Source organism: Choloepus didactylus, chromosome 2 (genome assembly GCF_015220235.1).
Source record: "Choloepus didactylus isolate mChoDid1 chromosome 2, mChoDid1.pri, whole genome shotgun sequence".
NCBI lineage: Eukaryota > Metazoa > Chordata > Mammalia > Pilosa > Megalonychidae > Choloepus > Choloepus didactylus.
Genome location: NC_051308.1, coordinates 2306763 through 2450941, shown reverse-complemented (window position 1 = coordinate 2450941; position 144179 = coordinate 2306763). Strand labels below are relative to the sequence as shown.

At 44.6% G+C, this 144179-nt stretch overlaps 1 protein-coding gene across 2 annotated transcripts; it reads right to left on the bottom strand.

Annotated features, from left to right (window-relative positions):
• Positions 1-31049: 31049 nt before the first annotated feature.
• On the bottom strand, positions 31050-133619 carry PPP1R14C (protein phosphatase 1 regulatory inhibitor subunit 14C). 2 transcript variants are annotated; one of them, XM_037819387.1, is made up of 4 exons: positions 133168-133619; positions 69106-69189; positions 66892-66924; positions 31050-32644 (listed from the first exon to the last, which is right to left on the bottom strand). In XM_037819387.1, exons 1-4 carry the CDS (start codon positions 133459-133461, stop codon positions 32570-32572), a joined length of 486 nt encoding a protein of 161 aa, XP_037675315.1. In that variant the 5' UTR covers positions 133462-133619; the 3' UTR covers positions 31050-32569. The 2 variants fall into 2 exon arrangements, with proteins under 2 accessions (XP_037675315.1, XP_037675321.1); XM_037819393.1 differs by lacking the exon at positions 31050-32644 and adding an exon at positions 46904-47439.
• Between the last annotated feature and the right edge of the window lie 10560 nt (positions 133620-144179).

The window sequence follows — 144179 nt, the reverse complement described above, 5'->3', positions numbered from 1 at the left end:
TTCTAATTATTTCATGTAAGTGAGATCACACAGTATTTGTTCTTTTGCTTCTGACTTATTTCACTCAACATGTCTTCAAGGTTCTTCCATGTTGTTGCATGGATCAGAACGTATTCCTTTTTATGGCTGAATAATAATCCAGTATGGCTATAGCACAGTTTCACTCAGCATGATGTCTTCAAGGTCTGTCCATGTTGTATCATGCCAGCATTGAGTTTGGAGGGAAAACACTGGACAAACAAACATTCATACACGTGTTTGGGATAGCAGATATGGTAACTTGGTAGCTCCTTCTTCCAAACTTCTTCCAAGTGTCTTCTTATATTGCAAAGTCTTTTTGAAAAGATAAAAAATGAATTTCCCAGACTCTCTTGCAATGGGGTTCACTATGGGTTTGAGATTGGCTAATCAAATGCAAACTTGCAGCCTTGGATTAGGAACAAGGTCCAGTGGGGAGGGAGGCAGGGCTCACAGACCTTGGTGTATCTTTGTAGCCAAGCTGGTTTGGTGGTAGCTTTGGATCCCCAGATCACAGCTGGGACAGCATGTTCCTGGAGCCATTTGCCCTGGTGACTTTCTGGTCCTGAGAGTATGACTAAAGGGTCAGATCCTCAAGCCCTGCAGTTGGCAGAGTGACTTGCTGAGTCCCCAGATTTCTAAAGTTCCCTTGGCAATGATGTCCTATGATGATGTTTTTCTGAGTCGTTTCTGGGTGCTCAGCCTAGAACCCTGCTCCTTTTGGCCTTCCAGCAATTTTGTAAGGATTAAATCCCTTCCTCTTTAAAATAGCCATAGTGGATTCTGTTATCTGCAACAGAATCCTGACTCTCCGCAAAGATGTGCAGAATGCCCTCTGTATGCCAGGCATGCACTTCTTGCTGAGAATATAGGCTTTGATTCATCTGTATTGAGCACCTCCTATGAGCCATATCCCTCTCTGACATTCTTTCCCTTTGGGAAGTTACAGTTAGTTGTCGATAATTACATTTGGATCAATATAAAAATGATCACAAATGGGTACATTACAAGGCAACCTAGAAATGCTATAATAGGAGATCTAAATAAAGTTTTTGAAGAACAGAGAAGACTGAGGCCAAGAGCTGGATGAGCCTTCAAAAGTGGGATCCCAGGTCTGGTATATGTAACACCTGCCGTAAAATGCTCAGGGTTTCTCCTAAAGCCCCACTGCTTTTTCAGGCTGTCCCCTTTTCTCTCCCCACCGCTTTTCACTCCAACTGGGTTTGTCTTCTAATGATTTCTCACTGTCCTTGTTCATATTATTCCTCATACTTTGAGTGACCCAGGCTGGACACTAGTTTTCCATCTTCATTTGGAAGCCTTTCACTTATCCCAGATGATGCCAGTATAACTTGCTGAGTGTTATATGAATCATGGTGGATTTCTTTGATGTTCATATGAGTGTGACAACAGAGCCCACATTCCTTGTCCAATAGTACCCTAAAATTAAAAAGCCGCAGTCTGCCATTTACAATCCCCATCAGCTGAGGTCATGCACACCACCAGCATTGCAAAGCACTTGCTAGATTTCCGTCATCTCAATAGCAAAAACAAAATCCTATTGATTGTTGTCTGCCCGCCATACTGTTGGGAAAACAAATTCTGCCTTTCTTCCTCTTCCGATCTCCAAAAAATAAAGTCCTTCTCCTGAGAGCAAACTGCGTTCTGGAAGGCTTTGCAATATTTATTTAATTGGCTCAGGTTCTGCATTTCTCACATAGAGTGCTACATCTGGCCAGTGAGAAGGACTTGACAGCCGCTGACCTGCCCATGCTATGAACATCGGAAATGCCAGCAAGCTCAGGGAATGTGTGGCTCCTAAATGAATCCAAGATTTTTAAATTTGAAACTCAGTGGGACTTGCTGTTAAAACAGATGTCCCTCCCACGCCTGTGACCCCTCCCCAGGGACTCTTCCTAGACACCATTTATTCACCTAGCTGCTCCCAAGATGAAATTGCTCCTGTAACGCTGGGCACTTGAGGAGGCATCATGAATCTTTGAGGCCATCAGAGACCCACTTAACCATGTTCCACAGCCCATGGCTCTTCAGAGCAGGAGGATGTCGTGGGCTGGATCCATGTGCAAAGGGTGAGCTGGGGCCCATGGCCTTGCCCAGCAGCAACTTTCAGATGTCTAACGCATCTCTCCTTGCACAGGACTCAACACTTCCCATGTGCTTCTCACAATCATCTAAGCAGACACTTCCCCTTGTTTTCCTACAGGCAAAAAGGTTTAGGATCTTGTACATCACTAGAAGGAAAGCTAGAAGATAAAACGTAGGACTCTATAACACAGTGAACCCTGTTGTGGATGATGAATGTGGTTAATAGCACAAGCATAAGAATTATAACAAAAGTATGTCACTATTACAAAAAGTTAATAATAGACAAAAAAATGCACCTAATGCAAACTATGGACTATAGTCAACAATATTTTAATATTCTTTCATCAACTGTAACAAAGTTACCACACCAATGCTAGGGGTCAATAATGGAGTGGGGGTGCTTAAGAGGTATAGGGTTTTTCTTTTCAGAGTAATGAAAATGTTCTAAAATTGATAGTGGTGGTGTATGCACAGCTCTGTGATTATACTGAGAGTCATTGACTATATACTTTGGATGGATTGTATGGTGTGTGAATATATATCAATAAAACTGCTTTATATATATATATATATATATATAAAAGCCCAGAAAGAGGTTAAATACCTCAGCCAAGATCACTCTGCAGGTCAACTCAGAGTCCCTACCCTCACTGGTGACTCCCACCACCCTCACGGTAAAGCCCAGACCGCTCAGCAAGCCTGCAAGGTCTTTCAAGGCTGACTCTCCAACCCCACCCTCCCAGCCTCTCACTGCATGTGCCCACCCAACCTCCTCCATGGGCATCCAAGACGCACCTGCCCCCTCTCCTCAGGGGCTTGACCCATGCTACCACTTCTGCTCAAGCATCCTTCCCCAACCTCCAACTCCACCACTGCCCAGCCCTCTGCCTGGCTGGTTCCCTCTCTCCTCTGGGCCTCAGTTTACATGGCTCCTCGATCACTCAGGTTCAGTATCCTTCTAGAACTTACCTAGTAGGCATGGCACTGAGCAGCGAAGACATGTCAGTGGACAAGCAAACATGGCCTGCCCTCCCAGAGCTTATGGTCAGTGAAGAGGCACAACTGAACAGGCAGCAAGGAGGTGTCGTGAAAAGTAGAGGGACAGAATATGAGCAGGGAGCCCTGGAGACACATGGTTAGGACCTCTGCTCTGGAGATCCTTCCATGGTCTCCCCAAGATCCCATCCAGTGTCTTTCCTCTCTGTTCCCATAGCCCCCTCCATGGTATTTATCACACACACCCTAAATCCCACTCGCATGCCTCTCTCTTCTTCTAGACTATAAGCAATTGGATGCTTTCACAGTGCAGAGAACACATTGCTCCAGAGTCATGCCAACAGGGTTAAGATCCTGGCTCCCCTACTGTCAGCCATATACCTAGGTAAGCTTTTTAACCACTCTGAGCCTGGATTCTCATGTCTGTAAAAGAGGGTAGTAAGAGTACCTGCAGCCTCATGGGAATGTCGTGGGGTTAAGTGAAGCAATGTGTGGGAAGTACTTGGGGCTCTTGCTCTCACCTGCTTCTGAGCTCAGTACCTGGCCCATGTCCAAGCCCTGGCAGCCTCTCCGTAAGTAGCACCTGGATGTCCAAGTTCTGGCACTTGTAACTGGACTGTCCATGCCCCATTGTGCCAAGATCTGCCCTCCCAGAGCCTTGCTGCTCCTATACATTTCCCTGCAGAGGAACCCAGGGAGAGAGAAAGTGTCTAATCGTCTCAGAAGGAAGGTGTCAGGCAGACAAGATGGACAGGTATCCAGCATGCCCAGAACCACCGGACCAGGAACTATCCCAACAGGCCACGGACACTTTGTCTTTAGCGACCTGCTCCATCTGGCTTGATGTTTGGTCAATGGTGAGGCCGACTTCAATGAGGCAATTGATCTTCAGCCAGTTACTTTTTTTTTTTAAACTTTTCCAAGTGCTTATGGGTTAATTGTATTAATTATTTTGTAAATTTGCAATAAATGCTTTTGGAGTGTTTGCATTTTCTTTTGATTAGTAAGAATTCTTTATGTAATAAGGCTAATAACAGTTTGTCCTTCAATTATGTTGCAAAGGACTATGTCATTTATATTTAGGAAACCTAATTAGGAGCAGAGCGCAATGACTTTGACAGATACCCAGGACTTGGAGTCAGGAAGGTGAGCATGGTGGAAAGTCAAGGAAGGTGTCATAAAGTTCTCAAGTGAAGGTCGTGTCCGACCATGGAATTCTGGCTGGAAAAGGAGGCAAATAAACCAAGTTAGGGGTGATGGTGAGAGGATGTCTAAGGACTTAGAGGAGGTCTTCAATGATGACAACTCTCCTGTGTTTTCACGAAGTTTGAATCTTTAAATCATTGTCTTGGGATCTGATTTTTCAATTTTGGATCCACAAACAGCTGTATGTCTGAACCACCCTCTTTCTACCTTAAATACTGAGAGTGACATTTCCACGTCAAACTCTCTTATTGATTCATAAACTCACAGGAATTTAGCATGGTTCTCCATGTTTCATCACTGTTCCTTTTGTCAGTAGTGTTTTCCTTCTGTAATAGCCCCTATCTGCTCACTTACATGACACAACATTCCTTATGACACCTGTAAGCATTTTGTATGTAAAAATAATACGTTCTGTCATCGTGATATTTCGCCGAATGGAGCAAGCTAAAAACAGCAGAGCAATAGTAGGCCGTTAATAAGTATTTGTTGAACTGAGTGAAATGAAATGTCCCCAAATATTACAAAGCTACAAATTCCAGTGTAAAATAGCAAGCTCTACTTATTTTTTTTAAACAGTTTTAGTCACACACCATACAGTCCATCCAAAGCATACAACCAATGGCTCTTGGAATAATCACAGAGTTGTGCATCCACCACCACAATCAATTTCAGAAAATTCTCGTTGCTCTGAAAAAAAATCCCATACCCTTTACAACCCTCTATTATTGACGCTTAGCTTTGATCTAGTGCCTTTGTTACAAGTGATGAAAGAATATTACAATTTTACTGTTAACTATAGTCCTTAGTTTGCATTAATTGTATTTTTTTCCCATATACCACCCTATTATTAACACCTGGTAGTAGTGATGTACATTTAATTGTATTTTTTCCCATATAACACCCTATTATTAACACCTGGTAGTAGTGATGTACATTTGTTCTAGTTCATATAAGAACTTTCTTGTATTTGTGCTATTAACCACAGTCGTCGTGCACAACAGACCCATGTTTTTTCCTCTAGCTTTTCTTCTGGTGACATACACTACCCTAGACGTCCCACTTTCAACCATATTCACACTCCACACAGTTATGCTAATTTTGCCAATTATTTTTAAAAGGAGAGGAACTCCAGAAAACACATTCCGGAGACTCTGATTTTCCCTTGAGGAGAAATGGCATCCAATAAAACCAGCATCGGGCAAGGTCATCTTTCCCATCAAGGATTCCTCAGCTTATGGCTGAAGACGTTGCAACCCACCCAGCACAGGCAGTGCGTGAGTGTACGTGCGTGTGCGTGTGCATGTGTGTGTGTGTGTGTGAGAAAGAGAGAGACAGCTGAAGGAGCTATAACAGAGTGGATTCCAGGGCCTTCGCTGAGGGGCTCTTGCATTTGGGGGAGGGGGCATGCCCAGGCCAGTAGGAGCAGGTAGTTCCCTTGGAGCCTCCCAGATATGGGCTACAAAATCTTTTTTGCTAATTACAGTGATATATGACGTCTGTAGTTTTCACTGCAGCTCGCCTGTAGCCCCCAGGTAGCAGTATTAGCCATGGGGAAATAGGGATCTAGAAACTGTCTTGAGGAAGAGGAAGCAGAAGTCTACACTGCCTACATGTGAAGAATGCAGAGCTCAGAGGGAAAAGAATTTAGAGTTTATTTGCAAAAAAATCGAAATAATAGTTAATATTTACTGGGTATTTCTACGTGCCAGGCACCAAGTTAAGCCCTTCACATGCACTAATTCATTTAATCCATACAACAAACCTATGTGGTAGATACAGATATCACTGTCATTTTGCAAATGAGGAAAATGGGGCACAGAGAGGTTTAATTACTTGCCTAAAGTGGCACAGCTATTAAGAGGGGAGGCTGGGTTTTATTCAGGCAGTTAGTTAGGCTTCAGAGCTCACCTGCTACCAAGGGAAAGGTCTGGAACCTACAAGCCTTACACGTCATAGGCTCACATCTGTTCTTTCAACTTGCATTTACTGCTGGTCTATCCCCGGAAAGCCTCATGCTGGGTTCCGGGGGTGCAAAGCTGAGCATGACTCAGGCCTAGCCTTCGAGAACACACAGACTAGGGGGACACACAGCTGTTGCATAAGTACAGCTTCAGTTTCACCTTCACCCCTGCTCATTCTTAGCTTTGCACACCACAAAATGAAGATTTATACTAGAGAGATTTCCAGAACATAGTCAAGTTGAAATATGACAGGATTATGAGCTGAAGATTTGGGTCTGAGCCTGAGATCTGTCACATCCCAGTTCTGGGAACTTCAGAGATTCTCTTCAGGCTTTAAATTCCTCATCTATAAGGAGGGAATGAAAAAGCAATTCTTTATAAGTAACACTCACCTCACCTACTTCACAGAATTGATGCAGGTGAAGGTACTTTTTAAACAATGCAATGCCATGCTCATATCAGTTATTAAATTCCCTGGGTGTGTTTCTTGAAGATGATAGCCAATCATTTCCTTTTCTTTCAGACTTTTCAAAACTGGCTTCACTGGGGGACAACACAAAGAGGAAGCCCAGATGCCGATGGGTTGGGTAAAGACCAGGCACCACCAAGGTCAGCGTGAGTCGTTCAAGGAGATGATCGATTATGGCCGTCCCTCGCTGTCCTTGCTCCGGGCCTGTGAGGACTGAAGAGGACGGTCCAGGGCTCCCGTTGCTGTGAGCTCACTGTTGGCATGGAGACAGGAGAGCAGGCACTTTCCATCAGCCTTGCAGTCTCCTTCAGGCTCGTGTAACCAGGAGAAGGAGCTAGCAGTGCCGGCCCTCCTCACTTTGCAGAGAACATGGATATGCAGAGCTGCATCTAGGCTCAGGCTGAGCAGGTCACTGCATTCCTGTGTGACCAGAGAGGTGGGAGGGACCCACCTGGCCACCACTGCACCAGCAACTGGCCATTCAGGGACCTGCAGCCAGTTGCTAAGACAGGTGCCATGCCACCTGGGAAGGGGGCTGCTGAAGCTAGTCGCAAAGCTGTCCCACAGTGACTCTTCCAGTATGTCTGGTGCTGGCTCCAGTTATCAACACTGCTGATTTCGCTGAGCTCCTTGAGACTTTCTAGGGAGATCAAGGGTCACCGTCACTCTGAAGGTTTCCCAGCCAGCCCCCTGCACCCCTTTCTCATTGCAAATTCTTAATAAAGCCAAATGACAGCACACTTTCAGAGACACAGGGCTGCAGGGCCATTTAGCATCTCCTTTGCCTTCCAGGATGCTAGGTTTTATCCAAGCCAATGAACAAATTCTGAGAACAAAATGCTTTCTTTCTGAATCCAAATAAAACTGCCTCATTCCTCTAATTGTTTAATTCTAACTTAAAGGTGTCAAGCATGACAGGCACAAGCTTGTTGCAAAGCCCAGCCACCCCTGCCTGGGAGCTCCTCATTTTCTGAAAACCCCTCACTGTACATTTTTTCATTACAAATATTGATTTTCATACCCATCCACTCAAGAATTGTCACTTTTCTATTGTATTCTCAAGGCTGTGTTGGGATCATGTTTTCTTTGTCTTTCAGGATATCTCCATTCTCCATATGTATTTTTCTTCTAGATAAGCATAAAAATCAAAAGCCTTCATTAGCATCCACCATACAGTGCATACGTTCGGGGCTGCATTCAATGAGAGGTGGGGAGGAGGGACAGGAGAGGAGAAAGAGGAGGAGAAGGGGAAGAAGTGACTGAGGCCAGTTGTGACCCACAAAGCCTAAAACATTTATGATCTGGCCCTGTTTAAAAAAACTTTGCCAAGGGGCTCTAGAGTTTCCCAAACTGCCCCCTGGCCACAAGGTCCCCATAGGTGACTGCTAGAATCAGACCCTCTAGTGGCTCTGATCGGAAGTAGGATCAGGGGTCTGTCTTTGTAACTATGCCCCCAAGGGGTCTTAGCATGAGGAAGTTAGGGAAGCACCCCCTGAGGAAAAGTCCCACCCAAGGGGCAGGGAGGTGTCCACAAGGAGAGCCATGCAGGGCTGTGTCCTCGGGAATCGCTGAAGGTTGGTGTGCCAGTTTGAATGTATTATGTCCCCCAAAACACCACTCTCTTTGATGCAATCTTGTGTGGGCAGATGTACCAGTGTTGATTAGATTGTAATGCTTTGAGTGTTTCCATGGGGATGTGCCCCACCCAACTGTGGGTGATGACTCTGATTGGATAGTTTCCATGGAGGTGTGGCCCCGCCCATTCAGCATGGGCCTTGATTAGTTTACTGGAGCACTATATAAGCTCAGACAGAAGGAGCAAGCTTGCTACAGCCACGAGGTACACTTTGAAGAATGCACAGGAGCTGAGAGAGGAGCTGCAACTTACAGAGACATTTTGGAGATGGCCTTTGAAAGCAGACTTTTGCTCTGGAAAAGCTAAGAGAAGACAAATGCCCCAAGAGCAACTAAGAGTGATATTTTTGAGGAGCTGGAGCCTAGGGAGGAATGTCCTGAGAGAAAGCCATTTTGAAACCAGAACTCCAGAGCAGACAGCAGCCACGTGCCTTCCCAGCTAACAGAGGTTTTCCGGATGCCATTGGCCACCCTCCAGTGAAGGTACCTATGCCAACTTGAATGTATTATGTCCCCCAAATGCCATTATCTTTGATGCAATCTTGTGGGGCCGACATTTTAGTGCTGATTAGATTGGAATTCTTTGAGTGTTTCCATGGAATGTGCCCCACCCAACTGTAGGTGATAACTCTGATTAGATATTTCCATGGAGGCATGGCCCCACCCATTCAGGGTGGGCATTGATCATTGGAGCTATATAAATGAGCCGACAGGCAGAGGGAACTCAGTGCAGCTGAGAGTGACATTTTGAAGAGGAGCTAGAGCCAAGAGGGACACTTTGAAGAAAGCACAGGAGCTTCAAATGAGAGACAGTTTGAAGACAGCCGTTGAAAGCAGACTCTTGCTCCAGAGAGGCTAAGAGAGGACAAATACCCCAAGTGCAACTAAGAACTGCAGCCTAGAGAGAAACGTCCTGGGAGAAAGCCATTTTGAAACCAGAACTCTGGAGCAGACACCAGCCACGTGCCTTCCCAGCTAACAGAGGTTTTCCGGACACCATTGGCCATCCTCCAGTGAAGGTACCCAATTGCTGATGTGTTACCTTGGACACTTTATGGCCTTAAGACTGTAACTGTGTAACCAAATAAACCCCCTTTTATAAGAGCCAATCCATCTCTGGTGTTTTGCATTCTGCCAGCATTAGCAAACTAGAACAATACCCAATTGTTGATGTGTTACCTTGGACACTCTATGGCCTTAAGACTGTAACTATGTAACCAAATAAACCTCCTTTACAAAATCCAATCCATCTCTGGTGTTTTGCATTCTGGCAGCAGCATTAGCAAACCAGAACAGTCGGGCAACCTAAATGTCCATCCAAGAGACGAGGCACAGCCCTTGGTAAAAAGAAAGCAGAGGCACAATTATTAACATGGGAAATTGCTGCCTGTAAAGAGCAAGTTGCAGATAGATACATAAAGCATGGTACTATTTATATGAAGTTTTAAAAACAGAATTCATGTCCACCAACTTTTAACATTTTGTTCCATTTGCAGTATCATTCTAGTATCCATCTATTATCTATCGTCTATTTTCTAAACATTGGAGAGTAGTTTGCATACATCACACTCCTTAAACATTTACTATTTCCATGGACATTTCCTAACAAGGATATTCATTTATGTAACCACCTGGAGCGCAGTTATCAAGTTCAAGAACTTAAGCATTGATATAAAGTTTTCAGTCTATATTTTGATTTTTTTCATCTGTCTCAGTCACGTCCTTTTGGGCCTTTTCTCCTCCATTAATAGAGCCAGTCCAGGATCAAAAAAGTATAGTGTACAATAGTATTGTTTAAGAATCTGACATAAGCAGTAAAAGTATAAAGTCACGCATGGGGAAGGTGAATGTGAATGAAATTCAGGTTAGGGTTTATGGGTTTAGGAGGGCTTCAATTTTATCTAAAATATTTCATTTCCTAAGCTGAATGATGAGTAGATACATAGGGCGATACAGAAATAGATATTTCAACATTATTGCCTAGATTTTTCTGTATGCCAGAAATATTTTTGATAAAAAATTTTCAATTATTGCTGAGTAATTTATAGAAATTAATAGAAATTCCAAGAAGTCAGAGTCCTAGGAGTAATATGTGGATCACACAAAAGGAACTCCACATTTTCTGGCTCCCTTTTTAGTGATTATCATATTGAGAGAAGGTTAATGAAATCCTCTATCTGTAGATGAATGGATAAACAAAATGTGGTATATGCATAGAATGGAATATCATTCAGCATTTAAAAGAAATGAATTCTCTACATGCTACAGTGTGGATGAACCCTGAAGACACCATGTTAAATGAAATAAGCCAGACACAAAAGAACAAATATTGTATGATTCCACTTATAGGAAATACCTAGAATAAGCTAATTCATAAAGACAGAAAGTGTATTACAAGTTACCAGGGGGAGGGAGGAGTGGAGAGTTTTTGCTTAATGGGTACAGAGTTTCTGTTTGAGGGGGGATGAAAAACTTCAGTAATGGATGGTGGTAAATGTAATTAATACCATTGAATTGTACGACGAAAATGGTGAAAATGAGAAATTTCATGGGAAACCCACCCCCTCTTTCTGATCATGTTTGAGGAAAGGCCAGCAGGGGAGACAGTCCCTATCCTGGTTTGAAGCTCTTATGGACCCCAGAAGAGCCATGATCTTTTAATCCATTCTTGGGTGTTGGAACCTCTGATTGAATGTTTCCATGGAGATGTGACCCACCAATCTGTGAGTGAGACCTTTTGATTATATTATTTCCATGGGCATGTGGCCCCGCCCATTCAGGCTGGGTCTTGATTAGTTTACTGGAGTCCTTTGAGAGAGCTCATGAAGAGAAGGAGCTCAGACAAGCTGAGAGAGACATTTTGGAGAGAAGCTATGTAGTCCAGAACTTACCCCCAGGAGAAACTTGCGGTCGCAGTTAAATCGTCTGGGGGGATGGCGGCCGGTTGCTGAACCCTCGGCTCTCGGCATTGCTCGGAGGGTACCGGCGGCGGGGGCTCTTTCCCGGAGGCGAAGGCGAGGCGGGGGACTTGGCCAGGTTCCCGGCGGTGGCGTGCAAGGTGTGGAGGGCGGCGAGAAGGGAAAGACAAGACACTCTTCCTCCAGTAGGGGTAGAACAAAAGGGGGCTTTATTCAGGGGGGTAAAGCCAAGAGCGTTTATTAGGGGTGAGCACAGGTTATATAGGCTGGCATAGAGGGCGGGGGTTGTTACAAGCCAATGCTGAGGGGATAAAGGCTAGGATTGGTTCTGAGAGGGTGCGGAGGTTAGGATTGGTTCTAAGAGGGCGCGGAGGTTGTTTGAAAAGGGGCGGGAGTTGCTCTGGCAACGGTGTCTGGCAACAGTGTATGCGCACTGGTGGTGGCGGGAGTTGCTCTGGCAACGGGGGGGTGTGCGGGCAAGATAAGGGGGTGGGGAAAAGGTGGTTCCCTCCGGCAAGCCTCCCCTAACGGTGGTATTTTGGGTGAGGAAATGGGGCCTGCCTCCGGCCTCACTTTCCCAGGCCTGGGGGGCTGTGGAGGGCGCTGTCGCCCGTGCCCACCACCCTCCCCAGGGGCAGATCCGGTCCCCTGGCCCAGGCCTGCCAAGTTGAAGCACGTAATCAGTATCCCGCATTTCCCCCTTCTTTTCTAATTATAGCAAGAAGCTTACCGGAGAGGTCCGCTAAGGGATGAGGGAAGGGGGAGGCCAGGGAGGGGAAAAGGGGTTGACGGAGGCTCAGCGAGGTTGGAGCTTGACGTTGGTGTGGCGCCCGGGCGCTCGACAAGGGCCTCGCTGCTTGCGGGATGGACGAGGGTGGCGACGCTGCGGAGGGTTAGCTTCTTCAGTGGAGGCAAGTTGTTGATACTGGACTTGCACAAATGATGAGAGGACAGCATTGGTATTGGCCTGGCTTTTAGCAAGTTGGCGAAGTCTGCGGATAACTCAGGGTCCTAGGGTGAGAGCTAGAATAATTATTAGTAGGGGGCCTATGAGGGGGAGGAGGTAAGGGAGGAGGGAGGTAAAGATGTGGGACCAATAGTTGGCAGCTCCACGGTCTCTTTTGCGTTGTTCTAGTCCCTCTCGGACCTTCTTTAGGCTGTCTTCGGCGAGACCTGTGGAATTGGCATAAACACAGCATTCTTCTTCTAGGGCGGCGCAAAGGCCTCCTTCTTTGAGGAGAAGAAGGTCGAGACCTCGGCGGTTTTGGAGCACGACCTCAGAGAGGGAGTTAACAGAATTTTTAAGATGGGAAATAGCATTTTGTAGGTGACTAATATCTTCGTCCACGGCTGCCCTGAGGTGAGTTAGGGCAGAGTTTTGTCGGGCTAGCGCGGCAATTCCAGTGCCAGTGCCTACAAGACCTAGGAGGGTGGCGATCGTGAGGACGGTGATGGGCTCTCGCTTTTGCAGAGGGGCAGGAGCTGCAGTTTTTTCCAGGCAGAGGAAGAAGTCTTCCTCGCTGTGGTACAGGACCCTAGGGATAAGGACAATTAGGAGGCAAGTTTCATTAGTTGTATTGAGGGTTTGCACGTTAAGGCAGGGGGTAAGTCCTGTAGAGGAGCAGAGCCATTGGGAGGAGTTGTGGGGAATAAGAAATTTGGCAGAGCTGCTGGGAGATGAGTAGTTGGCACAAGCTGTGAGGTTGGGAGAGTTACTTGAGCGAGGGCGGATGCACTTTCCTGTAAAGGCGACTGAATGAAAGGTTAGGGGGACGGCAGAGGTATTCCAATTGCATTGCGAGGGGCTGTCCTCTGTGTTTTCTGAAAAGGAGAGGTTGGAGGCAACTGGCTCATACAGGGGGAAGGAGGTGGAGAGGCAAAGCCAACAAGAGGAGGTAAGATTGGGGTTGGAGGAATTCACTGAGGTGAAGGCCGTTTGGATAAGGCTGAGGAGGGGAGAGGAGTAGCGAGAGGAGTAGCGAGAGGGGGGTAGAGGAGGTCGGGGTGGTGGGGTTGGCGATGCGTTGTTTGTAGCTGAGGTACGGTTTCCGGATGCGCTGCTTGTAGTTGAGGTGCGGCTGGAGGGCTGTGGAAAAAGGGGGTTAATGACTTTATTGGGACCGATAGCAGAGGGGTTTTTTAGTACAGCCTCCTTTTTTATCAAAATAAGGGAACCTGGGTCGCCTCCTGGAACGTAAATTCGGAAGCCCCAAGTTCGACCGAGTAGCCAAGAGGGATCAGTAGGAAGCTGCACGGTGAGCATAAGCTTTTTGGGGCAGGTGAGAAACTCAAACAGACCGTTGTTGGACATACAGGCATTTTCAACTTCAGTAAGGGTTAGATAACGATCAGAAATGGGAGGTTTCCAACCTGTGGCTATTGTTTCACACTCCCAGTACGGGCAGTAATAGTCCTTTGGGGAGTTGCAATATGATTTTCCAAGATTTACTTGGGGACACATGTAATATTGGGCCTGGTTAAGACTGGTAGGGAAGCGACCTGGGGAGAATAGGTCGGAGGCGTAAATGGAAAAGGAGACTTGCATAGAGATATTGGTTCGTATAATTATGTTATCTTCCCACCGCGCTAGTGTCCATTTCCAGGACTGGTGGGGGTTGGCCTGGGTAGAAGAGGCGAGGGCCAACATAACCATTAGAAGGGAAGCTATGCTTGGGTGAGGGTTGTGGAGGTGTAGGGGGCTGGCTTTTGCCTGTCTATAGAGGCGTATGATTTCTCTGATTTCTTGTTTCTCTGGGGTTTCACTTGGACTGGGGTCCAGGCCCAGGTGTACTGTTGTCATCTGGTGCACCAGGTTGCGGAGACGACGGCATTCTCGTCTCGTTAGACACATGGTTGCTGGTGGCGGGCCGGATTGCCCTTCCTGGGATCCAGATTGGCTGTGCTGCATCATCTGGGAAAACACAAGCAAACCCGCGCCCCTGGGCGAGGAGTGGGGAGGGACCCTTCCAGGCATTATTCTCTGGGTCCTTCCAGTAAACCATTGGGGCCTGGGTGGACCTATACGAGGGCCCCCAATGTTTATGTAGGGGCGAAAGCCCTTCCTTATTGAATGTGAGTAGATTAAGGTGAATAAGGGCTGCTATGATAAGGTCCCCTGGAGTTGCCTGGAGGAGCATTGCCCTTTCTTTTTCAATTTGTGTTTTTAAGCGGCGATGGACTGCTTCCACAATGGCTTGTCCCTGTGGATTATAAGGGATGCCGAAATGATGGGTGATGTTATATAACTGAAGAAAGGCCGCAAAGGAGGCACTGCGATAGGCAGGCCCATTGTCCGTTTTTAGGTCCCAGGGGACTCCCATGAAGAGAATTCCTTGTCTCAGGGCCTTGATACAGTGTTTGGCCGTTTCCCCGGCAAGGGGGACTGCATAACACATGGCCGAGAAGGTGTCAATCATTACATGTACATACTTGAGGCGCCCAAAGGACGGAACGTGAGTTACATCCATTTGCCATCTAGAATTGGGTTTTAGGCCTCGTGGGTTGACTCCCTGAGGTTGCAGGGGGCCAAGCGGCGCAAAGGGCGCACAAGTTGCACAATTGCGGACAAGATGTTTACAGGTATCTAGGGGGAGGCCACATAAATGATGCAATGACGTAGCCAAAAAGTGAAACCTGGAATGCAATAACTTGGCCTGGTTAACAGCATCCCCCGGAGGGGCTGCCGTGTGAGTTAGCATAGCTTGGGTATTCTGAGCTGAGACCGCTTGGTCTACTATACTATTGCCATTAGCCAGGGGCCCCGGAAGGCCTGAGTGACTACGAATGTGGCTAATGAACCAAGGATCCTGTCGATGCTCCAGGATGCTCCTGAGGTCAGAAAGTGCTTTATCAATGGCCGAGTTTCCCGGGAAAAAGGTGGAAAACGCGAGGACTCGGCAGACCTGATACGTGTAGAGGCTGTCTGTGAAAATGTTTACTGGGTGGTTGCAGTGGGTGTTTAGCGCGTATGACACTGCCAGAATTTCCCCCACTTGGACTGAATGAAGGTTGACATAACTGAATAGGCGGGGTTCCGGGTGGTCCTGGGAATAAGAGAGGAAGGCGAAACGGGTTTTGGAGGCGTCAGTGAAGACGGTAGTGGCACCCGGGATGGGTGCAGAGGAGGGGAAAGGATGGAAGGGGCTGCGGAAGGGAAGCTTGGCGAGCCCCTGTAACAGTCGATGGCTAGGATAGTGGCAGCTGAATTCCCCCTGAAATCCTTCTAAGAGGATTTGCATGTCCGGGTTATCACGTATAAGCAGGCGGGTTTGGCCTGCGTCCAGGGGCCAAACAATTTTTTTCGGCGGCTCTCCAAATACATGAACAGCCAGGGTGACTAGATCTGAAGCTAGGCTGATCCAGAGCCGCACTGTGGGGCAAATTTTCCTAAGCCGGCTTTTAGCGGGGTGTGCCCAAAGTAGAGGGCCATCTTGCCACAGGCAGCCCATGGGTGTGCCGGGCGTAGGAAGGATGAGTGCTATAAGATCGCCCTCTCTAGTGCTGAACCTGTTGAGACAGCAGGCGGCGAGCGCCTTGTTAATTGCGGCAATGGCTTCCTTTGCCTCCTGGGTGAGTTTAATGAGCCGGGAGACTGCTAGCGGCGGGGCTTCAGGGACACTCAGCAGCATAAAGAGTGGTTGGAGCTGCGCGGTGGTGATTGGCAACGCAGAGCGGAGCCAATTGATCTGGCCACAGAGCTGTTGGAGCTCAGTGATAGTGACCCGATCCGGTATGTCCAGCTGGGGAGCGGACGGGGCAATGGTTTTATCAATACTAAACCCTAAGAAGGCCAATGGCGGCACAATCTGAACCTTTTCGGGCTGAACCGTAAGGCCGAGGTCAGCTAAATTAGTGGTGAGGTCTATAAGGATTAGAGGAAGCGCCTCGGCGTCCTCAGAGGCCACCAAGATGTCATCCATGTAATGGATGAGCATGGCCCGCTTTCGCAGGGGGGCCACTGCGTGATTAACATACATTTGGCAGATGGCCGGACTGTTACGCATCCCTTGAGGGAGGACTTTCCATTGGTACCTGCTAGCCGCGCCCGCGTGATTGGGGACGGGGACTGTAAAGGCAAAGCGAGGGCGGTCTCGCTCATGTAGCGGGATGGAGAAGAAACAGTCTTTGATGTCAATGGTGGCTACATGATAGTGGGCTGGGATGGCCACCGGATGGGGGAGGCCAGGCTGCGGGGAACCCATGGGAAGAATATGCTTATTGATCTCCCACAGATCATGGAGGAGCCTAAATTTCCCTGTGGCTTTTTTATGAATAACAAACACTGGCGAATTATAGGGACTAGTAGAAGGTTCTATGTGGCCTAAGTCTAATTGTTCTTGAACAAGGGCTTGGAGTGCAACTAATTTGTGCGTGGGAAGGGGCCACTGCTCTACCCATATAGGTTCCTCAGTATCCCACTGCAGAGGAACGGGCGCTGGAGGTGTTAAACGAGCAGTGGCGCACATTATTGGGGGGGGCTGCATGGTAAGCACTGCCCCAGAGGCGGCGAGGATATCACAGCCCCATAAAATTTGGTCTATGGTGTGGAGGAACAACGGGCGGAAGGTGCCCGAGTGGCCTTCTTCATCCTCCCACTTAATGGGCCCTATGGCCTGAAGAGAAGTGGAGGTACCAGTGGCTCCCCCTACTGAGGGACCATCGAGAACCATGCACATGGTGGCATACTGAGCGGGCATGCAAGAGACTTCTGCCCCTGAATCGAGCGTGCCCGTGTACCATTGTCCCCCTATTCTTAATTTACGAGTAGGCTTTTCCGGAGTGATAGGGACTGTCCAGAGAAGCGTTTTATTGCCGGTGAGGTGATGGGTTTTATTAGAACCGGCCGGCACGCTGCCTCTTAGGGGCGGGGCTGAGGCTTGCCCCGCTTGGAGTTTAAAGCTTGCTCAGCGCCTTGGCGCTGATTAACACCGGGGCAGCGGCAGAGGGTTTTGGGGTTATTTTTGCAATCGCGCGCCCAGTGATAGCCACGCTGACAGCGTGGGCAAGGAGTGGAAGGGGGGCGCCCATTGCGCGGCATGAAAGGCGGGCGGTTGACCTCCACATTGGGGCACTCCCGGGCAAAATGGCTGCTTTGCCCGCACTTAAAGCAACCGGTGGTGGCGGCTAAGGCGGCAGTGACAGCGCCAGAGACAGCCAGGGCTAGGGACGCGGCAGCTGGGTCAAAGGCGCTGCAGGTAAGTACCCAATCGTGCAGGCTCTTCTCCCGTAAGGGAAGAATAGCCTGCTTGCAAGGGGGATTGGCTCCCTCAAGAATGAGTTCTCGAGCGAGAGCCAGTTGGGCCTGGGGATCACTAACCTTTCGAGCGCAGGTTTCTTCAACCCTAGAGACAAAGGTGGCGAAAGGCTCACTCGGCTCCTGGAGGAGCTTGGTGAATTTCGTAGGCCGACAGGCGGAGCAGTTGGCAAACGCTCGCAAGGCGATTCCCCGAAGGATAGGCCAAAAGGTGGCAGGTGCATTAATATAGGCGGATGCATGTATAAACGCTCCCGTGCCCAAGTAGGCTTCGGGGTTATGATTGGCCCCAGTGGCTGCATCTTGCTCGCTCTGCCTAGCTGCTTCTGCCTGGAAGTGGGCACGCCAATCAACGAACTGGCTGGGGTTAAGGATGGTACGGGCAAGCGAGGCCCAGTCTTGGGGGAGGCAAAAGTCCATGGCGAGATCCTGCAGTATTTGGGAAGCGTATGGGCTACCTAACCCGTCTTCCTTGACGGCCCTGAGAAGCTTCTTGATAGTATCTGAGTCAATGGGATACCAGTCGTACGGTTTCTGCGGTGTGGGAGTAAGGTTAAGGGGAAAGCAGCGAAAAGCACGAGAGAAAGGAGGACGCGCTTGCAGAGGGCCTGGCGCGGGAGTGGGGGTAGGGGCAGCGTTGTCCCAAGGGTTGCCTTGTGGTGTAGAAGGCAGCCAGGAGTTGTTAGTCGGCAGGGTGGGAGGAGCGGCGGCAGCCGCCGGTAGTGGCTCCGAGGGGGAGCTTGTCGAAGGGGGAGGCGGAAGTGGGAGGCCCCAAGCGTCGCAAGATGGCGGTGCGGTAGGCGTGGCTAAGACACAAGATGGCGGACTAGCTCCACCCTGTGAAAGGGCAGGGCCTAAGGCATAAGATGGAGGACTAACTCCGCCCTGTGAAAGGGCGGGGCCTAAGGCATAAGATGGCGGACTAGCTCCGCCCTGTGAAAGGGCGGGGTAAAGCGCATGCGGTTTCCGGCCCGGCTTAGGGCTGATGTCATCACTAGAGCACTTCCTCCCCTCAGTAGAAGAAGAAGGAGGAAGTTCGCCATTTTGGAGCAGTCTGGGGGGGGCGGTTGCAAAGAGGCACACGGCGCCAAACAAAGAAACAAAGACACAAAGGACTACAGCAAAGTAATGGAGGGGAAGAGGGAGAGCTACTGGAGGAAGAGTGTCAGGAGGAATGGGGGACATAGGAAGAGAAGACGAAAGGTAGTCGGGGGCAATAGCCGGGTTAATACGGGAAAGGAGGAGCGGCCCGGGCGCGGAGCGGCGAGGGAGAGGCGGCCCTTACCTTGCAGGCGAGGAGAAGGGGAGTTGGAGAGGCGTCCGGGCGAGCGGGTGGTTTTACTGGACCGCTGTGTGGAGAGGACCAGCCTCACACGGGGCACCAGTTGCGGTCGCGTCTACTGCTTGGGGGGGGGGGGCTGCCGGTTGCTGAACCCTTGGCTCTCGGCGTTGCTCTGAGGGTACCAGCGGCGGGGGCTCTTTCCCAGAGGCGAAGGCGAGGCGGGGGACTTGGCCAGGTCCCCGGCGGTGGTGTGCAAGGTGTGGAGGGCGGCGAGAAGGGAAAGACAAGACACTCTTCCTCCAGTAGGGGTAGAACAAAAGGGGGCTTTATTCAGGGGGGTAAAGCCAAGAGCGTTTATTAGGGGTGAGCACAGGTTATATAGGCTGGCATAGAGGGCGGGGGTTGTTACAAGCCAATGCTGAGGGGATAAAGGCTAGGATTGGTTCTGAGAGGGTGCGGAGGTTAGGATTGGTTCTAAGAGGGCGCGGAGGTTGTTTGAAAAGGGGCGGGAGTTGCTCTGGCAACGGTGTCTGGCAACAGTGTATGCGCACTGGTGGTGGCGGGAGTTGCTCTGGCAACGGGGGGTGTGCGGGCAAGATAAGGGGGTGGGGAAAAGGCGGTTCCCTCCGGCAAGCCTCCCCTAACGGTGGTATTTTGGGTGAGGAAATGGGGCCTGCCTCCGGCCTCACTTTCCCAGGCCTGGGGGGCTGTGGAGGGCGCTGTCGCCCGTGCCCACCACCCTCCCCAGGGGCGGATCCAGTCCCCTGGCCCAGGCCCGCCAAGTTGAAGCACGTAATCAGTATCCCGCAAAACTAAGATCCCACACAGACCCAGACACTTGGAAATGCAGACAGAAAGATGTTTGAGATGCTAAGTTAAGAGACGAAACCCAGAGTTTGCCCCAGAGAAGCTAAGAGAGGACCCACAGATGATTAGAGAGAAACTCCCTGGGAAAGCTAGCAAGAATGCACAGGAGCTGAGAGAGAGAAGCCAAGAGAGACAGAAGCCCAGAAACATTTGGAGAAAGACATTTTGAAACCAGAACCTGGGATAAAAGACCAGCAGACACCAGCCACGTGCCTTCCCAGCTGACAGAGGAGTTCTGGACGCCTTCAGCCTTTCTTCAGTGAAGGTATCCTCTTGTTGATACCTTAGTTTAGACACTTTTATGGCTTTAGAACTGTAAATTTGTAACCTAATAAACCCCATTTATAAAAGCCAATCCATTTTTGGTATTTTGCATAACAGTGGCTTTCGTAAACCGAAACAGTCCCCCACCTCCCCTCCTAGAAGTCCTTTTATACCTCCATTCTTCTGTCCCAAGGAGTGAACATCACCTCTTTTCACAAAATTCTTTCTAGAAGCAGCAGGAAATGCTGGCTAACGTCTTTATTAAAGTACTATGGACAGGTGGAGACAGCTTTGGAGAAAGCAGGGCATGATAGCCAGTGGGGTGAGGTGGGTGGCTTAGGAGATGTTGCAGGTTCCTGCCTTTCATGGCCTCCCACAGTGAAGATCCAGAGCGAAGCAAACAGACTGGAGCGCCCTGAGAGGGGAGAGTCTGCAAAGGGAGCCTGGGGGCAGAAGGTGGCTCCGGCTAACTGGAGTGTATAATCTGAGAAGAGAAAGCAGCACAAACCCCCAAAGGTACTGCCTGCAGGTTTAATTAAAGGTGATCTCCATAGCCTTGTCCTTGAGTCAAAAAGCAACAGCCCTGAGCAACACTGGAAAAAATGTGCATGTCTCATTAAATGGACTTCTTTGAATCTTACATACAGAAGGTCATTTTCCCACCTATAAATGTGGCCCACCAGGATGACTGTTGGTTAGAAGATCCTTACTTAACTGCCAACCCTCCCACTCTCTGCTAAATATCACCCCAAGGGGAAGAACTGATGCAAACATTTCAATATTAAAAAGTATAGTGCACAAAGACAACAAAGAACAAATGTTATTTTTTTTTTTTCCAGATCAACCAAGCTTCTAATTAAGGAATTCAAGAGCTTGAAAACCCTGGAGCACATGTTCCTGATGGGCAGGGGCTCAGTCCTGTTCCTAGAGCCTTCTCCTCCTAATAGTGGCCTCACAGACCTACTGTGTGCAGTCCACCTCACTCAGCTCCCCTGGTTTCACTCTGCTGGGTTAGCAGAGCCTGTGAATGGCAGGAATAGACCAAGGAGGAAGAGGGAGGAAAAAGGAAGGGCCTAGAAGGCCGTAGTCATTACTTTTAAATTGAAAATGAGTAAGGAAAATAACCAAAGTACACATAGTATTTTCTTAATATATAATAGCATTAAGGTGCTTTATGTGTTTATAGGCTTGCACACCCAAACTAATGCTAGCTAGCAGCTTGTTATTACCCCCATTTTACAGATGAAGAAAACAAGGGGCAGACACCCCGGGCTGCACTGGAAATCAAATGGAGAGGCAGCTGCAGATCTGGGACCCAAGGCAGGGCTCGAACTTTGAGCCCATTGCTCTGTTCATCTATTTATTTACTCCCTGGCACCATGAACATACCACTTTGCTTCTGTACAGGTGTATACTTTGCTACACCTTCTCACATGAATTGCTCAGTTGATCCTTTCTACCCTGTGAGCCAGCAAGGACAGTTGTTCCTAATCTTACAGACCGGGAGACCAAAACCCAGACAGGTTAAATCACCTGCCCAAGTTATGCTTTGGGAGAGACCCAAGTGCCCTTTCCATGATATCAACCTCCCATATCCCACCTGAGGCCCAGGGGAAAATCACAATGAAGACCACCCTATCCCACCTCTTGCAATCTTTGGTCTCACAGCCCCTCAGGATTCTTCAGAACGAGACCCTTCTCTGCAACATTTGCAGTGTGTGAAGTTTTCCATGAAACATTTGGATCATGTACCAGAATCAGGGACTTCTTCCTCCAGTACCTAGCACAGGGCCTGCTTCAACCACATAGTTATTTTTGCTATTTTCTGTCGTTAATACCAAGAGCCACCCATCCCTTGTTTAGGGATGACGACAACACAAGATGGGAGCCAGAATACACACTTCCTGTCTCTCCCTACCTCAGAAAACTTCCTGTGGATCTAAGTTCCACTTACCACCACAAGCTACACATGGTTTAGCAGAACTGGCCTGTAACTAGACTGTCTGTGTTGAAAAAGAAGCTTTATCATCTATTGGTCATGACTTCAGGATACTTGATCTCTCTGAGTCTCGGTTTTCTGATCCATCTAGGGGAGGATCAACTGGCTCCTGAGGCAAGCATGACAGGAAGGTTCCGCAGATGAGGTAACCGAGTGGACACCTGCCATTGTAGACACTTGGCGAAAGGTGCTGGGGTCACCATGCCCTGCCCGGGAGGGCTGGGGGTGATGCCTGTCTCCATAAATGAAGCCACGTGAATGTGGGAAGAAGGGCTTCTGTACAAATGGAGCCCACCAAGGCTGGATGGCAACTGAAGGCTCACAGGAAAGGAACACAGGTTATCCTGTGTCTGCTCTGGTACAACCGCCTTGAACCATTCCAAAGAGAAAAAGAAACCTGGCCCTTTGTTAAAATATTTTTCCACAAGGAACATTCCCTCCCTTATTCTTTGACTTATCTTTAGGGGTAATTTTACCACCCTTCCTTCTGGAGTTTGACTATTTTTGTCTTGCTTTTTATCACGTTCCCTGTGGCCATCCTTTGTGGTTCAGGAGACTGGTGTCGGGGTGACTGTCAGCCTTTTCTCCCAGAACAATCTTCTAGCAGAACCTTTTCTTCCAGGGCCTTTGGAAATCTTTCAGGGCCCCAGCACCCGGCCCCACCTCCTGGGCTGGCTGGACGTGGGGGAGGTCAGCAGACCCACAGCCGCAGAGAGCACAGGGCACGGAGCCATGCTTTAGTGGACACTCCACTTGTGTTTTAAACTTTGTTTCCTGATGACAAGAGTGAATGCTCAAGTGAATATTGTAAGAAAAATTCAAATATAGGAGAAACGTAACAGACAATGAATGCCCCCCCCCAACTCCTGAGCCAATGTCCTCACCCCAGGATAATGGCTGTGACTGTTGGGAGGATATTTGCAGAAGGGGCTGGTCTGAGCAGCTGCCCTTCCCCGTGACCCACAAATGAACCTGATGCTTGGCACCAGATTCATCAGCCTGGAGCCCAAGACGGATGACAAACGTGGGTTGACTCCCTTCTTGGGGTGTCTTCACATAAATCAAATCTCGTTGCTACAAGATAGGATTGGCTGGTATGTTCCTTCCCCTTCTGCCCTGAGCACACACAAAACTTGCCAGGAACTGCTTAGCTAAGTGCGTGTGTTTTATGGGGCATCTGGTCAATCCCACTGCTTTATATGCATTCCTGAGGAGTAGGGAACAGGGTTCTTTGCCTACAACACAAGATGGGTGCGCACAGACCATCTCCCTGCATCCACCGTGGATGGGGACCCACTAACCGCAGGGATGGATGCCCACCATTGATGCTGACTTTGCTCTGTCTCTTCTCTATGCAAGTAACCATTGTTGCATTGGTACCTGTGAGTCATGCTTTTGTTGGCGACCCTGATACCTGCAAACCACAGAGAGAGCTGACATCCTAGGAGGTAGCAACAAAGTGTCGTTTCCTCTAAAGTTTGGCATCACAAAGAGGATGCTTACAATACTCTTTCAGACTTTTTTTGGAATGTATATACTCATATATAAATACTTTCCCAAAAAGGTAATACATTACACCCTTCCCTGTAATTTCCTTTTTCTCTCTTAATAATAATGTTAGCTTCTCACTCTTTTTAAAACTACATAATGTTCTGTTGATCAGCATGGGCTGTTTTCCATTTTTTTTTTCTATATTATAAATAATGTTTTTCACTAGAAGAGCCTCTGACAGATATATTTGCTTACTTGCACAAGTATTAGGTACAGTTAGTTAACACATAATTGCTGTATCAAAGGATATTCACATACTATATTCCAATTGCTGTTTACAAGTTGACCTCCAAAGGAAGGTTCCAATGTATATATCTACTGGGCAAAGTTGAACTTTTTTTATCCACTTCTTGATTGTCGAAGGCACAGTCTGCTGCTCACATCACAGGGTTGCTCTAAGAGATAACTTAGGGAAAACCATGTTTGTAAACAGTCTCATGCCAACCAAATGGCTGCTGTTAGGAGTCCCCTCCCTCAAGCTGAACTACTGGCCCCAACCCCAGACACCCACAGACTCTCTCCCTCGATAAGACATATGACAGCAGCAGACATGATTCAATCCTAAAGCCCTTTCTAGAATTAAATGCAGGTTAACCTGATGTTTGACTGTGGGATTTCAGACACTAGTGAGGTCGGGGAAGGAGGGCAGGTAGGAAGAGAGTTTTCCTCAGGGTTTGCTAATTCCACCACATACGAAGGCTGAAGTTGGTCTCCTATGAGCGTCTTCACTTTTAAAATCAGTGGCACTCCAGTTGGCCCCAGGGCCCCAATTTAAAATGTACAACAGCGTTATTTTAAAAATGTGAAGTGCAGTCATCTGCCTTGCTGAGGAGACCGTTCACTCTGATAACTACACATCATTTAAGAGCTTTGATGAAGCCCAGGGCAGGAAACCGGTGAAACTTCCAAACTCAGGCAATTCAATCCAAGTGTCTGAACAGCTAGTCGTAAAACCTTTCCTAATCCCATAGCAGACATTAACATTTACCTTTCCAATTATCACTGAATAACCTCCAATGACTTTCCCCTAAAACTCTGACACGGAAAAATAGTTACACCTTCATCATGAAGTAGGTATTTGAGGGAGGTGATACGATTTATGACTGGTTTCGATTTTAAAGCCTCTTCAACTCTGCTTGGTTTCCCCTGGACAATCATAATTGAAAGAACATTAAGTTGTATATTTGTTGTTGGCAACAAAATGGGAACTTCAGCCTTAACGAATTTCTGTCTTCGGGCTCTGGAGTTCATTAGAAATATGGCTCTGATTGATCATACTCTTGAATCCTTAATCTCAGGTGGTAGGAGAGTGGGCCCACTACTTAAGCAAGGGCAGTTTCTGTTCTTCACATTAAACGTGCAATCCCAGTTCTCTTTAGTGTTTCCTCCATATGAAAGTCATAAATTAAGTAGCAATACTTTGGATTAGATGAGACTCACGATAAAATATGAGCAAAGGCAGCACTTAAGGGTCTACTTCCTCCTCGAAGTTATAAAATATTTTATAGAATTTAAACTTCTAGCCCAAATAAAATGCAATAGCTTTGCTTCTTTGTACAGCTATGAAACAACCAAAGAATGCACAAAAAGGTGATTTATCAAGGGACAAGGCACTATTCTTACCCTTACCTTCTTCATTTTTGCCCTGGGACAGGTTGACAAAGTGTGGATCTTTGTTCCTTGTTCTGTATTGCACACCAGGATCCCCATGCTGAAACAGACATCCTTTTGCCTGTTCACTATCTTAAGCAAAATGATGGAAGGGGATGGGATGAGGAGAGAGATTTCTCCCAGGACTGTGTCAGCACTGGCTAGTCAAAGTTGAAGTCAACATGAGAAGTCTGCACCAAAGGGCTGATAACCATGAGAACCCACAGGTAATCAAGGAAAGCTTTTCCCTCAGGAGAGAGATCTGAATGCATCTCATGGGCAGCCACACCCCAGGCTCCCCCGCCAGGCAGACTGCTGCTTGCTCCCGGGCAGCATCCTGAGGAGAAGCTATCAGCTGTGGAAGGGGGTCAGCAGAGTGGAGCATCGAGGTATAGAGCTGAAGGAAGGAGACCAGGGAACCCAACCAGGGTGAGGTCTGAAGCTGAGAATGAGGGACGGAGCTTGGAACTGGTGATGCCTGGGCACCGAGCAGCCCTGGCGTGCTGCATGGCTGCGGCCCCTGTGGGCCTGTGCCCTGAGGTTTTGGCCTTGGCTCTGCACCTGTTCTGGTCATGGACACATAGGAACTTGGTGACAGTGCGGACCCTCTCCTCACCCAAAGGCTCCCATCTCTCTGCTCTTTCTCCTGCTACTCGCTGTGTCTCTTTTTTCTGGAGCTCTCTCTGGCATGCAATTTCTCAACATACACACACATACACACTCACAAACACACACTCATACTCACAAATTCATTCATTCTCTCACAGTCTCTCACACACATGCTCTTTCACATACTTGCATAACACTCAGAAAACACACACACTCACACACACAAACACGCTTACACTCATACTCACAAATACATTCTCTCACAGTCTCACACACATGCTCTCTCATGTACTCACATAACACACACTCTCACAAAACACTCACACACACAAATACACACGCACAAATATATACTCTTACACTCACAAATACCCACATTCATTCTGAGTCACACACATGCTCACTCACTCACACTCAAATAACATGAACACATGCTCACATACACACAAACTCTCACAAAGCGCACCCTCGTAACACAACACAGGCACCACACATACAACAAACACACTCTAACACTCACACACACACGCACACACTCATTCTCCCATGCAGTTTCAGAGGTTTTGAGGACTCCTTAAACCCACAGGAACTGTGGTGTTAAGAACTCCTGAATTAAAGATATCATCAGGAAGCATCCAGATCTAAAAGGAGCTCAGATGTTTGAAACAGAACAAAAGATTCAGGGAAAAAAAATTACACTGTAAGCTACAAACTGTTTGAAAGGTTTAGTTTGACTCCTCACCCACCACCAATTTCAGAAAACAGGTGATTCTCTAGGGTCTGAGGATATTCTGTTAGGATGAAACAAGCCTACTATGGATTGTACATATGGGTCCCCCATGCAGAGTTTATAGCCAAAAAGAGCAGGGTGCTGTGCTAAGTGCTAGAAAAAGTTAAAAACGAAGAAACAAGACAATCTTATTTGTCCCCTTATCCATCAGCTATCAGAAAGGAGGTGAGTCAGTAATCTCCCCTTCTTAAACATATAATCAGCACCAGGGGAGTAATTTCCTGCTCCTAGCAGTAGAAAACCCAAAAGGTAAGTCACTCACCCAGAAGGGTGTGCTGGGTCACAACTTTCATATGTATCATTTCTTTGACCTGAGAATGACTGGTCTGGTGACATCAGATCATCCATGAGTTCATTTTCTGTTTTTGGTTTTATAACCATAGGGTGGACTATGATACTGCAAATAACCTAAGGTCACAAAATTCTTTTTGGATTTTAATATGGGGAACCTCAAAATAGCAAGTGTTAACATATGGCATAATATTCAGCCACATATTTCAAAGAGAAAGATGAGAGGCAGGAGCTGCCCTTTGCTTGTCTTCTCTCCCTCACTCGAGGGTGTCATTTTACTGTAAATCCCTAGGACAAGGGGCCTCTCTTCCATCAGCTCTCTCCCTGATTCCTATCACACAGCACTCTCTTTATGTTGGCAGCAAGGAGGAAGAGAGGAAGTGGTTTCTGTGACAGTATATTCTCTCCACAGAACAGTCATTTCCAGGCATGAAATCTCTTCCAAGGGAACTTCTGACCCTATGTATTTGAAAGCAGTTGATCAAGGTAGGATCTAAACATGAACACATATCTATTAATAATAAGAATGATATGAGTCAAATGGAAAGAGACCAAGAAGGCTGACCATGGGTCAAGCATTGTGTGGGCTTCAAGATGTTACCCTGCTTTTAAGCTAACAATCTGTAGCCATTTCATGGATGCCGGCAGAAGACACAAGACTCCAGGGTCAGAGACAAATGACCAGTCATTACTCACTACAACAGCGGTAGCCAGAGTGGGCATATTTTTTTGTGTCAATTCCTTGGGTCCCAATTCCCAAATTCCCGAATCATTTATAATGAGCATAAGCCTGCCTGTCCTTTGCTCTGGAGAGATAAACTACCTCTGTCTTCCAAGGCTGTTAGCTATACAAACATCCTTGAACTGCTTACAAGATGTGCAGAAATGCAAGACCCATGGAGAATGGTCTCCCAACAACCACACCACTGAGTTTAAAATGTGCATATTAATGTGATCAAGTCTTCATAGCAACTATGTTAAAAGTGCACTTTTCTTCACCCCCATATGTTTGCCAGAATTATTTAGAACCCACAAGAAAAAGGTGAGCTCAAACCCAGCTAGTTTCATTTAACACCCTTCTACAAGCCTGAAGCTGAAACAGTACTGGAGACAAATATGGCCTTATTTATCCAATTGACCCAACAAAAGACCTGGAGAACCAGACTTCCAAGACCTAATTTGTGGCTGTTCTAGTATCAGGACCCTATTGAAATGCCAATCTGCTGTGCAGTGGTGGGGACACCCACAGAGCCAAGAGAGATGGAAAACAATTCAATTTATAAAAACAATTCCCGGGCCAGATACACCAGAGTCAAAAGAGAAAGACCATTCAGCCACCACAGCGGCATAAGAATGCTTTTGAAAAACGAAGCATTTCCAGCATTTGTTTCTAAGCAGGGGGCACTCCTGGAGCCTGCATAGTTCTTTTCTTAAGCAGAAAAGACTGTGTGAAACCACCCCATATTTCACAGGCAAATTACAAACACACGGTAAGTTATACCCCAAAGCCCAATGGAAGCGTCACTAATGTTTAGTAATAACTTTCCAGGATCGTTTCGGTTGAAATAATTAAAGTAAATTTAAGTCAGAAGGAGAAACCAGGGAGGGAAAATCCTGGTAGCCCTGCCGACATCCAATTTGAGAACGTCTTTCAAAAATCCATGGAGTTCTCTTGTTTTTTAGACAGCACACAGGCCAGGTTGGCCCCACCCTCTTAATTCATTAGTGCCATTAAAGAATACTGAGTCTGGAGCCCAAAGACAAGAGTCCAACAGGAGGATGACAGGGTGGTGGGAGAGCACTTGCCAAGTGGCTGGATTCCAGGGAGGGCTCCCAAGGAGCAGAGGGAGGCCCTGGGATCTTTGGCTCAGAACCAAACACGGGGTGGGAGTGGGGGTGTGCCACTCAGCCAGGGCTCACCATTCCCCAAGCTGCCAGCCCAAACAAAGGCTGGGCCTGGGCGCCTGGCTGAGCAGTGCTGGAGGGATGGCAAAGGGGACGACGGACCCCACCTGTCCTAGCGGGTGGGAGGACAGAGGCAGGCAGTGCCTCAGGGCAAACTTCTAGCTCCCTCTGGAGGCTCCCTGAAGTATGCGAGGGGAAAGGACCTTCTCCTGATGTTCTCCCGATGTTCTCCTCCTCTTTTCCAGGCTTGTTTTTGGCAGCTGCCCTCTCAGCAGTGCCCCCTGTTAAATCATAGTCCTGGCTCCGAAAGCTCATGTTCCCACCCCGCATCTTCTCTAATCACACACTAGTCTATGGCTGATGAGCTGATTCTGCACCGCACACAATCTTTTACGGGGACTTCAGGTAGTCGAAGAATATCAGGTATCATACATTCCAGGAACCAAAAATCACCTTACTCACGCAGCTCTTTGTCCCAATTTTGCTGTCTCAAATGGACACCCCATGCTTAGATGCTGAGCCCAAGCTGTGATAACATCCCTTTCTGTGATGGTGTCCCCTTGTGGAATGATGCCCCCTTCTGTGAAGGCATCTCCTTCTGTGATGGAGCCCCCTTCTGTGATGGCACCCCCTTTCTGTGATGGAGCCCCCTTCTGTGATAGCACCCCCTTCTGTGATGGCATCTCCTTCTGTGATGGAGCCCCTTTCTGTGATGGAGCCCCCTTTCTGTGATGGAGCCCCCTTCTGTGATGGAGCCCCCTTCTGTGAAGGCATCTCCTTCTGTGATGGAGCCCCCTTCTGTGATGGCACCCCCTTTCTGTGATGGAGCCCCCTTCTGTGATGGAGCCCCCTTCTGGAATGGAGCTCTCTTCTGTGATGGCACAAATGTGGGAGAGGAGGTCACAGTCTGTGCTGCAGCCTGCCCTGGGCCCCTGGTGCTTTGGTAAACACACCCCCCAACCCACTCCCACCCCATATCCTCAACCCTGCTAGAAATGCTGATGACCTGGTCAGGGCTGGGAAGCTTCCCAGGTGATTCAAATGTATGTTCAGGTCTAGGAACTACTATCCTAGACTGTAATGGAAATAGCTTTTCCGAATAATCTTTCATCATATTCACTCAATTGACAAGCACATACAGATTCCTTTGGTCAGCCAAGCACAGGACCAGGGGCTTGATTTACAAGACTCAGTCCCAACCTCTTCTGGTGTCTACCAGAAGAGAAAAGCAAGTGGACAGAAAGCAATGAGATGTGGGCACAAGGGTATGCTGGGGGCTAATTTCTGGGAGCTGGGGACCCCTCTAGCAGGGATCCCATCCAACTCTCCCATAAACTCTGTTGGTGAAGAAAGTGCTCCAGGCAGAGGCAACAGCTTTTGCAAAGCCCCAGAGGAGAAAATACAGAGAACATTCGGGAAACCCCACGGAATTCAGTAGGACTGGACATTAGTGGAAGACCAAAAGATGAGTCAAGAGAAGCAGGGAACCATTGCTCATCAGTGTGCTGAGGGGTTTGGGTTTCAGCAGAGGGTAGAGCTATCTAGAAAGACCATTCTGGCTATGGGGCGGAGAATGGTTCAGAGTGGGAAGCAAGAACAGACATGGACAAGCCAATTCAAAGATAGTTGGAGGAACCCAGGCAAGGTAAACTTCAGATGGAACTACCCTGGGAGGTATTAGCTGAGGATGACCTCGGTGACCGAGGACGGGTTGGAAAAAGATGGGGGTGGGGTCCATGCCTCTGGCTCAAGCACTCGGGGGGGCTCAGGGGATGCCAGGCCCTGAGTGAGGGGAAGAAGGCAGGGATTGTGTTACCTGGTGGGACCAGGGGCTTTGGAGGCAAAGTTACTTCCTGCTTCACCCCCAAACCTAGAACTTGGGCTGGGCAAGCCAAACAGAAATCCTGCAAATTCTGTACTTTTCTATATTTATATGTGCATATAAATGCAATAACTGGAATGTCTGATAACTTTGAAACCTTCGTGAGGATTTAGATCAGATGAGTAAAACGGAGTTTAACCAGATGAAGTGAGTTCTGGAGCAGAAGCCAGGCTTGCCTTCTGCACCTTCCTGAGCACAGGAATGTATCCGGGGTCCTTGGCTTTCACCACTTGATCAGAGAAGACCCCTCAGTAGAGGGCCAGGATTAGATGCCTGCAAATACCTCGAAAATGAAAGCTAGCCACAGGGGCTTGCCACCCTCATCTGCAGAGAGTCTGATCAGATAAAATCACAGCATCAACATGGTTTGCAGTGGAAGGCATACATGCAAGCAGAGTTGTAAGCAGCTCCATTTATTTGAGTAAATAGCTTGTAAATAAATCATTGGTAAACATTACAAAATTAAATACATTTTCCAAAGCTTGCCAGTGTACGTAAAATTCACAAACATAGTTCTTTTTAATAATAAAATATGTTCAGAGCACCCTTGATTAAAAAAAGAAAAATTGCCTGAGCCCTGTTCTCTCAGGGCCAACTTAGAGACATCTTATGGTAGGTGGGGTTTCTGTGTATATGTGTGTGTGGGAGAGATCCTGGAAGGGAGGGAGAGTTTCCGCTCTTACCTTCTACCCTGTCTACACTCCATCTGAATTTTGATCCTTCTAGTAGGAGCTGGTATCTAATGGAGAGGGGCAGGGCAGGTGCCCAGGCTTAGCTCCAATCAAGGGTGTGAATAAGGGCCAGGGGCAACTGGGGCCCCAGCGTTCTCACCACACCCCAATGAGAGAAGCCAGAAATGCAGTCTCTACTCATCCAAAGCAGCCAGGGCTCCAGGACTGACCATCTTGAGAGAAGGTGAGGCTTTCTGGATTGGCAGGTGGGCAACGCGTTCCCGAACCCACCTCCCGCCCCCACCTGCTCCAACTCTGAAGTCAGCCTGTTGGTCTGCTGCTGCCTGGGCCCAGAGCAACCAGAATCTCCATCTAAGGAGAAAGATACTCCATCTGCTAACTTCCTTTTGACCTGCCTTCATGCAGAAAGAATACACAGTATTTGGTTGAAAGCAGAGAATTAATTGCATCATTGCACTTCCTTTTTCCTCTGCAAAATATCACTCAGATGGCATGGGCATTTCTCTAGAAATCTGATCAGTTCTTTGAATAAAAAAAAAAATTTAACTACCACAAATGAGGAAACGAATGCATGACCTGGCAAAGCATCCCAATCAATGAAATATCATGAAGTCCTTAAATTAAGCCCTTGACTGACTCAATAGTTTTGTAGTGTAGCTCATCAAAATAACGGATACACTGAATTTTTTTCACTTTGGTGCAGAAAGTGAATTTTGAAGGTCGGCAGCACTCACATCGAGAATGCTAGTGGCCTCTGCACACTATGACATAGCACATGCTATGACCTTCAAATAAGGGATAAAGGATGACCACAAGTTTATTCCGTCATTGTGAAATAAAACGCACATCCGAGTCAAACGGACAACTTAAGTGAGAGTATTACCAAACGAGTCCTAAGAAAACCATCTTCCCTGTATCATGAGGTGCTAACCATCCAAATCATGGCAGGAAAGCTGCCTGGCACGGCCCATCCTTGGGCGTTTACCTGGTTTGATAATCCTGGGTTTGGGCTGCGGCCAGAGACCTGATATCTTCACTATTAAAAATATTACACTAAAAAAAAAAACCTTAAAAACAGAAAAAAGAACGCCCTTGAATAAACATCTAATAGAACCCCCACCCCCAAAAGAAGTTGTTCAAAGGGCAACGTCTTTAATGAAGGTCTTCCGTGGGCCTGGATCCCAGGGCCTTTCTCGGTCTGGGAGAGAACCTCCGTGTGCTAGGATCATATACTCTTCTTCTGTGGGGGACTCAGTTTCCTCATGCCTCTTATCCGAGAGAGCAGCTCCTTGATAAACTCCTGAAAGAGAGCAGAAGAAGTTAAGACCACATGTGAAAATTTGTGTTTAAAGTCTGTTTAAAGTAACGGGCTTTGGTTGATGGAGAGGGTTGGAGGTGACAAAGTAAACTGGAACACTACAGGGCATTTTTTTAAAACTCAGTTTTATTGCGATATATTCACATACCATACAATCATCCATGGTGTACAATCAACTGTTCACAGTACCATCATATAGTTGTGCATTCATCAACCCAATCTATTTTTGAACATTTTCCTTACACCAGAAAGAATAAGAATAAGAATAAAAATAAAAATAAAAAAGAACACCCAAATCATCCCCCCCATCCCACCCTATTTTTCATTTAGTTTTTGTCCCCATTTTTCTACTCATCCATCCATACACTGGATAAAGGGAGTGTGATCCACAAGGTTTTCACAATCATACTATCACCCCTTGTAAGCTACATTGTTATACAATCGTCTTCAAGAGTCAAGGCTACTGGGTTGGATTTTAGTAGTTTCAGGTATTTACTCCTAGCTATTCCAGTACAATAAAACCTAAAAAGTGTTATTTATATAGTGCATAAGAATGTCCACCAGAGTGACCTCTCGACTCCATTTGAAATCTCTCAGCCACTGAAGCTTTATTTTGTTTCACTTCGCATCTCCCTTTTGGTCAAGAAGGTGTTCTCAATCTCGTGATGCTGGGTCCAGATTCATCCCTGGGAGTCATATCCTGTGTTGCCAGGGAGGTTTATACCCCTGGGAGTCAGGTCCCACATGGGGGGAGGGCAGTGAGATCACCTGCCGAGGTGACTTACTTAGAGAGAGAGGGCCACATCTGAGCAACAAAGAGGCATTCGGGAGGAGACTCTTGGACACAATTATAAGCAGGTTTAGCCTCTCCTTTGCAGTAACAAGCTTCATAGGTGCAAGCCCCAAGACAGAGGGCTCAGCATGTCAAGCTGTCAGTCCCCAGTGTTTGTGAGAACATCAGCAACAATCCGGGTGAAGAAGTCCAATACCTCTGCATACTCCCCAGCTCCTCGGGGGGGGGGGCCCGAATATCTATTTTTATTCTCTGCCCAAATTACTTCGGGATATGTTGCTATTTCACTCTAACTTATACAGACCTACCATAGCTCACTTCCTATTCAAAGTTCTATGTAATTGTGGTGTTTGAACAAACTGACTGTAGAAATTAATATTGTTTAGAAAATATAGACCCTACATCAAATAAACATTTCTTCCCTTGGTCTCACTACAGGGCATTTTTAAACAAGTGAAAAGTGCTTAAACTTCACACACAGTGCCTTTTCACTGCTGTACTCTCTTTAGGGAGAAAACAGGCCCCTTCACTCATTTATCTATTTGGCCCCTGTAGGCATATGTGGTTTGGATCTTTAATAAGAGGATACAAATCACCTGGGGCTCAGGTTGAAGGTAGATGTTGATCGGTTTGTCTGAGTTGGGCTCTGAGATTCTGCATTTCCAACAAGCTTCTGGATGATGCCAGAATTGGTCCCCAGACCACACTTGGTGAAGAAAGACTACACCCGTGATTCTCAAATTTGAGCGTGCATCGAACTGCCTGGAGGACTTGTTAAAACATGGATTGCTGGCCACAACCCCAGAGTTTTGATTCAGTAGGTCTGGGGTGGGGCCTGAGAATCTGCATTTCTGATGAGTCCATGTACCTCTCCTGCTGCTGGTCCAGGGACCCCACTTTGAGAACCACCAGTCTAGATCATAATGAAAGTCTTTTGACTTTTTTTTTTTTTAACTGAAAACCATATTAAAAACAAAAACATTTCATATTACAATACAGTGCATACAAACACACACCTGAAACAAAAATGTAAAGAACAAATACTTACTACATGCAACACACGCTGGTATTTTCTATTCTATTCTCTTTTCATTTTAAAAGTAATGCTGAAGATAGATGGATGGATGGATAGATAAATGATAGAGAGATAAATAGAATGATATGGCAAATGTGGCAAAAGGTGAAAAGTTGGTGGGTCAGGGTACTAGGAGGGGGTATGTTGGAGTTCTCTATATGGGTTTTGTATTATTTTTGCAACCACCCTGTCAGTTTGAAATTATTTCAAAATAGAAAGGTTATATAAATAAATAAATAGTGAGAAAGAAAGAAAGAACAAAAAAGGTAAAGCTCAGGGAGACTAAAATGACTTAATGACTCAAAAAAAAAAACAAAGAACAAAAAACAAAATCCAGAATGGTTCCAACCACTTTAAACCATCAGGAATTCTTTCATTATCGTATTGTGTTTTAAAATGTTTGCCTACCAAACAAGTCCCATTTAGTACTTGTTTGCAATAATTAACTCGTCTTCCTATTTTGTATTTGTAAAAGATAAAGCTAACAGCCAGTCAGAAGTGATAGCCAGTGAGTGGACGCCAGGAAGAGACGAAGGGACTACCCAAGAGCACTCCCCTTTAAGGCCTTGAAACCTGAATGAAAACAGCTCTCAGCCCCTCCACCAACTAAAACGCTCACAGTCTGAGTTCCCAGGCAAAATGATCTCTGCTCTAAAACATAATAAAATTAAACATTTAAAATTGTATTAGCCACCACAATTTCTTTTTTTTAAATATTTTCGCTATATAAAATATATGCTTTTCCTAAAAAAAAAACTTGGAAAACTCATATCATTAACAAAGTACTCCCCAGACTGAACTGCTATTAACACATTTTCTTCAATGGCTATTGTTTCACCTAATTAAGTTCATACTGTGGAAATATATCCTCTTTTTTTTTTTCATTACTTAGCATTATGTCAGAAGCTTTTTCCCACAGGGTTCAACATTCTTCCTGAAAATTAATTTAAAGGTTATACAATCCTTCATTACATGAATTAATTCCCCCGTCACCAGTTATTTGGATGATCCAGAACTTTTCAAAATTATAAACAATGCCACCACTGACTTCTGATTGCATAGATTTTTGCATTGCTTGCATAAATCTTTGTCTATATCTTAGGTTATTCCCTTTGGAGAGTCATTACAGAAGTGGGGCAAAGGACATAAACATTTTAATCACTACCATCTCTGAACATGAACAGAAGGGAAAAATACATGTGAAGTGAAGTGAGGCCCTATTTTAATTTTCTGAACACTGTCTATTTTATCTAATTAAAAAAAAATTTCTAGGGTGAAAAAAATGCCATCTTTCCATTTATTTTCAGTTTTGATTTTGCAAAGTTAAACGTGTTTCCTATCGCCCCTTTTAGAATGTAGTTTAAACAATACATAGCATTCTGCACATACAGTGTCAATGTTGTTTTTGGAATCTTTAACTTAAAGGACTGCTGTAAAGAGTTTCAGCTTGTGAATCTTTTTTTTATATATATAAAGCAAAGGTCAGAATCACAAATTCTACAGTTTATCTTGTTGATAACTTTGGTAATTTTTCTGCATTATTTTAATAAAATATTTTTCACAAAGATCATCTTTAAAGTAAAGGCTAAAATCACATAAGGAACAATGTTTCCCAAACTACAGACCTTTCTTCTTCAAGACAAAAGCAAGTTTGTAGTTTAAGCCAAATTCAAATTTTCTCCGAAAACTGATCATGATGCACATAAATCTCATTGATTTTTAAATAAATGATATAGCTTGTCTTGTGTCTGTGATATATTAAAATGAATGAAAAACTCTAATCTAAAATTTTATGGCTGTCTACTATAATTTTATAATTTGCTATATCATACATATTTTAAATCCTATGAATTTAAAATCAAACTCAGCAATAACAATTTCCTATAAGCAATTTGTTGATTACAGATGATTCATAAAGAAGGTTCAAGGATCTCCAATCAAATACTTTGATTGCTTTTAGTTTGTATTACACAAAAATGTTCTCTATATTTGTAAGCAACAACATATCTCATTTATTTCCAAAGCAGATGACTCAGACTTGGGCTGGGATGTCAGCTAGGAATAGGCAGCTGTCTTAGTTTTCCATGGCAATGACAAATACTACACAGAGAGTTGGATTAAAGAACAGGAATTTTTTGTCTCATGGTTTTAGAGGCTACAAGTCCAAAATCAAGAGCTTGCTTTTTCCCAGGGTCTGCAGCTTTTCAGCAATTCTCCACTACGTGGTCATCTCTCTCTCTCCTTGTGTTTGCTCCTCTGGTTTCCACTGACTTCTGGCTTCTACTGACCAACTGCATCAGAATTTCCTTGGCTTAAAAGGACTCCAGTCATATGGAGTAAGGCTCACCCTGATTCAATTTGGCTTCCTCCAGGCAGGATCTTCAAAGACTATTTACAAATGAGTGCACATCCTTAACTAATACCTTCAAAGGACCTATGTACACAGGGGTTCTCACCCCCAGGACCCAGGTTAGAACTTGAACATATCTTTTGTAGGGGACATGAATCAATCTCCAACAGAGAAGGGCTGCCTCTTTAAGGACATGGTATCTGAGTTGAGATCTGTATTAATGAAGAGAGGCCAGCTCCAAGGAGGCCTTCTGGCTCTAGATCATGGCATGCATGGAAAGGCCCTGCAGAGACCAAACAAAAGAGTGGGCATTCCTGGTGCAGAACTGCCAGGCTGAGTGTGGTGGAAGCGATGCTGGGGACTGCCAGGATCAGGTCTCCGGGCCTTGTGGTCACACTAAGGCCATGGCAATGCATTCTTGGCACAATGGAAACCACTGGAAGCTCTTAAGTAGGGAGCAACATCACCTGATTTATGTTTTTAAAAGATCCCCCTGGCTCCTGTGTGGAGAATGGATTTACTTCATTTTTCTTGTTCTTAGGTTTTGTTCAGCTTCTTGGAACTGTGTGTTTACAGTTTTCATCAAATTTGGAAAAGTTTTGGTGATTATGTTTTCAAATAGTTTTCCCACCACTCTTCTTATCTTTGGGAATTGTAACTGTACACATATGGGGTCACTTGAAGTTGTCTCATAACTCCCTGATTCTCTGTTCAATCTTTTTAGTCTTTTTTATCAGTGTATCTATCTCTTTTTGAATAATTTCTAAGGCTATGTCTTCAAGTTCTCCAATTTTTTCTTTTACAACATCTAATCTGACATTAATCTCATCCAGGACATTCTTTTTTGTTTTTTCATCTCAGACACTGTAGTTTTCACCAATAGAAGTTTGATTTTGGTCTTTGTTACATCTCCCACTTATCACATTCAATCCTTCCTCTTGCTTTGAATATATGGAATATAGTTAGAGTGACTTTTAATGTCCTTGTCTATTAATTCTAATATTTACATCAAATCTGAGTTGGTTTTGATTGATTTCTCTCCTCACTATGGGTTATATTTTCCTGCTTTTTTGCATGATTGGCCATTTCTAATTTGATGCCGGGCACTGAATAATTTACCTCGTTGGGTGGGGTATATTTTTATACTCCAATAAGTATTCTTGCATATTTTTGGGGGGAGGGGCAAAGTTAAGTTACTTGGAAACAGTTTGATCATTCAAACATTTGTTTTTAAGATGTCTTAGGCATTACAAGGACAGCATTTAGTCTAGGGCTAATCATTCCCCAATATTGAAGCAAGACACTTCTGAGTACTCCATCCAATAACCATGAATTCTGAGGTTTCTCCACCTGGTTAGTGAGAACAGGCTATATTCCAGGCCCTCTGCAAGTGTCACTTCTAATCATTTTGGGTGGTTCTTTCCCTGGCATGTCCTGATTAGCTCCCTGCAGAATATTTGACAAGGACCCTCTACAGACATTTTCCCATAGAATTTCAAACACCCAGCTTCATTTGAAATGTTGGACAGTTTGGCAACCCTAGATCCATATTCTCCCAGGGCATCTATCCACTGGAGCTGCACAGTAGCTGTTCTTTTCAGATAAGACACACTGGCCACAGTCCCCACCACTCCCTAATGTTGTACCCTTCCACTTCACTCCCTTAAGTTATCTGCCTGGCCCATCTGGATGTCAATAGGTGCCTCAGTTTGAAACTCCTAATATTCAGGGTCCAGAGGGTACAGAGAGAAGCTTGCTGTGGATTAGAGACAGAGAGAGAGAAGCAAGGACTCAGATGCATGGAGCAACAGGGTATGTGCTGGGAATTGCAAGCTGAACCATTTGGCTGTTGTGAAGGCACAATTTTGGAGACAGGCAGGGGGCTGGTAAGGGTTTATTACAGAAGTAACTTAGGGTCAAGTTCCTCTCTCTTTGGCTCTCCACCTGCAGATTTCTCCCAACCACTGCCACCACTAACCTCAGTGATAAAAATAATAGCTGCATTTACTGATCTCTCACTGTGTGCCAGGCATTTTTCTAAGCACTTATGCACATTCTGTGGTAGGTTCTGTCTCATGGCCTCTTCACAGACAGGTTCTGTGATTTGCCCCAGGGCTTTTCAGGGATGGCCAGCAGGGCAGGGGCTGGACCCAGCTACCCCTACAGCCTCCCTCCCATGTAAATGGCACACAGAGTACAACAAGCCCAAGAAAGAATGAATGCCTGTGAGTCCCCAGCTGAGGGATTTCTAAGTGGAAAAATGAGAAGTTATTGAAGGCAATTCTCTAACCACAAAAGGAACCTCTCAGCACTTTTGTGACCTTTCTAGCTCCAGCTAGAAGTATGGGTGAGGGTTCATGAGGAACTCTTTGGTGGATGTGGGTTCCAAATTGGTATTTGGCCTGGTAATGCTCAACCTCAAGAAAGAGAAGACAACGAACATTTATTCATGGTCTTCTCAGGGTAGCCTTAATGTAGGAGGTTAAGTCATTTGCCCAAAATCATAAAGCAAATATTTGAACTGAGGGGTCTTGATTCCAATTGGATTCAAGAAGTGTATCTGTGCCAGACTCCACCATAAATACTGAGATACAAAGAGGAAAGGCAGAGGCCGGACTTAAAGGCGCTTCCAGGCCAACCAGGAAGGGAGAACAGAGACCAGCCCATCAAAGTATGGACCAGGCTGCAGTGCTGGGGGCGTCATGGGCATCCTGTGGGTAGAGGAGCAGCACACTGTCCACCCAGGGCTGGGGACAGCTCGAAAGGGGACAGGGCATTGCTTACCCAGGCTGGGAATGGCTCTTGCCTCTCTCCACTTTGTCTCAGCCAGTGGATGACAGGCCAAAAGGAACTCATGGCTCCAGGAGCACCTTGATAGATTAAAAGTTGGTCCACCTCCCAATTTGCCTCCTTTCTGCTCCCTGTCCCCCCACTCCCAAGAGCTCCCTCCTATGTTCTCCTTAAAGGTAAACTTTTTATTAGCTGAGCACCTCTCCACCAGTTTCTAAGACGTGGCCCTTCTAGTTTCCTAATGTTTGAATTACCATTTTGGGTTAACTGCCACAATTTTTAAAAGGCAAATAAACATTTGCCCTGACACATCATTTCAAGGCAAACAGAATCTATTTTTTAATATAGCCTCAGAAGAGTTTTCCTAAAGGCTTCACAGAATGCTACCTAAGGCATTCCAGGTCTTCCCTTCTGCCTTTGCCTCCCAGTGCCATCTCACTGTGGGCTGCCACGAGATGGGCTTTGCTTGGCCCTGGCCCTGGGCTGAACAGCCACTGGATAAATTGCTTCCTGTAACTAAGCCCAAAGATAGAGCTGGGCCCAATGTTCTGTGAACTGTATGACCCAGGAGGCAGAGAAACAGAAAACAAAGACTCTGGATTACAAACATAGGTGACCCTTTCAAACAAGTGCCAAGAAATTCATAGGGATCTGTTCCCTGTGGAAGGAGTCACTCTAAGTGCACAGAGGAAGAAGCAGGGTAGCTGCATGGCTAAGAGCAGGGGCTCAAGCCACACAGGCTGGGCCCAAACCCTTGCTCTGTCACTTAAGGGTTAACTATTTTCTCCATGCTTTATTTTTCCTCAACTGTAAAGTGGGACTGACAGTACCGACACCTACCCTCTGATTTCCTGTAAGGATTAAATAATTAAATGAATTAATATATGTAATGTGCATAGGAAATCATCATCATCTTTACCATCGTCATTACCACCAACAGCATCACCATCACCATCATCTCCATCATCACCACCATCATCACCAGCACCATCACCATCATCATCACCATCACCATCATAATCACCATCATCACCATCATCCCTACCATTATCATCACCAACACCATCACCAACACTATCACCATCATCTCCATCTCACCACCATCACCATGACCACCATCATCACCAACATAATCACCATCATCACCATCTTCACCACCATCACCACCACCATCACCACCATCACCATCATCACCACCCCACTGTTACTACCATCATCATCACCATATCATCACACCATCACCATCATCACTGTCATCATCACCATCATCACCATCATCACAACCCCATTGTTACTACCATCATCATCACCATCATCATCACACCATCATCACCACCACCATCCCCATCATCATCACCATCATCACCATGATCACCATCATCATCACCATCATCACCATCATCACAATCCCACCATTACTATCATCATCATCACCATCATCACCACCATCATCACCACCATCATCACCATCATCACCATCATCACCAACAACATCATCATCACCACCACCATCATCATGTGAGCTTCTCCTCAGGAAGCTGCCAGTGATCCTGCTTATGCAGCTGTTTTCTCATTGTGTGGTCATCATCTCCCCTAGCCTCAGACAGCAGAGGTTCTGATTGCTGAGAATATCCACATGAGCCTTTCCCAGTCTTGCCCGGTCAAGAGTCAAATTCTTACAGCATATTCCTTATCAGACTCCCTCACTTTGACCTCTCCTCCCCACAAGCTCAGTAGCAGCAACTTCCAAGACCAGCCACTGAAAAGCCACTTCTGCTGCATAACTTCCCCTCTCCAAGGCTGCAAATGATTATATTTGCCCTTCACAGCATGAAGCACTCGAAATGGACTTCAACACATTCCTTTAGGGACGTTTCCCAACACCCCTCTCCAGTCCAGCAGTAGCAACCACCACCACCTCCCACCTCCTTTAGTTCTCCCTTCTCCTGCCTTGACTCCCACAAGCCTTTGAACATGGCCTCTGTCACCCTGCACGTGAGGACTTTGCCCATCCCCCCACCATAGTATTCTCCCTTAATTGAACAGAAGGAGCCATCTCTTCAATAAACACCCTTCTAAATGATCTGGGCCCCTTTCCCCAAACTCACTCCTGGGAGCTATTTTGTATGTGAGAAAGCTCTGCATTCACCTTTTTGCATCTCTAACTCACCTGGGGACTATTTCTTCCCACAGTGAATCCATCTCTGTTTTGCTTAGGATGGCACCAGGCTCTCACTGAGTGCCTGTCTGAGGTTCACACCCAGCAAATACGTACCAGACACCTTCCGTGCGACCAGCAGTCTGGACATTTTGACATACTGCCTCAATTTCATCATTACAACTATCTTGTAAAACAGGCCCAAAGAGGTTTAAAGGTTCTCCCAATGTCACACAGCTACTGAGAGGTCACACCAGGGTTCAAACCCTATATTTACATAAAGACATAAGTCACCTGGAATCATCACCCTGGGATGGATGGTTCAGTGCCCTCTCTCTGCACCATGTTACTCAAGGTAAGAAATCTTTTTTATTATGTAACCAGCCCAGGTAACCTTAGTCTGTCTAATTTCAAAATAAGACTAAATTGATTTGAAGTGTGTGTGACACACACAGAAATCCTTAAATTTTTCAGAATGAGGAAAGGATGACCACATATGCTAAGGGCTGTGCTCTACGGGTGGACTCTGGAGACCATTTCCCAAGACACAAACCTTTCCCTCCACTTCTGTCCATAGCCTCATCCCCAAGATACAAATAAAAAACTCAAGAGACTTAAGTAACTCCCTCCTACTCTAGCTAACTAACAAATTACAAAAGAAGAAAAAGAAGAGGGGAACAGAGAAAACAGGGAAAGGAGAAGAAGAGGAAGAAGACAGGGAAACCAGAATGTTGACTTCTTTGCTCACTGCACCCTAGACTCCACCCAACCACCCCAACCCCATCCCCTATGACACTTAAGGACTCCTCATGGCCATGCCCACTGCCCCAACCCAGGCCTCGTCACTCAACACTGTTAAGGATTCCTTCCTTCCTTCCTTCCTTCCTTCCTTCCTTCCTTCCTTCCTTCCTTCCCTCTTTCTTTCCTTCTTTCCTTCCCTCCTTCCTTCCTTTCTTTCTAGTTACCAACTTTATTGAGGAATAATTTACTAACAATAAACTGCATCTATGTAAAGAGTATCAATCAATGATGATGGGGTTTGAACCATGTCCCCCCAAAAGACATATTCAAGTCCTAACCCCTAGTCCTGTGGGAATGAACCCACTTGTAAATAGAACCTTTGAAGATGTTGCTATTAGTTAAGGTGTGGCCAGAGTGAATAAGGGTGGATCTTAATCCAATATGGCTGAAGTCCTTATAATTAAAGGAAATTGGACATGGAAGTAGAAATCAGGAGAAGCCAGAGAGAAAGATCTCCATGTAATGGAGAACTAACAACACTAGAATGTTACAGACTTTGGGGAAAGCATAGCTTTGCTGACACCTTGATTTTGGTCTTCTAGCCTCCAAAACTGTGACACAATAAATTCCTTTTGTTTAAGCCAACCAGAGTGTAGCATTTGTCATAGCAGCTCTGGCAAACTAAGACAGATGAGTTTTGACAATTGCTTACACCAATAAAACCCTGCGTAATCAAAAATGTACAATATTCCCTCTTCCCTCAAAAGATTTCTCACCTTCCTTTATAGCTCATTCTCCCTCCATCCCCAGTCCCTGTTTTTTGTCACTATAAATTTGCTTGCATTTTCTATAAATGGAATCATTCATTACCTACTCTTGTTGGCCTGGCTTCTTTCACTCTGTTTCTGAGATTCATCAGAGTTGTTGCGTGTTTCAGTAGTTCAGTCCTATATATGGCTGAGTAGTATTTCATTATGTGGGTATACCGCAAATTATTTTTCCATTCATCTCTTGATGGACATTTGGATTGTTTTGAGTCTTTGACCATTGTGAACAAAATTGCTATGCACATACCCCTATATGTATTTGTGTGGACATATTTTTTGGTTTCCTTGGGGTCAATGCCTAACAGTGAAATAGCTGGGTTATATAATATGTGTATGCTTAATTTTTTATTAAACTGCCAAACGGTTTTCTAAAGTGGTTGCATCAGTTTACATTCTTGCCAGCAGGGTATGAAAATGCCAGCTGTTCCACATCTTTGTCAACACTTGGGGTTGTCAGGCTTTTCCAGTTTAGCCATTCTAGGTCTGGCCTCCCCTTCTCCCTCCTCTTTGTCTCTCTCACCCACCCCCATCCCCCAGCTCAGCATTGGTGTCCTCCAAAGCTCTGTCCCAGACCTCCTTGAGGCACTCTCTCTCACCCAGTTATTACCATCAAACCAATGACTCTCAAATCTTATCTCCAGCTTTAACTTTCCCTCTGAGATCCAGGTCTGCATTTCCTGTGGCTACCAGAGATCTCCTCAGGGACATCCCACAGGCACCTCAGTCTCAAAATGACCAAATGTTTACTCTTTGTTACCTATTGCTTCCTCATACCTGCCCTGCCCCCTCAGGAATTCACAATTCCCGTCTCCATGTCCTGAACAAACCTTTATTTGGAGAAACAGCATTTATCTCCAAATTAATCTAAAAATTTAAAGCAATTCCAGTCAAATAGGGAAATAAAGAGAAAAAAACAAAACAAAAACAAATTAAAATAAGAAATAAGAAAGATAAAAAAGCAAAAGTGAAAAACTTTCAGAACCAAATGTACGAGATTATTTTTAAGGCATTGCGGTAGGGAAAGATTTCTTAACAAGATTTATTTTTAAAAAGAACAAACCATGAAGGATGTCCTTTTTAAATCTAACTTCAACTGAAAGTAAAAACTTCTTTGCAACCTACGTGATGGCCATGGGATTATTATCCAGAATATGTAAAGAATTCTTACAAATCAACAAGAAAATCACCAACAACTGAAAAGAAAAACAGACAAAGAATTCAAACAGATAATTCCCACAGAAGGTTACATGAACAGCCAGTAAGCATATGGACAAAAAGGTGTCAGGAAATATTAGCTAAGTAAGAGAATATATGAATGAATCAATTTATTCATACAATGGGCATAAAAGTGAAGAACCAGAAAGAAGGGGCACTTGAATCTTTGTACATCAATTGGGTGAGGAAAAAAACTACAGAATATCAACTGGCCCCAGTAGCTATAGAGGAAGGAACTCGAGAGGTTCTCCTTTGAGCCCTGGAACGTGAGCCAGACCGGGGAGTTAGGGAAAACAAGATGCTTTTGAGGAAGAGTGGAGCAGACACACACGCACACATGCATGAGAGAGAGAGAGACAGACAGGGGAAGGATCAGAAGGAGAGAGGGGGGAGGGGGGAGGGAGGGGAGGGGGAGGGGAGAGGAGGGGGATGGAGGGGGAGGAGGGGGAGGGAGGGGAGGGAGACAGAGAGAGAGAGAGAGAGAGAGAGAGAGAGAGAGATAGTAAAGTGGCAACAGAGAGAAAAGAACCAGTATTTCCAGACAGGACACTGACTTTTAAAACATGCAGCCACCTGACTTATGAGAGACTTCTAAGAAAGAAAGAAAGCAAAGAGCTATACTTCTTTTTCTTCTCTTCTTTTCCCCCACAGAATGCAAAAGCACATTTCTGAGGGGACCAGGCAGCAGCCATGAGAACAGAAGGCCCTCCTTCCCTCCTTGTCCGTGTGTGCCACTGTCACAGGGACACAGCATCACAGCAGTCTCACTGCTCTGTGCTCCTGTCCCCCTCCCCTTGAACCCCCTGGTCCCTCCTGATCCCCCTTGGACACCCCTGGTCCCCCTGCCCCCTACCCCCAAACCCTCCTGGGCTCCACTGGGCCCATGGCTCTCAGCCTCCAGCCCCACATGCCCGCTCCGGCCTGTGCCAAAGGCGGCAGGTGGACACGCTCTGTAATCCTCACCCCACTGGGCATCTAGTACCTTCCCTAGTCATTCAGCATGATTCATCCATTCTGTTCGCTGATGACAATGTGCCACTTATGACAAGACGGTCTGTTGGAAAGGAGGCAGTGGAGAAACCACAAGAGCACTGCAACCACTGATTTGTGCCATTCTTTCAAGCATTTCAAATCATTTGAAAAGATAAGAGTAAATGGATAGTCTGTGGTCTCCCTTTAATTAGAATTACTTGCTGACAAAAGGGCTTTTAAATCCAAGGCTTAAAATCACTGTTCAGCAAACAGTCTCCCCAATCACCAGAATTCTGTTAAGTGGGGTGAGCTCCACAGGGTGCCTGGCAGACTCCGAGGCTGAACCTGCTTTCCCAAAACACAGCATCTGCCCTGTAAGTGGCCTGTAAGGGAGGGGTAAAGAGGGGAAAGGCAGGTGAATGTTCCCAAGTCTGGGGTTTTCAGGGGCCTCATCCCTCCAGGAACCACAGTGGGGTTCATGAGTCCCCAGGGGCCATCTCCTCTCTGTCCCCTCTCACCCCACACCCATCGATGTGTTAGTCACTTCTTTAAAAATGCACAACCACAGATGCCATCTGCCCCTGCCCCCAGGTCTCACAGCTGCAGGACAGCAAATCTGCCTCTATGTTTAAATAGCTACCTGATGCTTCTTCCAAAAAGCCTGGCAGTTAGCCGATGAGGTGGGACTTCTACAGGTGTGCATCAGGCAAAGGGAGAGGAGAATTTCCAGATCCACCCAAGTTTAGGTAGATGAGCAGAACGGAAGGAAGGACGGGGCAACACCTGCTCCAGGTAGCCAGATGTCCTCACCCAAAGAACCAAGAAGGCATTTTAAGAATCACACCATAAACCTTTATCAGCTTGACTATCCAGGTCACACACAGGAGCCCACAGAGGTGGGTGGCGATTCAACTGTGATGAACGCCCTCAGGGTGCCTCCAGCCTGGTGATGGGGGCACTGGGATTTGCCTCCATCCTCACTTCCCACTGAACTATTTCGTGCTCTCCTCTTTTGGAGGGAGGGGGTTTGTCTGTCAGGCACACCAACCTCCTTCTACTTTTTGTTATCTGAAAAGAAGCTCATGAATCCATTACAGACAAGGATTTAAGGCTGCTGTTGTCATAATGACATCTGCCAACATCAATTCCTGAAGGTCTTAACTGCTTCTGGGTTTTGTTTTGTTTTTTCATCTCCTTTTACTTAAAACCACTGACACTATGTTGTCCATTTATTTTCCAGACTATCTGCCTTTAAAGATTAATTTGTTCTGGTGGTGAGAGCAGTCCCATTAATCTATTTCAGAGATTCAGACCACTGCTCTTAGACAAATTAATTTTTTACTCAAATTCTAATCTTTATTTGTATGCAGCATAAGGATTCATTTGCTCTCATCATATTTGGCCTTACATGCATTTTATTCTTTCCTCACTTGCTATTCGGTTTCTCAGAATCTGTACACTCACCGTTCACACAATGGTAAAATAAAACCCATAGAAAAAATCCAGCCATGGTAAATAAGAAATGGAGCCAATTCAGCAAAATTATCATCTCCCACTTTGTAATTGTCACAGAAGGTACACTACTTTCACCAAGATTCTTATTATCAACAAGGGAGAATATCATTTGCTATAAAGACCCAAGTTTGAGCCAAATAAAGGAAAGCCACTTCCAAACATCTTGAAGTTTGTTGTGAACCCCATCGCCATTGTTAACAACAGAGAAATCCAAAAGTCACGTGTCAAAATGTCTTTAAATCACATCCATTCTTCAGTCCAGGAAGGTTTCAACACAAGATGAGCCTGAGGAGCTGTTTTTAGTATAGAGTTGATCAACTTTTAACACAGGATCATTCATTCTGAAGCTCATGAAAAAGAAAAGGCCATAAAATCACCATCAATCATTTGCAAATGCCAGCCCAGTGCATGCACTTTTACAGCCCATGTCTTTTATAAAATCATCATTAATTCCTGGAGAGAGAAAGCATCCGAAAGCATGACCATGTGACTCTTCCTTTACCAGCCCCTTTTTTCTTCCTCTTCGTCATATTTATCCCACTGCCACCCTTATGCCCTCATCGTCATCTTGATCATTGTGGTTGTCCTGCCTCTAGGAGCAGAGAATGAAGAGCAGGGAATAAGCACTGAGTTTTGCTCCACAGCGGCCTATGTTTGGCAAGCTTACCTAGCATTTCTGGGTTGGTTTTTTTCAGTGAAGGCAATCTTACCCAGCTTTAAAAATATCACAGAGTGGAGTTTGTGCCCCACCTCATGAGATTTCAGAGCCAGGTGCTGAAGACACACAGAGCATGGGATTTTGACTTCAATGAGGGCTGGAATGCAGCTCCGCTGCTCTTTCCTCTCTCACTTTGGGCAGGCAAGGCCTGGTGCATAAAGAGCCATAATGGAAGTGTGTTCGCAGCTGGCACATTGGGGCCTAAAACCTTCTGGCCCTAGGTAATGCCCATGTGTTCCTGGTAAGTAAACCGGCATCCTTTATGACTCAGCTGCCTCGTCCCGCTAGAACGTGGTAAGGCTTGCAGAGTCAGTGGCTACAGCCAATAGAACGTACTTGCATGGTTTCAGTGATTCTTGGGAAGCTCCCAGATCTTCCGCTACTCGGGAACATTGTTGTGAAGGCAACAGTTTTTAAAAGGTGCCTTTCAACCCCTTGATCTAGCCCTCATGCTAGCCCGGTCCAGCTCAGCCTAGGGTTGCACTCTTTTTTTTTTTTGAGGAAAGCCCATGGGAAGCCATATGAAAAGGATCTGACATCAGAAGGAGGTTTCCCTGCCTGGGTAACCGAGAACTTAGGACTTAAAGGATGATTATGTTTATTGAATCACTATATAAATATTCTTTTTTACTTTCCGGTATATTAGATTAGACAGAGGGAAATACCTGAAATCTCTGAACTGTAATCCAGCTGCCTTGATCTCTGATGATGATTGTATAGCCTTTATCTTGTGCCCTTGTGATTCTGAAAACCTGAAAACCTTGTGACTGACCCTCACTAGTACCCATTTTATCTGGTTTTTCAAATTTAGAGTCTTATGATCACTAAAGACACTGCCTAATGTTTATTAACGAAGGGCTTTGGGTTAGCCCAGAACTAACCCACCCCAAGTCCAAAGTTGTTTTGATAACTGAAGCTGGATCTAACCAAAATGGACCTGCCTGACATGTGCAGTAGCTTAGACTTTAACTGATAAGACACCTATACCTCATTATAATACTAAAAATCACACCCCTCATCATACTAAGGCCGCCGTTTTCATACATATGTTCTGTGACTAAGCATGTAATCAATCTGCACATGCTCAAGAATTAGATCATCTCTAATTACATCACCTAGAGCCATTGTGCTCATTTTTCTAAAACCTGCCCATCTTTTGATACTATAAAACTATCAGAATTACTGCAGTTTGGGGAGACAGAGTTTTTGGGCTGATAGGCCATCTGCTCTCCTGCTTCGTGCCTAGCAATAAACTCTTTCTTTCTTTGAAACCCCGGTGTCTCAGGAATGGGTCATTTGGGTGCATTGAGCAAAGAATCCACCACCTTTGTCTGGTAAGACCCGTGGACACTCAGACATGTCAAACTAAAGGGCTGGCCGCTTCCTCCACCTCCTTTAGCCTAAATCACATTTTGTTGGCAAGCTGGTTCATAACTTAGAGAACCACTTACAAAACTGACAGTCTGTGTTTCTGTCTTTTTGTTCATATTTTCATATTCCATGAGCACTTAAATTCTCACCACTGTTAAGTGTGGCCTTATCCTGGACCCGAGAAGAGACTGTTTTACAAATGGACATAGAAGTTCACTGCTTTCTCTCAGTCCCTACATTAGGCACATAGATGCCCAACAAACATCTGCTGAGCAAATGAATAAAGAATATAGTAAAATGCCCAGTTCTGCCTCTTTCGGGCACCCACAGAACCTTTCCATGTCATAAACAGCCAGATTGCCCTCAGGGACTGGAATATCCATGTACTTCTGTGAATACATGAACGAGCAATAATTCAAAATCATGGGTTCAGATGCTAAATGGATGGAAATCTGACGTGAACAGGAAAAGCTGACAATGGCTACACCAAAGCCCTTCAGAAACAGGACACACGGTCACCATGGCGCCTTGCAGAAGGAGATTCTGCTTTCTCAACACAGGAAGGGCAGAGCAGCCCCGCCTTCAGAAGACACAGATCAATATCCATTTACAAACCAGCCTCAGACCTTCCCACCCCACTGTGTGGCTACCAAACTCCATGACCCAGCAGGTTACTGGGCTGGGAAACACCCCTCCTCACCTGCTCACAGACCGAGTCATCCTGGGCAAATCCCGGCACATGTCAACTTGCAGGCTCAGATTTTTAAATTGCTAGGTAAGATCACAAGCTCTATTTCACGAAAATAAAATAAATGCATGGAAAGAGAACTCTGATGTTTATCAGAGCACAATGGCACAGCCACCTTCAACTATGGAGAGAGGTTTCTAAAAGCCTATTGAGGAGGCGGGGCAAGACGGCAGACTGGTGAGCTGTATGTTTTAGTTACTCCTCCAGGAAAGTAGGTAAAAAGCCAGGAACTGCGTGGACTGGACACCACAGAGCAATCTGTCTTTGGGCATACTTCATACAACACTCATGAAAACGTGGAACTGCTGAGATCAGCGAAATCTGTAAGTTTTTGCGGCCAGGGGACCCGCGCCCCTCCCTGCCAGGCTCAGTCCCGGGGGAGGAGGGGCTGTCAGCTCCAGGAAGGAGAAGGGAGAATTGCAGTGGCTGCTCTTATGGGAAACTCATTCTACTGATTCAAACTCCAACCATAGATAGACTGAGACCAGACACCAGAGACTCTGAGAGCAGCCAGCCCAGCAGAGAGGAGACAGGCATAGAAAAAAAACAACACGAAAAACTCCAAAATAAAAGCAGAGGATTTTTGGAGTTCTGGTGAACACAGAAAGGGGAAGGGCGGAGATCAGGCCTTGAGGCGCATATGCAAATCCCGAAGCAAGGCTGATCTCTCTGCCCTGTGCACCTTTCCTTAATGGCCCTGGTTGCTTTGTCTATTAGCATTTCAATAACCCATTAGATCTCTGAGGAGGGCCGTTTTTTTTTTTTTTTTTTTTTAAAATCCTTTTTGCTTTTTCTAAAACAATTACTCTAAGAAGCTCAACACAGAAAGCTTCAAAGAATTGAAATTTGGGCACGTCAAGTCAAGAGCAGAACTAAGAGAGCTCTGAGACAAAAGGCAATAATCCAGTGGCTGAGAAAATTCACTAAACAACACAACTTCCCAAGAAAAGGGGGGTGTCCGCTCACAGCCACCATCCTGGTGGACAGGAAACACTCCTGCCCATCGCCAGCCCCATAGCCCAGAGCTGCCCCAGTCAACCCAGTGTGACGGAAGTGCTTCAAATAACAGGCACACACCACAAAACTGGGCGTGGACATTAGCCTTCCCTGCAACCTCAGCTGAATGTCCCAGAGCTGGGAAGGGGGAGCAGTGTGAATTAACAGAGCCCCATTCAGCCATCATTTGAGCAGACTGGGAGCCTCCCAACACAGCCCAGCAGCCCAGAACTGCCCTGGGGGGACGGCACTCACCTGTGACATAGCACAGTCATCCCTCAACAGAGGACCCGGGGTGCACAGCCTGGAAGAGGGGCCCACTTGCAAGTCTCAGGAGCCATACGCCAATACCAAAGAATTGTGGGTCAGTGGCAGAGACAAACTGTGGCAGGACTGAACTGAAGGATTAGACTATTGCAGTAGCTTTAAAACTCTAGGATCATCAGGGAGATTTGACTGTTAGGGCCACCCCCCCCTCCCCGACTGCCCAGAAACACGCCCCACATACAGGGCAGGCAACACCAACTACACACGCAAGCTTGGTACACCAATTGGGCCCCACAAGACTCACTCCCCCACTCACCAAAAAGGCTAAGCAGGGGAGATCTGGCTTGTGGAGAACAGGTGGCTCGTGGACGCCACCTGCTGGTTAGTTAGAGAAAGTGTACTCCACGAAGCTGTAGATCTGATAAATTAGAGATAAGGACTTCAATAGGTCTACAAACCCTAAAAGAACCCTATCAAGTTCAGCAAATGCCACGAGGCCAAAAACAACAGAAAATTATAAAGCATATGAAAAAACCAGACGATATGGATAACCCAAGCCCAAGCACCCAAATCAAAAGACCAGAAGAGACACACCTAGAGCAGCTACTCAAAGAACTAAAGATGAACAATGAGACCATAGTACGGGATATGAAGGAAATCAAGAAGACCCTAGAAGAGCATAAAGAAGACATTGCAAGACTAAATAAAAAAATGGATGATCTTATGGAAATTAAAGAAACTGTTGACCAAATTAAAAACATTCTGGACACTCATAGTACAAGACTAGAGGAAGTTGAACAACGAATCAGTGACCTGGAAGATGATAGAATGGAAAATGAAAGCATAAAAGAAAGAATGGGGAAAAAAATTGAAAAACTCGAAATGGACCTCAGGGATATGATAGATAATATGAAACGTCCGAATATAAGACTCATTGGTGTCCCAGAAGGGGAAGAAAAGGGTAAAGGTCTAGGAAGAGTATTCAAAGAAATTGTTGGGGAAAACTTCCCAAATCTTCTAAACAACATAAATACACAAATCATAAATGCTCAGCGAACTCCAAATAGAATAAATCCAAAAAAACCCACTCCGAGACATACTGATCACACTGTCAAACATAGAAGAGAAGGAGCAAGTTCTGAAAGCAGCAAGAGAAAAGCAATTCACCACATACAAAGGAAACAGCATAAGACTAAGTAGTGACTACTCAGCAGCCACCATGGAGGCGAGAAGGCAGTGGCACGATATATTTAAAATTCTGAGTGAGAGGAATTTCCAGCCAAGAATACTTTATCCAGCAAAGCTCTCCTTCAAATTTGAGGGAGAGCTTAAATTTTTCACAGACAAAGAAATGCTGAGAGAATTTGCTAACAAGAGACCTGCCCTACTGGAGATACTAAAGGGAGCCCTACAGACAGAGAAACAAAGACAGGACAGAGAGACTTGGAGAAAGGTTCAGTACTAAAGAGATTCGGTATGGGTACAATAAAGGATATTAATAGAGAGAGGGAAAAATATGGCAAACATAATCCAAAGGATAAGATGGCCGATTCAAGAAATGCCTTCACGGTTTTAACGTTGAATGTAAATGGATTAAACTCCCCAATTAAAAGATATAGATTCGCAGAATGGATCAAAAAAAATGAACCATCAATATGTTGCATACAAGAGACTCATCTTAGACACAGGGACACAAAGAAACTGAAAGTGAAAGGATGGAAAAAAATATTTCATGCAAGCTACAGCCAAAAGAAAGCAGGTGTAGCAATATTAATCTCAGATAAAATAGACTTCAAATGCAGGGATGTTTTGAGAGACAAAGAAGGCCACTACATACTAATAAAAGGGGCAATTCAGCAAGAAGAAATAACAATCATAAATGTCTATGCACCCAATCAAGGTGCCACAAAATACATGAGAGAAACATTGGCAAAACTAAAGGAAGCAATTGATGTTTCCACAATAATTGTGGGAGACTTCAACACATCACTCTCTCCTATAGATAGATCAACCAGACAGAAGACCAATAAGGAAATTGAAAACCTAAACAATCTGATAAATGAATTAGATTTAACAGACATCTACAGGACATTACATCCCAAATCACCAGGATACACATACTTTTCTAGTGCTCACGGAACTTTCTCCAGAATAGATCATATGCTGGGACATAAAACAAGCCTCAATAAATTTAAAAAGATTGAAATTATTCAAAGCACATTCTCTGACCACAATGGAATACAATTAGAAGTCAATAACCATCAGAGACTTAGAAAATTCACAAATACCTGGAGGTTAAACAACACACTCCTAAACAATCAGTGGGTTAAAGAAGAAATAGCAAGAGAAATTGCTAAATATATAGAGACGAATGAAAATGAGAACACAACATACCAAAACCTATGGGATGCAGCAAAAGCAGTGCTAAGGGGGAAATTTATAGCACTAAACGCATATATTAAAAAGGAAGAAAGAGCCAAAATCAAAGAACTAATGGATCAACTGAAGAAGCTAGAAAATGAACAGCAAACCAATCCTAAACCAAGTACAAGAAAAGAAATAACAAGGATTAAAGCAGAAATAAATGACATAGAGAACAAAAAAAACAATAGAAAGGATAAATATCACCAAAAGTTGGTTCTTTGAGAAGATCAACAAGATTGACAAGCCCCTAGCTAGACTGACAAAATCAAAAAAAGAGAAGACCCATATAAACAAAATAATGAATGAAAAAGGTGACATAACTGCAGATCCTGAAGAAATTAAAAAAATTATAAGAGGATACTATGAACAACTGTATGGCAACAAACTGGATAATGTAGAAGAAATGGACAATTTCCTGGAAACATATGAACAACCTAGACTGACCAGAGAAGAAATAGAAGAACTCAACCAACCCATCACAAGCAAAGAGATCCAATCAGTCATCAAAAATCTTCCCACAAATAAATGCCCAGGGCCAGATGGCTTCACAGGGGAATTCTACCAAACTTTCCAGAAAGAACTGACACCAATCTTACTCAAACTCTTTCAAAACATTGGAAAAAATGGAACACTACCTAACTCATTTTATGAAGCTAACATCAATCTAATACCAAAACCAGGCAAAGATGCTACAAAAAAGGAAAACTACCGGCCAATCTCCCTAATGAATATAGATGCAAAAATCCTCAACAAAATACTTGCAAATCGAATCCAAAGACACATTAAAAAAATCATACACCATGACCAAGTGGGGTTCATTCCAGGCATGCAAGGATGGTTCAACATAAGAAAAACAATCAATGTATTACAACACATTAAAAACTCGAAAGGGAAAAATCAATTGATCATCTCAATAGATGCTGAAAAAGCATTTGACAAAATCCAACATCCCTTTTTGATAAAAACACTTCAAAAGGTAGGAGTTGAAGGAAACTTCCTCAACATGATAAAGAGCATATATGAAAAACCCACAGCCAGCATAGTACTCAATGGTGAGAGACTGAAAGCCTTCCCTCTAAGATCAGGAACAAGACAAGGATGCCCGCTGTCACCACTGTTATTCAACATTGTGCTGGAAGTGCTAGCCAGGGCAATCCGGCAAGACAAAGAAATAAAAGGCATCCAAATTGGAAAAGAAGAAGTAAAACTGTCATTGTTTGCAGATGATATGATCTTATATCTAGAAAACCCTGAGAAATCAACGATACACCTACTAGAGCTAATAAACAAATTTAGCAAAGTAGCGGGATACAAGATTAATGCACATAAGTCAGTAATGTTTCTATATGCTAGAAATGAACAAACTGAAGAGACACTCAAGAAAAAGATACCATTTTCAATAGCAACTAAAAAAATCAAGTACCTAGGAATAAACTTAACCAAAGATGTAAAAGACCTATACAAAGAAAACTACATAACTCTACTAAAAGAAATAGAAGGGGACCTTAAAAGATGGAAAAATATTCCATGTTCATGGATAGGAAGGCTAAATGTCATTAAGATGTCAATTCTACCCAAACTCATCTACAGATTCAATGCAATCCCAATCAAAATTCCAACAACCTACTTTGCAGACTTGGAAAAGCTAGTTATCAAATTTATTTGGAAAGGGAAGATGCCTCAAATTGCTAAAGACATTCTAAAAAAGAAAAACGAAGTGGGAGGACTTACACTCCCTGAATTTGAAGCTTATTATAAAGCCACAGTTGTCAAAACAGCATGGTACTGGCACAAAGATAGACATATAGATCAATGGAATCGAATTGAGAATTCAGAGATAGACCCTCAGATCTATGGCCGACTGATCTTTGATAAGGCCCCTAAAGTCACCGAACTGAGCCATAATGGTCTTTTCAACAAATGGGGCGGGGAGAGTTGGATATCCATATCCAAAAGAATGAAAGAGGACCCCTACCTCACCCCCTACACAAAAATTAACTCAAAATGGACCAAAGATCTCAATATAAAAGAAAGTACCATAAAACTCCTAGAAGATAATGTAGGAAAACATCTTCAAGACCTTGTATTAGGAGGCCACTTCCTAGACTTTACACCCAAAGCACAAGCAACAAAAGAGAAAATAGATAAATGGGAACTCCTCAAGCTTAGAAGTTTCTGCACCTCAAAGGAATTTCTCAAAAAGGTAAAGAGGCAGCCAACTCAATGGGAAAAAATTTTTGGAAACCATGTATCTGACAAAAGACTGATATCTTGCATATACAAAGAAATCCTACAACTCAATGACAATAGTACAGACAGCCCAATTATAAAATGGGCAAAAGATATGAAAAGACAGTTCTCTGAAGAGGAAATACAAATGGCCAAGAAACACATGAAAAAATGTTCAGCTTCACTAGCTATTAGAGAGATGCAAATTAAGACCACAATGAGATACCATCTAACACCGGTTAGAATGGCTGCCATTAAACAAACAGGTAACTACAAATGCTGGAGGGGATGTGGAGAAATTGGAACTCTTATTCATTGTTGGTGGGACTGTATAATGGTTCAGCCACTCTGGAAGTCAGTCTGGCAGTTCCTTAGAAAACTAGATATAGAGCTACCATTCGATCCAGCGATTGCACTTCTCGGTATATACCCGGAAGATCGGAAAGCAGTGACACGAACAGATATCTGCACGCCAATGTTCACAGCAGCATTATTCACAATTGCCAAGAGATGGAAACAACCCAAATGTCCTTCAACAGATGAGTGGATAAATAAAATGTGGTATATACACACGATGGAATACTACGCGGCAGTAAGAAGGAACGATCTGGTGAAACATATGACAACATGGATGAACCTTGAAGACATAATGCTGAGCGAAATAAGCCAGGCACAAAAAGAGAAATATTATATGCTACCACTAATGTGAACTTTGAAAAATGTAAAACAAATGGTTTATAATGTAGAATGTAGGGGAACTAGCAGTAGAGAGCAATTAAGGAAGGGGGAACAATAATCCAAGAAGAACAGATAAGCTATTTAACGTTCTGGGGATGCCCAGAAATGACTATGGTCTGTTAATTTCTGATGGATGTAGTAGGAACAAGTTCACTGAAATGTTGCTATATTATGTAACTTTCTTGGGGTAAAGTAGGAACATGTTGGAAGTTAAGCAGTTATCTTAGGTTAGTTGTCTTTTTCTTACTCCCTTGCTATGGTCTCTTTGAAATGTTTTTTTATTGTATGTTTGTTTTCTTTTTAACTTTTTTTTTTCATACAGTTGATTTGAAAAAAGAAGGGAAAGTTAAAAAAAAAAAAAAAGAAAAGAAAAAAGACAAACAAGGAAAAAAAAAAAAAAAAGATGTAGTGCCCCCTTGAGGAGCCTGTGGAGAATGCAGGGGTATTCGCCTACCCCACCTCCATGGTTGCTAACATGACCACAGACATAGGGGACTGGTGGTTTGATGGGTTGAGCCCTCTACCATAAGTTTTACCCTTGGGAAGACGGCTGCTGCAAAGGAGAGGCTAGGCCTCCCTGTATTTGTGCCTAAGAGTCTCCTCCTGAATGCCTCTTTGTTGCTCAGATGTGGCCCTCTCTCTCTGGCTAAGCCAACTTGAAAGGTGAAATCACTGCCCTCCCCCCTACGTGGGATCAGACACCCAGGGAAGTGAATCTCCCTGGCAACGTGGAATATGACTCCCGGGGAGGAATGTAGACCCGGCATCGTGGGATGGAGAACATCTTCTTGACCAAAAGGGGGATGTGAAAGGAAATGAAATAAGCTTCAGTGGCAGAGAGATTCCAAAACGAGCCGAGAGATCACTCTGGTGGGCACTCTTACGCACACTTTAGACAACCTTTTTTAGGTTCTAAAGAATTGGGGTAGCTGGTGGTGGATACCTGAAACTATTAAACTACAACCCAGAACCCATTAATCTCGAAGACAGTTGTATAAAAATGTAGCTTATGAGGGGTGACAGTGGGATTGGGAATGCCATAAGGACCAAACTCCACTTTGTCTAGTTTATGGATGGATGTGTAGAAAAGTAGGGGAAGCAAACAAACAGACAAAGGTACCTAGTGTTCTTTTTTACTTCAATTGCTCTTTTTCACTCTAATTATTATTCTTGTTATTTTTGTGTGTGTGCTAATGAAGGTGTCAGGGATTGATTTAGGTGATGAATGTACAACTATGTAATGGTACTGTAAACAATCGAAAGTACAATTTGTTTTGTATGACTGCGTGGTATGTGAATATATCTCAATAAAATGATGATTAAAAAAAAAAAAAAAAGAATGTACATAAAGGTACAACTTTTAGTGATCAAAAATTGGAATAAACTCTAATGCCCATAAATAGTAAAAAAAAAAAAAAAAAAAAAAAAAAGCCTATTGATTTGAACTGGCAATTCCCACAGCAGATGGCAGGGTACATGTCCTCAAGCCCACTTTCTGTCCATCATCCCAGTACAATGCAGGCACTCCTGAGTGATCTAAAGATTTGAGAACCAAGCAAAGCAAGAGTGAGAATTAGGAAAAGAACCCTGTGCTGGTTTGCATATTTATATTCCCCAGAAAAAGCCATATTCTTTAATGCATTCTTATGGGGGCAGACATATTAGTGTGGACCGGGTTGGAACCTATTGGTTCAGTGTCCATGGAGATGTGACCCACCCAACTGTGGGTGATAACTCTGATTGGATAATTTCCATGGAGGCGTGGCCCCACCCATTCAGTGTGGGCCTTGTTTAGTTTACTGGAGCAGTATATAAGCTCAGACAGAAGGAGCTCATAGTTAGCTGGAGCTGAGACAGACATTTTGAAGACAGCCGTTGGAAGCTGATGTGGACATTTTGGAGAAAGCCATTTTGAAATGCAACCTGGGAGCAAGCAGATGCCAGCCATGTGCCTTCCCAGCTAACAGAGGTTTTCTGGATGCCAATGGCCTTTCTCCAGTGAAGGTACCCTTCGTTGATGGACACTTTATGGGCTTAAGACTAACTGTGTAACTAAATAAACCCCCTTTTATAAAAGCCAATCCATTTCTGGTGTTTTGCATTCTGGCAGCATTAGCAAACTAGAACAAATCCACTTAAGGATTTCCAGGGAGATAAAAGGGCTATTGTGGGGTTAACAAACACGAGCCCTTGGTCAAAACCCTTACACTGGCATCTTTTCTACTTAGATTACATTCCCTGTACTGGTGTCCTAGGACCCTCCCTCCCCTCCACTTCACTTCCTAATAATTGGTTCTGTCAACTGTCAATAAAGTAGCCCAGACCGGTCAACATGGTGGAACCACAGCTCTGCCCCACCCTGGCCAGCAGCCCCAACACCAACTTTGATTTCTACCATGTCCACTAGGCTATGACTACTGATAATTCAAATCCAAATGAGGTCCAAACTAAAATTTCTCCTTTTCTTCTTACATTATGTAAAAGGAAACATCCTTTTTCTACCCCGAGGTCAGCTCTATTTTAATATCAGCTACATCAGAAATGGCATTTACTCGGTGAAAAGAAAATTAAGACACAGCTCTTACTAATCAATCACTAATCCCCTGGTGTGTTGACCACAATTATGTCAGCTAAGGCTGCTGTATTTTGAAAGGTCCGAGTCAGGAAAATGTACACTGCAAGAGTCCACAGTTTTGAAATGTGACTCAAAATGGGGAAACACAAGTCCTTTATTAGCCAGTAACCCAGGTAAGATGAAACTGAGGACCCAAAGTACATGACAGCAGGTGACACACCAAAAACAATATCACTTTGGGAAATGAGCAGATTCTTTAAAGTCTACTCTTCAGATTTAATCATTCAAGAATATCATTATTGGTGAATTTGGGCATTTTGCATATTAAATGGAAAACGGAAAAGCATTCTCTCCTGGAGGTTCAGATTCAACAAAGATGTCAACAACCTACTATGTGCCAAACTTTATATTATGGGAATTTGTACGTACCCTGACTTCTCTACTTAGTAACTGGGTGGCCTTCAGCAAATTGCACAGCATTTTTACACTTTAACTGACAACAAGAGCATCAACCTCATAGCTTTGCTGTGAATATTAAATGAGTTAATATGTGTAACATGATTATAGGTGCCTGGCATTTGTTAAGCATATCATAATTATTTAGCTTTAATAGTTGTTGTTATTATCACTAACATTATCATTGTACATGGTCTTTACAAAAGCTTTGGGAGCTGATTATTGTTACCTCCATTTTATAGAGAAGGAAACAGAGGCTCAGTAAAGTTAGGAAAATTTTCTGGAGTCACACGGTTAGCAACAGCACTGGCATGGGGCCCCTGATGATAAGTTCATATCCTTCCTACCACCAAGACTGACTTTGCAATTGATAGTCTATAAATAAATATGTCCAAGTCAGCAGGGATGTCTTCTTTATATTTCTAACTTTAAAGGGGCATGATAATTGCATGAAAAATACTTTTGATCAAAAAATAGCACCTCCACAGGAGACTACTCAAAAAGGAACAGTAATTGTTAGGCATTTCATTCAGACAGGACAAACTCCTTTTAGGTCCTCATCTCTCGCTGAGTCCAATAGCTTAGAAAGACAAGCATGACGGAAAGAAGAACCCAAATCAGGAGTCAGAAAACTGCTCCCTCCTCACTGCAGAGAGGTCTTGGGCAAGTTCCCAAATACTGTTTGCTCCAAGCAATGATTGTGAGGATTTCAAAAAATTATGCATGTTAGTGCAAAGTGATTTATAGAGCTGTGTGTGTTTTTTATCATCACACTCCACGTGCGAGTAAACATGCACTTCATATAACACAAGCTCAAAGTCAATGTTGTCCAGTCTTCCCTGAAATGATCCTTTAACAGATAAGTAAACCTGATCCCCAGCGTTTTACAGCATTTCCATTCCTAGAAACCATACATTTAAAAAGAATACAGAGGTGTTCACTTGTAAACTCCAGAGCGTTTTCCTTCTTTCTTCCTTTGGAATGCTGAAGTTCAATATTCGTATATTACACTCTTTCATCTCAAAAGCCTCCCTACAGAATCCAGATGAGGAATACTTTTGTTCCAGGGAAAAAGACCCACCTTTTCCTTTGAATTCATGGATATTAACAAGCGTGGATAGTTTGCTCCTGGGGTATTGCAAAACCTGGGGGGAGAATAGGGCTCATCTCAAGGGAAAATGGAAGTACCTTCCTACTACTGACTGCTTAGGGAGCAGAATCTCTTAAGGAAAAGATATCTGAGTTTTGAGGTGTTCCCTCCACAATACCCACACCACCATGAAAAAGTTGGCCATTAACCTGATCATTCCACAATGAGTCCCACCAATGGACAAATTATGCTCACAGATTTCAGTCAGCTCCCCACACTCAAAGATGGGTACACTGACAAAAATCAGCAAAGACAGACCAAAACAGATAGAAAAAAAGCTGGGATTCAGGAAAACAGAGAAAATGCAGAGAGCAAAATTACCTTTAAAATACAGACAAAAAAAAGAGAAAGAAAACATCTGACCAATGTCCTCAAAGAGAAAAGAGAATAAATTGCATCCAAAAAAAAGCAAGAAAAGATACTAAAATCAAACAATGAACACAAACAAAGAAAGGGCTCTTGAGTATGAAACAGAAGATAACAATATCCACATGCAATGTTTATGTATTTGGACCCCTACCTCACACCTTAGACTAAAATTAACTGAAAATGGATCGATGACCTAAATTTAAGAGCTAAAACCATAACATTCTTAGAAAGAAAATAGAGGAAACTATAAACCAACTATACCCAACAGTCATATGTAGAACACTACATCCAACCACAGCACAATGCACGTTCGTCTCAAGTGCACATGGATCATTTTCTAGGGTAGACTGTATGTTTTAGATCACAAAACAGGTCTCAATAAATTTAAAAACATTGAAATCACACAGTGTATTCTTTCTGTCAACAATTGAATGAAACTACAAGTAAAAAACACAGAGAGAACTGTAAAATTCACAAACATGCAAATTTAACAATACTCTCAAACAATAAATAAGCCAAAGAAGAAATCACAAGGGAAATTAGGAAATATTATTTTGAGGTGAATGAAGACAGAAACACAAGAAATCAAAACTTATGCAATGCAGCAAAGACAAGTACTCAGAGGGAAATTTATAATTATAAATAGCTTAGATTTAAAAAGAAGATAAATGAAATATACAATGTAAAAACAATAGAGAAAATCAACAAAACCAGAAATTGGTTTTTTGAAAAGATCAATAAAATTGGCAAACCTTTAGTTAGAATGACAAAGAAAAAAAGACCAATGACTCAAATAACTAAAATCAACAATCAAAGTGGGGATATGACTAATGGCCTTACAGGAATAAGAAGGATCAAAAGAGGATATTATGAACACTTGTACACCAACAAATTGGATAAACTAGAGGAAATGGACAAATTCTCAGCAACACACAAACTACTTATACAGACTCAAGAAAAAATAGAAGATCTCAGCAGACCACTAGCAATTAAAGAGAGTGAATCAGTAATCAAAAATATTTCAACAAAGGGAAGTCCAGGACCGGGAGGCTTCATTGGTGAATTTTACAAACATTTAAAGAAGAATTCACCCAATCTTTCTCAAACTCTTCCAAAATATTGAAAAGGAAGGAAGACTTCATAATTAATTCTACGAGTCCAGCATCACCCTAATACTAAGGCCGGGTAAAGATATCACAAGAGAAGAAAATTACAGACCATATCCCTTATGAATATAGATGTAAAAATCCTCAACAAAATACTGGCAAACCAAATCCAACAGCACATTAAAAGGATCATACAACATGACAAAGTGAAATTTATCCCAGAAATGCAAGTGTGGCTCAACACAAAAAAAATCAACTAAGGTAATATACCTCATTAACAGATGAAGGGAAAACCCCACATGATCATCTCAACTGATGCAGAAAAGGCATTTGAGAAAATCTGACACATTTGCTTAATAAAAACTCTCTGTATACTAGGGATAAAAAGAAACTTCCTTAACATGATAAAGGACATATACAAAAAAACTCATAGCTAATATTAGGCTCAATGGTGAAAGAATGAAAGCTTTCCCCCTTAGATCAGGAACAAGACAAGGACACCCATTATCACCACTGCCATTCAACATTGTACTAGAAGTTCTTTCCAGAGAAATTAGTCAAAAAAAAAAAAAAAAGTCATCCAAACTGGACAAGAAGAAGTAAAGCTATCCCTATTTGCAGATGACATGATCCTACATATATAGAAAATCCTGAAGAATTCATAAGAAAGCTACTAGAGATAATAAATGAATTCAGCAAAGTGGCCAGGTGCAAGATAAAAAATCATTGATATTTCTATACACCAACAATAAACACTCCAAAAACGAAATCAGGAAAATAATTCAATTTATAATAGGCAACTAAAAGATAAAATATCTAGGAATAAATTTAACCAAGGATGTAAAGGTCATGTATATGGAAAAGTACAAAACATTTCTGAAAGAAATTAAAGAAGACATATAAATGGACAGATAACCTGCATTCATGGATTGGAACACTTAATATTGTTATGATGTCAATTCTACCACAGAGATTTACAGGTTCAATGCAACTCCAATCAAAATTCCAACTACCTTCTTTGAAGAAATGAAAAAGCCAATCAATAAATTTCATATGGAAGGGGAAGGGGCCCCAAATAGCCCAAAATTTCTTGAAGATGAACAAAGTTGGAGGACTCACACATCCTGATTTTAAAACTGATTTCAAAGCTATTGTAATCAAAATAGTGTGGTACTAGCCCAAGGACAGACATATAACTTGACCAGCTGATTTTCAAAAAGGGAGCCAAGTCTACTCAATGGGGAAAGAACAGTCTCTTCAACAAATGGTGCTAGGAAAATTGAGAATCAACATGCAAAAGACCATATACACCATATACAAAAATTAACTGAAAATGGATTAGCAATGTAAATATCAGAGCTAAAACTATAAAACTCTTAGAAGAAAATATGGTGATATATCTTAAAGACCTTGTATTAGGCAATGGATCCTTAGGCATGACACAAAAGCATGAGTAAAAAAAGAAAAAATAGATTCCATCAAAATTTAAAACTTTTGTGTATTGAAGGACATTATTAGGAAAATGAAAAGATAACCTGCAGAATGAGATAAAATATTTAGAAACCCTATGTCTTAAAAGGGTTTAATATCCAGAATATATATAGAACTCCTTCAACTCAACAACAGCAACAAAAATTGAAAAAACCCAATTTTTAAAATGGGCAAAGGATTTCCAGAGAAGATATACAAGATGATGAAATTCTGTAGTCATTCAGGAAACACAGATCAAAACCACAATGAGATCTACTTCACACCCACTAAGATGGCTATTTTTTAAAAATACAGAAAATAATAAGTGTTGGTGAGGATGTAGAGAAATGGGAACACTTGTCAATTGTTGGTAGGAATGTAAAGTGGTGCAGCTTCTGTGGGAACAGTTTGGTGGTTCCTCAGAAAGTTAAAAAATAGAATTACTATATGGCCCAGCAACTCCACTTATGGATATTTGCAAAAGAATTGGAAGCAGGGATTTGAACAGAGTTACTTGTACACCAATGTTCATAGCAGCAGTGTTTACAATAGTCAAAAGGTGGAAGCAACCCAAGTGCCCATCATCAGATGAATGGATAAATGATATACGCATTCACTGAATATATCCATACAAGATCTGTACAATGAACTATAATTCAGCCATAAAAGGGAATGAAGTTCTGATACATGCAACAACATAGATGCACTTTGACGATATCATGTTGAGTGAAATAAGCCAGACACAGAAGGACAGACATTGTACAACTTCACTTATATAAAATACCCGGAATAAGCAAATTCCTAGGGACAAAACATAGATTCCAGTTCATCAGGTGCTGGGGGGAGCAGGGAATGAGGAGTTACTGCTTAATGAGCAGAGTTTCTGTTTGGGGTGATGAATAAGTGTTGGTACTAGATGGTGGTGACAGTGGCACAATATTGTGAAGTAACTGATATCACTGAATTGCATACATATAAGTGGTAAAAAAAAAAAAAGGGGAAATTTTATGTTTCATACATGCTACCACAATAAAAATTTCTAAAAATTAAAGGATGATACCTGAAATTAAAAAAAAAAAATTAATCAGTAGAATTACTGGAAGATAAAGTCAGGGACAAAAGGGCAAAGATAAGAAATTAGAGGATTAGTCCAGAAGATGCAACATCTAAATAAAAGAAGAGCCAGAAATACAGAATACTAAGAAAGAAATTAAAAGAGCAATAACAGTAGAGACAATTGCTGAAGAACTGAATGGCATGAGTCTCCAACAGACCAAATGGGCTTGCAAAGTGCCAAGCATCTGAATAGAGAAGGACTGCACCAGAGCAGATGACTGTCAAATTTCAAAATAAGGAGATAATCCTAAAAGCTTCCCAAGGAAAAGCAAAGAGATCACTTATAAAGGACTGAGAATAGAAATGGAATCAGACTTTTTAATATTAGAAGTGACACAACAATAGAGCAATGTCTTTAAAATGGAGTTTAAATGATGGCTTTTATCCTAGTTCTACCATCCAAATTGTTGATCAAGACATTTTCATACATACAAGCATTCAAAAAAATTTACCTCCTATACACCTTGTCCCAAAAGTCTACTGGATTATGTACTCCAGTAAAAATGAGGAAGCCTGGGATTTACTAAACAAAAGGATATAACACATGGAAGCAATGAAGAGAAATCTGACAGTAGCTACTCAACAGACTGGAGAATAACTTCTCCAGACTGTTGCATAGAGACTCCAAAAGGAATGTCTTTGTGGGGTTGTGGTTGTGGTAATGAAGTGTTTGGGCATCCAGGAAATATATTATGTATTTGACAATTAAATTGGAGAATTCAACAAAAGTTGGCAGTACATACTAGAAAAGTTAAAGACGAGGCAGTGAGAAACGCCAGGAAAAACAAAGCTATACAACCAAGGAGTCAGGCTCATATTTCACTGTTTGGTTTAGCAGAGAAAAATATTGTCAAAGTTATAATGTTATAAATCTCTATTACTGAGTAAACAAAATACTGTTAAACAACTTTGTTGAGGTGATGGAGGGAAGGGAATTATGTGAAGAGAGAGTGGTTATTGTTTCCCTGAAGTCAACAAATGGAAAAAAAAAAAAAAAGCAGGAAAAGCATGTTTAAAAACACAAGAGTGACTAGCAGAGATACAGCTAAAAGCACTGTTCCGTGTAAAAATGCCTAATTATAGAATATACTCATCTAGGGGTAGGGCAAGGAATTGCTACTTATGTTTTCAATCAACTTTAGAGTATCTTGGTTTTCAAAACTATAAACATGTATTATGTTGATTAAAAATAAATATTTAATATTTATTTAAATTAATAAATTTAAATAGACAAATTTAAATTAGAAATCTCTATGACTACAAACTGTACACAATATGAGGAGAAACTGGAGGGTGTAAGAATAAAGCTAAAATAATAAACTAGCCTCCTAAGACACCTTTATCTTTGAAACCTCCCACACTCTTGTAAAATCAGTCTTCCCTCTTACTTTGTGATCACACATCCTCAAAAATCAGAACCCTACCATCATTGCGTAGAAGTTACAATACATACAGATTCCAAAACGGGTGGATCTTCTAATTTCTCTGAGTTATCACAGGTCCAAATTGAAAACATTTCTTTTGCAGATATTTTCATATCTGATTAAAACCTTAATTTCTACACTGTGTTTTCGTTCACTGGAATCTAATTAAAAACTTTGGTCTAATCAGGCCAATATCCATCCTTTTTCATACTTATGTTTATACACTGACAAATACCCAAACCAAGCATAAAATTTCTTCTCTCAGTAAAGGCAGTTCTTTCAAAAGAGAGACCTGACTTTAAGCTTTTTAAAAATACATAACTTTTCTTCAGTTACGAACTTAAAACATCCAATAAAATAATTCCAAACGTTCTCGCTATTACTTTTGGAATCTGGCATTTATGTTAAGACAAGCAACACAACCAATTCTAGTAGTTTTCAGTCTTCCTGAACCCATCATGTTTAGACTCAGAAATAATCAAGTTTTAACTATTCAAATACATGCACTTATGGATAATAATTGCTGCTTAGTATATATGTAATCAAGCCCACTTGTGATTTGGCTAAAATATATACAGAAAAATTGATCTAATTAAAAAACAATTCAAACATGGCATTTAGGAATGATTTGTTTACCTCAGTTGGTTTGTAGCAATCTACGAGGGCTTCCTAGAATTAAAAACACAGAAGGTCAGTTATAGTATTATAAAATACAATATAATTTTTAAAAGTGAAATTAAAATCATTTTTGTCATGGTAAATCATGATTTCATACAATCTAGAATTACACTTTTTTATTACAGCATCCGAAGATATAAAAACGTATACCCTTAACATGCAGGATGCAAACACACACACATACAGCCTACACAGAAATTTTTTTGAATAGGAAAAAAATTAATTTTTGTATTACTATAGCATTGGAAACAAAATCTGCCCCTTGACCAAGTTATGAATACCTCTCTGAGGAAAAGAGAAGAGGTTACCTTAAGGAAAGCCGGGGATAGAGTTATCTATCAGTTGTTGTTTGCAGAGAGATATGAACAAACTCCAGAAGCTCAAAGCCTGGAGAGCCTTCAACCCCCCACCCTAGTTTTTCCTTCCATTCGATGAATGCAACCCAGAGAAGTGCAAATGGTTTTCAGCCCACCAACTGGCCAGTGGCTCTTACTCCTCTTTATACACACGCACAAACGCACATGAATCCTTTTCCTTTTGGTTGTCAACTTGCTTAATCGTAAACTAGAAAGACTTGGAGTTGAGACAGTCTATGAAAGATGGACAATCTCGCTGGACATGGAGAGAGAGGGCGTCTGGTGGCTGTCCAGACACAAGCCAGCTTGGGACATGACCTCTGCAGGCCTCTGTGTCCTCATCTGGGAACCAAGGGTGTATAACCTGAAGATAACTAAAGCCCCTTTCAAACTGTAAATTTCAAGAAGATATTTTATGTCATTATACTTTCTATAGAACTGGAACCTGCTCTATCTTATTAGCTTTTTTTTTTCAACTTTTATAACCAGGATGCTATTGTCTCCCAATTAAATCTAAAAAATAACCATTAAACTGAAACTGTTTGCCACTCAGAGGACACTAGCAATGACTGACACATTAAACACATTAATACCCTAACATGTCCCCTTAGATTGCCTTTAGTGAGACTCGGTCATTGGTGATAGCTAAGAGCCATTCACAGTAATTATCAGGGAACATTAAAAACAATGCCAGTGGTCACTGCCTATAGACACCCCTGAAGATTGGGAAAGTGATTAAACTAGAGGAAGGGGTAGCAACAGACAAGATGGAATTTAACAAAGGATTATGAATACTGAGTCTATATATAATTTTCTTTTTCTTAGTTGCTAGGGTATTAGAATAGTTAGAAGTAAAGAATTGAAATAGTGGAACTGTGACCCAGAGTATCCTTTGAAATTTATAGCTACTTGTTAAATTATAATCTGAAAGCTATCACCTTTCTGTATATATATTACATTTCACAATAAGGAAATAACTGAAACTATCACACTAGAACTCATAATAACTTCAGAAATTTCCTATATATCTACTTGTTAAATCATACTTTGAAAGATATTACCTTTTTATATATATGTTATATTTCATAATAAGGAAATAACTGATGGAATTGTAACCTATAATATTCTTTGAAATTTGCTCTCTGTTAAATTGTACTTGGAAAGCTATCACTTTTACGTATTTATGTTATATTCTACAATTAAAAAATGTGATAAAAAAAACAATGGCAGGTCAAAGGTAAATTGGCTTTTGAAACTTGCAAATGCAGATTTGAAAGATTTCCTTGGAAAGGGATATAAATATTTCATTGCTCTAGACTAAGGAAACATTAAACATCTCAACATCCATTAACATGCTAAAATGTTCTAAGGGGAGGGCCCTCTAATAGAAGATATTTTGTTAAACAGAATTATGTTTTTAAAAAACTTACATAGAAATTAATTTTGTGTATGACACATTCCAACACTGGGAGCCCAGAGCCCTGGCCTGGGGTGGTCCCTTTCCTTGTCACCCAATGTGTCACTTCCTTCTCTGGCCAAGGGACCGTCCTTTGGGGGCAGAACCAGCTCTCTCTCCCAAGAAGCTGAGGGTGGAGGAAATCACATTCATAAGGTCTTTGAGAACTGCCTCATCATCAGAGACATGGTTCATGAGGGTGAACACTCAGCTCCCACTGCTCTCCTCTCTGCAAACTCCCATTGCCCATGTCCTGGTGCCAACATGCCACGAGGCAGAGGCAATTCCTGCCAAGCTCTGGAGTGCAAGTGCAGGACAGCCTCCTTCATCAAAAGGCCCTGGATGGTGCAAGCGGCTTACCTGTAACTTTAAAGCTCTCTCGTCATCACTGTCTGCATCAAGAAGATCATCAATGTCAATTTCTACATCTGGCATTTCTTCTTCCTGGGGGGTGGGGGGATGAGGGAAATGAAGGCATTTGATTTAGTGAGAAATTAAATTGTGCTGAACTAATTTAGTTGAGTCAAATAAATGACAAGATCATCAATTGAGATGGAAAGACAGGGTACAAAAGTGTTGGAAGAAGAGACTGGGGGAAGAGGAGGGATAGCAGGAGAGAAAGGAGGGGAGAGGAGGAAAAGGGAAAAGGGGAGAAGGGCAAAGGGAGAAGAGGGGAGGGGGAAAGAAGATGAAGGGAAAGAAGAAAGGAGGGGTGGAAGGAAAATGAGAAGGAAGGAGTGCAAAGGAGGTTTACAACAGCAGTAAGAAGCAATGATATTTCAAAAATGACGATGTTCTACTTTCTAGCAGAAAGGCGCACTCCTGAATAGACAATGTGCAACTGGCAGATTATGGAACACATAGTGCATGATGCAGTTTCCTGCCCCCACCCCAACCCCCCACCGGGACCACTCAGCTCTTTACTCAGAACCCATGACCCTCCTCATAGCCCAGGTCCACTTGGCTTCCAAGGCAGGACGCCAGGCCCAAGCCCACACCTCAGCATCGCCCCAGCCCAGTCACTGACCCAGGAAAGGATTCCTGATCCCATTGGGACCAGCAGGACTTTGGGACAAGAAGCTCTGTCCTCAGAAGCACCTGCCTCGCTCCCCTGATTGAGGGCAGGCTGAAGAAGGTGGAGCCCTGGAAATTGCCAGAAGCCATCTAGCAACCATGGAGGGAAGCAGAGTGTAGGATGAGTCTGACTTTGAGGAGGGCAGGGTAGGGAGAAATTGAGAAACTTGGATTCTGGAAAACATCATCAAGTCACAGAGTCAACCCTCTCTGAGGCCCACTCCATCTGTGAGCCAGTAAACCCTTTGTAGCTCCAGCCAGTTTGAGCCAAGTTTAATATTCCTGCAAAGACATCCAATCCAGGAAACAGGGCAAGAAAATCCAAATGGAAATGGGTGAGGGATCTCCCTGACTTGGAATCTGGACTTCCAACACAGAGTAGACCTTAGAGGCCTCTCATCTCTGCTGTCACTGGGTCTTCTCCATGCTTCTTAGAACAGCAACAGGAGCAACAGAACACAGCAGCTTCTAGGCGCATCCTTGGGTTTCCATCCACCTTCTACCAGGAGTCCCTGCACCCAGCTTTCCTGCCACAGAAGGGCTGGAGAGCGTCTGCAGGCCTGCTCACAGCCACACCTGGTTCACTGGACTTTCGCACTCCGTGCAACTGTGGTTCTCATCTTCCTGCACTGAGTTGACTTCCTGAGTATCTCCTTCCTGGTAAAATGCATGTGGTAAGGCAGTAGCTCTCGGCCTTTTGTTTCCTGCCCTAACACAAACCTGAGGAACACAAACCACTGCCCTCAGGAACACCTGCCCCAGGAACAACCTCCTCTGCTTCTCAGTGATTTCTCCCTGCTCCCCTAGAGAATCTGTGTTTAGATCCTTTGCTCAGGGTTAAGTAGGGTAACCCACTTCACAACCAATATAATCTATGCTATTGCTTTAGGTTCTCCCTGATGGCAGAGGGTCTTTGCATTCGTCAACGTAACTGCCATATTTGGACTCAATGATCATTTATCTAGTAACGGGAGTTGATGTTATGGAAATAGGCAGTTTAAGTGTTTTGACCCAAATAAGGCTGAAGGTGACCTTTCTCCTGGCAGGGGCATGGGCTCTGGAGCCAGACAGCCTGGTTCCAAGGCCAGCTCGGCACCGACTCCCACTCACTGTTTGTCTGTAGGCTGGCCTCTTGAGCTCTCAGTTCCCCATCTCTTCACCTGATGATGGGACAGTAAAGAGCAACCACCTCACAAAGTTGGTGTGCAGATGAAGTTAATTCATCAATATTGGGCTCCTAGAACAATGTCTGGCCCTCAGCTAACACCCCTGAGCACTCATGATTATTTCTATGATACCCTAAGGCACGCAATCTATGTGGGAAAGCTCAGGTAAATCAGAAGGCAAACTGAAACTAAACTAGGGCTGTGATCCTAACATCCTAACTTAGTCTTATTAGGGTCAAAATCACTAAAAATATATATAAATAAATAAATCATAATACTAACAAAAGATGAAAAAGTGTTTCTCCTTAGAAAGTTCTAATGGCTCAGAACTGGGAGCTACTGCTTCTTGCTGGTGAGTGGTGAAAGGAGTGAAACTGAAACAGGATCAACTGGCTCCCCCAGGATCCTTGGGAAAGCCAGAGGGCATGGGGTGTGTATCTGCCACAGAGATACATGCAGGTGCCTGCCCTGCCCTAGGATCTCAATCCACATGGGTAACGGATGCAGACGTGCTGCTATCTCAGTAAACTGCCCCCGTGTGCAAACACTTTCCCTCCTTCCTAAACTCCATCCTACGTGTGTTTCCAACCCATCCCTCTCTGGGCTGGCACAGAGCAGCTGTCTAAATAGGACGCCACTCTCCAGCCCTCCTACAGCAGGGCAGGGATGTCAGCGCAGGTGCAGCCTTGCCCAGAAACACGGATGCAGAGGGGATCCCAAGGCTACCCCCCCTACTCTCAGAATGTAGGAAACAGCTCCGAATGTGCCTGCTGCTCCCCTTTGTGGGGACCAGCTCCTTGGTTGCCCCCAGTAAGCCCCAGTGCACCCCTGCCTGAACTCCTAATTTTGCATGTGTTGAAATCACACTGAAAGGAATGCTGGAGGTGGGGGTCACTTACAGAGCCACACAGAGAAGGCTGCCCAGCTTCCAAGGTGAAGCTCCCATAGAGCAAGGAAGGACCCGCGGGGACAAAAATTCCAACAAAGAAGCTCACTAATGAACAGCCCATCAATAGGAATGCAGGGATGGCCCCTGGGAAGTCAGGGTTGCAGGCAAATGACCACAGATGCTCCTCAGGGCAATGGAGAGTGGCCTCTGAGGAGGGTCTGTGTGTATATGCATGTGTGCTCCACAAATGTGACCTGAGAGTGATTTGCTGCATCCACAGCATGGGACTGCTCTACTGACGACCACAGAGGCCAGTTCAGCTGACTCCATTCAAGAAAAGCCAGAGAAATCCCCAAGTTCCCATCTGGGTGGCAGTCAGTACAGCCTCCCCCTAATATTTCCCCACCCTCTCCCCAAAAGGCCCAGTCACCTGCTGTGCAGGTTTGCATGTATTACGTCCCCCAAAACTCCATGTTCGTCGATGCAATCTTGTGGGACCAGATGTATCAGTGTTGATTAGATTGGAATCCTTTGAGTGTTTCCATGGAGATTTGACTCAATCAATGTGAGTGAAACATTTGATTGGATAATTTCCATGTAGATACGGACTCCGTCCATTCAGGGTGGCTCTTAGTTAAATCACTGGAGTCCTATATAAGAAGCTCAGACAGAAGGAGCTCACTGCTCCAGAGAGGAATGTCCTGAGAGAAAGCCCTTTTAAACCAGAACTCTGGAGCAGACGCCAGCCATGTGCCTTCCCCGCTAACAGAGGTTTTCCAGACGCCACTGGCCATCCTCCAGTGGAGGTACCTGATTGTTTATGCCTTACCTTGCACACTTTATGGCCTTAAGACTGTAACTGTGTAACCAAATAAACCCCCTTTATAAAAGCCAATCCGTTTCTGGTATTTTGCATAATGGCAGCATTAGCAAACCAGAACACTTGCATTCAGTATTTACACTTTGTGTGGATGCAGGTATATATTTGTGTCATGGATTGATGGAATAGACCACCAAGCAGAGGAGGCACAATTCAGAACCTGCTTGAAGAATCACACCGCTATGGGGAGTGCAGTGTCTGCTGCTCCCAAGGGGAATGAAAGAATAAGCGATGACCTCGTCAACACAAGGCAGCACTGGGTCTCCTTGCAAATGTCACTCTGTTTCCGTGCCCTGCCAAGCTTGGCCGAGCAGGTGTTCACATGTGTGGCAAGGCAGAAGCTCCCACGAGGGGAGTCCTCAATTCTCCCCTCATTAGGATGGTCAGGCACTGCATCAGACCCATTTCCACCAATGCTCAAGATCTGTGCTGGTCAATATGGGAACTATGTGTGCCATCTAAATTTAAATTCATTAAAATTAAATAAATGTAAACATTCAGTCCTCTGGTCAGACTAGCCAAATTTCAAGTGCTCGGTGGGCACGTGTAGCTAGAGGCCATGGTCCTGGACATAGAACACAGACATAGAACGTGTCCATCATCACCAGAGGTTTTCTTGGACAGTGACCCTCTGGAGTCCACTCACTTCTGGCCCAGAAGTTGGGAAACAAAGCATCCTCTCTTCTGAACAGAACTTGACAGGAGTAAAGACAATGCACATCAGCTTGACCCATTACCACTACCCAAGGACATGTGTGGGAAACTCCAGGCTTGGTTCTCCAAGTAGATCAGTGCAAAGTAAGGATCCACCGACCGAGTAAAAGCAACACTCATTAGACGAGGGCACTTTCTGGCAACCTCTGGTGCTTCTCCTTACCCCATCCATAGTGATCAAGACCATTCTTTCCCTCCCTCCTGCTCACATTGTGAGACCCCTGGGGTCTCCTTATAACAAAATACAGAGGTTAACTCACAAGCACAAGCTGTGGTTAAGCACAAAATGCAGGCCTGGGCCCCTTTATTGTTGGGCGACCTGAGGTCCACAACTGCTCAGAGTGCAGGAAGGGCCCGAGCTTGGTGTGCAGGCCAGGCCCATGGAGCAGGATGTTCCAATACTGGTGTAGCTGGGGCAAAGCTCAGGTGGGAAGGACACAGACATGGTGATGGGGGTATGCATGGGAAGTCCTAGGAAGAAAAATATAGTCTAGAACCCTGTCTACCTGTGGTGTTTTAATAGTTTAATGAGGTGTGTGGAGACATTCTCAATCCAAGTGAAGTTCTACTTGGCTCTCTCTCCTGCAGTGTCACAGAATAACCTTGGTGATGGGTCAAATCACTGACGAGGAAGGAACTATCCCCCTAGACCATGATGGTGGATCAGAGGTTAATTGTGTTTCAGTATTTTTGCACAAGAAAGATACATCACCCCATGGTGGCTCTGTTGACAGGAAAGCTTCAGAGTCCCTGAAGTATGTCAGCAAATGGCACAGTCCACATTTGGTGAGAGGCCCCAGTGAAGGGTTTTCAGGCTCAGCCCAGCTCCAATAAATAGCCACACACAGTGACACCGAATGAGAGACACACACTGGTGGATTGAATTACGCACCCCCAGCATAGACATATTCTTAATTTTAATCTGTTTCCCTGTGGGTGTGAACCCATCGTAAATAGGACTTCTTGAAGATGTTATTTTTAGTTAAGGTGTGGCCCAATTGAATGAGGTTGGGTTTTAATCCATATTGCTGTTGGCCTTATAAAGAGAAGAAACCAGAAGCAGGGATTTGGAGAAGACCACAGGGAGGAGCCAGAAGTCAGCAGAAACCAGAAGAGCAGACATAACAAGAAAGACATTACCATGAGACAGGAGGCAGAGATGTAAGCCAAGGAGCCCCAAGGATTACAGCAAGCCAGTGCCAGAATATTAGTCTTCAGGAAGAAAGCATGGCCTTATCAATGCCTACCATCCTTCTTGTAGCCTCCAAATTGTGAGCCAATAAATGCTTGTTGTTTAAGTCAACCTACTGTGTGGTATTTCTCATAGCAGCCTGGCAAACTAAGACAGACCCCAAGTGCTTTAGTAATCCGGGAAGAGAAAAGACTTCCTCCTGGGCAGGTGGAGAGCATTCATTTCACAGAGGGGTGAGTAAGCTGGCCTTGAAGAATGACAGGTAGGATTTGGACAGGTTTAGAAGGGGAAGGAGAGCATTCACAGGGGTAAAATGGTACACAAGAGACAGAAATACAAGATGTGTTCCAAATATCAGATGTAGAAAGGTCCTGGGTCTGGGAGGCAGCCAGCTCTGGGCTGCAAATACTAATGCTTCATAGGCCAGATGGGGACAGACACAAGAGCTCAGAAGGGAGCGGTGCAATAAGGAGTGATGGAGAGTGTGGCAAACTGGAGGAAAGAGATCCTGAGGAAAGAGATCCCAAGGAAACACAGCAGGCAACCTCCACCTCTGACTTTTAAGAATATGTGCTCAGTCCTGCCAGAGTCTCTGAAAAAGCTGGAAATACAGATTTCAATGCAAAAATAGACCAATTTTTTTAAAGTTGGCAAACAATTCCTTAAAATACCGTGTAGGCCAAATAAAATCTATCAGTTCCCAGGATGCCCATTTTGGATTGTCCTGCAGAGACAATGGCCACCGAGGACTCTGGAGCAAGGGAAGGTCAGCGTGGCCATAGTCCTAGGGCTAATGGGTGGAGGACAGGAGGCTACAGAGGATGGTCACCCTCATCCAGGTGATGGGAATTGCAGATGGAATTTGGAGATGTTGGATGAAAGAGAAGGAAATGGTAAAGAGAAGATCCAGGCTTCAAACACCAGAGGCTTTGGAGAAATACGACGATAACAAAGAGCCTAGCCAGGCCTTGAAGACATTTCACAAACCAGCCAGCATCCGGACTTGAGACAGCACCAACGCCACCCCGGCCACGTAAGCAGCAGCAGGATCTCCCCCGCTTCACCACACAGGTGCGCGACGCAAGGGATAGTGACAGAAGCACGGCCACGGCAGGGAAAAATGCCACCTGCAGCCAAGCCCACAACAGCCCAGAGCTCAGACAGGAGCTTAGACAGGCTTGGGCACCGAGAGTCTTGCGAGCATGCAGGGATGATGGCGAGGCAGAGTCTACCAACACTGCTGGCCCTTCGGGAACACATGCATGCACACACACAACTCTCATAGCCACACATGCTCACATACGCACTCACATTCACACAGTACACACTCACATAAACATACACACTCATAAATACATACAACACATACACACACGTGCACTCACACACACATACATACTCACAAGCACACACACTCATACACATACACACAATCATACACTCTCACACGCTACACATTCACAGCCACCGTACATTCACTCACACACACACACACACTCACACACATACACACACATACTTCTAACAAAGAGACAACTATCTTTATGCACTGTGACCCCTTTCAAGTGTTGTGTCAGCTTTTAAAACCTACAGAGGATCACCCCTCACACACACCCAAGTGGGAAGGGGTGGGCAGGTGTGCTCACACTCAGCACCACTTCAGAATGAATTGTGTAGTCACAGCCATCAGAGAAGTCAGCATAGTTCTAGAGATAGGAGCAGAGAACAATCCAAGTGGAGATCCTCAAAAGAAAGATTCAGACACCAACACTTAGCATCAAGTGACAGAGACAAGTTTAAGAGACAGATCACCGCGTGACAGATCAAAAAGAGCAGAAGCAGTCCTATAGCGCTAATGGCAGATCAGAAGACAGGAGCTCTGGAGAGTGTGAAGCAGAGAGATCTAATTAGCCGGGGGCATATCCTCAATCCGTAAGCTTCCTAAAGAGACACATACTATTGTTTCCTTCATAGCAGTTCAGGGTGACACAGTGAGCAGTTTCAGAGCCCGATCCCGCTGGGCTAGATATATGGTATCTAACTTGATCTGAACTGAATCTGTTTTCCTTGATAAAGCCTAGAACTACATCTATAGTTTCTGGTAAACCTGCAATATGATTCTGAAAGGATTCTGTGTTCCCAAGTACAGCTGAACATAATAAGATGCTGATCTCTGATTTATTCTTTCTGGTAGGTGTGATAGTGAATGAATTGTGTTACTTGCCTTGGGTTTTTCTGAATATTTGTAAAATGCTATCTTCCCTTCTAGTCCAAACAGCAGCAGCTTTGGCAATTTCTTTTTTTAATTATTTTCTCCTTTGACTTTTATATCCCGTAACACTTCTACCCTCCAACTATAAGAGGAAGCAAAACAATGTTCTGAGGTCCTATTCCCATTATTAATTACTAGCTGAGTACAGTTATGAGCATTTATATTGGAATGTGTGCTAGAGAATTTAATTTGTTGAATTTTTTTTCTTTTTTTGTTTAATGATGCCTCTTTAGAATTGAAAGTCAAACACTGTTGCATTACATATTTTGCTTTTTATTGGCATTTTGAAGTCAAATGTCTCGATTTTTCTGTTCTCTAGAACTGCTATGTTCAGGATGTTTTGACAAGGTGGAGCAAGGACTTTCGTAAGAACTTGTTTTATTCTGTGTGTGCGGAACATGAAGACTACACCCTTACTGTAAAAAATAATAAAATGAAAGAAACAATCACCACTACCTTCATTAAACTGTAACTTGTCTAGTAAATTGAGACTAAATTAAAAAAAAAAAAAAGAATGAATTGTGGTTTTTGAGCTCCATGATGCCCTCCTTAACAGCTCCCTGGAAGCAGAAGTGGATGTGACAGTGGTGTCCATGTCAATACAGGAGCGAAGTACCTCAGGATTAAATGTTGTAAAGATTGTGACAGCTGGAGAAATGCAGAAGGGAGAAGGAGGGCTGGAGAAGGGCAAACACCAGCCTGTCATGACCTGCTGGAAAATTCACTGGAAGAACCCTCAAAGTTTGACATCCCACCTTTGCATACGTTCACTTGGGAAAGTTGGCATAGGACGTATATAAAAAGAACAGAGGGAAACTGAGTCCTTGCGGTTACGTGAGCTCTCTCTGAAAATGCCTAAATTCCACGTTTTCATTTTAATGGGATTGCAGGAAAACTTTCTATAAGTAAGCATGTTGTGAGAATGTTTCTGATGACCATCTTATAATAACCACGTTGTGCCATGACCAGCTCTGTGTCTACCAAAAACTGTGCTAATAGCCTTGGGCAAAGGAGAAAAAGGCCAAAGGGCAGCATTAATCTATAAATGACTTGTTCACAACAAGAGAAGCCAAAAGACATCCCTCAAAAGGCACTGAACTGCAGCAGTCCATTCCTCATTCCCACTGCAAAAGGAATGAAACCCACCCTCACTGTAAATTAATGTTGTGAATTTAAGTTATATTGGTTGTGTAGTTAATGTTTAGTTGACAATTTTCATTTGATTTTGTAATTGGAAGAACCACAAGCATAAGGAATTTATTCTCAGTTTTAAGGGGCACATATTTAAATAATATTATGATAATAAAAATTTGAATCAGCCCTGACATCTGTAAGAAAATTTTTCCACATAGAGAGGGGCCCAGCCTACGCCAAGGCACATCACTGTGAAATATCAGCACACGGGATGAAGGGAAGATCCTGGGGGCTTACAGAAGGAAGGCAGCTCAACCCACAGAGGCTGGGGAATTCAGTGTCATCAGACTTCCAACAGTGACACAGAGAGCTGGAGGCCCGGGGAGCAGTGACTCCGACATCCTGAGAAAAAGGATTTCCAACCTCAACACCCCTCTTCCCCAAACAGTCAATCAAGAAATGGGGGAAAGCATAGACGTTTTAAGACACATAGGTTCTTAAGTCTTAAAATAGTTACCTCCCATGTTGGAAAGGTGTGTTCCAGCAAAACAAAGGCATAAGCTGAGAAAGTTACCTTCATGTACAACTAAATCCATGGGGCAGATACAAAAACCCAGACTGAGAAGGGGGCTGTGAGACATCAAGGGGTGAAGAATAAAGGCCATGGAGGCTTATAGGATGGGAAACTGAGTGAGAAGAGCAGGAGCCAACCCTACAGATAAGAAACAAGACAGGGTCTGGGGTCCTGGGCCTGGCCGCCATGTCTGCACAAGCATCTGGACCATGGGATGGGGCTCCAGGAAGGCAGCCTCAATGTCGGCCTTACGGGGAACTAAAATGGGGTAACAGACCTTGGGCAAAAGACTTGAGCCCATGCTACGACTATTTCCCCAATGCACACTTGTTTTCAAAGTTAAATAACCTCCACTGGCTGAAGCTTGCTCAGGGCTGCTGTAACAAATACCACATACTGGTTTCACTTAAAGACAGGAATTTAGTGTCTTACAGTTTGGGAGGCTGGACACCCAACATCAAGGTGTCAGCAGGATCAGGCTTTTCCTGAAGTCTGTAGAATTTTGATGGGGCTTACCAGCAACCCATAACTCAATATCTGCCTCTGTCACATGGCTGTCTGTCTCCTAATACTGAATCCAAATTAAATTTCCTCTGCTTTGAAAGACTCCATCATATTGGATTAAGGTTCCCAACCTGGATTCAGTTTGCCCTCACCTTAACTAGTAACAACTTCAAAGGTCCTGTTTACAGATGGGCTCACACCCACAGGACTGGGGGTTGAGACTTGAACATGGCTTGTGGGGGGCATGATTCAATCCCCAACATTCCCCGAACTCTTCCTTTAAAAAAATCCCCAACAGCCTGATTGAACTTGGTGCCGTGGTGAACTGAGAGCTGTTTTAAATGATGTCACAGAAGCCACCCTTCTTGCCATTGAAGAGAGCAGGCCCTGATCTGTCTTTTTTACACACACCCCACAGATAAGGGTTGTTTCTGGAACACTCAAAGCATACAGGAATTACAGATGCAGCTGAGAGGAGAAAAGCACAGGACAAGTGCCACCCTCCAGCCCATGCCCAATGCCGCCTCTGTCCTCCTACTCGAGAAAACAATCTGTCGCACAAGTAAGACTGACATAGTCTTGGTTCTCAGTTTGCCAGAGTTGCTGTGACAAAGACCACACAATCAGTTGGCTCCAGGAGCAGGAATTTATTGTCTCATGGTTGGAGGCTCCAGAGTCTGAACTGTTCCAGCAAATCTCCTTCCCAAGGCCATCTCTCACTCTCTTCCCTTGTGTCAGCTCCTCCACTTTCCACTGACTCCTGGCTTCTACTGGCTGCCTGCTTCTCAATTTTCTCTGCTTAGAAAGACTCCAGTCATGTGGAGCAACATTCACCCTGATTCAGTCTGGCCTCCTCCAAATAGGATCTTCAAAGAACGTATTCACAAATAAGTCCCCTCCCAACTAACAATAAAATCTTGTGGGGAACATGATTCAATCCCCAACATCTTATAAACACCATGGAATATATTTTAATGTTTTGATAGCTCGCAGACTTCCTTGAGTACTTTAGTTCTTACTAACAAATCAAGTCACCTGTGACACACCCATATTTCGCATCCCCGGTGAGATCTGCTGTCTAGGAATCAACAGCATAAATGAATGCTGGCTCAGAGATGTAAATAGTCCCATCTCTGGTCATATTAGATCATTCTAGAATGAGGCACCAGCAAAATCCACACAGTATAGATTCTGCACCTCCTACCTGTCAGCACCATTCTGGACACCAGGAATGGAGTGGGGGCAACACAGACAAAATGCAAAATGCTCACCCTCATGGAGGTTAGCCGTGATAGCAGAGGACAGCGATGAGCAAGTACAAAGACGGTGTAGCAAATGGGGATGCATGGTTTGGAGAAATAGTAAATAGGAGAGAGGGACATGAGGCAGGAGGGCTGGGTTTTGAGATTGGGCAGTTGGCGTGGGACTTGGTGAGAGAGAATTCAAGTAAAAGACAGAAAGAAGGTGAGGGAGGGAGCATGTCAGTGTCTGGGGCCCAGCACCACGGGGGATTGGCAGTGGCCCAGGTATGTCTCAGAAGCTACACAGAGCCCAGGGTCACCATCGTGGGGCTGCTGAGGGGAGGCAAAGGATGTGAGACTCCCGAGGGAGGGAAATGCCTTCGGGGGCTTTGCCATGTTCTGCCTTGCCTTTTAATTTCCCCCATTTTCATGACTGTATTGAATTAAATCTTTATGCAATAAAATTATCAATTTTAAGTGTAGAGTTTGGCGACTTTTAGCAACTATATACAGTCGTGTAAACCACCACAACAATCAAGACTTGAATATTTCCACCATCCCAAAAAGTTCTCTTATGTCCCTTTCCAGTCAATCCCTGCACCCTCTCTTGATCCCAGGCAAGCACTAATTTGCTTCACATCCCCATAGTCCAGCCTTTTCTAGAATGCTCTGCTTTACCTTTAAAAGGATCACCCTGTCTGCTTTGAGAAGAATGGACCCATGGGCCATGCAGGAGGCCACAGAAATCATCTGGCACAAGCTGGCCCAGCCTGGACAAGGGCAGCAGCAGTGCAATCTGCATTCTGCTCTTACAGGTGAACCCGCTTCTGGGTCTCCACTGATCCAAACCCTGAAAGGTGAAGGCCCATCTGTGAATGAAATGGCTGAGGCTAGATGCAGGTCCCACATGCACACCTATTGCCAGTAATGACAGGTCGGTGCACTGGGAGTGTGGGGTGGGGCAGGATGTGTGGACAAGAGGGCAATTCTGGAGCTGAGCAAGGAAGATGGAGCTGCCTAGGAAAGCAGCTGACGGGGTGCTCCTCTAGACCTAAAACTGCCTCTCTTTGCCACCTACCACCCAGGTCGGTCCTTCTTGGACATCCCCGGCTCTGCAGGGCAATCAGGCTGGGATGGTGGCAGGAAAAGCCTCCTTTACCCCACAAGGCTCTCCCTTTCCTAAGGGGAAGGCCAAAAGAAGCTGATACAGTGGTGCACCAGCCTGACTGGACGCCCTGGCTCCTCCCACAAAACGTGTTCCACATAACTCGCTTCCAGGGAATTTTTCACTCCTGGTGCTTAAAAAATGCAAGCGAAGCCGTAGCACATCACCAAGTTGTTTAAAACCACAAGGGTTAAAAGGAAAAGAAAAGAAAAGAAAAATGCGAACAAGAACCCCCAGATGCAGAGCCTTCTAGAACTGAGAATGCTTTGCTCTGCAGATGAACCTTAAGCTTGCACAGCTGGTTGCTAACAATGCCAATGTGACAAGCAGGCGTGAGGCTGTTCCTAATAAGGTATTCTCAGACAATCAGAACAGCTGCATCAGCCACAGTGTAGGTCAGGACAAGAGCATCCTACAGCCCCAACCCCAGGACCACCAGGCTGATTGACAGCAGGGCCTCCCTTCCAGGCCTTGGCTACCCTGACACCGTGGGAGAGATGCACTGACCACTGCCTGCTGGCTTCCAGGCCTGCAGAGGGGCCACGGTGGAAGGAGACATCAGGATGGACGTGATCACAAGGCAAGACCCTGACTCCCATCCAGGAGGGCCATGGAGCCAGCATGTGACCCAGACAATGCATCAACAAGCTCCAACAGGACTGAGGCACAGGCCAGAGAGAAAGATTCATGAAAAGAATGTTCCAGAAGGAAGGGCTGTGCCTCCCAAGGACAGCGAGGCTGCACCCGTACAGCCTGGCTCCAAGAAGTCAGACATTCTTGAAATCAGTTTAGCAATCTGGTCTAAGCTATCCATCTCTCTAGTGGAACCATCTTAGGGCCTGTAGAAGCCTCTGGGCCTGAAACCCACAGATTCCCCCAGGGTATCCCAAAGTCCCCTCTGTCCCAAGCCTGTGCAGCCTTGTCCTTGGAGAGCAGACATTCTCCTGCATCTGCCGGACCTCCCACCACACTGGCCATGACCCGGTCATTGTGCTGCCTGTCTGGGTTGGTCACAGGATCAGATTTCCTGGACACACAACTTTGAATCAGACATTCTCCAGCTCCTAAGGTGGGAATATCCTAAATCAGCTACAGCCAAATGCCTTCAGGATTCACAAGCACTTAGATAAGGAGGACCAGAAGACGATGTGGAAATGCCACTTGGGGGAGAAGCCAGGCTCTGTGAGGAGATTGTGAATCCATCAGAGACCTGGAAGGGGGAAGCAGATGCATGGCAATTCCATGTTTTATTGGCAACAATGCATGGCTGTGGGAAACACCTGCCCCCATGCTAATGGCTGTGCCAGTTCCTACTATAACTTGTGGATCTGTAAAAAGGCCCCAAGCATGCAGCAAACTATGACATTCAGTCACCTCAGGCAAGCCCAGGAACAGAGTGAGATCCATCCTCAAAACGAGGGCAAGCTGAGTGAGAAGGTGCCATGGGGCCCACCCCTGCAGGACAGAAGCTGGTACATCATCCAGGCCAGCTCTGCACCATGGAGACTTGGACTGGGCCAAGGAAGCCCATAGATGACAGTAGGGGCCAACTGTAGGGCAGACAAGAAGGCAAATGAGAACTGGAGAAATCTAAGCATGGATGTGGGGCTCAGTCTGAGGACAGTGGGACGAAGCTGGACAGGGCCAGGGAGCCCCAACTGCATGCCAGAGTTGGGTGCAGGTGGGGGCACTCCCAAAGACAAGGGGAGACTCCAGGCCAGCAAGTTGGGAAGGTCCAGCCAACCCCCAGGGATGTTCTGCTTGAAGCTGAGACAGGGACAGGATTGAGCCCCTTCACCTCCCTCCCACCAGGAGGGTGAGAGGATGTCATGCATGGTGCAAGACCACACTGAGGGTCAGAGAGTGGGCTCTGGACATGTGGTGGGGTGAAGACACCCCGAGAGGGCCCAACTGTCCTTGGGTGAATTCCAGAATCCCAGGGAGTGAGGTCAAGGCTGGTGTGTGAAATGAGGACAACGGGAGCATAGCTTTGCGAGTAGCGATCATTACAATTTATAGCTAAAGAGCTGACTCAGTGCAGGGCATGTCCTGTTCAGGGGTGACAAGCCCCTGTCCCTGAGTTCTCTCTCCCTCATCCCCACCCTTCCAATCCACCTCCAAGACTATCAGTTTAACTGTCTTCTGATGGAGACGCCAGTCTGAGCTAAGTCACTTCTTACCCAAGCTGTCTTCCTCACTGGCTTCCACATCTCCCTTCATCCAATTTCCACTCCACAGCCAGTGGAGCAACATTAAGAACACAAATCCATCATTCCCCTGCTTAGAACTCTCCAGCAGCTTCCCACTGCTCTTAAGAACCCCAATCCCTACTGCCCCCCACCCCCACCCCCAGCTCCTGGCCTCTTTTCCAGCCTCATTCAGCCCTGTGTTCCCTTCTCTCAGAGCTCCAGCCACCCCGGCCTCCTTTCTGGCCCCTTCCCCTCCCTCGGTGGGCCCCCACTTGGCCTCCACAGGGCCTTTGCATGCGCTGCACCCTGGGTCTGGTGGGCTCCTCCCAGTCTCCTTCCTCAGCAATTGCTCCCTAAGGACAAGCCCAGTCCCCAGCCTGCACCCCGACATGTGCACACAGTTAAAAGTTCCCATTTGTGGTTTCCCTCCGTAAACTGTGAGTCCCTCCAGCTGCACCTCACACAGTGCCTGGCCCATAGTAAGCCCCTGAGAATTGCTTTTTTTAAAAAAAATTCAGTTTTATTGAGATATATTCACATACCATACAATCATCCATGGTGTACAATCAACTGTCCACAGAACCATCATATAGTTGTGCATTCATCACCACAATCTATTTTTGAACATTTTCCTTACACCAGAAAGATCAGAATAAGAATAAAAAATAAAAGTAAAAAAGAACACCCAAATCATCCCCCCATCCCACCCTATTTTTCATTTAGCTTTTGTCTCATTTTTCTACTCATCCATCCATACACTGGATAAAGGGAGTGTGATCCACAGGGTTTTCACAATCACACTGTCACCCCTTGTAAGCTACATTGTTATACAGTTGTCTATAGGAGTCCAGACTACTGGGTTGGAGTTTGGTAGTTTCAGTTATTTACTTCTAGCTATTCCAATACATTAAAACCTAAGAAGTGTTACCTATATTGTCCATAAGAATGTCCACCAGAGTGACCTCTCGACTCCATTTGAAATCTGTCAGCCACTGAAACTTTATTTCATTTCATTTTGCATCCCCCTTTTGGTCAAGAAGATGTTTTCAATCCCACGATGCTGGGTCCAGATTCATCCCCGGGAGTCATATCCTGCATTGCCAGGGGTATTTACACCCCTGGGAGTCGGGTCCCACATAGGAGGGAGGGCAGCAAGTTCATACTTCACCATCCCCCTCCTGGTGGCAGGGGAGTGGTGGCAGGGGCCAAGAGATCCTTCACTGCATCAGCCCCACGCTCCAGTCTGCAGTGGGAAAGGGGCGCTCCCCAGACAAAACTTAGAGCTAAATAAACATAAACCCTAGGGTGAGAAGGATGAATCTCCATCTTCAGACTTGGTTGGGTGAAGGTCCAATATGGCGGGGTTGGGAGAGACTGCACCACAGAGGCAATTCAGTGCAACGCTGCCACCACGAGGGGAGGTTGTGAAGACCCTGACAACAGAGCTTATTTGAAATCCTAGATTCGGAAACTTCACTGGTTTTTCAATCGCACGTTCCTCAGTAATTGTGCTATTGCTCTTCTATAAAAATGTTCAATGTTTTAAATGTCAACTGATTTCAATGATGCCACTGAAAATTTTCCTGTCCCACAAAAATGCTCCCCTACTTTCCTCCTTTCTGAGGCCAGGGGAAGGACGGCTCAGCAGCCCCCTTCAAAGCCTGGGGTTTCAGTCCTCACCCGAGGTGCCATGTCAGGCACTGAAGGGGTGAAGTGGGTAGTGGAGATTGGAGTAGAGCCAGCAGTGGGCTGCTCAAGTTCATGGGAGGGGGTGGGGGGCGGGGGAGAGCATCCAGCCTTCCTGCTGCCCAGGAAACACAGCCAGCCCTGACTGTGAGACAGTTTCACCTCTACAGTAACAGCTTTGCCACTTAGACCCTGGGCACGCAGCATCTAACGAAATTCCAATCATTTCTAAATCTCCTATTTTGTCTCTCTGGTTCTGCCGTAGAGCAGGTTTCAATTATCAACACAGCAAGTTGCGATTTCACCTACACCTGCTACTTTTGCCACCAGAACAGACACCCAGATGGAAAGGGAGAAGAGGATCCAGACTTAATCTTTAATTTCAAAAACACGAATTGATTTGATTGTTTAATTTTCAAAGGAAAAGAAAATGGGTGGCAAATACAAAGAAGGCTGATTCTTTATGCTGATGCATGTTTTTATTCCCAGAAAGAGGCGTCGATAGTCAAATCTTTCCCCAGACCTTTATTTTCTCCTGAGCAGGGAATAATGTGGATTTGGAGATGGCAAATTCAAAACCACCTCACACCTCGCTTCTCCTCCAGCTAACTATTGACATAAAAGAAAGGGGGAGCGGAGCACCTCACACCAAGTGAGCACTCAGTGATTGCCTGTTGAGTGAGGGATGGCGGATTTATTTTGAGTCCCAGTGGGTTTACTCAGTTGCTACAAAATCAAGCAGGCTTGGCGATTTATGGCCGCCCAGTTGCCCCAATGACCGTAAATCCTTACCAGCCTCTCAGCTGTCAAATCCACCCAGCTAATAGCACAGCAGGTGTCACAGAGTGTATTTTAAGGATTCCCTCTAAAGGCCCCCTTGGTGGGAAAGTGTACGACGGCAAGAGCTCCCAGGAGGGGAGCCCCCACTTGCTGAGACGGCTCTGCTGCTGAGACCCTCTGTGATCAGGCACTGCCGGACCTCAGTGCCGGGCACTCTGTGGGCATCAGGGGGTGGGGCAGAGGCCACGCAGGCCCCCACCATCCCCAGCAGACACTGCATCAGCACCGGGTGTATCCCGGCTTCTGTGGCCACCACACACCAAACTGCTTCAAGACACAGATCCATTGTCTCCACCAGCAAACTACGAGCTCCTGGAGTTTAGGGATATGTGTTTTACTTATTTTTTGTAACCCTCACACATAGCATAACCCCCATCCAGCACATATGCACACACAGTGAAATTTTTTATTGAGTGAACAGACTGAAGTTCTCTCCCAGATAAAGCATCAGGCCTAAAGCTAAACACATTAAATTAAACATATTTTGTAGAATTTTCAAGTCAAAAATAAGAGTAACTCGTGGATGTATTATGTATTCAAGGAGCACAATGGATACAATTTACTCTCAACTGTTTAGAAAATTGATAGGTAGATGGATTGATAAATAGATGGATAGATAGAATGATACAGCAAATGTAGCAAAATGTTAAATTGGTGGATCTGGGTATTGGGTGGGGCATGGTGGAGTTCTCTATATGTATTATTTTTGCACCTGTCCTGTAAGGTTGACATTATTTCAGAATAAAAAGTTTAAGGGGAAAAAAAAAAGAATATGAGTAACCCATATACTTTTTATACAATTACAACCCATATATTTCATCTTAAAATTTACCCAAAACCGAAACCCATTGCAAGATGGTCATGCAGGTTATATAAGAAAGGCTATAAATAATAACTGCTCTGGATACATAAGTAAGGAAAGTCCACGGGGAAAGTGGACCTAAAATATTTGTATAACTCTTGTCTTCATTCATCCCAGACAGAGAGCCTCTTGGATCAATCACTATATTTATGTACTGGCTCAACCTCACCATTAAATTCCCAGTCAATAACTGTATTCAAAGTGCATAAGTGCTTAAACAAGCAGCCTTCTGACTCTACTCATTGAGATGCTAAAGAACAGTAAATCTATATACTGCCAAGCAGTTTAAATAAAAGAACAGGCTCTTAAAATATGTATCAAATTATAAGATAATCTTTTACATTTGATGGTGAGTGGAGAAAGGCATTTCATCAGGTTAACAAATGACAGAATTGTTTGTGATAAAGGCGAGGTAAAACAAGAGTCACCGGCCTTCCACAGGGTAAAACTTAATAATTCCTGAACGAGGAGGAGAGGCCAATGTGATTTAACAAAATGTAAAATACTGTAAATGAAAAGCTGTTTCATGATTTTCAAGTAACATTAAAAAACCATCGTAGTGATTGTGGTGATGAATGCACAACCATATGACGACACGGTTGAGCCATTGATTGTATACTTTGGATGGATTATATGGTCTGTGAGGATATCTCAATAAAATCACATTAAAAAACCATTATAGGATAATAAATTGTTGCTTGGGATACAATCTAAGAGCTCTTCCTTTAATTAATGGAAAAGAACAATTTAAAATTGGCATACAAATTGTGGTAGAACATTATTTAAGTAAGTTACACCACTTAAAGTCCTGTTTCCAGTATGGTTTTGAACACAGTCTCAAAAAATAAGACAAACAGGGGTTTGCCATACAGAGATCAATCTTGGTTCAAGCTGTTCCCAAATCCTCACAAAGGTTATGAATCGGTCAAGTAACCTTTTCTTGGGATACGGGGAAGGTACTAGAAATGGAAGAGGGATTTGAAGACAACAGGAGCTAAGAGAACCGTGCCAGTGCAAAGCATTCAATCAATGTCTGCTGAAGGCGTGGGTGGGAGCCAGGGCAAGGAGGCCGGGGCAGTGGGGCTTGGGGTCACCTCATAGGAGTGAAGGAGGTGAGGGAAATGGGGAGCGACCTGTTGTCAAGAACAGCTAGACAAACGGAATGGGAGTGGGCTGGGGCAGAACTGAGCTGAGGACCAGCAGCTCGGTTCTAGACACATTGAAGTCGGGCTGCCACATGGGGAGGCTGAGGAGGCAGATGGGTATATAAGAATGACGTCTGGTGGAGAGGTCCAGGCTGGACATGTGAATTCGGTGTACAGATGGCCTTTTAAACCAGGAGACCTCCTAAGAACCCCAAGAGATGGAACGAGGGAGGAGAAGAGGTCTGAGGGCTAATCCCTGCAGCCTCCAATGTGCAGAAACTGGAAAGATGTGGGAAAACCTGAAAGGGGGCTGGGATGCTTGGGAAGCCGAGTGAAGGACAGTGTTTGAAGGAGGAGGGGGTGACCAACTGTGTCAAATCCTGCAAGCAAGATGAGAATTGGCCATTAGACTGAGCAACACAAAAGTCTCTTGCTACCCAAAGAGAATGGCTCTGGCGTAGTGTCGAGAGACAAAATCCCAGTGCCAGCTCAAGAGACAAAGGAGCATTGGGACTGGGTTTGGAGTTCAGGAAAAACGAAAATTTTTGCAAGAAGTTTTTGTTTTGGGGTGTTGAAGGAAAGGAAAGAAAAGGGGTGCTAAATAGAAGGAGAAGCTGGATCAAGAAAGGATTTTAGATTTTTTTAAAACAATGACTAAATAATAGCATGTTTATATTCTAATGTGAATGATCCAGCAGAGAAGGAAATTATGATGATGGAAGAGAGTGATTAAAATTGTCAGAGTGGGCAAGGGGGATGGAGCCTGGTGCCTGAGTGAGGGTTTGGCTTTGCCTGGGACATAGACCAGCCAACCACGGTGGAAGAGAGAGCCATGTGGGTGGGCACAGATGGTAGGAGGGTGGGAGCTTGTGGAAGTTCCCTCCTCAGGTTTCTATCTTTCTCAAAGCAAGGTCATCAGCAGAGATGGGGCTGGTGGTGGCGGGTGTCGGTGAACGGAGGAGAGAAAAATGGTATGAATTTGTCATCTCAGAAAATGGGAGAGTGAAGGGACTAGAGAACATATAACCACTGGGCAAAGTGATGGCCCCGTGACTGTGAATTTAACGTGAGTGCAGGCAGAGTGGCAAGAATGAACGAGTGAATGAATAAGTCTTTTAGAAGAGATCAACAAACCAGAATCTAGAGAAGAAAAAGTTTGCTTAGCTTTCTTTTTCCCCAAAGACAGCTAACAGCAACACTAGGGACGATGTGTAATTAAACATCATTCAAGTAGATTCTTTTTTAGTGAAACTCAAACACTGCTTTGCACACTGCTGTCACTCAATAAATATTTTCTCTCAGAGGATTATTTCTCAAACCCAACATTACGTTACATTCAAGTAGTCGCAGTATTTAAGAAAAGGTTCTGAGAGCCAAGCGGACTTGGCTTTTGGCCCCAGCTCTGCCCTTGACCAGCTGGGGCCCTAACCGCTGCAACTCAATTTTTTCATCCATAAAATGGAATCAATAATAACTGTCCCTTCTTCCCTGGGCTGTTTCGAGGATTAAATAACAGGCTTTGCAAGCACAACACCTGCCTTATAGTAAGTGCTTCACAAATCTTAGCTCTTCTTAGGTTGAGAAGGAAACGGTGGATACAGACTAGAGAAGAGACTGGCCTGATTCAAATTCTTTAGCACATCTGGGTGATGCCTTTGTTTGCAGAGCTCAGCACAGTTCTATTATTATGGGGTTTTTCGGGATACTGGACTCTGTCTCAGCAACCACCTTCTCAGGATCGGTAAAACTTCGGGGTAGAGACTATCGCGTCCACTGATTAATAGTAAAAAGGCAGGTCTTGAACCATAGATTGGCTGTGAAGCAGTGCCTTCGAGCCAACGTGTTAATTTGCTTTAACACATACTGAATATACCTTCTTTTGCAAAGCATCATCCTGGGCCTGTCAAGAATTTCAAAATTGAATAAGACAGTCATTTTTCTCCTAAAATAATATCTGCTATCTATAGAGTACATCTGTGCCAGGCACTGTACTAATAACTTCTACAACCAAGAGTTTTCATAGCTCTCTCATCAACCCTGGAAGCTGGAACTACTATTCCAGATGAGGAAGGGAGGCCTTAGACAGTCCAAGTGCTGGACTGAGTAAAGAACCAGACAGGGTCAGGATCCCAAACTGTGGTCACTGGTGTCGAGGTCTCGGTGGCTTTCAAACCCCACCTGGGAGGGTGCTGGGTGGCAGAGCATGCCCTCTCAGTCTGAAGACATGTTTGAAAGGGTCCACATGGGAGCACCCCTCTATCTGAGGTCAGAAAATGATTCCACTAAAAATATGCTAAAATAAGCAGTATCAAAAGGATGCACCCAGCTGTCACCAGAAATCCCTCCAACACTACAGATGGTTAGATGGTTTGATCATAAACTGCAAATGAGACCAGGGCAGGTCTCTGCCCCCATAAGAAGACCAGAATGTTTGCCAAGTTCAGTCAAGGGCCCCACAGTGTCTTTGTGCAATCAGTGGACCAGAACCCTCCTCAAATCCAATAACCGAGACCATGAAAAAAGGAAGTGGAACTTCAACTGAACATCAAAGATATTGAAATCTACTTTACTGTGTTATGACCTTATCTGAAAGGGCATTGTGTCAACTGAAAGAAATATCCTTAGAAAAATGGGGAGAGAGAGGGAACTGGGGGTTTCCAACACTAGAAATACATCACTGCTCACTGGGCCACTGTCCTGGACCCTTGAGGGCTGACCTCAAGATGGAAAAGCCTCCAAGAAGGGGAAGCCAGTGGGTGGACAAAGGTTAGTTAAAATACCCCATGAGAAGACCACTCACGTGCTTTGTTCTCTTTGGAAACCAAACTTCTGAGCTACCTTCTCCTTTCCCAATGGACCTGCCTTCAAGATGACACCCTTTCAATTGGCAAATCCTGTCTATTACTACCTCCGAAAAGCACCTAGAACCCACCTGCCTCTCTCCCCCTGTGTGACCCTCTCCTGGTCCCCACGGGGCCTCCTCTTTGGTCTCCTGCTCTCAGCCCTGCCCACCACTCCCCACACAGTATCCTAGGAGGCTTGTTTTAAAGTCCACATCTGACCAATTCACTTAATGCCTAATCTTTCAATGACTCCTCGCTGAATTGAAATCCAGACCCTCAGTCTGGGCCCACAGGCCTCACAGTCTGACTCCAACTTCTTCAGCAGCTTCACTGGCTTGGGACCACCCCTGACCCTGTCTTCTTCCCGACGCAGCTTCTGGCTCTGCCGGGAACTGGCTCTCAGCCTCTGCATCTGGCACCTGTTGGGAGAGGACTCCTGGCCACCCCCACTGTCCATAGCCTCAGGCCTGCCCTCAGTGTCCAGCGCTGCACAGTTTCTGCCTCTCTCCAGCTCTCAAACTGCTCTAACACAGAACCAGACAGCCCAGTGCTAGCATGGGGCTGAGCACAAAGTGGGACTCCCAGAGGTGTAGGCTTCAAACTGCAGATTTCCAAATAGATTTCCCTGATGTGGAGCTTATCCATACAACGTCAACCTCATGCATGAATCGGGATTAAAGGGCTCATCAACCCCAAACAGGAAGGAGTGCTGCCAAACCCCAATCAAATAACTGAGTTAACCCTTGCCTTGCGAAAGGTTCCCAATGGAGGTCTGCGCTTCTTCCAAAGTGGATGGGAACTTGCTCCTGGGGGCTTCTGAAGACCGCCACAAAAGAAAAGCCCACTGGTTTCCTGGGATCCATGTCTTTTCTTCCTAACTAAATTAAAAACTGATTATTGAAAATGGGGGTGGAGGTGGGGTGAGGAGGCTGTGATGAGAGCAGCGAGACAGCTCTCTGTCCTCCTGTGATTGCAGGGCCACGTGCTGTGCACAAGCCTTCAGCTGGGCCTCCGTCTCCGCACGTGGCCAGGCAGGGCCAAGCGACTCACAGTGGCCAATTATCTGTGAGAGAGGACCCTCACCCCTCACATCCCACCGCCCTGCCTCAGTGACCTCAGGCGCGTGCCTCCAGCCTCCTGTGTGAGCAGGTGGAGCAGAACCCCACATTGGCCAGCACCGGAAAAAGCGCGAGTGAGCAATGAGCCACTGCAATGGCAGAGAAGCTGGGCTGATTTGTCACTGTTGGAATGATGAATGCAGTGCATCTGGTTTCTGTTACAGAGAAGTAGGCTCACGACCATGGTGCGTTTGCATTTGCAGCCTGGGGAACCCTGAGCCCCACACCCAGGAGGGGGCTGGGCACGGAACCTGTCACCTTTCTCTCAGCAATTATGGATTGGTCCACATTATTTGGCAGACAATGGGTGCGGTAGGTTGAATTACATACCCCGGTTTAGCCATGTTCTTGATCTTAATGCACATTCCTGTGGGTCTGAACCCATTGCAGATAAGACCTTTGGAAGAGGTTATTTTAGTTAAGGCGTGGCCAACTGAAGCTGGGTGGGCCTTAATCTGCATAACCAGAGTCTTTTATAAGCAGGAGAAACTCGCACACGGCCAGTCAGAAGAGCCGGAAGCCGGAAGTCAGCAGAAACCGGAAGAGCAGACACAAAGAGAAAGAGGTCGCCAGGTGACAGGAGAGGCAGAGTCAACAAACCCCAAGGATTATGAAAGCCAGCACCAGTAGGTTATAGGCTTCGGGGAGAAAATATAGCTTTGCTGATGCCTTGAGTTTTACTTCTGGACCCCAAAACTGTAAGGCAATGAATTCCTGTTGCTTAAGCCAATCCATTGTGTGGATGTGTCATTGCAGCCTGGCAAATAAGACTCTGAGCTAAGTGCTAGGGAGCCACGGTGAACTGTAGTCGGAAAATTCCTGCGTTCGTTCTGAGGAGGGTCCCCCTGGCAAGACAAGCAAAGTCAGGACAGGGGTGAGGAGCTGGCAAGGGGAAAGGGGAAAGGACAGCTGGCACAGGGCTCAGAGGAGTGGCTCTGCACGCATCATGGCACTCAATGCCTGACCACCCCTGACTCCCTCCATGCATGAAATTAACCCCTCTCGCCTCACAATTGCCCTCTCATATGGGCAACTCCTCATTGTCATTTACAGACAAGGAGGGTGGTGAGGCAGAAAAGAATGAATTGACTTGTCCAAGGCCACTCCAGAAGTGAGAACACTACATCAGAAATTGAGGGTGGTTGGTAGCAGCCTGGCTCTAAAAGGGGGTAACAAAATGAGACGGCAAGGCCCAACAGCAGATACAATTTTTAGTCCAGAGAATGTCCTGGCTGCCCAGCCATGGGCATCAAGGATATGAAGGGGAGTCGGCCATCCTCACCCCAATGGATGAACAATCAATCACCATAGCCTCATGACCATGCCTCACTCGGCCAGGCCAGGCAGTTACGTGCGTGTGTCCCACTTTGCTTTGCTCAAAGACATACATGAACTCATTCATGAACTCATCACAGATCTTACTGAGTGCCTGCTGTGTACGAGGGGCTGCCCTGCGTTCTGCAGATACAGAAGTGGGCACAGTGGCCTGGGGCTGCTCTCGGGAGCCTGCCATTCAAGTAGGATGAATGGGGAGGGAGGCCGCTGCCTTCACTGGTCCCCAACCAGCTAGGGATCCACATCATTGGCACTAAGAGGCTCAACATAGGGTTTAAAAGCACTGTCTTCAAACCTAAGACCTGGAAAATCACAGCATGTGGCCCCAAAGGAGAGAGAAGGGGAGACAAATAGATGGGGTCATCCACATTCTCCACAAGGCAGCCAGACATGCCTACCGAGAGAGGCCCACCGCCTGTGTGTGGGAGGGGGAAGCAGGGAGGGTGACAGCTCCCTGCCCCCCATGCTAGCCAGCATCCCACCCCCGTGGGTCTGCACCTGGAATCCGTGGTCTTAGCCACTCCCCGGGACACCTGTTCACCAGCGGAGCATTGCGTGCTCTCAGACATGCAGTACACCTGCAGATGAGTTATTAGAGACCCACGCATTAACTTCTGAGTCCATCGATATCAGAGAGTGACATCATACCCAACCAACGTAGCCCCTTGGGCCTTCACAACTAATCCAAATTCAAAGGCCCAAAGAACCACTCATGGCATCCGAAGGGACCCCTCAAATCTTGAAAAATACATGAACAGTCAAAAAGTAGGCACCACACTAACAGTAAACCTCTTCTGCCTTTCTCAGATGTTTACCATAAATGTGCTTATAAATGACTGCAGCATTGTGAGATGCTGCGTAAGTCACTGGAATGGTTCTGTTTTACTTAATCATCTTAAGAAATTTCCCGGTTTGGAATCTGGAGTTAGAACCATTAAGACGTTAAGCAGTAGGTCCGTGATAACTATCCCTGTGCATTTTGGAAGCATTTTCTGAACACCGAATTTCCCTGAAGTCCCAAGACACAATAAATTTCATTTTTCATTTTACTTCCTTTCTAGAGAGGGACAGACACACAGTTGAATTTATAAGCCCATTTCTCCAATTCATTTTCCTCCTTATGATTTCAGGGCTAAATTCAAGTGACGTTTGTAACCAACGTTAGCCAAAATTGCTTACTAATAGCCCAAAAGCAATCATTTAAAAAAAGTAAATTCACTCCCTTTCAACTATGAAAAGTCTTATTTACCAGAGTAATCATTGAAAGATACAATCATAGCCACTCACAGCTAACTAAAATAGTTCTGTTACTCTTCGTAGGCTGACAATCCAGACACACAAACCAATTTGGTGAAAATGGCTGAATTTAGTCAATGACAAGATTGTATTTTATTTGTCTTTATTACTGTTTGTACCCAAGCTAGTTACCTCTAGCGCTGATCTCTAACAGCATTTCCAAAAAGCTAATTCATATTCCACCACCGCATCCAATTTCCCACTTCAACTAGCAACTGCTGCAAAGGAAGAAAAGGCAGATAAACATGCTGCAAACAGTTTACTGCAGAAAGTAATTTTATTTCAAGTCAAATTAGAGAAGCAACGCAAAAAGAAAACCTGGCAACCTGTCACCACCCCAAATCATTAATAAACCAAGGTACCTTCATGAAAGATCTTAACAAAAACATGCAAAACGTTAAGAAAGTTCACACAGCTCAAAGCCAACTCAGTAGTCTAGCTCTCCGGAACAGCACAATTAAAGGAAAGGACACAGCTTACTATGTTTAGAAACAAGAAGTCTAGGCTCGCGTGTGACATTTTTTCTAATTAAGGCATCAGCAAAAAAACCACCAGGTGCAAGAAATCATTTTTTTTATGAAGCGGGATATCTGGGAAAACAGGAAATAGAATTGATAACTAACAGTTAAATATTCAAGACTTGGGATTTTTTAAATGTTTCTACTACACTATTAAATTTTTTCTTCAAAGGACAACCTTATCCTAGAGCAGAAAGGGACAGAAAATACTCACCACTGACCCTCCCTGCGAAGTACCTGTGCCAGTTTGGATAGATTATGAACCCCAGAAAAGTCATGTTCTTTAATGCATTCTCGTGGGGGCAGACTTATTAGTCTTTTGATTATGGTGGCAACTTTTGATTGAGTGTTTCCTATGGAGATATGACCCACTCAACTGTGGGTGAGGATTCTGATTATATTATTTACATGGAGGTGTGGCCCCACCCATTCAGAGTGGGTCTCTTAAGTACTAGAGTACTTAAGAGAGCTCAAGAGCCAACACAGATGCTGACACTTGGAGACACTTGGAAACACTTGGAGATGCAGACAGAAGAATGTTTGGAGATGTTAAACTAAGAGATGAAGCCCCGAGTTTGCCCCAGAGAAGCTAAGAGACGACCCCCAGATGCTTAGAGAGAAACTCCCTGGGAGAAAGAAGCAAGGACGCACAGGAGATGGGAGAGAGGAGCTAAAAGAAACCCAGAGACATTCTGGAGAAAGCCATTTCAAAACACAACCTGGGAGCAAAGGACCAGCGGACACCAGCCACATGCCTTCCCAACTGACAAAGGTGTTCTAGACACCATTGGCTGTTCTTAAGGGAAGGTATCCTCTTGTTGATGCCTTAGTTTGGATGCATTTATGGCCTTAGAACTGTAAACCTGTAACCTAATAAATCCCTTTTATAAAAGCCAATCCATTTCTGGTATTTTGCAAAATAGCAACTCTAGCAAACCGAACAGCACTCTTGAAGAGTAGCCCCAAGAAGAAGTTAATTCCATATCAGGACAGACCTTTCTTATCAAAAATACCTCATAAACATCCAGCCTCACAGGATGCACTCAGCCACTGATTGGTAAACAAACCGAAGTAAACGGAGTAAAAATTATCCTTCTGAAGACAGTTCTACTTAATTTCACTTTTTAAAAATGTCACTTACTACTAAATTTAAATCTGATCACTACTTCCTAGGGGAGACGCTGTAGTTTCTCTGAATACCTCTCACCCAATCACACCCAGTAACTCTGACGTGGTGCTCTTATTTCAGACATACCATGAGTAGAATGTGGACGCTGACTAATTCGTCTGGCGATGATGCAGATTTGCACAGAGTCATCTCCCTTTCCATCCCGGGCCCTCTCAGACCTGATGATACGGTTCAGCAGCATCATTCAGGAAGAAAAACACATCACTCCAGACAAGGTTCACAGGCTTCCTTCATGCTCGCACATGTTGAGGTTTCCACACTTCACTCCCCCTACCCCCAGCCACACTGCTCAGGGTAGTCCTGAATCACCATGAAATCACCTGCTGTGACTCTGCAAGGCAGTGATATTTTCAGGGAAGTTACACAGATGGCATCCCCGTATCCCTCTAAAGAGGCCCCAGCAAGGCCCGCAACATGCACTGGAAATATCTCAGCATTGTTCCCAATAGCCAAAAGGAGGGAACCCAAGTGTCCATCAACAGATGAATGGATGAACAGAATGTGGTGTACACATACAATGGAATATTACTCTGCCATGAAAAAGAATGACGTTCAAATACATGGGACAACATGGATAAGCCCCGAAGACATCATGTTGGGTGAAATAAAGTTGGCACCAAAAGACAAACATTGCATTATTTCATTTACATGAAATACCTAGAATAAGCAAAATTCATAGAAATAGGAACTAGAGTACAACTTACCAGGGGCAGGGGAATGGGGAGTTATTGCTTAATGGGTGCAGAGTTTCTGTTTGGGGTGATAGGAAAGTCTTGGTAATGGATGGTGGTAATGGTAGCACAACATTGTGAATATAATCAATGCCACTGAACTGCATACTTGAAAGTAGTTAAAATGAGAAATGTTATGTTGTATATATGTTACCACAATAAAAATTTTTAAAAAAACTGCCCTGGAGAGTCATTAGAGAAAACAGTAATGATCAAACTAAGAAGCTCATGACATTTACCTATATGCATGAAGTTTCTTCTGCAATGCTTCATGAAATATAAAAGTACCTCCTCACCTTACATTTCGTAAAAGCACCTTCCCCAAACACAATCACGGTTTGCCTTCATGACAACTCTTTCATGTAGGTGGAATTAATATCTGCATTTTGCAGATGTAGGATCTTAGGCTAAGACAGGGAGATATTTTTGCAAGCTCACACAGCTGGAGCTAAAGCCAAGACTTGGATCAATCTATACAACTCCCTCAAATAAAATAGCTGGCATTTACTGAGTGCTTGCTGTCTACAAGACACCATGCTAAATGCTTTGCATGGATCATCTTGATTAATTCTCATCCATCCCTTTTGTTCCACCCCATTTTTCAAATGAGGAAGCAGGAGAACAGTCACACAGTCAGCATGTGGCAAATCTGGGACCCAAACCTGCTTCTTCCTCAGTTGTTCTATGCATGGTGTTGTTTTCCAGTTGTGTCATAGTCACACTTAAAAAAAAAAAAATTGTTTCATCTTACAAATGGTGGTCATCTCTATTATCAATCTTGTTTAATAGTCCATGAAACAATGGCATAGACTTAACATGATACCTGAGTTTGGGGATTTGGAGTCTAAAGAAGGGCAAATCTGCAGTTAGTTTCCCTTTAAAAAACACAGGCCTGAGTGAAATAGGCCAGACACAGAAAGACAAATATTATGTGATCTCACTTATATGAAATAAGTAGAAGAAGCAAATTCATAGAGACAGAGAATAGAGTACAGGTTACCAGAAGTGGGGCAGGGAGAGAGGAAGAGAGAGTTAATGATCAATGGTGCAGAGCTTCTGTTTGGGGTGATGAAAAAGTTTGGGTAATGGACGGTGGTGATGGCAGCACAATGTTGTGAAGGTAATGAACATCTCTGAATTGTACAACTGAAAGTGGTTAAAATGGGAGATTTTTAGTTCTATACATGTTATTAGAGTAAGAAGTTTTTTAGTGGAAAAAAAGCAAGTTATAAATAAATATGCAAAGGGTTAAAAAAAAAAAAGAAAAAAGGCAGGGCTGTGTGGCCAGGCCCCCAAGTCTACTCACTTATCTGTACCCCCTTTCCTGGCAGTCATCCTGTGACCCCAACAGTGAGGAGCCTGTCCTTCCTCCCCATCATGTCCCCCATTCCAGTTCTGCTCTTGGGACAGGCAGACACCATGGGGTCCATTCCCACCAGAAGGAAGTGGACTGGTGGAGTATTTCAGGAAGTAAAACAGAGCTTTGAGAGGGACTTCTGGAATCCTTGCGACAGAGAGCATCTGGAAAGCAGCTAACGAGTGCAGCATCTGACATTTTCTGGAGAGCAGGCTCTGCCTCCAGCACCTACCTGTTGGGTGAGTCACCCCAGGGGGGCGTGGATCTCACCATCTCTCCTTCCCCGTGGATGAAGAAACTTGTCACCTCTGAGGTTTGGAAATTGCTTATCAGAGGAGCGTATCTAGATGTTGCCTCCATATCTCCTCACCCTGGCCTGGATAACATTTGAGACAAACCAAAGCTATGTATCTCTTCATCTTAGATTATTATTCCCAAAATAACTATTGGAGATTGAATCATGCCCCCCACAAAAGGCAAGTTCAGGTCCCAACCCCTGGATCCATGGGTGGACCTGTTTGTAAATAGGGCCTTCGAAGATGCTATTAGTTAAGGTGTGGCCAGACGGAAGTAGGTCTTAATCCAATATGGCTGAGGTCTACATCAGCAAAGGACACTGGACACAGAAGGAGAAGTCTTGAGAAGCAAGAAGGTGTAAGTCAGCAGAACCCAGCGGAGAAAGGAGAAGACGCCGCCATGTGCATTGCCATGTGACAGAAAAGCCAATGACCAAGGATCCCCGGCCGCCAGTCTTACTGTCTTCGAGGAGAAAGCATGACCTTGCTGATGCCTGGATTTTTGGATTCCTCCTGTCCCCAAAACTGCAAGCCAATAAATTCCCATTGTTTAAGCTAACCCATTGTATGGTTTTTGCTTTAACCAGCCAGAAACTAAAATAATAACCAGTGACATAAAAAACCTCTTTAGTATTCCTGATACAATATTTCATATCATGATGATAATTTTGAAAGACAGAAGTAACGTTATTTTTAATGAATCCTTAAAAGGAAATATGAAACAAAGCTGTCAAGACAATGCATTATTACTGTGCTTAGAGAAAATGGGCCTGTCTATGGTTGAGAGACTTCGAGTGGGTCTATAAATCAAACATACTGTCTCTATTAAACTGAAGAATTGAATTTCAATGGCTGGTCCTGCATATTAGGAGAACTCCCCACCTGCTGTAACCCCCTCCACTCCAGTGCACCCCAGAGTCCCCCAAGGTTCTCAAGCTGACCTTGCTCCTCTCGGTAGGCAGCTTCTGCTGTCCCTGTGGGCCCCACATTAGACTTGCCTACCCATCCATGGAGTTTCTGCCAGTCCTAAATGACCTGGGCTATGAGACAGACCCGTTAGGTTCAGAGATCCTGCCAGAGCCCCCAGGTGGGCCCAAGAAAGGTCACTGTAAACCCTTCCGATATGGTGTCAAAGCAACTGACCACAGGCTGGACACAAATGACAAGCACAAGCCTCAGCCCAAAAGGTCTCCCAAGCATCTGCAGGTGGTAGAGGGGCTGGCTGCTGTACAGGACACCCATTGCCAAACCCTCCAGGGGCAACAGGTGCAAATATTTGGGGAAGGCACATTTATGAGCAAGAGACAACACTAAACTGAGGAGCAACTGGACAGTATTTGTGCCAGAGTCATGATGAAAACGCATAAAGCTAGGCCCACTGGCTGGGCCCTGGAACCTCAGACCCCAGAAAGACCCAGCCCCAGAGATTCTGATCCACCTCCAATCACCCAGTTAAATAATCCTCTCTCCCCTACCCACTCCCTACATCCCTCTGTGATTGAACCCAGAGTGGTCTCCAAGACAGGCAAGGAGGGGGCAGTGGGAGTTGAGGGTCACTGGAGAAGGACAGCATCCCCCAGAGCTCACGCATTTGTACCCACAGGCCCAGCATGCCTAACCCCACCGGAGAGAGAAGAACCAAAAGAAGAATCGAGCAGGAAGGGAAGGCACGACTACCGTGAAATGGCAGGGTCCCCACAAAAGCTAGTGGCTCCAATGGCCAAGTGCAAGGAAGCTCTATGCATGACCCTTTGCTGCCAAACAGACAGGTTCCAGACCTCAGCTGCCGCTGGCAAGAGGATTCACTTCTTGCCTGCCTAATATGAACTTGCCCCAAAGCTCCAGCAGGAGAGAAGGCCATGGATAAGCTCAGATCACCGCTTCATTTCTCTCCCCCCACTTCCCAGACCTTGTAAACAACATCGACAGGTGTATATCAGTTCTTTTGGAATTGTCCAGATGCTGCTCTTGAAACAGAAGCCCTCTCCCTTTCAGACAGGCACAGTGTGGGGGAAAGGCCAGCACTCTTTATGCTGAACCTTAGGACCAGCTTGAGTACAGTCACAGGGCACTAACCTGCAAGGAAACTACCCAGCATGACACCTGTCAGGGACTAGGGTCAGGACTCCAGGTGAGGAAACAAGGAGATCAGGATTTCTTGTAAAGGGAAAGCAGCAATAGGACATGGAGCCTGAAACACGAGAAGTCAGAAGCAAGAGAGAAGCAGGCTGGCTGACACACAGAGCAAGGCCAGGCGGGATCTGCTTTAAACAGCCAGCTCTTCCCAGTGACCTCTTGTGCCGGTTTTGAAGTATTATGTTCCCCAAAATGCCATTATCTTTGATGCAGTCTTGTGTGGGCAGAAAACGTATTGGTGTTGACTGGGTTGAAGACTTTTGATTGGATATTTCTGTGGAGATGTATCACTCAACTGTGGGCGAGATCTTTCATTGCATAATTTCCATGGAGGTGTGGCCCTGCCCATTCAGCATGGGCCATGATTAGTTTACTGGAGCACTATATAAGCTCAGACAGAAGGAGTGATCTTGCTACAGCCAAGAGGGACACTTTGAAGAATGCACAGGAGCTGAGAGAGTAGCTGCAGATGAGAGACAGTTTGAAGACAGCCTTTGAAAGCAGACTCTTGCTCTAGAGAAGCTAAGAGAGGACAAACACCCCAAGAGCAACTGAGAGTGACATTTTTGAGGAGTTGTGGCTTAGAGAGGAACATCCTGGGAGAAAGCCATTTTGAAACCAGAACTTCGGAGGAGACACCAGCCATGTGCCTTCCCAGCTAACAGAGGTTTTCCAGACACCATTGGCCATCCTCCAATGAAGGTACCTGATTGTTGATGACTTACCTTGGACACTTTATGGCTTTAAGACTGTAACTTCATAACCAAATAAACTCCCTTTTATAAAAGCCAATCTATCTCTGGTGTTTTGCATTCCAACAGCATTAGCAAACTAGAATACCTCTCTTCCCACTTCCCCAGTGGAAAGCCCCCTCCTTGCCCATGGGGACCCCCCACCCAACAAACAGGACTCTCTTCCTTCAAGATATTTCTTTCACTCCTCAACTAAACCCCGACCCCGTGCCAACGGCAGGGGAATGGCTTTTGTGGGCCTCACTCTCAATGGTAGCTAAAAAGAATGTTTCACCACTGTGATCTGTAATGGGGCTGATGATAATAAAAGCCCTCCTGGTCTCAGAGACCCCAACCCACCAATCCACTGCAGCCTCAATAGAAAGAGGTAGATCACAAATGAGACTGAGAACGATGACTTCAAATGAAATACGGAAGCGCTCACATTTATTGAGCCTTGAAAATATTCGGAATCGAAATGAGGTAGCTTAGACCAAAAGAAGATGTTGCTTTTCTGTCTTCCCTTCGGCACTAAGACATGCAATCAAGGGGAAAGTTCAGCTTACACGGAAAGAAATTGCCTTGAAACACGAAACAAGGCAAGAGGTAGCTGACAAGGAAGCAAGAGACAAACTATGGTCTGGGCATCCCACCTCAAGCTTGATTTTTAGGAGTGATTCCTGGTTTTAGGAGCAGCTCCTGGCTTGGTAACTCGAGGGCTGGCTGGGAGCTTCCCCATGGGCTCTTCCCCCATAAACCCCTTCATCTAGTGGTACCCTACTAGGCCCCTCCTACTCACCCCAATCATAATAACCCCCCAAGGGGAACAGGAGTTTAATGCATAATGGGCATAGGGTTTCTGTTTGGGATGATGGGGAAGTGTTGGTGCTGAGGGTAGCAAAACATTGTGAATTTGATTAATCCCACTGAATGGGACGCTTGGGAGCAGCTGAAATAGAAAGTTTACGTTGCATATGTGATACCACCATTTTTTTTTTTTTTTTAAAGCAACTACAGAGACAATGACAATTAAATGCAATACATGATCCTGGAATGAATCTAATAATGGAGGGGGAAAGGCCCAAAGGACATTATTGAGACATATGAAAAAATTGGAATATAGACTGTAAGTTTTATATCAATGTTAAAGTTCTTGAACTTGATAATGGTACTTAAGGTTATTATATAAGCTAATATCCTTGTTCTTAGGAAATGTATGTGGAAGTATTATGTGTTCAAGAAGCATGATGTAATACAATTTACTCTCAATTGTAAAGAAAGAAAGAGAAAGAAAGAAAGAAAGAAAAAGAAAGAAAGAAAGAAAGAAAGGTGTGATGGATTGATAGATGGAGAGAGACAGAAAGAGAGAGAGAGAGAGAGAATGTGGCAAAATGTTAAAATTGGTGCAGATCTGGGGAGAGGTATGTTGGAGTTTTCTATATGGGTTTTGTATTATTTCTGCAACTGTCCTGTAAGTTTGAAATTATTTGAAAATAAAAGGTTAAGAGAAAAAAAAAATCTCCCACCCCCTCCACAAGGAATGAAAGCACAAGATAAGAGAAAAGGAGAACACAGGCCCAGGTCTCATAAGCCCAGGGCTCTGAACACCCCCCATCGAGTTTTGAATTCTTCTCCAGTATAGTAACTTGTGACTTAGTTGTAGCAGGTTTATGGATCTTGTCATCAGAGAGACAACATCGGAAAGCTGAGGATGCACTGCAGCAAATAAGGCCTGGAAAACCAAATGGCCTTAAAAATGCCACATGTAGGCTACACTGGTGATTCAAACTGCATTTTCCCAAGCAGACCACTGGCGTGCCATGCAGGTTTTACTTTAACCAATTCTGCAGAGCAAAACACCAGCCTTAAACCTTACACAGGCAGAAGCCTTGTGTTCTGGTTACCCAGTAACACACAGTTGGATGCTGTAAAATAATTAAGCTTTGGAACAGGGAAGGCAAAGGGAGCAAAGATTCTGGGAATTCTCCACTGGCCATATCTGGGGAGGTTAAACCACTATCCAGGAAATGCCAGAGTAGCTTCCTTGCATTTGGAAAAGCCTGCACAAGCTCCATGCTCACCTTTATTTGTGCTTTTAACTGTTGAAGTGATATTTTATGAAGGAAATCACTAAACCGGTCATAAAGCACACCGAGTTAAGTATTCGTAAAGTCTCAGAATATTAACCAACTCACCTGGCCAAGAACGTAGTCAAGGTATCAAAGTTCTGTCTGCTTAGAAAATGACCCCTCTGATTTCACCAAAAGAGGAGACAGTCCTGTGTGTGTTTCTCATGACATCTGCTGGCAAAGATCCAGTTGAAGCCAATCCAAGGGCTCCAGCCCGCAGGGGAAATCACCTCCTCCACCACCTCCCATGTGTCCCTCGGGGTGTTGAAGGCAGCTACCTCCATGGATGGGACTAGTGATGGCACCCACCACACAGGTGTGCTGAGAGATGAAGTGAGTTACCATAGGAAGGCCTCAGGATAGAGACCAGAACATATGAGCACTACCTGAGTGATTACAGTAATTGTTGGTGATTGACAAGGATTCACTAAATGTGGCAGCAGCACCGTATTCAGTGTCCAAGCCACCGACAGCATGTTTCAAATAGAATAAGGCCAAAAAAGAAGCATTGGCTTCAGTATGTAGGATCAAATGATCTTCCAGGAACTCTCACTCGTTTAGAATGCATTTATTGCACACCAGTATCTGCTGGGCTTTCTGGAGGGTGCCATGGAGTAGAAATCACAGTTCCTACCCTCGAGGAGCTTGTAGTCAAATCGGTAAGGTTAGATGCACATGCAAGAAACCACAGCTCGGGCGGTCTGTGGTGTTAAGCAAGGTGAGTGATGCTGTGGTATTTACTTGTAAATGGTTTATAAATACTAAGAGGGTGGGAGGGGGAAGCAGAGATTGTTTTCAACCTAAAAGGAAAGATGTCACGGATTTGGGATTTGAGTTGGACTTTAGAGGATGCATAGGAAGGATTCTGATAGAGAGTGAGGGAGGGTCTAAGGAAGGGGGTTTTGGGACTGGCATGAGCAAAACTGGCAGGCTAGTTTGAATCTGAGATGAGAGCGTGGGATGCATTGGAAATCAAGGGCTGCAGTGGGACCTTCTGGGACCAAATCCTGGTTTCATCACATGCTGGTTATGTGACTGTACTTAAACCTCTCTGTGCCTCAGCTCTCTAAATCAATGCCCCTCCTTGGTACTGGTTCCAAGACTGAACAAGATAAAGCATGGAAAGAGCTCAGCAGAGCGCCTGACACATTGTCAGCAACTGTTAGATGTTAGAAGCTTCGAGGAGGCTGCCCATAGATCCACCTACCTGCAGAAGAGGGACAAGATGGTAGCCAGGGTTAGAAAGGAGGGCTGTTGGGAGCTCAGGTTTCTTTAAAGGGGATTGGAGCCACCTCAGAAGAGTCACTTTTATGCGGGCTCACCTGGCAGCCCTGGGCAATTCACAAGGCAGAAGAACCTAAAAGCGGGAGACCACCTCCAAGCTGTGATGCCAGAGCCCCTGTGAGGGTAAGGGCTGCTCCCAGAGCTTGTCCCAGGAACAGGAAGGAAGAGCCAGTGTGGAGGCCCTGGGAAGACTGGGCGAGGTGGCTCAAAGGTTGGGGGAAAATAAGACAAGGCTTCAAACTGAACTGCACCAAATGCAGTGTGGAATCCTGGCTTTGATCCCAGAAGAGAAAAAGAACCTTAGTGGGAAAACTGGGGAAATCTGAATAAAGACTGTAGTTTAGCTATGCATGTTGTACCAATGTTGATGTCTTAGTTTCAATAAATGCACCAGGTTATGTAAGATGTTAACATCAGGGGAGGCTGGGTGCTGGGTATATGGGAACACATTCTACCATCTTTGCAACTCTTCTGCAAATCTAAAAATGTTTCAAAATTAAAAATTTAAAAAAAAAAAAAAACTCTAGGTATTCTTGTGTGATTCATCACAAGGGAAGCCAGGGCAAATACCAGTTGGAGTCAAGGAGATGAGCTGACTGACTGTCTTAGAAAGCACATGGCTGGTGGAAAGGCCAAGGGGATGCCCAAGCTGTGGCCTGGGGAAGCAAGATCCTTGTTTTAGTTTGCTAATGCTGCCAGAATGCAAAATACCAGAGATGAATCAGCTTTTATAAAGGGGGTTAATTTGGTTACAAAGTTACAATCTCAAGGCCATAAAATGTCCAAGGTAAAGGGGTACCTTCACTGGAGGATGGCCAATGGCATCCAGAAAACCTCTGTCAGCTGGTGTGGCTGGCGTCTGCTCCAGAGTTCTGATTTCAAAATGGTTTTCTCCTGGGACGTTCCTCTCTAGGCTTCAGCTTCTCTCCAAAATGTCACTCTCAGTTGCTCTTGGAGTGTTTGTCCTCTCCTAGTTCCTCTGGAGCAAAAGTCTGCTTTCAAAGGCCATCTGCAAAATGCCGCTGTAAACTGCAGTTCCTCTCTCAGTTCTTGCGCATTCTTCAGTGTCCCTCTTGGCTGTAGCAAGCTCACTCCTTCTGTCTGAGCTTATATAGTGCTCCAGTAAACTAATCAAGGCCCATGCTGAATGGGCGGGGCCACACCTCTGTGGAAACCACCCAGTGAAAGATCTCAGGCACAGCTGAGTGATCACATCTCCATGGAAACAACCCAATCCAAATGTTACAACTTAACACTAACATATCTGCCCACGCAAGATTGCATCAAAGATAATGGCGTTTTGGGGGACATAATACATTCAAACCAGCACAACCCTGTAAGCCACATCCAGCCTGTGAACCATCCGGCCTCTTGGGGCATGTTCCCATCCATGTCCTGTCCTTGCCCATCCTTCCCCAGCTATAGGGCCCCACACACTTGCTGTCTCCTGTTAAAGCAAATCTGCCCACTGGGAGAGGTGTCAGATAGCATTCCCAAAGCACACTATCTTCCGACCAAGGAGCTATTTTGAGAGCCATCATAAAGCAAAGGTTCTTAAGGAAATAGCAAACATCCGTCTCATCAGCTCTCAATAGTCCAAATGAAAACTATTCGCAACCAGGGAGTGGCAGGGATGGTCTCTGGGCTCAGGTCTGCCTTGTTCTTCCTGCAGGCATGTCCTTTCCTCCGAATCACAGGGCCCCGTCCAGTAGGCAGACGTGCCATCTACTGCATGAGAAACATGCATGAAAACAAAAGCTTTACAAAAGAACTCCACCTCGTTACAAAAGCCCCAGGGCCCAGGGCCTAGAGAGATCCACTAGAAAGCCTTCTAGTCTCACTTGCCTGAGGGAATCAAATATTTCCCATCTGCAGTAACTCGAAACATGGATTCTAAATGTCAAAGTACCACATGACATATGTCCATTTATAAATGGGTGATTTATGATGAACATAAATTCTTCAGCAAAAAATAAAGTACCAAACACCTACTGCATAAAGTGCTAATAAACATTGGCTGATTTCACTTAATGATATGGTTCTATAGTCTTTCAATCCCTACAAATAAAACGCGCCATGTGCTAAACTATGAAATCAAGGGACCAGGTTGTTTTCAGGAAAATAAAATTTGAGAGGAGCAGAAGAAAGCAATTAAATTCCAGTCCTGGTTTGGAGCTTGAAGAAAGAACCATAACTTTCAAATGTGTTCATCAATCACAGATTCTGTACTGGGACACGAGATATCTGATTGGCAGAAGTCTTGGGCATCCTCTTACCAGACAGCAGAGGGGATGGAATTCTCAGGAGGGGAGGTAGGATGAGATGATCGCTAGGGTTTTTTTAACTGTGAGTTCCTGCGATCATCTCAGAGAGCTTAGGATGGTGTTACACTCAAATAAGATCACAAAGCATCCCTCAAATGTAAGATGTTAGGCACATGCCCTGACGTGCTGGCTGGCTCCTACCAGCAGCTCAAGAGAGCCGACTTAAATTTTCAGGAATTCTGCAAGCCAGCTGTTAAACACTGCCATTATTAAAACTTATGTTACATAAACATACAAGTAAATTAATTATGTTAAAAACCAAAGTCATAAACACTCAAACCTCATCACTTTGTAATTATGTTATTACAATTTACTGTTATGTGTGCTCTCTGGGTCATCTGCCTCTGTTGTATTTATACGGAGGAGGAAATACTATTCGCTGCTCTGCATTCAGGGACTGTACACTGGTTACCTGAAATCAACCATAGCGAGAGTATTTACACCAGGGAAATTGGCAAATGCTACAAAGCAGGGTTTTTTTTTTCTCCTAAGAGTAGATTTTTACTACTCTGGATATGTGCGTCCTTAGAAGAAAACTGTGAAACCGTATTGTGTTGGGGAAAGGAAAGAAAGGAAAGGGGGAAAAGAAAGGAGGAAGGGAGACAAGGAGTGGGAGAGGAAAATGGGTGGGGGGAGGGAAGGTGACAGTGAAAGGGAGGGAAGAAAGGAGGAGGGGGGACAGAGGGGAGGAAGGTGAGGAACAGAAAAAAGGAAAGGATTATTTTACTTATTCAGTATCCTGAGGAAAACAATAGTTCTATGTGAGCAAATTATTCTATGTAACCAATTCTATTTAAACTCTTTTTTTCCTGAAGCAGAAGATACCAATATAATTTAATATTTTCCTAATGACTCAGGAATTCCCCGTGACCCCATGTTCTCTTGCACAGCTTTGTAGAAAGACCCTCCATGCTACTGAAACGCAGAGTTGTTTTGGCCTCATGTGAAACAGCTCCAGTCTTCTGAGCTTTTAATAGACTCTGTGTCCTCCTTTCTGTCAGGCTGTCAGCTGTCACTTCTCAATGTTCTCCCAGTATTTATATCTAGCATCCTACTCTGTTGCTTCCAAATCACTGTGAACTAAGAGGTCAGAAAACCAAGCCAGTTAGAATAGTGACGAAAGCAAAGTAAAAGTGAGCAAGCTCCAAGGGAAAGCCTCAGGCTCTCTCCAGGAAACAAGAACAGAAACTCTAGATATCTGTTTAGTTTCTCAACACTCCCCATTCTGCTTTCTTCTAGAGCCTTCACTGTGTTCCAAATGACTGAGGTCACAGAACCCATGATCTCCGGATAGGTGAGGTTTCACTGACTATACACAACATTCAGATGAAGCAGACGAAAGAAACCAAGCAAACAGGGACCAGGATAACTGCTTGAAAGGCTCAGCAGAACCAGGTTCCCTGGTCCTCCAGCCATCTCTTTTCCTGAGGCAGACTGAGCAGCCAAAACTGGCAGCCAGCAAGGGGGTGCTGGCAGGGGAGCCCTGCCTTCTGGTGCCAATGCCTGAGGGCTGCCCCAGCTGAGAGCACCTGCCCACTCCTGCCACCCCTCACCCACCTCACAGGGGTAGGTGAGGAGCAGTGAGGCCCTACTATGAGGACCCTGGAGAAGCCCTGAAGGCTCCACATCCCACAACTGGGCAGTCACCAGAGCTACAGCAGCGTCAGGTGCCTGGTTCCTGCACTAGGCAAGCTGACACACAATACTAACCTCCCAAGATGCCCCTCTGTTTCTCTAGGCATGTCCCCCGGAGTGGCAGTGATGCCTGAAAACCAAGAAAGTACTCAAAGGCTTGCTCACTTCCCTGGATGAAACACTATGCTTGAAAAATTTTCTAAAATCACAGAACGTTTTCTTTTGTAGGGAGTGATGGTTAATTTCAGGTGTCCACTTGGCTAGGGTATGGTGCCCAGTTGTTTGGTCAAGCAAGCATCAGTCTGATTGTTAGGGTGAGAGTATTTCACAGATGGGTTAGCATCTATAATCAGTTGATTGCTTCCATGGCTAACTGCCACCATGATCAGCAAAGGAGATGGCCTTTGCCAATAAAGGGAGTCTTCTCATCCCAGAGGTTAGAGGCCTTGAGGGCAGAACTAGGATTTCAGCAGTCAGAAAAAAAGAATTTCTATCTCTCCTACAGCCAGCCAGCTTCTCCTGAGAATTCAACTTTGCTTTCATCAGAGTTTCCAGCTTGCAGCCTGCCCTGTAGAATTCAGTCTTGCCAAACCCCACAGTCACGTGGGCCAATTTCTATAATAAATCTCTTAATATTTACTATATATATAGATAGATATCCTGTCAGTTCTGCAGTTCTCTTTTTCTGGAAAACCCTGACTAATACATAGGGTTTTGTTTGTTTTAAAATATTCTGATAGCAGTATAAAGGCTTTAATTCTTAGTGCGCTGCCTGTTTACCCAGACTGTCACCCAGCAAGATTAAATAACTATAATAGAGCAACAAAACTACCCCAGAAATAGAAAAAATTCCAAAATTACCCTCCTTGCAGTGGGTATTTAGCTTGTAAGGAGAGAAACAACAAACGTGTGAAAATTAGAAATACAAAACTCCAGGAGGGATCCCGTTGTTTCCCAGCCCTGCCTTATGCCTGGCACAGAGTAAGCCCGTAAGGAGGATTTATTTGGTGGCCGGTGGCTGACCGGATGTTGAACAGATGCAGCACTTGCGACTAAGTCATCTAAAGTCAACCGACCTTCCCTAAGATTCTGGCCAGCAGGATCGGCCACAAACCCTATTTGGGCCTGTTGAAGGAAAATAACATGACTCGAGTGAAGTTGCCTCTAAAATGAAATCTTAGTATCTTTTCTTGGAGGGTCAACCTGGGGATTTTAAACATTCACCTCCAGGGAAGTTCAGTCCTGTCCTATTTCCTAAAGGCCTACCACCTACAACCAACATCACAGGGCCACTGCCCCAGGCAATGGGGATGCAGTGCTGAGCAAGATGGAAAGGCCCCACCCAACGTGAAACACCCTCAGCAGAATCTCTGACAGCATGTACGAATGGCCCCCGATGGTGACTAAAGCAAAGAGCACAAGGACAATCATTTCAAGGAATGGTGCCGGGTCAACCAGATGTCCAAATGGAAAAAAAGGGCATGTTGATCTTTACTTTAAATTACACTGCCAGAGGGATTGGCAGATCTAAATATAAAAGATAAAACAAGGGAGCATCCAAAAGTTAACATAGGAGAACATCTTGGCAGGCAGAGATTTCTTAAACAGGGCACGAAATGCAATAACCATAGAGGAAAACAAAATGGATAAACTGGACTAAATTAGAATTTCTGTTCATCAGACACCATTAAGAGAGTGAAAAGGGCAGCCCACAGTAGGAAAAGGTACTTATAATCTATATGTCTAATGAAGGACTCATATCTAGGATATACAAGAAACTTTATTTATCAATAAGAAAAAGACAGATGACCCAAAGTTTTTTCAAATGGGAAAAAAAGAGTTGAACAGGCAGGTCACAAAGAGGATATCCAATGGACCTAAATGTATAAAAAGGGGCTCAACTTCATTAGTCATCAGGTAAATGAAAATTAAAACCACTGCTGGTGGGAGTATAGACTGGTACAATTACTTTGGAAAATTGTCTGGGGCTATCCACTGAAGCTGAATATATGCATACCCTCTACCTCAGCAACTTCAGTGCTATGTATATAACCCAATAGAAATGCAGACATATGTTCACCAAAAGACACATGCAGTCATGCTCATAGCAACTCAGTTCAGAATAGTCCAAGACTGGAAAGCTCCCAAATGCCCATCAAAAGTGGAAGGACAAAAAAAATGTAGTATATTTAACATGGAATACTAAACGGCAATTAAAATGAACAAACCTCAATGGCACTCAACAACACAAGCAAGCCTAATGTTGAACAAAAGATGAGGACATCAAAGTTTTGAAAAAAAGCAAAACTGACCAGGTTGCCTTGGAGCAGGGTGGGGGCTGTGATAGTTGTGGGGTGCTATCAACTTCCAAGGTGGGTTCAATTTGAGAAAATTCATCATTCTAAACACTTGGAATTTATGTTCTTTGTGTGATAGCCTCTGAAAAAAAGGTTTTTTTTAAGATTAATTCTCCTAGATAGAAAAGCACACATGCTGTATGGTTCTACTTATTTAAAATTCTAGAAAATGCAAACTGATATATACTGATGGAAAGCAAGGGGTGGGGAGGGGCAGGAAGAAGGGATTACAAAGGCATGAGTAAACTTTGAAGGTGATGAGGTTCCTTCTCTTGATCATGGTGATGGTTTCCCAGGTGTACACATTCGTCAAAGCTCATCATATTGTATACTTGAAATGCATGTAGTTTATTGTACGTAAATTATACCTCAATAAAGCTTAAAAAATAAGAAAAGTGCTCATTCTCATCAATGACCTCCCCTCAATTCTTTCCGCCCCTAGTTCCTCGACTTTGCCAAGGTCCGTCCTGCCTCAGGGCCTTTGCACTAACTGAACTCTCTGGCCAGGACACTTGCTCCCCAAGTCTCTGCACAGCAGGCCCCATCTCTCCTCTTGCAGGTCTCCCAATAAAGGAACTTCCTCAGGGAGGCCCTTCCTGGTCCCACCAACCTGCCCACAGGCACCCATTCTTTATGCCATCAGCCCATTTTATTTCTTTCACAACACTTCTCACGAGCTGAGTTAATCTTGATTTATTCATTTGTGTTTGGTTTTAGTGCACAGGAACCTTGCCTCTCTGATTCACTGCTGTGTCACTGTACCTCAAAATACATTCGGCATATCTACCCACTGATTTAAAAACTGATATCTACACCAAAACCTGCATGTAAGTATTCATAGCAACTTTACAATTTGATTATATTCATAATCACCAAAACCGGAAGCAACCAAGATTAACAGTCGAATGGATAAACCAAATGTGGCACATCCATACAGTGGAATGGTATGGTATTCAGTCATAAAAAAGAAACAAGCTACCAAGTCAGAAGAAAACCTGGATAAATGCTAAGTGAAAGTAGCCAGTCTGAAAAGGTGACATACTGTATCATTCTAATTATAGGACAATCTGGAAAAGCAAAACTATAGAGACAGTAAAAGGTCACTAGGGGTTCAGAGGATGGGAAGGAGGGATGAAAAAGTGAAGCTCAGGGGAGTTTTAGGACAGTAAAATGATTCTGCATAATATTGTAATTGTGGATGCATCACACTATGAATTTGCCAAAGTCCATAGAACTGTATAGGACAAAAACTAAACTTAGGTGTGAAAATTTTAAAAAATTATTTAGGAGGTCAGGGAATCCCAGGATGGAATACAGACTGGACAAAATAATCTAACTGTATTTTAAATGTACAAAATAACCTTGCTGATGGATATCGGAGAAAAGATGTTCACATAAGTAACTATGGAAATAAATGTAGACTACAATACCAAAGGCAAAAGGAGCTGCACATAAGCACTGCACTCAGTTGATAAAGTTGTTTCCCACAGAGTATGGGTTAACGATTCTGATATACAGCTACACATGTGCACTGAAACTGAATAACTGAATAAATGATAGGAGTGGTAGGAATCAGGTTTCTTTTGGAGTGGGAGGTAACACATAAGCAAGGGGAGGCAGTTAGCAATGATTCATGTGGTACAGGATTAGAGTTGGAGACATCAGTGTGAATCTGTGCAAATACAGATGCAGAGGGACACATGTGCTGGTTTTAATCTATTATGGCCACCACAAAAGCCATGCTCTTTAATGCAGTTTTGTGATGCAGACTTATTAGTCTTTTGATTAGGGTAAGATCTTTTGATTAGATCATTTCCATGGAGGTGTGACCCTGCCCATTCTGGGTGGGTCCATAGATCACTGGAGTCCTTTAAGAGGGCTTCATGGAGAGAAGTTCAGAGAAGCTGAGGGAAACATTTTGGAGAGAAACTAAGATATGTAATCCAGAGTTTGCCCCCAGGAGAAGCTAAGTGCCAACACAGACCCAGATGCTCGGAGATGCTGGGAGATGCAGACAGAACAACACCTGGAGATGCTAAGCTAAGAAATGAAGCCCAGAGTTTGCCCTAGAGAAGCTGAGAGAGGATTCCCAGATGCTTAGACAGAAACGCCCCAGGAGAACCAAGCAGAGAGCTGAGAGGAGCTAGGGGAGACAGAAGCCCAGAGACATTCTGGAGAAAGCCACTTTGAAACGCAACACAGGAGCAAAGGACAAGCAGATGTCGGCCATGTTCCTTCCCAGCTGACAGAGGTGTTCCGGATGCCATTGGAATTTCTTCAGTGAAGGTATCCTCTTATTGATGCCTTAGTTTGGACACTTTTATGCTCTTAGAACTGTAAATTTCTAACCTAATGAATCTCCTTTATAAAAGCCAATCCATTTCTGATGTTTTGCATAATAGCAGCTTTAGCAAACTGGAACAATACATATAGAAATATTTATAGATATGTGTATATGCACAGGTTAGTACACATGCATAATTCTTTGCTCTATCTGTTGAGAAGCAACAATAACCCAACAGCAATGAGCACATGTAGTGCCCAGGTCTTGGTTTCCAATACCATTCTCCAACCCAAGGAACCAGGGCTCCTTGGAGACATGGATGATTCTAGGCCTGGGGTGAGGAAAAGGCAAGATGAGCCTGGAGTAACATGTAGTGCCAGAAAATAAGAAGTCCTCAAAGCCAAAAAATCCAAAGTGATGGGGATATGTCATCGGGACAAAGAAACCAATTAAAGAAGAGCTCCCAATGGCCAAAGCTGGAACAATCTGAACAACAAAATAAATATAGCTGTATTGGATTATAACTCAAAGTATAAAATAAATATTCATGAGTCCATACTGATATAAATAAATAACTGAATAAATAAATAAATGGGGAAGAAGGGGTGAATCTCCCAGTGCAGAGGAATTTGAAATAATCTGTGTAGATATCCCACCCTCAAGGAGGTATAACGGAACTTGCCAACCCTTACATGTGACTGCACATAGTGACTTCCTTCCAAAGAGTACAGAAGGGGGTGCAGTTTTCACAGCGAAGAAACTTAACAAGCACCACCTCAGTCAAGTGATGAAGGTCAACATCAACATGGTAAGTCACATTGACAGCATGTTTTCTTGATATGATATGATGAGAAGAGCACTTTTCCTCTGCAGTCTTCCTCCCCAAAACTGATAACCTCAGTTTAGCAATGAGGGAAAACATCTGCTAAATTCCAACAGGGGGACATTCTACAAAATACCTAACCAGTGCTCCTCAAAACTGTCAGGTCATTCAAAACAAGGAAAATCTGAAAAGCTGCCACAGTCCAAAGGAGCCTAAAGGGACTTGACATCTAAATGTAATGTAGGATGCTGGGACAGAAAATGGACATTAGCAAAAAACTAAGGAAATCAAAATGAAGCATGAACTTTAGTTAATAATGCATCAATATTGGTTAGGGAAACTGGATGAAGATAATACTTCCTGTACATCCTTCTCAATTTTTCTGTAAATCTAAAACTGTCCAAAACAATAGTCTATTTAAAAAAAAAAAAGAAAAGAAAAGTGCACCTGGCAGAAGGTGGATGGAGGGACAGATGGATGGGATACTGGAGAGAGGGACAGATGGACAGCATGATGGCTGTTGGTAGGATGGAAAGACAGTGGGTTGACTGATGGACAGGTAAGGGATGCGATGGCTCTAGAAAGCAGTCAGTCAGCAGGCACTGGTGAGAGAGCACTCAGGACAAAGACTAGAAGGAGCTCTGTATTGGTTTGTATATATTATGTCCCCCAGAAAAAGCCATGTTCTTTGATGCAGTCTTGTGGGGGCAGACATATTAGTGTTGATTAGATTGGAATTCTTTGAGTGTTTCCATGGAGATGTGGCTCAATCAACTATGTGGGAGACCTTTCATTGGATAATTTCCATGGAGGTGTTACCCCACCCATTCAGGGTGGGTATTAATTGGATCACTGGAGTTGCATAAAGGAGTTCACAGACAGAGGGACCTGAGAGCAACTGAGAGTGACATTTTGAAGAGCAGCTGCAGCTAAGAGAGGACAAAACGCATCAAGAGTAACATTTTGGAGAAAGGCATCTTGAAACGCAACCCAGGAGCAAGCGGACACCAGTCATGTGCCTTCCCAGCTAACAGAGGTTTTCTGGATGCCAATGGCCTTTCTCCAGAGAAGGTACACTATTGTTGATGCCTTACCTTGGACACTTTATGGCCTTAAGACTGTAACTTTGTAACCAAATAAACCCCTTTATAAAAGCCGATCCATTTCTGGTGTTTTGCAAAAGGTTAGCAAACCGGAACAGGCTCTGTGGATTTAGCGACAAGTGAGTGGAGAGGAGGGACAAGCTACGCAGCAGCAGGCTGAGAGGGGAGCAGGAGTGAGGAAATGGGGACAAAAATTAAAATTGTAGATGACTGCTCTGTGGAGAGGGGAGGTGAAGGAGAGGAGTTTGTGTGCATGTGTGTGTGTGCACGCTCTAGTGCTTTATTGAGGTGTAATTTACTACCATAAAATGCACACACCTTAAGCGTACAGCTCCAGGACTCTTGAGAAGAAGGAAAAGCTACAGATTCAGGAGAAGGAAGCTTCTGTGTGGGTGGGGGAGGAAGGGCTCGGGATCGCAGGTGAAAGCAAGCTCGTCTTCCCAGCTAACTTCCCTTCTGCTCTCCCAGCCTGAGCCGCTGCTCACAGGATGATGAGGTGGCAGCACCAAAGTCATCAGAGACTGCCTTTCCATCCAACATAAACCTAATTTCCAAAAGCGTTACCCCGAAAATGTAAAGGATCTAATATGAACACACATGCTGGCTTATTTTTTCTTCATTAGTTACAATTAAAAATTGAAAAGCCTGCCTTCCTCAATAAGAGAAGATAGCAAAAGGACCACTTCAGAGCTCTAATACTGGAAAGTTCATGTGGTTGAAGAAGAGGAGGACCTTCTACCCAGGAACAGCAGGTGGACCCAGGCCCACCCCTTTTAAGAATAACTTTTGGGTTCTTTTCCAACAGTAATACATGCTCATCATTCAAAACCCATAAATAAAATAAAAATCACCCATAATGACACCAGAAAAGCACTATTAAGATTTAGTGCATATCTCTGCAGTCTTTTTTCCAGGCCCACATAAAAGATATCCTATGAAAAAGATTTTTATCCAGAATGTATGTTATGTATTGTCACTTAACGCAAATGTGATGAGGAGCTCATGTTTTTGTAATGTCCAAGTAAATTCTCCTGAAGCAACCTAACAAGAAGAGTGTTCTGAGGTACTGGCTCTATTATTCTATATTCATAAAATCTGGTGTGGGAGCAAAATGTGCACTCAAGGCAGAAACCCTCCCCCCGAAAACTTTCAAAATCAAAAACTCCATGAGGCTCTGCTCCCTTTTGGATCAAAGAATGCACCTTTAATTTGAATTATATGTATTAATAAGGCAGATGAATGATGACAAAGAAGATAACGGATGTTGCTAATGGTGATTTCATAAATATCCTGAGCTTCTCCTAGGATGATTTTTTGTGTTATTAATCCTCAAAACATCCCTGAAGGTCTATATCCTTTAAAAGGGGAAATTAAAATAAGCCAAGAATTATGACTCACAACTGCTCTGGGAATTAAAGGTGGGGGTGGGGGTGGGGGTTGGGGGCCCTGTGCCATCCTCCTGGCAGAACAGGGGGTCACCCACACTTCCAGAGAAGTGGGAGGGTCAATCCCCTTACATGGCAAAGAATCTGTGATCACAACCACCGGAAACTCAGAAATGAGAAAAACTCTTTCCTACAACCAGTGAGAAGCCATCTTTAGTAACTTCCCTTTGTATCTTGATTTTTCAAAGTGGGTCCAGGGGATTGAACTCCCTGAGAGCTCACACACACGCACTGCTCCCCCACAAAGCACACAATCTTTCATCCGCAGTTTAGGGAGTGGCAAATGCTTTAGTCCTAATGGCCACCATGAAAATCTGAATTAATTTTACTAAATGTTTCATGGCATCTGTATTTCATTATTTACCTGCTTCACAATTTTAATTTGTTTTAGGGGAGGCAATTTAGAGTAAAGTGTCAAGATAACTAACTTGGCCTCTCTGTTTACCTAGATACACACAGGTTTTCATTATCTAAACATCCAACAATATAAAATGCTTCTGTAACATTACTAAATGCCAGACTATCTGGGGTTTGATGAAGAAATGGACTGTCTTAGCTTGACAAATCCGCTTGCCTAACGACGGCAGTACATGTTATCTTTTCAGTAGTAGTATTTGTAGGGTGTTTTCATTACAGCAAGCATAATCATGTTTTAGCAACAGATCAATGACTCATTTTCTTCTGACTTGTCAGAGAGCAACCACTCCCCAATACAAGCATGAGAAAAACCAGGTGACCAATTAGTATTGTTTATGTAGAGCATTAGCTCACAAGGTCTGAGGATAAAAACCATCTTTGCTGAGGAAAACTCAACACCCTACCTGCTTGACTTGAAACAAATTTGGTTCAATTGATGGTCTCAGAAATGAATGAAGCAGCTTCATCATTTGCACTACTGCCAGATGTAATTTAGGAGAAATAATAGTAACAGGTGTTCAACCACAGCAGCTTAAAACTTGAGCAAAGATATCCTTTGGCATAAGCAAAACAAGTTAAGGCTTTTCACATCTTATTTAGAAGAAACATTACTCCTTTACATATATCATGTCAAAGGAAATACTTGGTACTTTCAAACATGTCAAACAAAATATGCACTAACTCCTACGGCTTATTTAGAGTCATTTTCTAACACTGAAATGCAAAGAGATTGAGCAGGGAGCTAATTCCATCTAAGTGGTTGGATGGAGAGTATAATGACCTCCTTCCTAACTGCAATCCAAGAGAAAAATAGCATACCCACTGCGATATATACTTGAACTAACAGATGTGGATTTTCTAAAGAAATAACTGATTCCTGTAAATGATGCATCTAAGAAATTTCCAAAAACTGTGAATGGCTCAGTTAAAATGAAGCCTATTTGTAAGTACACCAAATAAAGTAAGCAGAAAAGGTTTGCCCAGGGTTCTGGTCCAACATGCTGGAATAAAAGGACTGGAAGTGATTGGGGGATGGAGGTGAAGCTAGGGGTGGCTGTTTCCAAGAGCTGAGTCTGAGTCCTCTTCTCACTGGTTGTTTAAACCTGAACATATGACTAAGCCCATTGAGCCTCAACTTTCTCATCTTTAAAACTTACAGTTTCTCATCTTTAACGACTTACATCACAGCTTTTATGTGGATTGAATGGGATTACCTGGCAGTACCTTATGATTCTATCCTAATACACAATAAGCAAATATTACAAAAAGCAAAATATTCTGTTTTCCACTTCTCACCATACCGAGCCATGAAAAATCTTGTTTCGTTTTTTCTATTCTGTCATGTTAGTTCTAAAACTAGATATAACGTGACATCCAGGAATAAATTCCCCAGTGAAAACTAATTTGTTTAACACAGATTTATTCAGCCTATTACTTAGGCTAATTTGTACACTTCACACTTTTTTTTTTAATTCTCTAAAGCAGCTGTGATTTTTCCTCTCAGATCCTCGTTTTATATCTCAACACAAACCTTCCTCAAGTTAAATTAAATAACACCATTAGTTAATTATGAGCTGCCAAGATAAAGGACAAATAATAAGAACAGAGAAGGCCCCCCAATGGCCAATATTAGAAATTATGTGACTGAAATTAAATTTTTAAGTCAAATATGCCAGCTCTTCTTAAAGGTTAACCGAATTAAATGCAAAAAAAAAAAAAAAATGCAGAAAGGATGTCTATGAGTATTTGTACTGTCGGATTTCCAATTTAACTTGGAAGTCAGTAGTTGGGGGGGTGGCAAGGAAGCAAGGACAGTCGGAGGGTTTAAAAACAAACAAACAAAAAACCTCTCAATCTGATCCTTACACTCCTACCTGAGTCACATCACACAAGCTATTGTCCAAGTGGATGACTACACTCCTTCTTTCGATCCAGGAAATTAGCTATGTGGATTCGATGACACGTTCGTGAAGTAGCGCATTTCCTGTCTCAAGTTTGCCTTGAAAGGGAGGGACACTCCTTCTATTTCTGCTTTCATTATCATGATCTCTTTAACAAATCTCACTTTCTCCAATTCAAAGCCAGCTTTACCATGGAATCTTCAATGGTTAGAGATTGAAAGTCCTAGATCTCCCTTATTTTTTTCAGATGAGAAAAGAAAACACAAAAAGAAAACCCTACCATGGACATGACTTGCCAAGGTCATATAGCTGGTAAGCAGCAGCCAGGCTAGAACTGAGCTACACAGCCCAGGACCGTTCCACTGCATCATACAGGGAACAACCCATTTTGATTTTATAGAAGCCAAAAAGATCCCCTGGCCCATAAATCTTGCCCTGGTTTATCAATTCCTGGATTCCAACTCTTAAGAGACTACGTTCTCTTACTTAAGACCTTATTTCCTACTAAAATGAAAGATAATTTAATTCTTTTTAGTCATTTACATTATATAGCCAATGCATTTATCATATCCTTTCCTGAGAGCAAGCTTTGAGTAAAGGAAGAGGTACTCAATTATACATTTAAACAGAAGAAGGGAAATAGGGAAAAGGGACAGAGTACACAGGGTGTATCAGTCAGTGAGGTTATAACTCAGTAAGAAGTAACTCCAAATCTCAGAAGCTTACAATGCCTTTGCTACATGTTACCTGCAGGTTTATTGGGCTCTACTCATCCCAATCACGCAAAGTCCCAGGCTGATGGAGGTTACACTATCTTATGCCACTGCCATCTCTACACAAGTTTTCAAGGTTCATTCCAGCAGGGGAAAAGGAAGTTCAAGAACCGAGCACCAATAATCAAATACTGAGGCCACTAATGGCCTGTCACTTCCAATCATGTGTCATTGGCCAGTGTAAGCGGCACGCTGGGCCTAACTTCAAGGACACGGGCAGTATCATCCTCTATGTCCCCAGAAATGCAGCAGAATTGGGAACTGGTGAACATGTATAATGTCAACACAAAAGGAAAGCAAAGCACTGAAGACAAACTGCCTATTTCTTATCTACCATACTCTCCATATGTGAATAACCTTAACCCAAACCAACTCGTCTTGTCCCATCCTATCACATACCTGCCTCCTTCAATTATCCATGTTTCTTTTCCTCTCTTCTAATAGATGCTGCAATAAACCATCGTTTGAGTGTTCTTTATCCTTCAGATGTGCACGGATATTTATGGAGCATTTGCTTCATGCGAAGCACTGTCTGGAGGTTTCAGAATTGAAACTCACAAAAGCAGGGACATAACCTGGCCAGTTCATGGCTGCATCCCTAGGACCCAGCCCAGCCTACACTATGCACTGAATGGATTTATTGACTTCACTAATAACGAAGGGACACAGACCTTGCCCTCAGTCATAGGGAACCTCCAATCCTCCTCTACCATGCAAAGGGCTCCATTCATTCCTTCTTCTCTTACATGGTTTAAAGGCATGAAGGTTCTTAGTCACCTTTCCAGGTCTATGTAAATATTGCTGAATGAATAAATGAATGAATATTGTTGCCCTCCACACTTTCTTCCTTTCAAAGGGGAAAAGCCCTCTGATCACTTCCCCACAACCATAAATTAAATGTCTTAGAGACTAATCCACACCCTAGTCCCTTCCTTTCTCCAAGTTTTTACAAAGTGGAACAGATTTCCTAAATGCCAGCGCTGACTAAGAAAAACCTCGGGATATTTATTGGCCAGAATATTGAAGCAGAGAATCCTGATGTTCAATTCCTGCTCCATGAAGGCTTGTGGGAGACTGCCACTCACCCCAAATCTCACCTGCAGATGGAAAAGCACTCGCTGCTTCATGGAATGAGCCAGCATTTCCACTCCCAAAGAAATGAACAATTTCTGTCCAAATAAAATCATAGTCTCATATAGACTGAAAATTTAAAACCACAGAGAAGAACGAAAGTGACCTGCAATGATTTCCTGTGCAGACTCTTGGCACCTGGGCCTCTGTGCTTTATTCCGTGACACGTTCCTTCTAGTTCACAGGCTCAAAGGATTGCATGGATATAATTCATAGCCATGAATAAGAACCTTAACGTCAAATCAACAGTGAAGGCACAGATTTTACACACAGGCAAAGCCAAATTGAAAGAATGAGGTCAGTTTCAAGTACGTCTTTTGGAAGCGCACAGCGCGGGGTGGAAAGAGGTTGCTGCTGCTCTTGGGGCCAGGGTCTGTCTCACCAGCCGGACAGCCACCGTGGGGACACATGGGGTCCTACTCTCAGGTTGCTGTGGCTCAGGGGAAAATGGAGGATTGCATCGCACGTGGAAGGAGGACTGGTCAACCAGCCTGGCTCCGAGAGGCTTCCTGGAGGGAGTGCAGGTACTGATGGGGTGGGAGGGCAGACGGGGCAGAGGGGGTTCTGGCGGTGGGAGAAGCAGGTGCAAAGGGCTTCCTGCCTGATTCAGGCAAGGATCTGAAGAGGCAGGGTGGGGCAGGAGCAAGAGAGGGGGCTCGAGGGGGGCAGGGTACACACCCGACCCCGACCCCCGTCCTGAAGGCTGGCTGCTAGAAATAATCACATGGATCAGGATTTTAGGAGCACACTCTGGGGCCTCAGCAGGAGGCTGGGAGCCAGACACCAGCTCCATTTCTGACTCTGCCACCAACCCTGACCAAAGCCTGCAGCTTAAGCAACCAGTACCAAAGTTTCTTTACCTCCCTGTGGGGTTACTGTGAGGATGAATGAGAGCTCATGGGGAATGCACATGCAGTGGGTGCTTAATAAATGCAGCTGCCAGTAGCAAGGGGAACGGCAGCCAAGGGTCAAGAGTTTGCCATCTGAGTGACCTTGGACAAGATAAGCAACAACCTCATCTTCCTCCATCAGAGGATGATGATACCATCCACTTCATGAAGTTATTTTGAGGACTGTCTGAGATAAAATGTGTAGATCACCTGGCCCTCAACTGAGAGCTATATTAGTGGTAGTGGTAGTAGTGGTGGTGGTGGTAGTGGCAATAGTAGCAGTGCTGGTGGTGGTAGTGGTAGTGGCGGTGGGGATGGTGGTAGTGATGGTGGTAGTGATGGCGTTGGTGATAGTATCGGTGGCAGTAGCAGTAGTGCTGGTGGTAATAGTGGTAGTGATGGTGGTAGTAGTGGTAGTGATGGTGGTAGTAAGGTGAGTGGTGGTGGTGGTAGTGATGGTTTGGGTGGTACTGTTAGTAGTGTTGGTGGTAATCATGGTAGAAGAAGTGGTGGTGGTGCTGGTGATGGTGGTAGTAGTGGTAGCAGTGATGGTGGTGGTGGTAGTGGCAGTGGTGGTGGTAGTGATGGGGATGGTGATAATAGTAGTGGCAGTAGCAGCAGTGCTGGTGGTAGTTGTGGTAGTGGTAGTGGTGGTAGTGATGGTTTGGGTGGTACTGTTAGTAGTGCTGGTGGTAATCATGATAGTAGTAGTGGTGGTGGTGGTAATGGTGGTAGTAGTGGTAGCAGTGACAGTGGTGGAGGTGGTGATGGTGACAGTAGTGGTGGTGGCAGCAGTGGTGGTGGTGGAGGTGGTGGTGGTAGTGATGGGGATGGTGATAATGGTGGTGGTAACAGGGGTAGTAGTGGTAGCAGTGATGGTGATGGAGGTGGTGGTGGTCTTAGTAGTGGTGATAGTGGTGGTGGTAGTGGTAACAGTGGTAGTAGTGGTAGCAGTGGTGGTAATGGAGGTGGTGCTAGTTGTGGTAGTGGTAGTGGTGGTAGTGATGGTTTGGTGGTACTGTCAGTAGTGTTGGTGGTAATCATGGCAGTGGTGGTGGTGGTGGTAACGGTGGCAGCAGTGGTAGCAATGATGGTGGTGGAGGTGGTGATGGTGGTAGTGATGGGGATGGTGATAATAGTAGTGGCAGGAGTAGTAGTGCTGAGGTAATAGTGGTAGTGGCAGTGGTAGTGGTGTTGTTAGTAGCACTGGTGGTAGTAGTGGCAGTGGTGGTGGTGGTGGTGGTAGAAGCAGTAGCGTCATTTGAAGGAAACTAGAATGAAGAGGTTCTTCCTCCTGTGCAGGTGAGAAGTCAGGAGGCACCAGATGAAAGCAGTGGCAGGCTGCAGAGCTATGAGGCACACCTGTAACAGGCCTTCAGGTGGGTTGGGTGTGGCGGGTGAGGAGGGGCAGAGGGAAGGGAGCCCCCTGGTCTGGCCCAACAGCTGTGGGTAGCAGCCTGGCACTCACTGAGAGAATCCAAAAAGAGCAGAGGTTTGCAGAGGACAATAAGAAGCTCATCTCCAGACCAGTTGATATTGAGGCTTCCCCTGAGGCAACTAAGTGGCGTTGTCCATCTCAAAGCCGTCTGAATATGCCTGGCACTCAGAAAACGGATCTGGACTAAAAACACAGCTTGGGAAATTGTTACCCTACAGGAGGCAGCTGAAACCCTGGGAAGAATCATAACACCCAGAAAGCACCAGCAGGAGTGCAAAGAGCAGAGAAGTCAGAGCAGGGACTCCCAGACAGAACCCGACGTCAGCATGACGCGTGCCACCCACAGAGGAAAACGGAGGGCAGCTGGAGCAGGAGGATGAAATTCAGGAGAAGGAGACTCTCAGACATTCAGGACAAACCAGCTTCAAAAGGAAAGAGTGAAGAGCGCCAAATGCTGCCGAAGGACAGGTTGGGAAACAAGGAGATGCTCAGGGGAGCCGTGGGGAAGCTGCCATCAGATGGTGCAGGATAAAGGAGGCAGGTGCCAGGGATGGAGAAAGCTTTCCAGGAAGGTTAGGGCAAGAGGCAAGCAAGGCTTCAGGCAAAAGAGGGACAAGGTTGCTGGAGGGAAGCTCTTCTTGAGGTGGTGGGTGGTGGTTGTTTTCAACAGAAGAGAAACGCTTGAACTTGCACATATGCCGACGTGAAACATCCAGCAGAGGGGAGAGACATTGACAATACAGGGAAAAGAGGGTGATTCTGTGCAATGAAGTGCCGAGGGCTGCTAGGCTGGCTTGGAGATGGGGGGGGGTGGGGGAGAGGGGGGCTGCTGTGGAGCAGGGGAGATCACAGGAAAATTGCTTTTAAATGGCAAAGGAAGTTTTCTGGTAGCCAAGGCAGGAGAACAAGAACACGGGTGTAAGATGCAAAATAAAATCATGCATGCAAACAAAACAGCTCAGACTTAATTCCTCCCTCTGTCTAGAAAGAGATGACTTCACTAGGAGAGCAATGAGCTCGGCACGATAAAGCCTGGCACGCTGTGTGGGCCAGGAGGTTCCAAAGCACGAAGAAACCAGAAGATGCACAGGGCAGACATGTGCCAGGGATGGGAGCGGCAAGTGGAGCTGGTAGGGTGGGGACACTCTACAAGCAAACAAAAAGAGAGGGTGTGGAAGATGCAGGAAAGATAGTATTTCCAAAAGAATTTCCTCCATCCAAGTTTAAAAATCAACTAGTGAAGGCAGGTGTATTTTTCAACAATGCTGAAATAAAATAGTGATAATGCAAGTGCATGATATGGGTTATAGTCACAAAACTACAGATCAATTTTTGTTCCTATGATAAAAAAAAAAATACCACCATCTAATTCAATGATACTTATTCAATGACTTTTAAAAGTTTTTCAGGGGTTAAACCTTCTTTATCCATTCATTCATTCTTACAAAATGCTTAAGGGTTAAAGAAATGTGCTCTCCTGGGGACATACACAAAGAAAATTGAGACTGTTCTTGCCTTCCAATTGTATATGAAAATCCACAGATCTTTTAGAATGAGGAAGGCTCTAGGTAAAAGGGGAATAATAGAGAATATGTGCCCATGTTCAAGTTCAAACATGCCTCTAACTCCAAAGTACAGGCATAACTTGGAGACACCATGTGCTGGATTCCCGGCCACCACAATACAGCGAGTCACAAGAATTGTTGGGTTTCCCAGTGCATATAAAATTTACATTTACATTATACTGTTGCCTACTAAGTGTGCAATAGCATTTTATCTACAACACAATATACATTCCTTAATTTAAAGATACTTCATTGCTAAAAGATGCTACCATCATCTGAGCCTTTTTGCTGGTGGAGGATCTTGCCTCGTTGACAGCTCAGGGTGGTGGTTGCTGAAGGTTGGGGGTGGCTGTGCCATTTCTTAAAATAAGGCAACAATGACATTTGCTGCATTGATTAACTCTTTCATGAAAGATTTCTATGTAGCATGTAATGCTGCTTGATAGCATTTTACCCACATAGAGCTTCTTTCAGAACTGGAGCCAATCCTTCCAAACCCTGGTGCTGTTTTATCAACTAAGTTGATGTAATATTCTAAATCTTTTGTTGTCATTCAACAATGTTCATGGCATCTTCACCAGGAGTAGATTCCATCTCAAAAAACCACTTTCTTTGCTCATCCATAAGAAGCAACTCTTCATCCACTCAAGTTTTATCATGAAATTGCAGCTTTTCAGTCACGTCTGTAGGCTCCACTTCTAATTCTCATTCTCTTGCTATTTCAAACACATATGCAGTTACTTCATCCACTGAAGTCTTAAGACCTTCAAAGTCATCCCTGAGGGTTGGAATCAACTTCTTCCAAACTCGTGATAATGTTGATATTTTGACCTCCTCCCAAGAATCATGGGTGTTCTTAACGGCATCTAGAATGGTGAATTCTTACCAGAAGATTTCCCAGATCCATCAGAGGAATCACTATCTATGGCAGCTATAGACTTACAAAATGTATTTCTTAATATAATAAGACTGGAAAGTCAAAAAGACTCCTTGATTCATGGGTTGCAGAATGGATGTTGTATTAGCAGGCATGAAAACAACATTCATCTCATTGTACCATCAGAGCTCTTGGGTGACCAGGTGCATAATCAATAAGCAGTAATATTTTGAAAGGAATCTTTTCTCTGAGCAGTAGGTCTCAACATTGGGCTTAAAATATTTAGTAAACCATGTTGTAAACAGATGTGCTGTCATGCAGACTTTGTTATGCCCTTTAAAGAGCACAGACAAAGGAGATTTAGCTTAATTCCTAAGGGCCCTAGATTTTCAGAATGGTCAATGAGCATTGGCCTCAAGTTCAAGTTACCAGCTACATTAGCTCCTAATAAGAGTCAGCCTATTGTTTGAAGCTTGAAGCCAAGCATTGATGTCTCCTCTCTAGCTAGAAAAGTCCTAGATAGCATCTTCTTCCAGTAGAAAGCTGTTTCATCTTGAAACTCTGTTACTTAGTGTAACCACCTTCATCAATGACCCTAGCTGGATCTTCTGGATAACTTGTTGCAGCTTCTACATCGGTACTTGCTGCTTCACCTCGTGCTTTATGTTACAGAGAGGGCTTCTTTCCTTAAACCTCATGAACCAACCTCTGCTAGCTTCCAACTTTTCCTCTGCAGCTTCCTCACCTCTCTCAGCCTTCATAGAATTGAAGAGAGTTGGGGCCTTGCTCTGGATTAAGCCTTAGCTTAAGAAAAATTTGTGGCTGGTTTGATCTTCTCTCTAGACCACTAAAACTTTCCCCTTATCAGCAATAAGGCTGCATTGCTTTCTTATCATTTGTGTGTTCACCAGAGTAGCACTTTTAATTTCCTTCAAGAACTTTTCCTTTGCATTCACAACTTGACTGTTTGGCACGAGAAGCCTAGCTTCCGTCCTATCTTTTGACATGCCTTCCTCACTAAGCTTAATCATTTCTAGCTTTTGATTTAAAGTGAGAGAAGTTCAAGTTTCAGCTGAACACTTAGAGGCCACGTAGGGTTGTTAATTGGCCTAATTTCAATATTTTTTTGTATCTCAAGGAATAGGGAGGCTCAAATAGAGGGAGAGAGACAGGGAACAGCCTGTCAGTGGAGTTCGCTGTCTTACATGGTTGCTGTTCGTGGCTCCCCAAACAATTATAATAGTAACATCAAAGATCACTGATCACATCATCATAACAGATATAATAACAATGAAAAAGTTTGAAATGTTGTGAGAATTGCCAACAAGTGACAGAGACATGAAGTGAGCACGTGCTGTTGGAAAAACGGTGCTGATAGACTTGCTTGTCTCAATGTTGCCACAAACTTCAATTTGTAAAAAACACAGTATCTGCAAAGTGCAATAAAATAAGCTTTGCCTCTACCCATACACTCTTACACAAGGAGATGTCAAGACTCGTTTTCTCACCTGTCCCTCCCCACATCACAGAGAATAACCAGCAGGTAATAGCAGGTTTCAGCAGCAATGACTACCCTGACTGCACCCCCACTATGTCCTAGGGAGTCCCCACAACAACCCTGCAAAGAGTGAGGATGATTCCCTTAAAAATATGGTGGAACTTAGGCTCAGAGAAGTTAAGGAAATTGCCTAATCTTATACACCCCTAATAAATGATGGGGCCAGGATATAAATTCTGGTTCATCTAGCTTTTGCCACTCTGAATTTCCCTATCATTGTTCTACCACAAGTACATTTGATTTAGGTGATCTTGATGACAGATAAATACTCAACTGCTGTTCATATTGCTCTCATTGGTCTTAGAGGCTTGTGGCTATGAGCTCACTGAAGACCTAGGGTTCCCTGGCCTGCCTAAGGGGCACAAGGCAGGCAAATACACTTTGCACTGCCCCCCTGGCACCCCAAACACGCAGGAGGACAGGCCTCTCATGCAAAGGGGAGAAGCCCATGGCCCCAAGCAGCTGCAGACAAGGAGTTCTAACTGCCATAGAGTTTTGATGTCCTGTTCTGTTTTGCTTTTTCCAGGATCTACCAACTGCATTTAGACTAAAGTGTAAGCATTCAGAGATGGGAAAAAAAAAAAAAAAAAAAAAAAAAGACTCCACACCACAAGTCATTTCAAAATTAGGTCCCAGACCTCCTGGTACCCCAGCTTTGAGAGTCTGTGAGGGCACTGCAGGGGCTCCCAAGGGGAGCTGCACTTACATACAGTTTTCTTGTCTTTTGGCAATTTACAATGCTTTTTTATCCACAGACTAATTTTTTAAATTTTATTCCTTAATACTTTATAGACTGAGTTTGTAGAGGAAGAAATTGAAGCATGGTTTTGTTCAATGGCCCGTTCTCAAATACCAAATAAATGGGGATCCACCAAGTAATCCACAAGAGATCTGAGCAGCAGTCTCTGACTTCCAGCAGGCTAAGAACAAAGAAGCAAAGCGTGCTTATTTGATACTGCAGAGTATCAAATAAGAAACTACACAGAAAACAAGGACCAGAACTGAAAATGAGTAGCCATAGTACAAGGACAAACCCTCTGGCAGGGTAATACACCTACACACGATGCAGTCAAGAAGAACTTACAGAGGCTGCATCTGGTGAGCAGGAAATTTGGGGGGTTCCCAGAGGGGACCAGGCTCTGTCCTGCCTCAGGAAGCAGGATGGAGCAGTCAGTGGTCAAAGTGAGCCTGACTTCCCAGCCACTTCCATCTGACGGGCCTGGGCAACTTCTTGTCTTCTCTGGGCTTCAATTTCCCCATCGGAAAAAAAGGTGATTTCAACAGATGGTTACTAAAGCACTCAAATGCCAGCTAATTTTCAGGCTTTTCCCTTTCTAGAGCAGTTTTTTAATTGCAGGTCACAGCTAATAGATGTGTTAGGAAATCATTTTAGAGGATCACAACCAGCATTTCTGGCAAAAGAGAGAAACTGAAACGTTGTGTTTAAATTTAATGAAGTCATATTTTTTATTACTTTCATAATTTTTTCTTTAGCATGCATAGTAACATTAAATGAGTATTGATTTGTGAACCTCTGTTTTCATACATCAGTGCATCTGTGTACATATGAGGCAGCCAGGTAAAGAGTATTTCTTTCTGAGGGTCACTACCAAAAAACTTTTTAAAATACTGAGCCTTAGTCAGGGAAGACTGAGAAGGTGTCAGATGACAGAAATCACTTTTTTAAAAGCAGACAGCTGAAGCGAAACAAAAGATCTCCTAAGTAGACAGTCCAATCGCGCAGCAGTTACCTGAAGTGCACACTGTTTGTAGCTAGGGTGCTGCTGGCATTTCAACCATCTGAAGTTAGTAACGTGCTTTCATTTCCAAAGCAAACCAAACTGCAAAACTGGAAGTACAGATGCTATCTTGATGCTGGGCAAGATTGGAAACATTGATAAGGTCAACCCAGTAGGTCACCTGGCAACACTTGCAGAAGTAGACACTATAGTCAGATTTCAAATGCTCTTCAAAACCGTCAGGGCTCAGAAAAGACACGAAGGTGTCTTAAAAAGGAATCCCTGTGCAGATGTAGATTTAACCTAATTTAACCCAAATTCCTGGCTGAAAATCTTACTACCTGTACAAGCATTCCTGTGAGATGCACAAACTGAAAGATAACTGTAAACCCATAACTAGTCATTTCAGAATCCAATAAAAACATGTCTATTTATCCCAAAGGATGTATGGTGAGGTCAGAGGGGAGCAGCCTTGGGCTCAGCTCTGGCCATGCCCCACTCCCCCGATGGCTCCAAAAGTCTCTGGGACCAAGTGGGGCTGTCTTCCAGAGCTCATGCCCCTCCACCTCGTTTTAGGCTGTGCTCCAGGTCCCCAGGACCCCAGAATTCCCTGTTCAAACACCAAGCCACTCCCACAGCATGAACAGGCTCCACTCAGATCTGTACTTCCAACGGTGGTCTTGGTCACTAATGTGAGCAACCTGAGCAGGAGGCACAGGTAAGGAGCAGCGGAGAGTGTGGACGGAGTGTGGACAGAGCTTGGACGGACACACAGGCAGGGTGTTTGTGAAAGTGGGCACAGTGCCCTTCCCAGGGCAGGTTCTTGCTGCCCATACCAACTTAGAATGTTAGGAAGTCTAAGGATCCTAAACTCACACCCTGCCTTCCACGCCCTGATGAAGATAGGGTTGTCAAGGCAAGCAGACAGAACAAACTTCATATAAACACTTGTCAGCTTAATTCATAACTTTTAAATATGTAGGACACACTATGTGTGCCTCCATTTGCTCTCATGCACAGGACCCTGCAAAGTTACAGGGCATGGGAGCTAGCTCAACGGCTCAGAGTCACACAGCCTGGATAAAGGAGCAACTCTGCCACTCACCAGCTAGTGAGCTTGGGAAAGCCTCTGAAGCTTTCTGTGCCTCAGTTTCCTCATCTGCAAAACAGGGATAATAACAGCACCTTCCTCACAGGGACGTTGTGAAGACTGAATGAATCAGTGCCTACAGGGTGTCTAAACAGCACTGGGGACATATCATAAGTACTCCACAGTGTTGGCTATTATTAGATTATTCTCCACACAAAGCTGGTTGGCCGCTGCAGCCTTCTAGATAAGACCACAGCCAAAAAGTTCTTCTGCATATTTCTTCCTTCACACTCCTTTCTAATTTTAAATATCGGGCTTCAGTGCCACTCCAAAAGATAATTATTTTCTATTCTGAAAAGGATATGTCATCTGACTGCTGACCTTCCTGATACAAGTTCTTCTGAAATTAAGTATATGTCCATCAACACCCCCAACTCAGGTCTTGGGCCACTTGAAGTTGGAATGTTGACAAATCGGTTTTCTGCATTCGATTTCGTATGATACACAATGAAAAACATTACTGAATTTACATGTAAAAGGAACACTTCCTGATTTTCATGTTCATAAATTTCAGAGTCATAAACCAGGGTAGATCCTTCTAAATTCACAAACTCTCTGCAAAAAATGGCTGGCAGCCAAGAGGACCCAAAGCTAAAAACAGACCCAACAGTGGAGAAATAAGACATTCTTTTACTCTGCCACTTACTTTTTAGTCCTCCTGTTTTTTTAATAAATGACAAGGCACATTAACCATCTGCTTACAAACTGCCAACAGCCTTCTCACTAATTCTTATTTGTTCAGCCTAAAATGACAGAACAAACAACTTGAAAGAAAGACCTGCCACATTTTAAGGACATTCAGGCAGCACTTAAAAATCTCTCTTCCAAATCGCAATGGGTTTGCGGTCTAATAACCCAAGAAAAAAAGTATGAGGAAAAGATTCAAGGTCATATTTACCCTTTAAAATAGATGCCTCACCTACATGCTCAATACAGTGACAATTCAAACATCCACATTTTTCCAGTTATTTTGAATAATTTTAAAAATATAGTTTGCTGACCTGCAGAGGGGCTGGAACTCTTTCTATGCCCTCAGCTACATCTAATTAGTCTCCCATAAAATGAACAATGCTGAAACGTTAATTTCAACAATACTTTTTCCATTAACTCAACTCTTCTCCAAACCCAAAATGAAGTATGAAGGCCATTATGAAACAAATACCAGATGCTGAGAGGCAAGACTGAACAAATCCATGGGGCTTCCATTAGTAATCCCTTCTAAACCAAATGTATTGTTTCCTTAAAGAGTTTCACCAACTTCCTATAAAAATCCCATGAACATGTCCTATTTTTGCCAGTTTTTATTTATGCAATTAAATCAGCTTTTTTGAAGAGCTAGGTTGGAGAAACTATATTTTTACAAGCCCATTAGTCATGGAGTCGAGCTTCATTATATCATAATCATTCATCAGCAGTTAATAATGAGAATGTTGTTTCCCTGTGCAAGGAGAATGTCAAAGAAAACATGTGTTCACCAGAGACCATAAAATGTGTGAAATAGAGAAATAACCCCTTTAATATAGAAAACCATTGGTAAAGCCAGTTAGTTCATTTAGCTTTTTTTTTTTTTACCCAAAAGCATAACAGTTGTATGGGCACAAACCTGGCTTTTACTTAGGAACCACATCCTTAATTATTTATCACTTTCACGCATGCAGCCTTTCCAAATTCCACTCCTTTAAGAGAATACTTCATTTAGAATCACTGTAATTGAAGACTCTCATGGGAGTTCATTTTGACTTCCATCATTTTTCTAGCGTACCTTAGTTGCAGCTCGTGCTAAACCCTTCTCCTTGCATCACCGTCTGTCAGACTGGTGTAAATCCTCAGCCCTGAACCCTTGCCACCGCGAAGGGGATCCAGGAGCGCAACCTGGAGTGGCAGACCCCGCGCACCCGGTCCTCCCCTCCCAGGGCTACCCTTCTTCCCCCAGGCATCCTGTCGGGTTGCCAAGTCTCATTCTGCGCCCATCGAAGGAGCAACTGAGCGTGGAGAGGGAAAAGAAAGCTGTCAACAAAGCCTCAAGGTGTGCGGCTTGGAAATGCGAGGACGAATTGCGGGGACGCGTGGGGCAGGCTGAAAAGCGGAAGGCGTTCATCTCAGTATTTTGAAGTGGAATTTAAGGAGCCAAGGGGGTCTCTGAGACCCCCTCCCCCAACCTCTCCCCTCCCGTCGGCAGCTCTCAGGTCCCCTCCCCTCGCCTTCCCCCAAAACCTCGGGCTGCCAGATCCCAGCGGGGAGTGCAGGGCCCGCCCGCAGCCGCTCCCCAGCCGCCGCCGCTCCGAGACCCGCCTGGGGCAGCTACGGGAGAGCCAGAGCGCCCCGGCTCCGCGAGCGCGCCGCGCTGAGCCGGAGCCGCCGCGCCCCAGGCAGGGCGTCCTCAGCGCTGCGCCCCGCGCCACATGGTACCGGGGGGAGCGCACCCGGTCTCCAGCGCATCCCCCGGGTCTCGGAGCAACGCTGTGCGCCCGGGAATTCCCGTGCGCAGAGAGCGACGGCGCCCGGCCCCCGGCCCCCGGTACCTCGCAGTCGTACAGCCGGCCCAGCTGCTCCACGATCCATTCCTCTAGCACCAGCCGCTTCCTCAGCTCCTTGCGGTCGTACTTTACTGTCACCTTGCCCTGCGGGTGGCGCCGCGGCGGCGGTTGCTGGGGAGCTGGCCCGGCCCCGGGCGCCGGGGTCCCGTGAGCCGCGTCCTCCCGCGGGGAGCCGGGGCTCGAGGTGGGGCCGCCCCGGGGACTCTGGAAGAAGACCCGTGCTCCCCCGCCGCCGCTGCCGGCCCCTCCGGCCCCGTTGCTGCCGGTCGCCACCGACATGTCCGCGCTGCCCGCCCGAGGGCGGCCAGGGGCTGGCGGAGCGCGGTCGGGGCTACCACCCGGCCGGGTCGGGCTGCGCCTCCGCCGCACCTGCTCCTCTGCGCGCGCCCGCGGCTGGTGGGGGGTCGGGGATCCGGGCTGGCGGGAGGACGAGGAGGAGTAAGGGAGGGGAGGAAGAAGGGAAAGGAGGAGGAGGGAGGGGAAGGGGGAGGGGAAAGAGGAGGAGGGTGGGGAGGGGGGAGGAGGGAGGGGAGGGGCAATGGGAGAAGGGAGGAGATGATGACTGCCTCTCAGACCCCGCGGACCCCAGCCCACTCTCGGCCTCAAGGAAAGAGAGGCCGCGCGGGGAGGTGCGCGCAGAGGGCCCTGCTGGGTCCGAGGCAGCGGCGGCTCTCTATCCGACGTCTACTCCCTCTCTTGGGGGCAGCATGGGGAGGGACGGCGGGGGCGCATCGCTGGTCCCTCCCAAAGGCTCCCCCGCTTCCCCCTCCGTGGACGGCAGAAAGGTCCTCCCTGCCCCACCCACCGCCTCCAAACGCACATTTCCATACTTGCCACAACTGGTGTCCTTTGCACTTTCAGATCGTGAGAAAATTTGACCAGGCGGTATTTGTGCGGACAGCTAGTCACTACGCCTCAGGAATCATTTTCAGACCAGTTTTTCTTTCCTCTCAAAGTGAATGTTAAATCATAAGCAGGGCATTCAGATGCCTTTATGTCTGAAGACAGAAGACTTGAGGGCCCGCTTGGGCAGGTGGCTAGGGACACCAGGAGAGTAAACGTTTCTCTGAAAGAATCGGTGACGGTTTGTAAGCTTTACATTTCTGCACAGCCAGCTTTCCGCTCTCTCAATACCACTTCCAAACAGCCTCTTTTTACTCAGGAAAGCAACTGCATGAACAACCTCTACTTGAAAAACGCCATATAACCAGATGGTTACAAATGAATGGGCTTATTAGAAGGGTTAGGGCAAAGAGATGGGGAGGGAAATTAGAAAACTGTGGGTGCGCCGGTGTCAAATTACAGGGAAACCTTAATCCATTTCCTTGTCCATAAGGTTGCATGTCTATTCCAGCAACTGGAAGAAACTGCAATGATCAAATACAAGTTGTAGCCTTCATGGCCATTAGAATTTTTTTAAGTTAAAAAGTAAATTACAGGCAGCTACTCAAGGAAATTTCTCAGAGCCAAATAGTCAAGTTGGTCTCTGAAAACTTTCTACCATGGAGAAGATTCTGTCTGGGATTCTAACTAGGCAGCTATATGCAAGGCAGAGGCACTGGAAAAAAAAAAAAGTAGCCAGGAGCTTCCTACCTTCTCTTGGGCTCTGCAGGCAACTACGTGCCTCTGAGTTTGTTCTACCTAGATTTGCCCTTGTTCCCTCGATTTGGAATTTTCCAGCAGGCTCTTGAGTAGGGATTTTCCCCCAAGCAGTGCATGCCTGGAATCATCCTCAGAGCAGGGCAGTCCTTTTGTTGTGAAAGGGAAGAATCCAGGCTGGAGGGGGGTAGGGGGGTGGGTGGTGAAAGAGGGTTTGGGACCCTGTCCTAAGGAGAAGGGGCTCAAGCTGGAAGACCTCCCCTGATGGAAAGGTATGCTGTCATTTAGAAGGTGAGGTTCCCACAAGCCTATCATGGACAAAGGGGTCAGAGTGACCATAACTGGCCCCTGGAGACTGATGACCACTGGCCAAATCGCCTCCGCCCCCACCAGACTGGGAGAGCCATTCATTATCCTCATGCTTTGAACACATACTCTCAATGAAATGGGCCTCTGTGCACAGGAAGAGGAGGAGGGAGGGAGGGAGGCAATCAAGGAGATTGATTCAATGAGAGCCCCCACACAGAATCAGGCTTCTTTCTGCAGACATCTGGCCCAGACCTAAGTTAGCTAGCACCAGCTTTAACCAACCCAGCCAACCCAGAGAATTTCAAAAAACAAAACCAGCTAAAACTGTAGTTAATGGAGGACAAACGATGTAAAAATATCTGCCTTGTTCTGGGGCTGGGACCTGGCAATACCAATTATTTTTAAAACAGTGCCTATGATCCGGCAGGATGGCAGAAAGTGGGATTCTTTGAGTCTCTGGACAATGAATTCAAACATTGAAGAAGAACTTGAAAAGAACTGATAAAAATCCATGAAATTCTTTCCGAGTCTTGTGTCCGTTTGTTCTCGGCAGATAGGATGCTTGTGCCTTTGTGCATTAAAGGTGCACTGGCCTTTGGGCACCCAGAGGAGTCAGTGTGACTTTGCAATCAGGAGTTGAACCAGCAGTCAGAGTTCCTCTTCCAATAAATCCACTTGCTCCACCCAGGACATAATTTACATTTGGAGCGAACACCATAATTCCCTCCTGGCTTCTCACACCCATACAAACACATACACACATACACACACACACATTTAATTCAATGTTTGAATAATTACAACTCAATGCTCAAATCTTGACAGACGGTGGAAATACTACTTTTACAGATTTCAAAAATTGAAGGCAATGGATTTGAATACAATAGAATTATGGATTTATTTCCAAGCCACCAGAGACTACTTAAATACAGCAAAACCAAAGATATTTCTCGTCTATAACATTCTCTCTATATATAGATAGATAGGTAGGTAGGTAGGTAGATAGATAGATAGATATTCATACATGGCAAACGCTTTCATTTTTAACCAGTTTAGACAAGTTTTTTAAAATGCTGGTAAATCAAAAACAATGAATAATTTTAGCCAATGGAATGGTTTGGAATGCAAAGGATGAGCTTTTACCTTAAAGCTTCTTGCTAAGGGAAGGTTAGTTTGTCCATAGTCTTTCTTCATAGCTCTGTTTTCCTAAATGGGATTTTTTTAATGGCTTGCTGATATGGGGGAAAGTTTCCTGGGAATTATATACGTCCTTCATCCCTGAATATTACCTTTACAACGAAAAGGTTGTTAGATGAGATGACTCAATCAGGAGTCCCCAGGGAAACAAGAATTAAATACTAATGTTTATCCTCTCAGGTGCAAATGTCCTTACCCCTTAAAGACTACATGTCACAATAATTATGCAACACCTGGCAATCCACCATGAGAATTTGATTAGTTATAAACTAGAGGCTACAAATCAGAACTTAAAATTCTTATCTTGAGTAATAAATGCAGTAATAAGGCACCTATATCTGAAAGATTTGATAAGGCAGAAAGATAAATCAAAACTAATTTGAAGTTTGGTTTTCATCACAGAAGGTGTTTAATCTGTCTTTTGGGATTCTATCAGTTATTCGCAGTTTTTTCAGTTTTCAGAAAACAGTCCGTCACTTCATGGTTCTTTAGGGAGGAACATCGCCAATGTTGATGCGGATATAACCCCTCCAGAATGTAAACTGGTGAGGACGCAGACTGGATCTTGCACGTCCCTTCAGGTCTCTCCTCTTCCTGAAACAGGAGAGGAAATCCCAGCATCTCATGTCCCATTATCGATAGAGTCTGTCAGGCCTTCTCTCCCTGCCTCTGGATTGCTAACTCTAGAGAAAAGTTGCTGGCCCATCCGAGTTTGTGTTCTTAAGACCAAGAACCACACTTAGCACGTGGGAGGCGTCCAAAAACTTGTAAATGAGTGAGATCATCTCCACTTGTAGCTGTCAATGTAGTTTTTTCTTGATCTTTCAATACAGACAAAACTGTGGATCTCTCTCACCTCTCCCCAGGAGAGACCCAATCCGGTGGTGGCTGTTATTTTAAGTAATAGGAAGTCACACTCATCACTTACTGTGCTTCTTAGCAGAAGCAACTGACCACAGTTCTCCCACGGTCTTACCCATAAACTGACTCTCTGGTCACTTCTTCCTCTTCCTATATTTAGTTTCAGCTGTTCAGCGCCTTGTTTGGTTACATCCCCGTTAGGAGGCAGTGGCTGAGGAATCAGGTGTGAAATCAAATTGTAATTCCAGCTCTACCCTCAGCTGGCTGGGCCATCAGCAGGTCATCATCTCCCCAGAGTTTTCTCAGTTGACAAAGCAGGCTGAAGGCTGTCATCTAAGGCTGGATGTGGAGAAGGACCCATTTTCCCTCAGATTATTGTGTTCCTGTGTATAGCACAGAAGTGCACACCAACATGCACACTAATCTACAGCTTTCACCACCTTTGACTCTCCGTGAAAGCCTAACAGCGTGCATGTTGGGCTATACCTGTCTGGTGAGACCAGTCCATACCACTGGTCACCTTGCAATGTCCGATTTCCCTGACACTCCCTAAACACGGACTCTCAGTTGCCATACTCATCTCACTGTGGACCAGCAACAAAAATTCACCAACTGGCACCAGTTCAGGGACAGCCCTCTGCAAAGCTCTGGGCTGCAGGGCACGTTTGGTAATTATGTATGGCTTGTAGACTTTAATAACGATAATAAGAGCAAAGATAATTGGGTATTGCCCTCAAGTGCAAAAGAATGAAACACCGAGTTTAATTTCCTCCTCTGAAACCCTTTCTAAAAATACAACTGACCCTAGGGGCCCAGAATGCTGCTCACCTCTCGCGGGGGACTTGTGGTCTCTGCACTGTTTGCCCACCATGGATGGCAAAGAGTGAGCTGGAGACACCTTCTTGTATAAATAACATCTCTCTTTCTAAATGTGCCTTTAAGACAGTTGGGGCTGAAGCACTGTGCTAAGATATTACTGCAGGCTCATTCCAGCAGATGGAGATGCTGGGGTTCCATGAAGAGCCTGACGTTCCCAGTTTCAATTTCCTGGAGAACTGGAAGGTCATCCCCAGAAGTGCGAACTCCTCTGGTGCTGCCGCAGGAAGTGGGAGTAGCGATTTGACTGTGGCCTCCAGGTTAGACTTGGTGGAGATGTCCAGGCTGAACCAAGCTTCCAGTGGGCTCCGAAGGGAAGTGGACCTGCAGCTAGGACAGGGAGGTTGTGGGCAAGCCTCATCTAGGAACAGATGACCAGGTACATGATAGTTTGGTCTCAATATTACCAAAAGCTACCCATCACTGGTTCCTATTTTGGGTAAGGCACTTCATTATAAATGCTGACATTAAACTTTTCCACAATCCTGTACAATAACCTATCTGCAATGTCAGTTAGGATGCTCATTTGAAAGATAAGGAAAGCAAGATAGAAGCTGAGGGAACACCTACCTCCACCTGAGGTTTCCAGGGGGTGGAACTGGGATCTCATCTTTATCTGTTGGCCCAGTCTTTAGCAAGCTCTCACCAACCTGACTTCAGTTCTGCTTCAGGGTCTTTAGGGCTTGGCTATAACCATACTCAGCCAGGGCAGGGTTATGGGCACGCAGCCTCTCTCTCCTTCCGTTCCTGCTTGGCTTGGGGGACCCTGGGGTCACTGGGAGAGAGGCCAGCCCCTGCATAGACTGATATTCCGGTTCCATATTGGGAAGAGCCGAGTTTTGTTTTTATTAGTGAAGAGATTTTTTCCTTTGCTCTTCTCTATTTTTGTATAGGCTACAATAATTTCTCTAGCTCCTGGCACTGACCGCAAATGACTACAGTAATTGCAAACATTTCCAACAGCAACTCAATTCTGAGTCCAACTATCCAGATCAGGCCAGACCCCAAAGGTTCAGGGCCATCCTCTGCAAAACTGTCCTTTAGGCACCAGTTGCAAATTCGGGGCCCCAGACCACCTGCACTTCTCACCAAATGGCTACAAATTCAGGAGTTTCCACCAGCCTTTTAGGTTCAGAAATCCTCTGGAATAACTCACAGAACTCACTGAACATGCTACACTTATGATTATAGCTTTATTATACTAAAAGGATACAAATAAGGAGAACATGAAAGAAGAGACACATATGGTGAGGTCTGGGAGGGTCTCACATGCAAGCTCCTGGGTCCCCTCAGTGTAGAGTCAGAACGTGTCACTTTCCCGGTACAGGGATGCATCTTCTTACCCAAGCTTTGAGTGTCTCAAGTTTTCTCTGGGATCTCATTATGTAGGCATGATTGGTGGAACTAATGCCCGCATGGTTGAATGCAATCCATGGCCCCCCTCCCCTCTGACTTCAAAGCTCCAACCTCCTAGTTGCAAGTTCTTTATTATACTGCAACTTGGGGGACTGAGTCCTCTAAAATCAACGTGGAACCTTCTAGACGTTCAGTTCTATGCTCCGTGCCACAGGAGACATGAGCCCCGGGCTGGGCCCACCCCAGACTAATTAGACCAAAGTCTCTGGGGTTCAGCCTGGGTGTGGGTGTTTTAAAACTTCCCAGTGACTTGACTGTGCAGCTATGGTTGAGGAACTTCACTGCTCCAGACTCTTGGGGGTGACAGCTACACTCCCTGATCACAGCCCTCTCTTCCCAACCATCTTCCATTCTTTCCCACCCCGTAATGACCCTCTGTTATGGGACTTTGCTCCACAGAAACCTCAGAATTATCATCGACTCTCCCCAAAGTGGTCAGTCAAATATCTCAATTTCTATAGATGTGTGCTATTCAGTCCCAGTGTGAGTTTCATTCTACAGTTCGAAATTGGGAGGGCAGTTGGCTGACTGTTTTGAAATATGAAAAGAGTGGATCTCTATCAGCAGACCCAAACATCTAGCTGATAGAACAATAAATGGATCAGGTGTAATTATATAATTGTACAAATAAGTAAATTTATCATACCACCAAGAAAACTAATTAAAGGAAAAAAATAAGTGTAGGGTGCGTCGGAACCATGTGATGAATTATATTGCTCCTAGGGGAAGTAGAGAATTGCATTTCTTTCAAGCTTTCATATGTAAGATCATAGGAAAATCTATTGCAGCATGTGGCCTACATATTGCTGGAAATGCTGGAAAAACAGTCTAAATTCTAGCGTGGGATGCCATTGCATAGAAATGATGCTATAGCTAAGAAAATGAACCCAGCAGTAAGTGCACATAGCACATTCAGTGCAGAGAACAAAGCAATAAGCTGTGGAATAAGTAATAAATTGCATTAACCTCCACTGCCCTGGAAGCCCAACCCACAGAAAGAGAAAATTCTAAAATATTCCACAGATGACCTTTGGCTGCCTGAGCCTTTATGAACTCAAAACAAGGTTTTATACAGAAAACTAGAAATGCCACAGAACATAATGAGTGAAGATAAGCCTCAAGATACATCCCAAACTGTCACTGCAATTGTAATTGCAGCCATCATTTCAGAAAAGGAAAGGTCCAGTAAATTCATGATTCCAGTGAACCACGAAATGGGGAGTCTTTTTGGAAATCAGGGTAAGAATCTAATTTACCTGTTGTGCTGCATCCTCTATTTTTCCCTTTAAAAGCAGGTGGGCTGGGCAAGGGACAAGCCAGACCCAGCACATGGAGAGGCAAAGCTGTAGCTTTCAGCAGTTTCTGATCTCAGAACTCAGTTGCTGGGTTGGTCCCAGGACCTGAGCCAAGATGTGAGTGGGCAAGTGTGTGAGTGTCTTTCTTTCTAATTTCCTGGTGACCTATCCCCCAGGTGCATTCTCCAGGTGCCCTGCCTCTAATCTTGCTACCCTCAGCTGGCAGGGCTTCTCACCATCCTTTCTCAACCACATTCCCCACTTCTCTCTCCCTCCTAGTCCTGGATTGAATCATATCTCCCATGAAGACGTGTTCAAACCCCACACCTGGGTCCTACTGATGTGCTCTTATTTGCAAATAGGGTCTTTGAAGATATTATTGGTCAAGATGAGGCCAAACTGAATCAAGCTGGACCTTAATCCAATATGACTGGAGTCCTTAGGGAAGGGGAGAATTTGACACACACAGACAGACAGACAGGGGAAAGGACATGTGATGGAGACTGAGATTGAGTTTTACCATGGAGGGCTGGCACACCACCACCAGAACCCTACAGACTTCCGAGGAACACGGCCCTCCTATCACCTTGATTTCAGACTAGTAGTCTCTAGACCCATGAGAGAATAAATCTCTGTTTTGCAAACCACCAGTGTGTGATACTTTGTTACAGCAGCCCTAGGAAACTAAGGCACCCCCTCTTTGGATTAAACTATATCCTCCACAAAAGACAAGTTCAAGTCCTAATGCTCAGACCTGCAGAAGGGAGCCCTTTTGCAAATAGGACCTTTGAAGATGTTATTGTTAGTTAAGGTGTGGATTCATTTGTGAATACATGCTTCCAAGATCCTATATGGAGGGGGTCAAACTGAATTAGGGTGGTCCTTAACTGTATGACTGCAGTCCTTCTAAGCAGAGGAAATTCACTCAGTAGAAATAGAAGGCCTTGGAAGCACAAGGAGCAGACACAAGGAGAGAGAAATGGTCATCTGATGGAGGGTTGCTGGAATGTTACAGACTCCAGAAGAAAGTGGGCCCTCTGGAGTCCTTGATTTTGGACTTCTAGCCTCCCAAACCATGAGACCATAAATTCTTGTTCTTTATGTCAGTGCATTGTGTGGTGTGATGTTTAGGTTCATGTGTCAACTTGCCCAGGTGATGGTGTCCAGGTGTCTGGTCAAGCAAGCACTGGCTTAACAGTTACTGCAAGGATACTTGTGGCTGGTTTATTAAGTCAGTTGGCTGCAGCTGTGACTGATTACATCAATGAAGGGCATGTCTTCCACAATGAGAGAATGCAATCAGCTGGATTTAATCCAATTAGTTGAAGACTTTTAAGCGATACAGATAGAGGACCTTCACTTCTTCTTCGGCTAGCCAGTGAAGCATTTCCTGAGGAGTTCATCGAACACCTTCATTGGAGTTGCCAGTTGCTGCTTGCCCCATGGAATTTGGATTTGTGCATCGCCACAGCTGCGTAAAACACTTTTATAAAATCTTATATTCATAGATATCTCTTGTTGACTTTGTTTCTCTAGAGAACCCTAATTAATGCATGTGATATTTCTCATAGCAGTCCTGGCAAACTGAGACACCCCCCATCACCAGTCCTTTTCCTTATCCTCCAGGATCAAAGCAGTAACTACTGACTGGGATCTACTTGCAGTGTGATAACAATAGAGGCAAAAAGACTTTAAAGATAAATGCACAGCTAACTATAGCCTCCTGGAGAACTGGGGTGAAAAATAAGTGTCACCTCAAATCATAGCCCAGGATGCTTCACAGTGGCCTCTGAGCACTCTGTCTGGTGAAGGACACTGCAGCATTTGGGTAAATGTGGGAGAGGGCCAATGTGCACAATGCAACCTTCCCTGGGCCAGGAGAGAGCAGCGGGCCTCAGACCACGCAGTGCCAGCCTGCTGCAGGCAGCTCCTGGGGCTCACAGCCCCTGCACCCGCACCAGGTGGTCAGCTCCCACAGTCACCTTCTCTCATCATGTTGGAGCATTCCCTGTTTCTCACTTTATAAGAGAAAAAAGTAAATGGATGCAAAATAGTGCACAGGGTAGAATTAAGAATAATCTTTTCAAATGCCATTAATCCAGAAGTCTGATCTTAAAGAAAGGAAAACTAAAACCACCAATTCTTATACAAATGCACTGTGTGCCAGTTGATTTCTTAATTAATGGAAATGGGACCCAATACCTCGTGAGAGGGCTAGAGGATGCTAGAGAGGACCCTGCAGGAGAGGACCAGCTTGTGAAAGTTTAAAGATTTAAAATAGTGAGTCAATGTGGTTTCAGATAATGTGGGGGCTGGAAGAATGGTTTTTAACCAACAGGGTTTAAATTGTAAAATCTCAAGAGCAAAACAGAGCATAGATGTGGCTTATTGTATTCTCCGGCTTTCCTAGTACTTAACATGGTATTTGGCAAGCAATAGCTTTGAAGAATAAGTACATGACTATATATTAAATTGTTGTAAAAAGCATAAAGATAATTTAACATCAAATGCTATTTGTACATAAAAATATAATCTTGCTAAGTGTAGGGGTTATTTTTAGTGTGTCAACTTGGTTAGATTATGGTGCCCAGTTATTTGGTCAAACACCAGCCTCGTTGTTGCTGTGGAGATATTTTGTAGATATTTTGTAGATATTGTGTAGATATTTTGGGATTAGTGTCTATAATTGGTTGACCTTGAGTAAAGGCGATGATTCCTCACAAGGTGGGTGGGCCTCATCCAATCAGTTGGAGGCCTTAAAAGCAAAGAACTGAGGGTTCCAGAGAAAAGCAATTTGGCCTCAAGAATAGCATCACTCTTACTGGAATTAAATCTATTTATGTATATGTATATATGTATGTATATGTGTGTGTACGTGTGTGTATATATATATATTTCCTGCTGATTCTGCTTCTCTGGAGAACCCCGATTAATACAATAAGTGGTAACTGTTCTATACTCTTCTTCTACTGAGTTAAAAGACTCTGAGAAGCACATCAACATTCTGAAAGTCAATATTCAAGGAGAATATGAACACCACTGCTATAGCAACAACAGCAACACTTACATAACCTTACTAAATGCCAGCCACTGTCATAATGGCTTCATTGACATTGATTAACTGTGTAACCCTCACAACTCATCATTGTACAGAAGAGGCAATAGAGGCACAGAGAGGTTAGGTCACTTGCCCAAATCACACAGCATTGAAGGGCAGAGCCAGTCTGTCTGGCTCTCCCAAATGGCAGCCTCTTATTAGGAGTCATTCCTCCCATTGACATTTCTGAAGTACCCTGTTCTAGTTTGCTAATGCTGCAGAATGCAAAACACCAGAGACGGATTGGCCTTTATAAAACGGGGATTTATTTCGCTACACAGTTACAGTCTTAAGGCCACAAAGCGTCCAAGGCAACACATCAGCAATCGGGTACCCTCACCGGAGGA

Excerpts from the sequence above, each read along its gene's own strand:
- PPP1R14C (XM_037819387.1), bottom strand. The coding sequence starts at position 133,461 with ATGTCGGTGGCGACCGGCAGCAACGGGGCCGGAGGGGCCGGCAGCGGC. Across the intron at positions 69,190-133,167 it reads GCCGGCTGTACGACTGCGAG|GAAGAAGAAATGCCAGATGT; the intron begins GTACCGGGGGCC and ends CCCACCCCCCAG. Across the intron at positions 66,925-69,105 it reads AGAGAGCTTTAAAGTTACAG|GAAGCCCTCGTAGATTGCTA; the intron begins GTAAGCCGCTTG and ends TTTTAATTCTAG.